The sequence below is a fragment of the Pristiophorus japonicus genome, chromosome 12 (genome assembly GCF_044704955.1).
Source record: "Pristiophorus japonicus isolate sPriJap1 chromosome 12, sPriJap1.hap1, whole genome shotgun sequence".
Classification (NCBI taxonomy): Eukaryota; Metazoa; Chordata; class Chondrichthyes; family Pristiophoridae; genus Pristiophorus; species Pristiophorus japonicus.
The window spans coordinates 194,394,988-194,539,166 of NC_091988.1; positions in this window are offsets into that span (position 1 = coordinate 194,394,988).

Genomic DNA, 144,179 nt, shown 5'->3' on the forward strand with positions numbered 1-144,179 from the left:
GAGGCAGCGATTGAGGGAGGGAGGGAGGCAGTGACCGGGAGAGGGAGGGCGGCAGCTATTGGGGGAGGGTGGGAGGGAGGCAGTGATTGAGGGAGGGAGGGAGGCAGTGGCCGGGAGAGGGAGGGAGGCAGCGATTGGGGGAGGGTGGGAGGGAGGCAGCGATTGAGGGAGGGAGGGAGGCAGTGATTGGGGAGGGAGGGCGGCAGCGATTGGGGGAGGGAGGGAGGCAGTGATTGGGGAGGGAGGGAGGCAGTGGCCGGGAGAGGGAGGGAGGCAGCGATTGTGGGAGGGAAGGAGGGAGGTAGCGATTGGGGGAGGGAGGGAGGCAACGATTGGGAGGATGGGGAGCAAGTGATGGCCGGCAGCAGCCTAAGGTTTTAACGTGTAGCCAGGAGGAACACTAGGCAATGTGGAAGATTGTGCAAGTATGTTTTATCCACAAAAAGCAAGACAAATATAACCCGGTCAATTACTGACCTATCAACTCCCTCCCAATCATCAGTAAAGTTCGGAAAGAAGTCATTAATAGTGCCATCACGTGACAACTATTCACCAATAACCTGCTTGCCTGTGCTCAGTCCAGGTCCTGCCAGAACCACTCAGCTCCAAACATCATCATAGGCGTGATCCAGATATAGAAGCATGAGCTGAGTGCCAGAGAAGTGGTGAGAGTAGCTGCCCTTGACATCAAGGTGACCAAGATGGCACTAAGGAGCCCTAGAAAAACAGATCAATGGGGATCAATAGGAAAACTTTACAATGACTGGAGTCATACCTGACAAAAATGAAGGTTGTTGTGGTTGCTGGAAGCCAATAATTTAGGACCCCGATATCAGTGCAGGAGTTTCTCAGGGCAGCACTCTTGGCCAATCCACCTGTCGCTGATTCATCAATGACTTTCCTTTTGTCACAAAATCAGGAGTGGGGCTGCTGACTGACGGTTCTCCACTGTTCAGCTTGTTCCCACCTCTTCTGATGATAAAGGAAGCCAGGCCAGCCGACAGCAGGACCCGGACAACATCCAGGCTTGGGCTGACAAGTGGCAGGTAACATTGATACCACATAAGTGCCAGGCAATGCCCCCCTTCTCCACCAGCTAAGTGGCTCAAATGAGGTGCATGGTGGAATACTCACCACTCGCCTGGATGTGTGCGGCCATAACAACACTCAAGAACATAAGAACATAAGAAATATGAGCAGGAGTAGGCCATAAGCCCCTCAAGCCTGCTCCGCCATTCAATAAGGTCATGGCTGACCTGATCATGGACTCAGCTCCACTTCCCCGTCCACTCCCCATAATCCCTCATCCCCACCATCGCTCAAGAAACTGTCTATTTCGGTCTTAAATTTATTCAATATCCCAGCTTCCACAGCTCTCTGAGGCAGCAAATTCCACAGATTCACAACCCTCTGAGAGAAGAAATTTCTCCTCATCTCTGTTTTAAATGGGCGGCCCCTTATTCTAAGATCATGCCCTCTAGTTCTAGTCTCCCCCCCCCCCCCCCCCCCCCAGTGGAAACATCCTTTCTGCATCCACCTTGTCAAGCCCCCTCATAATCTTGTACGTTTCGATAAGATCACCTCTCATTCTTCTAAATTCCAATGAGTAGAGGCCCAACTTACTCAACCTTTCCTCATAAGTCAATGCCCTCATCCCCGGCATCAACCTAGTGAACCTTCTCTGAACTGCCTCCAAAGCAAGTATATCCTTTTGTAAATATGGAAACCAAAACTGCACGCAGTATTCCAGATGTGGCCTCACCAATACCCTGTATAGCTGTAACAAGACTTCCCTGCTTTTATACTCTATCCCCTTTGCAATAAAGGCGAAGATTCCATTGGCCTTCCTGATCACTTGCTGTACCTGCATACAATCCTTTTGTGTTTCATGCACAAGTACCTCCAAGTCCCACTGTACTGCAGCACTTTGCAATCTTTCTCCATTTAAATAATAACTTGCTCTTTGATTTTTTTCTGCCAAAGTGCATGACCTCACACTTCCCAACATTATACTCTATCTGCCAAATTCTTGCCCACTCACTGAGCCTGTCTATGTACTCCTGCAGCCTCTTTATGTCCTCCTCACACATTACCCTTCCTCCCATCTTTGTATCGTCAGCAAACTTGGCTATGTTACACTCAGTCCTCTCTTCCAAGTCGTTAATATAGATTGTAAATAGTTGAGGTCCCAGCACTGATCCCTGTGGCACCCCACTTATTACTGATTGCCAACCAGAGAATCAACCATTTATCCCGACTCTCTGTTTTCTGTTTGTCAGCCAATCTTCTATCCATGCTAATATATTACCTCCAACCCCGTGAACTTTTATCTTGTGCAGTAACCTTTTGTATGGCACCTTGTCAAATGCCTTCTGGAAGTCCAAATACACCACATCCACTGGTTCCCCTTTATCCACCCTGTTCGTTACATCCTCAAAGAATTCCAGCAAATTTGTCAAACATGACTTCCTCTTCATAAATCCATGCTGACTTTGCCTGACCGAATTTTGCTTTTCCAAATGTCCTGTTACTGCTTCTTTAAGAATGGACTCCAACATTTTCCCAACCACAGATGTTAGGCTAACTGGTCTATAGTTTCCTGCTTTTTGTCTGCCTCCTTTTTTGATTAGGGGCATTACATTTGCAGTTTTCCAATCTGCTGGGCCTTCCCCAGAATCCAGGGAATTTTGATAAATTACAACAAATGCATCCACTATCCCCGCCGTTACTTCTCTTAAGACCCTAGGACGCAAGCCATCAGGTCCAGGGGATTTATCTGTCTTTAGTCCCATTATCTTACTGAGCACCATCTCCTTAGTGATTGTGATTGTGTTAAGTTCCTCCTCCCCTATAGCCCCTTGACTATCAATTGTTGGAATATTGTTCGTGTCCTCTACCTTAAAAACTGATACAAAATACTTGTTTAGAGTTTCTGCCAGCTCCATGTTCCCCATTACTAATTCCCCAGTCTCGTCCTTTAAGGGACCAACATTCACTTTAACCACTCTTTTTCTTTTTATATACCTATAGAAACTTTTACTATCTGTTTTTATATTTCGTGCTAGTTAACCTTCATTGTCTATCTTTCCTTTCTTAATCATTTTTTTAGTCACTCTTTGCTGGCTTTTAAAAGCTTCCCAATCTTCTGTCCTCCCACTAGTTTTGGCCACTTTGTATGCCCTTGTTTTTAATCAGATACCGTCCTTTATTTCTTTAGTTAGCCATGGATGGTTCTCTTTTCTCTTACACCCTTTCCTCCTCACTGAATATATTTTTCTTGAGAGTTGTGAATTATCTCTTTAAATGTACACCACTGTTCATCAACCGTCCCACACTTCAATCTGTTTTCCCAGTCCACTTTATTCAACACTGCCCTCATACCTTCATAGTCTCCTTTATTTAAGCTTAGTTCGCTGGTTAGAGATTCAACTTTCTTATCCGTCATCTGAATTTGAAACTCAATCATGCTATGATCACTCATTCCAAGGGGATCCTTTACTAGGAGATTGTTTATTAATCCTGTCTCATTTCACAGGACCAGATCTAGGTTAGCCTGCCTCCTGGTTGGTTCCGTTACATACTGCTCTAGGAATCCGTCCCTTATGCATGCTATGAACTCTTCCTCAAGGCTACCCTGACCAATTTGATTTGTCCAATCAATATGGAGGTTAAAATCACCCATGATTATTGCTGTTCCCTTTTTACAAGCCGCCACTATGTCCTGTCTTATGCTCCGACCAACAGAGTTGCTACTGTTAGGGGGCCTATATACTACGCCCACCAGTGACTTTTTCCCCTTATTATTCCTTATCTCTACCCAAACTGTTTCAACATCCTGATCCTTTGAGCATATATCGTTTCTCACTATTGCAGTGATTCCATCCTTTATCAATAGAGCTACCCCACCTCCTTTTCCTTTCTGTCTGTCCTTCTGGATTGCCAAATTCCCCTGAATATTTAATTCCCAGTCCTGGTCACCTTGCAACCATGTCTCTGTAATGGCCATCAGATCATACCCATTTAATTTGTGCCGTCAACTCAACTATTTTGTTGCAAATGCGACGTGCATTTAAACAAAGTGCCTTTAAATTTGTTATTTTACCCTTTTCTCCTGCTTGTTTCCTCTCTCCTTCAAACTCATTTTCTTTAGTTTTGTTTTCTATTTTCTGCTTTTTTCCCCTCCCTGCTGAATCAACTCTCAGGTTCCCATCTCCCTGCCAAGCGAGTTTAAACCCTCCCCAACAGCACTAGCAAATGCCCCCACGGGGATATTAGCCCCTGCTCCGTTGAGGTGCAACCCGTCCGGCTTGTAGAGGTCCCACCTCCCCCAGAAGCGATCCCAATGCCTCAGGAATCTAAAGCCCTCCCGCCTGCACCATCCCTCCAGCCACGTATTCATCCGCTCTATCTTCCTATTTCTGTACTCACTAGCTCGTGGCACTGGGAGTAAGCTCAATGCCATTCAGGACAGAGCTGACTGCTTGATTTGGATCTCTGCCAGTGAACTGAATAGCCACCTCATCCACCACCAGCACACACTAGCTGCAGTGTGTGCTATTTACAGGATTTGAGGCAGCAACTCATGAAACTTACTTTGTGCCCCAACTCCCAGCCCCATGAGCTCTGTGACTGAGAAGGACAAGGGAAGCAACATCACAAGGAAACCATCAGCTCCAAGATCCCCTCTAAGTCACACAACATCCTGACCTGGACGTATACCATGCCATTCCTTCGTTGTCGCTGGGTCAAAATCCTGGCTTTCCCCACCACAATATCAACGTTGTATGGTGCTGAAATTCATCAGCTCACTGCCCGTTGCCGCCGCCTGCTGCCTGCTGCCGCCGACATTGCTCTTCTTGATCTGCCCAGTGCCATTTCGAGGTGGCCTGGAGCGGGCGGGAGGAGAGAGCCGCCGGGAACCGCCCGCTGACGTCAGCGGATGGCCGAGTGGCACAACTGGCCTCTCGCCCGCCGAGTTAGCATATTGATGCGGGAGGGAGTCGGCGGGACACAGCGGCAGGATGGGGGGGTGGAACGCTGGCTGGAGGCTGGTCTGTCCCCGGCGATGAGTATGAAGAATCTGAAACAAAGCTAAGTGAACATTTTTTAAACGTTTTTCAATAGTGACTTACCTGGATGGGGTCCCCCAAAGGTCTTCCGATCGTTTATTTTATTTTTTAACGACTGAATTTTTTTTCAGGCCTTCGACCATCCGTGGGCCCGACTCCATCCTCGGTGGCATTTGGGCCGCAAGCGCGTCTGCTGCTGGGATTGAGACCTCCCGCCCGCTACTGCCCAGATTGGCGGCGTACGTCATTGATTTGTCGCCCGCCGACCTTCGAGGGACCTCGGCCATGAACATCCCGCCCAAAGTACCATCCGGTAGCTCGCCGGCCATCGGCGGCACTTGGGGCGGCACTTGGGTGGGCGGGGGCCTTGATGCAAATCGGCCCCTATGATTCGATGAACATGAGAGCACCATAAGTATAATGACTGATTCAAGGTTCAAGGTTCAAGGAGAAGACCCACAAGACCCACCACCATCATGTCAGGACAACTAGGAATGGGCAATGAATGTAGCCTTATCAGTGGCACCAATGTGCCGAGAGCAAATAATAAAATACTCCCGATGGAAAGGTGCAGTGGTGAAGTACATGCTAAATGCATTGCTTTAAAACAGGTTGGGCGTTATGATTTGTGGAATCTTGCTCTGCTGAGGACAAGACAATACCAATAATAACAATAACTTGCATTTACACAGCTCATTTAACAAAGAAAAACCCCTAAGGCACTCCAGGGAGGCATAATTAGATATTAGGCACAGTGACCAAATGCTGAGTCAATGAGGTGGGTTTAAAGGTGAGGGCAGTGGGGAGGTAGAGGGGTTTAGGAAGGGAATTCCCGAGGGGGCGGGGCCTAAACGGCTAAAGACACGGTGGCCAATGGTTGGCCAAAAGGGGGGGGGTGTGGGGCTACACAAGAGGCCAAAATCAGAGGAAAGGACAGTTCTTAGGGGATTGTAGGGCTAGTAGAAGTTACAGAAATAAGGAGAGCCAAGGCCATGAAGGAAATTAAAGACAAGGATGAGAATTTTGAATCCACAGGCTATCGTGCGAGAGGTTGACTTCTGTCAAGCCTCCACCTGCAACAGTTAAAACCCACCATGATGGTCATGAATGAAGGAGTGCCACACTTATAAAGAAACTGCAAGGAATTGTCAAGAAGAGCAGATTGCTTATCTTGGCTGCTCTGTTGAGGTTGTTAAACATTTTCCAGTACAGCAAAGAAGTCCTTGTGTTCAATAAGATGGCACTCACAAAGTGTGTTTCTCATTCTTGATAGGTCGTTGCTCCCCAACTTAAAACAGACCATCCTTCCTTCCCCATATCTTCATTGTGAAGACATGTGGGTCTAGCTCTTTGAAGTCTTTCGCTCATTCTTCGATTCAGTTACTATTGTTATTGCCCAGGTTGCCTTCTACCACCAGGGTTGCCATTGGCCCTTGAAGCCGCAGCAGGTTTTATAATCTCTGCTTCATCCCTGGACCTCTTCTGGCCACCACTCATTGACCCATTCATTCATTCTTCATCCCTCCCTACCCCTGGGAAAGCGGGTTGTGTAGAGGACACAGAGAGGCTGCAAAGAGATTTGGATAGGTTAAGCGAATGGGCGAAGGTTTGGCAGATGGAATACAATGTCGGAAAGTGTGAGGTCATCCACCTTGGGGAAAAAAAACAGTAAAGGGGAATATTATTTGAATGGGGAGAAATTACAACATGCTGCGGTGCAGAGGGACCTGGGGGTCCTTGTGCATGAATCCCAAAAAGTTAGTTTGCAGGTGCAGCAGGTAATCAGGAAGGCGAATGGAATGTTGGCCTTCATTGCGAGAGGGATGGAGTACAAAAGCAGGGAGGTCCTTCTGCAACTGTACAGGGTATTGGTGAGGCCGCACCTGGAGTACTGCGTGCAGTTTTGGTCACCTTACTTAAGGAAGGATATACTGGCTTTGGAGGGGGTACAGAGATGATTCACTCGGCTGATTCCGGAGATGAGGGAGTTACCTTATGATGATAGATTGAGTAGGCTGGGTCTTTACTCGTTGGAGTTCAGAAGGATGAGGGGTGATCTTCTAGAAACATTTAAAATAATGAAAGGGATAGACAAGATAGAGGCAGAGAGGTTGTTTCCATTGGTCGGGGAGACTAGAACTAGGGGGCACAGCCTCAAAATACGGGGGAGCCAATTTAAAACCGAGTTGAGAAGGAATTTCTTCTCCCAGAGGGTTGTGAATCTGTGGAATTCTCTGCCCAAGGAAGCAGTTGAGGCTAGCTCATTGAATGTATTCAAGTCACAGATAGATAGATTTTTAACCAATAAGGGAATTAAGGGTTATGGGGAGCGGGCGGGTAAGTGGAGCTGAGTCCACGGCCAGATCAGCCATGATCTTGTTGAATGGCGGAGCAGGCTCGAGGGGCTAGATGGCCTACTCCTGTTCCTAATTCTTATGTTCTTATATGTTCTTATGTTCTCATTCCTCCCCTTACCCCCAAAATCTCCCTACCCCACTCCGTCTCCCTTACCCTCGCTCCAAGCATTTTCGGTGTCCACCCCCTTCATGGTATATTTGTGGCCTAATGAAAGCCTGTTCTGTTTTCTCTGCCTCCCCCTCCTCCGCCCAAGGTATCAGAGGCAGCTGTGTCTATATTTACATTGAATCTACAGTACAGAAACAGGTCGTTTGGCCCAACTGGTCCACGCCGGTGTTTAATGCTCTATACAAGCCTCCTCCCACCCCTTCTATTCCTTTCTCCCTCGTGTGCTTATCTAGCTTCCCCTTGAATGCATCTATGAAAGAAAGACTTAGATTTATATAGCGCCTTTCACGACCACTGGACGTGTCAAAGCGCTTTCCAGACAATGAAATACTTTTTGAAGTGCAGTCACTGTTATAATATAAGAAAGTCACAGTGCGGATTTCGTCCCCTAAGGGGTGCACTGGACATGATTTTTACAGCGCAACAGCTGCAAGAAAGATGCAGGGAACAGCACCAACCCTTGTACATGGCCTTTTTTGACGTTACAAAGGCCTTTGACACTGTCAACCTCGAGGGACTATGGAGCGTCCTCCTCCGTTTTGGCTGCCCACCAAAAGTTTGTCACCATCCTCCGCCTGCTCCACAATGACATGCAGGCCATGATCCTGACCAATGAATCCATCAGAGACCCAATCCACGTCCGGACCGGGGTCAAGCAAGGCTGCGTCATTGTGCCAACCCTCTTCTCGATCTTCCTCGCTGCAATGCTCCACCTCACACTTAACAAGCTCCCCACTGGAGTGGAACTAAACTACAGAACCAGTGGGAACCTTCATCGTCTCCAGGCCAGATCCAAGACCGTCCCAACCTCTGTCATTGAACTACAGTACACGGACGATGCTTGCGTCTGCACGCATTCAGAGACTGAACTCCAAGACATAGTCAACATCTTCACTGAGGCATACGAAAGCATGGGCCTTACACTAAACATCCGTAAGACAAAGGCCCTCCACCAACCTGACCCACCACACAGCACTGCCCCCAAAATCCACAGCGCGGCCCTGGACAACATGGACCACTTCCCATACCTCGGGAGCCTATTATCAGCAAGGGCAGGCATCGATGACAAGGTTCAACACCGCCTCCAGTACGTCTTCGGCCGCCTGAGAAAGAGAGTGTCCGAAGATCAGGCCATCAAATCTGCCACCAAGGTCTACAGGGCTGTAGTGATACCCGCTCTCCTGTATGGCTCAGAGATGTAGACCATATATAGTAGACACCTCAAATCGCTGGAGAAATACCACCAACGATGTCTCCGCAAGATGCTGCAATATCCCTGGGAGGACAGACACACCATTGTTAACGTCCTCGATCAGGCCAACATCCCCAGCATCGAAGCTGTGACCACACTCGACCAGCTCTGTCGGGCTGGCCACATTGTTCGCATGCCTGACACAAGACTCCCAAAGCAAGCGCTCTACTCGGAACTCCTACATGGCAAGCGAGCCCAAGGTGGGCAGAGGAAACATTTCAAGGACACCCTCAAAGCCTCCTTGATAAAATGCAACATCCCCACTGACACCTGGGAGTCCCTGGCCAAAGACCGCCCTAAGTGGAGGAAGTGCATCCGGGAGGGCGCTGAACACCTCGAGTCTCGTCGCTGAGAGCATGCAGAAATCAAGCGCAGGCAGCGGAAGGAGCGTGCGGCAAACCAGTCCCACCCACCCTTTCCTTCAACCACTCTCTGTCCCACCTGTGTAAGAGACTGTAATTCCCACGTTGGACTGTTCAGTCACCTAAGAACTCACTATTAGAGTGGAAGCAAGTCTTCCTCGATTTTGAGGGACTGCCTATGATGATAAGAAATGCGGCAGCCAATTTGCGCACAAGCAAGCTCCCACAAACAGCAATGTGATAATGACCAGATCATCTTTTTTTTGTTATGTTGATTGAGAGATAAATATTGGCCAGGACCCCGGGGATAACACCCCTGTTCTTCTTCAAAAAAGTGCCATGGGATATTTTACGTCCACTTGAGAGAGCAGACAGGGCCTCGGTTTAACTTTTCATCCGAAAGATGGCACCTCAACAGTGCGGCGCTCCCTCAGTACTGCACCGGAGTGTCAGCTTGGATTTATGTGCTCAAGTCTCTGGAGTTGGACTTAAACCCACAACCTTCTGACTCAGAGGCGAGTGTGCTACCCACTGAGCCATGGCTGACACAAACCATCTGCCTCAATAATTTAGACAGCTTGCATGCCTTCCATTATTTAAATGAGATGAGCCTGACATTTAAACCTGGAGGTCGGCGTAAGTCCCGCTGTCCCTCAGTTCTGCTGCTGTTGTTGCACCGATGAAATATCAGTTCCATAGTGTTTTGACCCACTATTCCCCTAAAGAATCATCATACTTGTGTGCTCTATATTACACTGCAAACAGCAACCCTGTTGCCACACCTCCCTTCCCCTATCCCCCTGGTGACATCAGCATTGGATATTAGGTCACAGAGGCAAAAATTCATAAAGGAGACCAGCAGAAGAAAGATATAGATGACTTTTTCTGCTTCACTTACTGTTTAGGTTCACACATGAGCAATGTCCTACATGCAGCCTTTTGCGATTTCTTTTCATCTGTGGGTAATGCATAATGACCAGTTCGAATGAAAGACCCGAAACACTCCCTCCATCTCTCTCTCCACTGATGCTGCCTGACCTGTTGAGTATTTTCCAGCGTTTTCTGTTTTTTTTATATTATTATGGGTAATGCATGTTTGGAATATAATATTACTGAGTTTCTAAAGAAACTATTGCAAATGTTTTTAACTGCATTAAAAACAATTATATACCGTGCACTAATATGTTATGAAATGATGTCCAAAAAAACTTGGAGGTGCATCCGGGAGGGCGCTGAGCACCTTGAGTCTCGTCGCTGAGAGCATGCGGGAAACAAGCGCCCGAGTGCCGTCCAAAGTGCCGCCGGTAGCCGCCGAGGTACTGGACGGTACTTTCGGTGGGGTTTTCATCGCCGAGGTCCTTCGAAGGTTGGCGGGCGGCAAATCAACGACGTCCGCCACCAATCTGGGCGGCAGCGGGTGGGAGGTCTAATTTTCGGCGGCATCGGCGCTTGCTGCCCAAGTGCCGCCAAGGATGGAGCCGAAGAGGTAAAAATAAAAATCAACACCAACAAAAAAAAAACATCTGGGGACCTTCAGGGGACCCCCATCCAGGTAAGTCCCTGTAAAGAAATAATTTAGAAGTATTCCACTTACCTTTTTTTACAGGTTCTTCACACTTACCATTGAGGACAGGGCAGCCTCCACACAGCGGCCCACCGCCGAGTCCCGTCGAGTTCCGCCAACTCCCGCCCACACCAATCCGGTATCTCGGCGGGCCAGAGTCTACTTACGCACATCGGCCGTCCGCTGACGTCGGCGGGCGCTTCCCGGCAGCTCTCCCCTCCCGCTCGCTCCAGGCCACGTGGAAAGTGGCACTGGGCGGTTGGAGCAGAGGAATGCCGGAGGCAGTCAGTGGCACTCGACGGCAGTGGGCGGTAAGTTCATCAAAATCGTCCCCTTGGTGCTCAGCTGAAGCAGTAGTGGTGCTTTCCTGCAATGTGCTTCAACACTCATGGATTAGGGAGTCGGAAAAATCAGCTGGGGATGAGGGCAGGGCAGCCTTGCTTCTCCCTATCTCTGTAACCTCCTACACCTGTACAACCCTCCGAGATCTCTGTGCTCTAATTCTGGCGCCTTCCGAATTTTAATCTTCCAGCATTGGCAGCCGTGCCTTTAGCTACCGAGGCTCTAAGCTCTAGACTTCCCTCCCTAGTCCACTCTGCTGTTTTGTCTCTCTCTCTTGCTTTAAGATGATCCTTAAAACCGACCTCTTTGACCAAGCGTTTAGTCACCTGTCCTAATATCTCCTTATGTGGCCCAGTGTCACATTTTGTGTGATTACGCTCCTGTGAAGCGCTTTGGGACTTTTTGCTGAATTAAAGGCTCAATATAAATGCAAGTTGTTGTTGGTGTTGTTGTCGATGGCTCTTATAAACGAATAGTGTGACAGCACTTACTGTGCAAGCTGATACATGGATGAAGGATCAGAAGGCGGCTGCTGGCTGAGGTATCAGACGGTAGTTTGCACCTATGGAATGGAACCACATGCCATCATGAGTAAGTGGTTTCAAGCTAAGGAGGAACAAAACAGGGGGGAAAAAAATGCTTTGTGCATTCTTTACCCTTTGAAATCCTGGACATAGTAACATCCAATGGACCTCAATGCAAAGATGGGGAAAGTCACAGAAGGTTCACCTTGGTTTAACAGAGAGGTCTATGTGCATGTTGTGGTATATTTAAATTAAAATAATACCTAAAGTGCAATACATTATAACGTGCTTCGCCTTTCATCCTGTGTTGCCGAATTCTTTTAGTGTGCAATCTTCTCAAGGTCTTGGAGGTCTTTTGCTTGCATAATGTAACTCGCCCCCACCCCCTGCCCCACGGCACTGTTTCGCTGTTACCATACAGTAATGCACGAGTGAATCGATAAAATGATGACTATGCAATCTGTAAAATAACAAGCTTGTTGAAATACTGTCCTCAGCTGCACAGAGCTGAAGTTAATAATTAATAACATATTGACGGAGAGTATATATTGATGGATTGCATACTACTCCAATATCAGGGATATGGAGAAAGTTCTATTAAAGGTCTGCCCCCTCTTTAGAGAGATTGATTTCGAACGCAGTAAGTAAAATGCAGCTGGTATTCAATATTTAGGAGAAAGGTGCACATATTCCCAGAATTTGTGCTTTTGAGAAGAAATCCATTGGCCATACATTACAGTTCTATTTTCCTTTCTCCATAGCTCAATGCAGTTGGATGGCATAAAGGAGACATTCATACCACACATGGGAAAACAAAGGATATTACACTCATAGTGGCTGATCATTAAGTTATTTCATGACTGATAACAAATGATAAATGAGACCACGTCAGTGAGTGATGAGGTTTAGTAATCATTGTTTTCGACACATGGTCTGTTTGTGCTTTGGCCATTTTATTGCTTAAAAAAAAGATTATGCATTTCCTGAACAACTGATTGCAAAGTGATTCCCTAATCAGCTAAGAGGAGCCATATCTGCTGAGGGGAATGTAAGTAGTGCCATTTCCCGCTACAGGAAATGGAACACTCCTGTATTTCAAGGATTTACGACCATAAACACAAACCAAGTCTGTGAAGTGCGTCCCAAGTAAGATTGTGGCTTGGATGTTGGTATTGGCTGTGTCTCTGGTTCTGGAGGTATGAGAGCAGGGAGAGGTGGAAGAGATGGCTGTTGTGGCTGGAGGGACTATTGTGCCATCCTTAATGCCAGTTAAAGCATTCTATTCCCTGCACTAACACTAAGGATGCTGAGAGAGCTTGGCCCCTTACTGTATCTCCTGTCACCTCAAGAGTTGGACTAAGAGGATGGGAGCATTAATGGAGAGATTGGTAGGGAGCAGGTAGCTGGGGGAGAGGATGTTGGGGTCTCAGACGGGAAAGGAGATTTTGCAGCAGACAGTGTACAATTGGAAATTAACACCGAGGCTGAAATGTTGGATCCTTCTTTAAATGTGTAAACGTTATCAGTATGCATTCAGGCAAGCAATTTCCTTCGTCTTTGTCTTCAATTCTGCATATCGTGGCCGGAATCTTACCAGCCCTGTGCGTACAAGTTGGGAGGCAGGTCCGCTGTCAAAATGACCGTGATTGACAGCGGGGCGGAAGTCCGCTCTGAACGCGTCTCCTCGTAAGTTTCCAAAGTGCTGGGTCTGGCTTCGCTTCACGGACCCGACACCAAGTGGCAGGCCAGCCAATTAACATCATTAAGAGGTAGTTTAAATGTATTTAAAAAGAATTTTACCAGGCACTTACCATTTTTCCAAATACTTCAGGAGGTTCCCGTCGCTCGGGCATCATGTCAGGTAAGTGTATCAGGTTCTCAATGACTCTCCTTTGCTGTGAATAGGTGACAGCTGCAAAACAGGTATAAAAGCTACCATTTCACAGCTGTTCACTTTCCAATGTTAGAAGCTGGAGCCTTCAGGATTTGAGCTGTATGCAGTTTGGAAGTGTTTGAAGTAATCTCTGTCTACTGTCACCTCCTTGGAGTAACCTCTCTCACCATTGACAGATCGCTTCAGCCATATCAACTTCAGTTGCCATCTATTCCATCAGCATTTCTTGAGAAAATCTTACCTTGGTTCTCAGAACCCTAGCATGGTCAGCCCCAACACCAGCATCACCACCAACAGCACCAACCTTCTCCGCCTCCATCTGATGCTGCACAGGGTACAGGCCACCAGCACCCGACCACATTGCTGCCCATAATTCCAGGGTTGGCCTCACCATGGCCAGATTTACTTCACTTGATGCGGTACACCCTGGCTGCCACATGATGCGCCAGGTTGGCACCACTCCACACCCATACTATAAAGCATCCCTGCAATATCTAAGCTATTCCTTTCACACTCATCACCATTGCGGGGGGTAACCTTATGTGTCACCATTCACTACAACTCACTTCCAAATCTGTTCAAGAATGCAAAGTGTTCAAAATAAAGATTTCAATGTTTGACAACACATTAGCAGAAACTCTACATGAACATTGGCTAAAAGACCCAAGTGCCTATCCTTGTGTGTTGTTAATTGGTATGATTGGACAAGGATGAGTGTGAGGGGTGGCTCGTGAGATGGGGAAGTGATAATGTAGATAAGAGAGGGATGGGTGGAGGTGCAAGGTAAGTTGGTGTGAGTAAGGATGTGCAGGAGTAGGGTAGGGAAGGAAGAGAGATAGGGATGTGATGAGTGGCATAGCAGGATGAGGTTGAGTGAGGCTTTGCAGTAACGTTTCGTGATCTACTGAGATCATTGAAAGGTTTGTGCCACTGCAGTCTGGTCCTCCTGACGACATCCCTGTTTGTGCCCTCCTGTACAATGTGCAACCAGACTGCGTTGGTCTCCTGGGGAAGTCTCTTCCACCCATTGGAAGGGAAGAGAACCTCCCTGCATGGTGTGACTGGGAGAGCCTGGGTGCAGCCCTGCACCTCTGTGCAGTGCTTCTCAGTATTTGCAGCACCTCAATGCTGCAGAACACTGATGGCACAACTGTCAAAATGAAAGTGGGCATGGTCCCTTTAAGGAAACCGGCTGATGACGCGTCATCAAACGACGTTATCAGACCTGCTTCCTTTTAATTGGCTGGGAACCTCGCATGGCGGGCTTAACAAGCCCCCCATCAAGGTCAAATTCTTTTCACGATGGAGCCGGGAGTGGGGTCGCAACCCGCCACCGACCTCGTCCGCCCCAGACTCACCACAGTCAGTAAAATCGCGGCCCATGTGTTTATTCATTCATTCAGCACCCACCCCGTATACCTGCCTTTGACTCAGTTCATCTATTCACCTTGAATGCATACCGATACCTCAGCCTCAGTGTTGCTTTGTGGTTTGCATGCGTCTGCCCTCAGTTCTGCAGCCTTGCATCCACCTTCGACTCCACGGCTCACGTACCCACGCTAACATCAAGGGTCACATGCCGGCTTTTGACTTTGACTTCAATGTTGCAGCTCACACGTCATCGCTTGACTCAGCAAAGTCACATGCCTGCCCTTGACTCCACAGCTCACATGGTCACCCTTGATTCAGCACTTCAGCTGCCTACCCTTGACGTTGCACTTCATGCGTGCTCTTTCCCCCACTCTGCGAGGGCAGAAAGCAAATAAAAACCTGGAAACAAAACTCAATGCGAGCATTTCTTTAAAATCGTGCTTCACAACTATCCATTTTGTTGCTCAACAGTGTGGTGTTAATCAGCAGCGGAAGCCATTTTGTCAATCGCTTAAGTGAAATAGTTAAATGATGTGTGTCAGAGTTTATAAATTACAACCTTTTTTTTCCTCAGCTCCCTGAAGCCAGACTCTTTGTTTTGTTCTGCAGCAAACAAATAAGAAAGAAGAAAATGCAGGGAGGGCAGACAAATATGCTTCAATTTAACACATATCTGTTGGCAAGCTCTAGGCAGTGTATATCGATAATCTGACCTCTAGCTCCATGTCAATCACCTGGGAGCCCTAAGTAACAGTGCTTGTGCTCATAATGAATTGCACCACAAATGAAAAGAAGATGGATTGAAAAATCCAAAAGTCCGCCCGTGTCATGCATAATTGATGAAATCTTGAGCGATGCTTTAGTAGCTAATAAATTATTAAAATAGAGCTCATTAAGGAAGATTTCATTATGGGATAATTTAATTAAATGACAGGTAAAAGGGTTTTAGGGGCTGATTTCTCCTTTGGCTTCTCTATCTATTGATGGGTTCGGGATGAGAGTGAATGATAATGGACTAAAATCTATAATTTATTAATGGAATCTAATAGTGCGGAGACATTTCCCTCAATTGAAAGGCTTTAAAAACAGAGTAGGAATGATGTGGTTCTACATATAAGGCCCAGCTGAAATAAAAAGATATATTACTTTGGACGGGGATGCATCAGGAAAATAAATGAACAATAAATACAGATTAATATATACATTATTTTTTTGAAAATTATATACTAATAACAACTGTTAATTAATAACAGCATGTTATCCTCCACACTGCTAAGGTTATCATCTAATCAGACCAGACAATAGTATCTTCCAATATGTTCCTTTACGCCGAATCCCATCACCACCCTACTGGTACCCTCCCATTTAAAAGATGTTTAAAGTTGCTTTCGATAAGTTATAGCCTCTGTCATCGGTTTCTAGTGTTTCAGAGATATTGGACAATCAACGCAGAGACATAGGGCTGGAATTTCCTTACCTGAGGCACGCTGGCGATTTCGAAGTCCCGCTGGGGAGCACCGTCCACAGATTGCCCTGGTGCGATATTTGGCTGAGCGGTGACCCGTAGGTAAGTATGCAAAAAACATTTTTTAAACCACCCACGAGGACCAGCGGATCTAGGCGGTCGGTAAGTAGGTCTGCAAGAAACAGTCCGCCCGTGTCATGCATAACTGACAAAATCTGTTGGGGTGATTTGAATTAAAAGTGTGTTGGGAATGTTTTGTTGGCTTTTTTAGTTAGGCTTTTTGAAAAATTATTTTTATTCTTTTTCTCATGTCCAACCCGCAGCCTCTGGGTAAATTTTTATAGATTTTTAAATTTTCCGCCCATTTTCTTTAGGCAGCGCCCAATCGAGCTTAAATTGCACTTTGTCGCCCAGATTGAGGGTGCAAGGCCTATGTTTTTCGCTGGGCGGATTTAAAAAGAAATTTTCGGGACGTTTTCACCGGCGATGATCTTCTCAGCCTTTGCGGTATTTTGGGTGTCAATCGGGCGCTGGTGGGCTTTGGGGGAATTCTAGCCATGCCCAGACATTTGCACAGTTCATTTGGGTCACATTCAGATAAGTCACATGAACCACTATGTGATAGAGCAGGATCATCCAAAACAAAAGGACATATAGGAGACCAGCAGGACACTAATGTAAATGAACTGAGGATTAACACTTTTTTTTAAAGTGCTGTAAACTGGGGGCATTCTTCTTTTGAGAAGGATCAGTTTAAGTAAGAGTTTAGGACAGGTGAGAGGTGGACTCTCAGGGGAAAATATATCTCAGAGAAACAGCGGAGGAACAATTCCAAAGGATATTTCAGGTTCTTCAGAAAGGTGATTGCTGCAGTTTGTCAATTGGCAAAAAAATGCCATGAGAGTGTCCTTTTTAGTTCTTGGGATGTGGGTGACTATGGCAACGCTGCATTAATTGCCCATTTCTAGTTGCCTTGAAAAGATGATGGTCGGCATTATCTTGTTTAAGTTAAGTAGAAAGAAAAGAAAGAACTCGAATTTATGGCACAGGTTGAACCTCCCTTGTCCAGCACCCTCGGAACCTGGCCTGTGCCGAATAAGGGATTTTATCGGATGAGGGGAGGTCAGCGGCCCGAGGTCGGGGAGGGCGGGGGGTGCTGGTGGAGGAGGCCGGTGCCCCGGGCAGGCCCGAAGTGTCGGCGGGCCCTTGGCGGGCTGAGTGTCGGTGTGGCTCCAACGGGTGTTGGCACGGCCCCAAAGTCGGAGTGGAGGTCGGCCGCATTCTGTGCATGCGTCCCCGGCCACCGGAATCATGCCAGACGAGGGGTGGTGCTGGATAAGGGAGTCCCGGATAAAGGAGGTCCAACCTGTAGTGGCATTCATCTTCAGGACATGTCACAAGTTGTATTACTTTTAAAGTGCAGTCATTTTGGTTGTAGAAAACATGGCAATCAAATTGTGTATTGCAAAGCTCCACAAACAGCAATGAGATGAAGGATCGATTAATCCGTTCACGGTTGTGTTGACTGGCCTGGACATTGGGAGAAAAGAAAGAAGGAAAGAAAGACTTGCATTTAGATAGTGCCTTTCATGACCACCGGACGTCCCAAAGCACTGTACAGCCAATTAAATACTTTTGGAGTGTAGTCACTGTTGTAATGTGGGAAACGCAGCAGCCAACTTGTGCACAGCAAGCTCGCACAAACAGCAATATGATAATGACCAGATAATCTGTTTTTCTTATGTTGATTGAGGGATAAATATTGGCCAGGACACCGGGGATAACTCCCCTGCATTTCTTCAAAAAAGTACCACAGGATCTTTTACGTCCTCCTGAGAGAGCCAACAGGGCCTCGATTTAACATCACATCCGAAAGACGACACCAGCGACAGTGCAGCCCTCCCTCAACACTGCACTGGAGTGTCAACTTAGATTTATCTGTTCAAGTTCCTGGAGTGGTACTATGAACCCACAACCTTCTAACCCAGAAGCGAGTGTGCTACTCACTGAGCCACAGCTGACACTCCTGATCTTTTTTCAGCATTGCTGTTGCATGTTTTATGTCCACCTGAAAGGATAAACATCTCAATCGGTTTAGCATAAGAACATAAGAAATAGAAACAGGAGTAGGCCATATGGCCCCTCGAGCCTGTTCCGCCATTCAATAAGATCATGGCTGATCTGATCATGGACTGAGCTCCACTTCCCCACCCGCTCCCCATAACCACTTATCCCCTTATCATTTAAGCAACTGTTTATTTCTGTCTTAAATTTATTCATTGTCCCAGTTTCCACAGCCTCTGAGGCAGCGAATTCCACAGATTTACAACACTCTGAGAGAAGAAATTTCTCCTCATCTCTGTTTTAAATGGGCGGCCCCTTATTCTAAGATCATGCCCTCTAGTTCTAGTCTACCACTGGAAACATTCTCTCTGCATCCATCTTGTCAAGCCCCCTCATAATCTTATATGTTTCGATAAGATCACCTCTCATTCTTCTGAATTCCAATGAGTAGAGGCCCAACCTTCTGAACCTTTCCTCATAAGTCAACCCCCTCATCCCCAGAATCAACCTAGTGAACCTTCTCTGAACTGCCTCCAAAGCAAGTATATCCTTTCGTAAATATGGAAACCAAAACTGCACGCAGTATTCCAGGTGTGGCCTCACCAAAACCCTGTATAACTGTAGCAAGACTTCCCTGCTTTTATACTCCATCCTTTTGCAATAAAGGCCAAGATACCATTGGCCTTCCTGAACACTTGCTGTACCTGCATACTATCTTTTTATGTTTCATGCACAAGTACCCCCAGGTCCCGCTGTACTGCGGCACTTTGCAATCTTTCGCCATCTCATCCAAAAGACAGTACCTACCACAATCTATACACTCCTGAAGTATCAGCCTAAATTATGTTCCCAAATCCTGGAGTGGGACTTGAACTCATGGCCATCTGACTCAGGAGGGAGTGCTACCACTGTGCCAAGGCTGATACAAGTAGGTTGACCTACTGAAGTGGGGAGATATGATGTTTTCTTTATTTTGTATTATTTCATGAAGGTAAGATGTACTGTTTGTAGTAAAGTGAGTCCAATCACAGCAGCTGTTCTGTATGTTCACCTTAATGCCTATCGATTTGTATCAAGCCTTATCTCACCATGTGTTTGGTCGATCTGCCTTTGAAGAGTTTGAAGAAGCACCTGTGAAGTAGAATATCCACTTGCAAAGTGAAACTATTGTTGTACCCTTGGGTCTTGCTATCATGCAAGTATATATAGGGCACCACTTATCACTTCTAGAAGTGACTGATACCACGGTACATAAGGATTTATCTACTGCAGGCCCAAATTTGTATTACCTGGGCATGCTAACCCATATGCAGCAGAGAATAAAGATATAAGATTCAGTTCATAAAGAACACAGTCTACTGATGGAAACTTTAGTCTAGCCCTTGGGAGAAAGTCTGAATACCATACCAAGCAGAAGTTAGACAAGGACATGTTTTTTCCATAGAAACATAGAAAATAGGAGCGGGAGTAGGTCATTCGGCCCTTCGAGCCTGCACCACCATTCAATATGATCATGGCTGATCATGCAACTTCAGTACCCCATTCCTGCTTTCTCTCCATACCCCTTGTTCCCTTTAGCCGTAAGGGCCACATCCAACTCCCTTTTGAATATATCTAACGAACTGGCCTCAACAACTTTCTGTGGTAGAGAATTGCACAGGTTCACAATTCTCTGAGTGAAGAAGTTTCTCCTCATCTTGGTCCTAAATGGCTTACCCCTTATCCTTAGACTGTGATTCCTGGTTCTGGACTTCCCCAACATCGGGAACATTCTTCCTGCATCTAACCTGTCCAATCCGGTCATAATTTTATATGTTTCTATGAGATCCCCTCTCATTCTTCTAAATTCCAGTGAATATAAGCCTAGTTAATCCAGTCTTTCTTCATATGTCAGACCTGCCATCCCAGGAATCAGTCTGGTGAATCTTCGCTGCACTCCCTCAGTAGCAAGAATGTCCTTCCTCAGATTAGGAGACCAAAACTGCACACAATACTCAAGGTGTGGTCTCACCAAGGTCCTGTACAACTGCAGTAATACCTCCCTGCTCCTATACTCAAATCCTCTCGTTATGAAGGCCAGCACGCCATTTGCTTTCTTTACTGCCTGCTGTACCTGCATGCCTACCTTTAATGAGGACCCTTGAGGAAGAGGAATCCAATGAGGAAGCAATGTATCGAGCATCTTTAGACCATTAAAGCAACTTTTCCAATGTTTAGTGTGCTATTGGTTGCCTTGCAGTGTGAGCCAAAACAAGTTGATAGAATAATAAATGTATGTTGCAAAATGAACAACATTGCTGTCAGAAGAAGTAGATGTACGCTTGCCAAAGCTGAATAGCAGCAGTGAGGCCCCAGAAAGAGGAGGAGGATGAAAATGACCTTACTGCAAAGGATCAGACATTGGTGGAAGTGCCCCAGAAAAAGGCAAGACCTTATCCAGGAATTTTTCCATTTCTCACTGCAGAGAAACACAAATGTGTGTGACAATACATTTCCCAAGCTGTTCTTCCACATGCTGACAAAATAAGGGTGTACCTCAATACAGCATGAATACCATACTTAGAACATTCATAATTTGTTTCTATCTCATTGAGAGGGCACATGTGCTGTGTGAATATCATTATTATGAAGTTAAATTCCCCCTGCTGCTGTGGTGGGATTTGAATGCACGTCTCTGGATTACTAGTCCAGTAACATAACCACTATGCTACTGTATTTATGTGACCTTATGGTACATATACTATAATCGCAGTACTGTGTCTGCTGGTCTACCTCTATGCCATCCGCTCCTGGAAGGAGTAGAGGTGGTGGATTCTTGGGCGAACCTTGAAGATATATTGCACTGCCCACCAACCTCAATATAATAAGGACACACAGGCCTACCTGTGAGCCAGAAATAGTCCATCCTATGCTGGCTGCGGGGGTTGGGAGGTGTGGGGGTGGGTGGGGGTGCAGCAGGGGTCTACATGCATGCTCCAGTTTCTTTTGTCGCTTGTCTAGAAAGAGATGCTGGCTTCAATGCCACCCACCTGTTGCTGCACTTCAGCATGTAAGCCACTAACGGAGGCCAGGTGGACAGTTCAACCACAGGCCTGTGCAGGCATAGACCAGTGCAGTTGAATCAGGTGCCTGAATCGCTCACTCATGTTTATCAGTATTCTGCTGAAGCCATCAATTATTGTGTCATAGACATCAAAGCATGGCCACATTAGTAATCGTATTCCAAAGAATAAGTCTTGTATGTTTGGCATCTCCTCTGCAGAAGCCTTTGATGGTGTATATTACTCAATGGCAGTTTGGAGAGCTGGAAACACTTGCTGCACTGACTTGATCAGTTGAATGATGTAATCCAAAACTCCTTCTATCCCAACTTGTATCTCCTCCTACACTAAAGCTAGATACTTCTTGAGCTGTTCTTGCTTTGATAAAAAATCTCAGAACCTTGCACTACGCTATCTCATCCAGAAAATCACAGATTGAATCAATAATTAAGGCAAAAGAGTTAAGGTGAATATCTAGCAATAATTTTGTATCGCGGTTTGGTGCTGCAAGCTTTTGCCAGACAAGTCCCCGTTTGGAATAGGTTTAAGTTGTGGAGGCAGACTCAATCGTGGCTTTCAAAAGGGAATTGGATAAGTACCTGAAGGAAAAGAATTACAGGCCGACAGAGAAATGGCGGAGGGGTGGGACTAGCTGAAGTGCTCTTGCAGAGAGCCATCACGGGCTCGACGGGCTCATTCTCTGCTATAACCATTCTATGATTCTTATAAGATTTATCTTCTGTTGTAGATCTGTCATGCATTGTTTATTGCATATCAAGTACAACAGTGAGTAATACTATTCTAATTAATTACGAGGATTCAAATAATTTTAATGTCTGCTAACAATGTATGATTTTTAGAAACTAACTACATTGATTTAAGTATATTTTATGATTTTGTTTTTATTTATGCGTTCAGGGGATGTGGATGTCGCTGGAAAGACCGGCATTTATTGCCCATCCCTAATTGCCCGTTGAGACGATGGTGGTGAGCCGCTTTTTTGGACCGCTGCAGTCTGTGTGGTGAAGGTACTCCCACAGTGCTGATTTTGTACCACTGAGTGGCTCGCTGGGCCATTTCAGAGGATAGTTAGGAGTCAACCACATGGCTGTGGGTCTGGAGTCACCTATAGGCCAGACCAGGTAAGGACGGCAGATTTCCTTCCCCCAAATGACATAAGTGAACCAGTTGGGTTTTTCTAATAATCCGGTAGTTTCATGGTCACCATTACTGATCCTAGCTTTGATTTATTTAATTAACTGCTTTAAATTCCCCCAGCTGCCGTGGTGGGATTTGAACTCACGTCTCCAGATTATTAGTCCAGGCGTCGGGATTACTAGTCCAGTATCATAACCACTGTGCTACCATATTTATGGGACAGTATCAAATATAACATAGATGGAAACTACATTATATCCAACTATTTTTATGATTTACCTGGCATGAGGAACACTGTTGACAACACATGTCTTCCCTCACTCTTATTTAGGAGTCTGCCAAACAACTAAATTATCTTTTCAAGATGTAGCTCGGTTTTGAAATTGTTTTATATAATCCATCTTATTGAGGTCATTCAGCCAACTCCAGGGGCTCAATTTTCCCCAAAGCCGTTTTTTGGCGTACTTCACGCCTGTTTTTTTGGGGGCCAGCTACGCCAAAAAAAAAATCATCTAACTTTCCCCATTTGAATTGTTGATTTTGGCGCAGTCTAGCCTGTCCTTCAACTTTGGGGGTGGAGCCTAAGACCTGCACCAAAAAGATCAGGTTGCCAGGGTAACCAGGGAAACACTGCGGGCTGAGGCTGGAAAGTGACACATACAACACATTCTGGCCAGCTCACAGCAACCTGCACAAACACCTTACACATTGCAGCAGCATTCCAGCATTAAATCATTAAAGTGTTTATGCCAAAAGTCTATCCCCACCCCGCCACCCCTACCCCGCCCCCACACTTCCCGGTGCCGCTCCTAACCCTGGCCGAATGGCTTCCCTCCCCTCCCCCTACCCCTCCCGATGCTGGTTACCGCTGCTAGCCTTGGCCGAAGGGCCTCCCTCCTCCCGATGCTGGTTGCCACTTCTATCCCTGGCCGAAAGGTCTACCCACCTCTCCTCTCCCCCATCTCCCCTCTCTCCCCTCTCCCCCCTCTCCTCCCCCCTCTCCTGCCTCCCCCGCTCTCCCCTCTCTCTCACTCCCCTCTCTGCTGCTGCTATCCGGGCCCTGGAACTGCATCTGCTGCGCTGATTTCCTTACCTGCGCCAATTTTGATAACTGCCCAGAAGGTTTTTCCAGAGCGGTCACATAAGCCGTCCTAAGAAAAATTGGAGTAAATCGGAGCTGGCTAAACTTGCATAAATAGCCAGAATTGGCGCGTACGCCCCCAATGAGGTAAAAAAATCGTAGCCTAAAAACAATCCTATCTAATTGAATTTCGCTAGCGCAGAAACTTTGGGGAAACTTGGAGATTTTAATTTACTCCAAAAAAAAACGGTGCAGGCCAAAAAAATTGAAGAAAATTGAGCATCTTGATTATATAAATTATTCCAGCCTTATTTGCAATAGCATTAGACTTTTTAACCCCAGATTTTTTTTCTGCCTTCTCTTTAACTAAACTGAGAGATTTATACTCTGCAAAGACTGGTTTATCTGTTATGGGTTAGCACTTTGGCTTTGTTATCAGCAGTGGAAACTTAAGTCTGTCTTGTTAAGATTTTCAATTTGAACTATTTTCTTCTACCTTTCTATGAAATGGACATTTTATTGTTAGTTGAACTAAGACATGAAACAGTGGGAAATTGTATGTTGGCACTTAGTAGCATGGAGGAAGGCCATTTCGCCCATCGTGTCTGTGCCGGCTCTTTGAAAGAGCTATCCCAATAGTCACACTCACTTGCTCGTTTCCCATTGTCTTGCAAATGGTGCTTTTTAAAGGATGTATGCCATTCCTTTTGAAAGTTATTATTGAATCTGCTTCCTCCACCCTTTCAAGCCGTGCGGTCCAGATCATAACAACTTACTGCGTAAAAACAGTTCTCCTCATTTCCCCCCAGTTGCCAATTATATTAAATCTGTGTCCTTTGATTACCAACCCACCTGAAAGTCGAAACAGTTTCTCTCCATTTACTTTACATCAATACCTCCTATAATTTTGAATGCCTCTATCAACCGTGCCCGCGCTCCCCCCCGCCCCGCCCCTGCCACCCTTCCTTAACCTTCACTGGTCTAAGGAGAATAATCCCAGTTGCTCTAGACTCTCCACATGACTGAAGTGCCTCATGCTTGGTACTAGAAACCTAGAAACATAGAAAAGAGGTGCAGGAGTAGGCCATTCGGCCCTTCGAGCCTGCACCGCCATTCAATAAGATCATGGCTGATCACTCCCTCAGTACCCCTTTCCTGCTTTCTCTCCATACCCCTTGATCCCCTTAGCCGTAAGGGCCATATCTAACTCCCTTTTGAATATATCCAACGAACCGGCCTCAACAACTCTCTGCGGCAGGGAATTCCACAGGTTAACAACTCTCTGAGTGAAGAAGTTTCTCCTCATCTCAGTCCTGACTGGCCTACCCCTTATCCCAAGACTGTGTCCACTGGTTCTGGACTTCCCCAACATCGGGAACGTTCTCCCCGCATCTAACCTGTCCAGTCCCGTCAGAATCTTATACGTTTCTATGAGATCCCCTCTCATCCTTCTAAACTCCAGTGAATAAAGGCCCAGTCGATCCAGTCTCTCCTCATATGACAGTCCAGCCATCCCTGGAATCAGTCTGGTGAACCTTCGCTGCATTCCCTCAATAGCAAGAACGTCCTTCCTCAGATTAGGAGACCAAAACTGAACACAATATTCCAGGTGAGGCTTCACTAAGGCCCTGTACAACTGCAGTAAGACCTCCCTGCACCTTTACTCAAATCCCCTAGCTATGAAGGCCAACATACCATTTGCCTTCTTCACCGCCTGCTGTACCTGCATGCCAACTTTCAATGACTGATGAACCATGGCACCCAGGTCTCGTTGCACCTCCCCTTTTCCTAATCTGCCACCATTCAGATAATATTCTGCCTTTGTGTTTTTGCCCCCAAAATGGATAACCTCACATTTATTCACATTATACTGCATCTGCCATGCATTTGCCCACTCACCTAACCTGTCCAAGTCACCCTGCAGCCTCTTAGCGTCCTCCTCACAGCTCACATCGCCACCCAGTTTAGTTTCATCTGCAAACTTGGAGATATTACACTCAATTCCTTTATCTAAATCATTAATTTATATTGCAAAGAGCTGGGGTCCCAGCACTAAGCCCTGCGGCACTCCACTAGTCACTGCCTGCCATTCTGAAAAGGACCTGTTTATCCCGACTCTCTGCTTTCTGTCTGCCAACCAATTCTCTATCCACGTCAGTACATTACTCCCAATACCATGCGCTTTGATTTTGCACACCAATCTCTTGTGTGGGACCTTGTCAAAAGCCTTTTGAAAGTCCAAATTCTCCACATCCACTGGTTCTCCCTTGTCCACTCTGCTAGTTACATCCTCAAAAAATTCCAGAAGATTTGTCAAACATGATTTCCCTTTCATAAATCCATGCTGACTTGGACTGATCCTGTCACTGCTTTCCAAATGGGCTGCTATTTCATTCTTAATGATTGATTCCAACATTTTCCCCACTACTGATGTCAGGCTAATCAGTCTATAATTACCCATTTTCTCTCTCCCTCCTTTTTTAAAAAGTGGTGTTACATTAGCTACCCTCCAGTCCATAGGAACTGATCCAGAGTCGATAGACTGTTGGAAAATGATCACCAATGCATCCACTATTTCTCGTGCCACTTTCTTAAGTACTCTGTGATGCAGACTATCAGGCCCCGGGGATTTATCAGCCTTCAATCCCATCAATTTCCCTAACACAATTTCCCGCCTCATAAGGATATCCTTCAGTTCCTCCTTGTTACTGGACCCACTGTACCCTAGTACATTCGGAAGGTTATTTATGTCTTCCCTCGTGAAGACAGAACCGAAGTATTGTTCAATTGGTCTGCCATTTCTTTGTTCCCCATTATAAATTCACCTGAACCCGACTGCAAGGGACCTACATTCGTCTTCACTAATCTTTTTCTCTTCACATGTTTAAAGAAGCTCTTGCAGTCAGTTTTTATGTTCCCTGCAAGCTTCCTCTTGTACTCTATTTTCCCCCTCTTAATTAAACCCTTAGTCTTCCTCTGTTGAATTCTAAATTTCTCCCAGTCCTCAGGCTTGTTGCTTTTTCTAGCCAATTTATATGCCTCTTCCTTGGTTTTAACACTATCCTTAATTTTCATTGTTAGCCACGGTTGAGCCACCTTCCCCGTTTATTTTTACTCCAGACAGGGATGTACAATTGCTGAAGTTCATCCATGTGATCTTTAAATGTTCGCCATTGTTTATCCACCGTCAATCCTTTAAGTATCCTTTGCCAGTCTATTCTAGCCAATTCACGCCTCATACCGTCGAAGTTACCTTTCCTTAAGTTCAGGACCCTAGTTTCCGAATTAACTGTGTCATTCTCCATCTTCATAAAGAATTCTACCATATTATGTTCACTCTTCCCCAAGAGGCCTCACACAACAAGATTGCGAATTAGTCCCTTCTCATTACACATCACCCAGTCTAGGATGGCCAGCTCTCTAGTTGGTTCCTCGACATATTGGTCGAGAAAACCATCTCTAATACACTCCAGGAAATCCTCCTCCACCGCATTGCTACCAGTTTGGTTAGCCCAATTAATATGTAGATTAAAGTCACCCATGATAACTACTGTACCTTTATTGCACATATCCCTTATTTCTTGTTTGATGCTGTCCCCAACCTCACTACTACTGTTTGGTGGTCTGTACACAACTCCCACTAACGTTTTCTGCCCTTTGGTATTCCGCAGCTCCACCCATACTGATTCCACATCATCCAGGCTAATGTCCTTCCTTACTATTGCATTAATTTCCTCTTTAACCAGCAACGCCACCCTGCCTCCTTTTCCTCTCTGCCTATCCTTCCTAAATGTTGAATACCCCTAGATGTTGAGTTCCCAGCCTTGGTCACCCTGGAGCCATGTCTCCATGATATCAATTACATCATATGCGTTAACTGCTGTCTGCGCAGTTAATTCGTCCACCTTATTCCGAATACTCCTTGCATTGAGGCACAGAGCCTTCAGGCTTGTTTAGAATTTTGCTGTAATGTGGCCCTTTTTGTTTTTTGCCTTGGGTTTCTCTGCCCTCCACTTTCACTATTCTCCCTTCTATCTTTTGCTTCTGCCTCCATTTTATTTCCCTCTGTCTCCCTGCATAGGTTCCCATCCCCCTGCCATGTTAGTTTAACTCCTCCCCAACAGCACTAGCAAACACTCCCCAGAGGACATTGTTTCCGGTCCTGCCCAGGTGCAGACCGTCCGGTTTGTACTGGTCCCACCTCCCGCAGAACTGGTTCCAATGTCCCAGGAATTTGAATCCCTCCCTTCTGCACCACTCCTCAAGCCATGTATTCATCTGAGCTATCCTGAAATTCCTACTCTGACCAGCACGTGGCACTGGTAGCAATCCTGAGATTACTACTTTTGAGGTCCTACTTTTTAATTTAGCTCCTAGCTCCCTAAATTCGTCTCGTAGGACCTCATCCCATTTTTCTACCTATATCGTTGGTACCTATATACACCACGACAACTGTCTGTTCACCCTCCCTTTTCAGAATGTCCTGCACCCGCTCCGAGACATCCTTGACCCTTGCACCAGGGAGGCAACATACCATCCTGGAGTCTCGGTTGCGGTCGCAGAAACACCTATCTATTCCCCTTACAATCGAATCCCCGATTACTATCGCTCTCCCACTCTTTTTCCTGCCCTCCTGTGCAGCAGAGCCACCCACGGTGCCATGAACTTGGCTGCTGCTGCCCTCCCCTAATGAGTCATCCCCCTCAACAGTACCCAAAGCGGTGAATCTATTTTGCAGGGGGATGACACAGGGGACCCCTGCACTACCTTCCTTGCACTGCTCTTCCTGTTGGTCACCAATTTACTATCTGGTTGTGTACCCTTTACATGCGGTAAAACCAACTCGCTAAACGTGCTATTCCAGTAAAACTCATCTGCACTCTCCAAGGCCTTGACATCCTTTCTAAAGTGTGGTACCCAGAATTGGGCACCAATTATCACTCAGAATTTGGAGGGCAAGTGCAGGTAATCACCCCACATTTACCATCCAACTGGCCTTGACAGCCGCAGCATGATGCCATCTATTAAGGTCAGGAGATAAGTGAACTTAAAAATGAAACCCTTTCCAATAAAGTGAATGAGATCCCTTTGAGATACTATTCAACTACATTTCCTACAGTGACTATACGTCAAAAGTACTTCAATGGCTTTTAAGCGATTTGGGGCGTCCTGAGATTGTGGAAGGTGCTATATAAAAGTCTTTCTTTTTGCAAGCAATTTCTAGAGAATTTATATGTTTATTATTACAAAATTTATTGTGCAGTTTTAAGCGTCATTTTTTTTTTAGCCCTAATGGTCGTAGTAGTCATAATGCTGCAGAATTAGAACTGCCCACCAACCTCAACATGATAAGGACACACAGGCCTACCTGTGAGCCAGAAATTAAAAAAAAATTTTTTTTTTTTTAAATCGTAGCCAACCTTTCCAATTCTTTGTCAGATCACAAATGCCAGAGGTCACCTTGCACACATCAAGGATCACCCTGCACTAATGCTCTTAGCCAAAAGGCCTAGAGCCCAAGCACCGTTCCTGGAAGTACTGCAATACCAGGTTCGTGCCATGGAGGTGGATGGGTCAGCAACCCCACACACCTCCGTGGAGGTGGATGGGTCAATCCACCCCACCCCCTGTGAGCCAGAAATAGTCCATCCTAAGCTGGCTGCAGGGGTTGGGTGGTGTGGGGCGGCGGGGGTGGGGTGGGGTAGGGCGGGTGGGTGCCTGAATCACTTACTCGTGTTTATCAGAGTGGGCAGCAATCAGTAAAAATCCAGCCTTACTAACACAACATATCCCCACCAACATTATACCATTACAGGGTATGTGGGCACATAGCTAAGTGCGGCACTGCTATCTGTTCTATCCAATACCTTTATCAATGATGTGTTGGGTGACATTGTAAGGGACAGTCTTGGTGTGTCCACCCCACCATTTCTGAAGGAATTGCAGCGTTCTTTGTCACAGATGATATTTGGTTGTTGGTGGGCTGTCCTAGGGAGCTTGAGCAGTAGCTGATCAATATATTGGTGGGTACCCTCACCTGTGGTATTATGGCTTTCCACAGCACAAGAGGAGATCTCAAGGTATTGAGTGGAAGAAACAAGAGCCACCTATCCCAATTGTTGATCTTTTCCAAGCACTCTGTTGTGGTAGGCTGCGATCACATGGAATCATCAGTTTAACTATTCGACCTATTTAACTATTTAACTACTTTGCTCTACATGGCTGACAAGCAGATAGAGCTTCACTTTTAAACCTTGCCATTTAGATCCCACAAATCTTATGTATTTGCTGAGAACATATTAAAATAAAGAGCCCCTTAAAAATGTAGACATCAGTTTTGTTTCATATTAAGAGAACAAGCTTTTCAATATTATCATGTTTTATTTATGCATCAGTATGAATGTTAGAGATAGCAATTTTGGGGGGAATAAAGAATGGGTAAGAGCTAATTGAATCAAGGAAGGGATTATATTGAAGGACAGCTCCCAGCTTTCTATCACATTCACCCATCTAAAATATATTTCAGCTTTCCTGCATTCAGCCAGGGCAGACATAGTCAATTGATCCATAAATTCGAATGCTTAAAAAATGTTGGAGTGAATTTTTAGGTTTTTCACCCGGCAGAAGAGGGGTGGTAGCACCCCGAAAATGGCGGGCAATGACGTACTGCCCCATTGCCCCCATCGATGTGGCCAAGCTGATGATCCTCCCAGCTTAACCCACTGGCCGGAGCAGCCCTGTGCATCAGGCGGCAGGCCCATCTAAATGGCTAATCAGAGTCCTTTAATGTATATACGCCAATTTTGGCCTGAGCTGGGCGGAGCGTGCACCATGCGTGTTCTGACCAGTATCAGCAGGTGACCTGACTGAAGAGGCTCCCGACGCTCTCAAATCCACTTTATTTGCATGGAGCCAGAAGGAGCAGGTTGCGCCCCCCCCCCCCCCCCCGCCCTCGCACATTCTTCCCAAGATCGCGCCCTCTCCCACCGCCTCCATCTCTCGTCTTACCTACCTCCTGGCGCCCGGAGGCTGGCCAAGCCACCCAATATTGAGGGCTGCCCTGAGGTGCTCAATCTCCCGCCGCACCTGCTAGCCCCATATTAGTGAGGCTCGGCCCTCAAAATGGACCAGGCCCCTTACCTACACCATTGGCACTGCCGACAACAATGGGGAAAGACCACCCTGTATTTTAGCAGCTCATTATTTTAATAAGTACTGAAGTATTTAATAATAGATAGTGGGGTTGGGAACTATAAATATCAATTAGTAAAGCCATTGAAAAATAAATGTTGCTTATTACTGTCAAATTCCAGACCAAAGCAGTCTGTGACTTATAGTAAGCACAGATGAACTTTCACAGGTGCGATGATTGTCGGTCTAAATGATTAATATTACATTTACTGTGATAAGCAACAACAGTGATAAATTACAATTTTATAGCACCTTTAATGTAGTCAAATATTCCAAGGCACTTCACAGAGGAGTAATCAGACAAGAATCCATCATAGACAGCCCCTCGAAGCGAGGATGACCCTCTTCCACGCCAAAAAAGGGATGAGTTCACAGGTGTTTCAATGAAGGACCTAATATTCCGGATCCCAAACTACATCTTGAAGGGTGGAGGATGCCTGTGCGTGGATTTTTTTAACATGTGGTGGCCGTTGCACACCAGCCACCACACGGGCTTGACAGAGCGAGGTCTTGGTAGAAGCCGAGCCAAAGGAAATATTAGGAAGGGTTGCACAGAATTGACATCAAGGCAGCATTTGACCGAGTGTGGCATCCAGGAGCCCTAGAAAAACTGAAGTCAACGAGAGTCAGAGGAAAAACTCTCCACTGGCTTCAGTCATACCTAGCACAAAGGAAGATGGTTGTGGTGGTTGGGGGTCAATCATCACCCTCCCAGGACATCGCTGCAGGAGTTCCTCAGGCCCAACCATCTTCAGTTGCTTCATCAATGACCTTCTCTCCATCATAAGGACAGAAGTGGGGATGTTCGCTGATGATTGCACAGTGTTCAGTGCCATTTGCAACTCCTCAGCAAATGGAGCAGTCCATGCCTGCATGCAGCAAGACCTGGACAACATTCAGGCTTGGGCTGATAAGTGACAAGTAACATTCGCGCCACACAAGTGCCAGGCAATGGTCATCTCCAACAAGCGAGAGTCTAACCACCTCCCCTTGACATTTAATAGCATTACCATCGCCGAATCCCCCACCATCAACATCCTGAGTGAGACTTGGTGCAGGATAAAATATTTTGCTAAATTGAAGTTTAGAGAGCGAGAAAATGGGAAATTGGCCAGGATAGCATTGGAATAGTTAAGGCTGGAAGTCACAACGGCATGGATGAGGGTTTCAGTGGCAGATGGGCTGAGGCAGGGGCAAGGTGGGTGATGTGATGGAGGCGGAAATCTTTGGTATGGGGTCGGCAGCTCAGCTCCGAGTCGAATTGAATGTCATGATTGCGAACAGTCAGATTTTAACAGAACACAATAAACGACTTACTTTAGAATAAATTAACAAGACACACACCATCGTAACTTGGACATATATTGCTGTTCCTTCACCTAACAGCACTGTGGGAGCACCTTCACCACACGGACTGCAGCGGTTCAAGATGGCGGCTCACAAGCACCTTCTCGAGGGCAATTAGGGATGGGCAATAAATGCTGGCTTTGCTATGATGCCCAAGTCCCAAGAATTACATTTTAAAAAGCAGGAAAAAAATGACTACTTTGAAACAAAAGAACCTAACATGGTTAGAGGACGAAATGTTCATGCTAAATAAAAACAGAAAATCTGGAAGATTAAAGACTTTCTAATGTTTTGGATGATATGTCAACGGGTCTCCACCCAGAGTGTTAATCTGCCTTTTTTTTTTAACACCCCCTCTTTTTTTTTCTCTTTTCCACGGCAACTGGTGATGGTTCTGCCATTCACAGCCCATCTAGACTCGTCTTTTGTTTTGTAACTTGTGCCATTACCATCTCATTTTTGCCCATCATCCCTTTTGTCTTTTAAATCTCTTTCACCTTCCACCCTATCACAGACCTTCCCTTTTGTTCTTTCCTCCCCTCCCCCCTTTCACTGCCCCCCTACACTTCCTTAAGAATCTGTTACATCCCGAACTTTTCCAGTTCTGACAAAGGGTCACAGACCCGAAAAGTTAACTCTGTTTCCCTCCACTGTGTGCTGAGATTTCCAGCATTTTTCTGTTTTTATTTCAGATTCCGACATCCGCAGTATTTTGCTTTTGTATTGTTAATCTGTCTTTTTTGTTTCAGATGTTGGTGGTGCTATTGTGTGTTTCCTGTTACCGTTTCAGATTTCTGGAAGGTACAGTTTCATTCTCCGTTCATGTTTCTTTTTTGATTTCCACTGGGTGCAAAAACTATCCATTTGAAGGTTTATATATTGACCATATCACACTTCGCAACCACACGGAGATTTCCCTGCACCGGAATCGCACTGCTATAAGTTACACTCTCAACACATTGAAGTCTGCAGACTTAATTTCTTCTACTCTCCCCTCCCCAGCATAACATGCTTCCACTGCTTTGCCAGTTGAGAATTAATCTACTCCCCTTTTCTCTGGTAACATAGCAGAGGACAAGGTAGCCATATTGCTCACTTAAGCAGCCTTTTGGCATCATGATTTATATTTGTTTGCAGCCTGGAAATTTGACACCCATAAATTGATTGTACTGTCATACAGGGTCCATTAAGCAAGCCCTCAAAGCCAGCATAACTCCTTCATTCTATTCTGCAATGAGGGCACTTAATTAGGTCATAATAACTCTGCTGGATTAATGCCGTAAGACTATATGAGCAGTTAAATGACAAGCTATTTTTATTGTGGCCCACAAATTTTATTGCATATATATTGGAGGCAGTTTTTATATTAAACACACATGACATGGTTGGCAAGAGCAACATTGAACACAATGTTGTAAAAATGTTAAAAATATACTTTACTCGCACACAATAAAGATAAATATTACTGGGCGTAGGTGTAGGATGAGGGCAAGCAGTTTAACTTTTTTAAAGGACTAAAGTACTTTTGAGGTACACTGATTCTCGCATTTTAAGGATGCTAGACTGTAGAAAATAATGCCGAATGTTGCACAGTGCATTAAGAAGATGGCCTACTTAAAGCTTACAAGACTTTGGATTGAATCCTGTGCTGCCTTTGGATTGTAGAGAAACCTGCTTGTCCACAGCGCAAGTTAAAAAGAGCTGAGAAGATGTAAATGATCCATAGACAATGAAACCACCTTAACTGGTGTATTGAAAAGCTCCCTTTCGCAGCCAGGTCTAATCTCACCCAGGCTGTTGAGGAGGGGAAATATTCAGGGGGGACAAGTAACACAGTGTTTCATGCATGTACTGACCACCAGGTTTTCTGTGGAACTGCAAAGGGGTCAATTGCATGCCCTATGGTATGTGGTATGGCTATGGTACGAGGATAATCTAAGAAATGGGAGAAAAAGTGATTTCCGCCTAAAAGAAACCTATCGTTACTTAGTTGCTTATTTGATTTCTATCATACTCTTTGTGCTTTTGCAGTCAGAAATGTATGGGCAATCTGTGCCATTTTTTCTTCAGCTCTTAAGTATTATGGTGTGCTATTGCCTTTGAATGACTTGCTTGTACTGCTGATTTTGGAAGATCCTTAAATAAGAGGTTGGAGCAAAAATAAAATACTATGCTATTCAGTTATGTTGTTAATTGATGTGAAGGAGTTCCGAGTAGAGCTCTACTCGGAACTCCTTCACGGCAAATGAGCCAAAGGTGGGCAGCGGAAACGCTACAAGGACACCCTCAAAGCCTCCCTAATAAAGTGCGACATCCTCACTGACACCTGGGAGTCCCTGGCCAAAGACCGCCCTAAATGGAGGAAGTGCATCCGGGAGGGCGCTGAGCACCTCGAGTCTCATCGCCGAGAGCGTGCAGAAATCAAGCACAGGCAGCGGAAGGAGCATGTGGCAAACCAGTCCCACCCACCCTTACCCTCAACGACTGTCTGTCCCACCTGTGACAGGGACTGCGGTTCTCGTATTGGACTGTTCAGCCACCTAAGAACTCATGTTAAGAGTGGAAGCAAGTATTCCTCGATTCCGAGGGACTGCCTATGATGATGATGATAATTGATGTGGGTCTGGGCAGCGGTCAGAGGGCTAAAATTGGTGCTCCTTGATTAAGGAGGGGAATAATTATCCAAGGTTTTGACTCTTGATTGATCTGCAGTGATCTATGCTGGAAAGTACTTGGAGCATTGTGGAATGAGGGAAAAGAAAGAAATAATTGCATTTTATCGAGCGCCTTACACAGCCACCCGACGTCTTAAAGCGCTTTACAGCCAATGAAGTACTTTTTTCAAGTGTAATCACTTATGTAATGTAGGAAATGCAGCAGCCAATGTGCACACAGCAAGCTCCCACAAACAGCAATGTGACAATGACCAGATAATCTGTTTTAGTGATGTTAATTGAGGGATAAATATTGGCCAGGACACCGGGGATAACTCCCCTGCTCTTCTTCGACATAGTGCCATGGGATCTTTGACATCCACCTGAGAGAGCAGACAGGGCCTCGGTTTAACATCTTATCCAAAAGACAGCACCGCACTGGAGTGTCAGCATAGACTTATGTGCTCAAGTCTCTGGAGTGGGACTTGAACCCACAACCTTCTGACTCTAAGGACAAGAGTGCTACCCACTGAGCCACAGCTGACACAATTGAGATCAGGATTGAGCTCAGCTGTTATGCCCTCCAAGGTTGAATAGCCTGCCAGCTCACGTATGAAAATGACGGACAGGAAATGACCATCTGGTCCATCAAGCCTGCCCCGCATGGTCGTGATGTGTGCAGCATCACGATTGCACATACCCTACAGACCAGCAGGCATTTAATTTCCTGGGAGAGGCAAAACAGAACAAATAAAAACCCAAGGGAACACATCTGGAAAATTCCTCTCCAACCCCTTTAGGCAGTTGAAAACTAGTCCAGGAGACCATGACGTACAGTCACTTGGATAAGGTATCATCAGTAAGCTGTGGTACCCAATGAGAACAGACCCAGCAAGAATAAGTGCCTTCCGGAGAGATAGAGAGAAAATACAGAAAATAAATACTGCACTTGAAGTAATTACTCTGCATCATTAACAACTGTAATTTGGGGTCTATTATTCTGTCTGTTAAATGTTGTAACAATGGAATGCTATGTGGAATCTCACTATTAGCCACCATTTTGCTAGTATCACAGAAATGTAACGATAAAATTCAGTTTATTGGTACAGTTCAGCACTAATGCAAACGTTGATTTGCATCTGAGGACAGCGTCCATGTCTGGTCACCGAGATACAAGGCAGATACTCAAGCACTGGAGGCAGTATAAAGAAGAGGCACAAGGCTGATCCCCAGTATTGCAGGACTGAATTCTGAGGAAAAACTGATGAACTGGGAGGCAATTATAACCCTACTCGCTCAGCAGAAACCTGGCATGTGGGCAGTTAAAATCACCCTGGCTCTTAACTGCCCGAAAGCCGCCATGATCGCAACGTCTGCAATTTTAACCTGCTCTCCTGAGCGGGCAGCAAGGACACCCGTCCGAAGCCAACAGGGTCCTTCTTTGCATATTCATATTGTGGCCCGATGATATCATTGAGACCTGACTGTAATTTTAACTCAGGTCTTGTAATGTATTTGCTTCATGAGTTCTTGCTTAAGAATTCATAACAACACATTGCTATTAAGAACTAGTTGGTTTATTAGCAAAAGTTTAACAATCACACGACACATTACCAGTTCATCCACCAGGCTCACAACCACCTGCCTCATCGTGAATCCCCCAAACCCAACTGACTGGGGTTTTATTGAGTCTTGTGAACATCACGTGACTGGCTAAGCCATTCCCAACTCAAAAGCTCTACAACTATTTTCGTGCAAAACAATAAATCAAGTGCCCCTGTATTAAAGGGCTCTAAAACCAACAAATTAAACTTTTAATATAAATGGATCAAATTAAAATTTGGTTGCCGGGGGGTGATGGTGCACTCCAGTCCCTCCGGCGCTCACCTCTCGCGAAAGTTTAAATTTCCACAGCTACTATTGCAGGACTTGAACTCATATCTCTGGTTTATTAGGCCAGGCCTCTTAATTACTAGGCCAGTAACATAGCCACTATACTACCTACACTCATTTGCTAGTGTGCCCCCATTTCAACAGCTCTACAACTATTTTGTTGAACCTATGATCAACAGCTCTGCAACTCTTTTTGATTGTAAACAAAATAAACATTAACTCAAATGACCCCTGATTAAAAGGGGGGGACACTCCAAACACTTTTCAAGTGCCCTTTTTTTTGTTGTTTTTTTTGCTTTTTTTTTAGGGCAGTAAAATACACAAATTATACAAGTGCCCCCTGGCTAAAAGGGGGGGGGGCACTAAAACCAGCACAATAAACAAAATAAACTTGAGACAAACATCAAATTAAAATTTGGTTGCCGGGGGTGATGATGCACTCCAGTCCCTCCGGCGCCCACCTCTCGCGGAAGGCCGTGAGTGTACGGGTGGACACTGCATGCTCCATCTCCAGGAATACCCTGGCTTGGATATAACCGCGGAAGAGAGGCAGGCAGTCGGGCTGAATGATCCCCTCGACCGCCCACTGCCTGGACCGGCTGATGGACCCCTTGGCCATGCCCAGGAGCAGTCCTAGGAGGAGGCCCTCGGACCTGCCCACTCCCCTCCGCACAGGGTGCCCAAAGATCAGGAGTGTGGGACTGAAGTGCAACCAGAATTTGAGGAGCAGCCCCTTCAGATATTGGAATAGGGGCTGCAACCTCGCACATTCCATAAAAATGTTGAACACGGACTCTTCCAGACCGCAGAAATTGCAGGCGAGCTGGGAGCCCGTGAACCGACTTAAAAATTTATTGCACGAGACTGCTCCATACACCACCCTCCAGGCCAAGTCCCCAATAAATAGAGGGAGGACTCCAGCATAGAGTGTACTCCATTGGGGACCCCCGCCTCCTCCGGACGGCAACATGGTACGCCATGGCGTGTCCGGACGGCAGACAAGGATGGCAAGGTGGAGAGTGTGCAGGAGCAAAATTTAAATTTCCACAGCTGCCGTTACAGGATTTGAATTCATGTCTCTGGATTATTAGCCTAGGTCTCTTAATTACTAATCCACTAACATAACCACGATGCTACCTACACTCATTTGCTACTGCATCCTCATTTCAACAGCTCTACAACTATTTTGTTGAACCTATGACCAACAGCTCGATAACTCTTTTAGTTGAAGACAAGATAAACAATTAAATCAAGAAATCAAGTGCCCCCTGATTAAAGGGGGGGGGGGAGAGGGGACACTCCAAACACTTTTGAAGTGCCCTTTTTTTTTGTTATTTGGGGTTTTTTTTTGAGGACACTAAAAAACACACATTTTACAAGTGCCCCCTGGCTAAAAGGGGGGGCACTAAAACCGGCAATTAAACAAATTAAACTTTAAACAATAATAATCAAACTAAAATTTGGTTGCCAGGAGTGATGATGCACTCCAGTCACTCCGGCGCCCACCTCTCGTGGAAGGTCATGAGCGTACCGGTGGACACCGTGTGCTCCATCTCTAGGGACACCCTGGCTTGGATGTAACGGCAGAAGAGAGGCAGGCACTCGGGCCAAATGACCCCCTCGACCGCCCGCTGCCTGGACCGGCTGATGGCCCCCTTGGCCGTGCCCAGGAGCAGTCCTAGGAGGAGGCCCTCGGACCTACCCGCTCCGCTCCGCACAGGGTGCCCAAAGATCAGGAGTGTGGGACTGAAGTGCAACCAGAATTTGAGGAGCAGCCCCTTCAAATAATGGAATAGGGGCTGCAACCTCGCACACTCCATAAAAACATGGAACACGGACTCCTCCAGATCACAGAAATTGCAGGTGGCCTGGGAGCCCGTGAATCGGCGTAAAAATTTATTGCACGGGACTGCTCCGTGCACCACCCTCCAGGCCAAGTCCCCAATAAATAGTGGGAGGACTCCCACGTAGAGTGCACTCCATTGGGGACCCCCGCCTCCTCCGGACAGCAAGCTGGTGCGCCACGGAGTGTCCGGACGGCAGACGAGGATGGAAAGGTGGAGAGTGTGCAGGAGCAAAATTTAAATTTCCACAGCTGCCATTGCAGAATTTGAACTCGTGTTCTCTGGATTATTAGCGCAGGCCTCTTAATTACTAATCCAGTAACATAACCACTATGCTACCGTACCCTCAGTTGCTACCATTCCCTCATTTCAACAGCTTTACAACTATTTTGTTGAACCTATGACCAACAGCTCTGCAAACCTGTGAGCATACTCACAGGTACATACATTACAGTCCTGAGTGGGGAATCCACCTGGAGTTAAAATCAGGGCCAAACTGTCTGGAAGGTACAGCAGGCGGTAAAGAAGGCAAATGGTATGTTGGACTTCATAGCTAGGGGATTTGAATATAGAAGCAGGGAGGTCTTACTAATGAAGCCTCACCTGGAATATTGTGTTCAGTTTTGGTCCCCTAATCTGAGGAAGGACGGTCTTGCTATTGAGGGAGTGCAGCGAAGGTTAACCAGAGATGGCTGGGCTGTCATATGAGGAGAGACTGGATCAACTGGGCCTTTATTCACTGGAGTTTAGAAGGATGAGAGGGGATCTCATAGAAATGTATAAGATTCTGACGGGACTGGACAGGTTAGATGCGGGAAGAATGTTCCCGATGTTGGGGTAAGCCATTTAGGACTGAGATGAGGAGAAACTTCTTCACTCAGAGAGTTGTTAACCTGTGGAATTCCCTGCCGCAGAGAGTTGTTGATGCCAGTTCACTGGATATATTCAAGAGGGAGTTAGATATGGCCCTTACGGTTAAGGGGATCAAGGGGTATGGAGAGAAAGCAGGAAAGGGGTACTGAAGGATTGATCAGTCATGATCTTATTGAATGGCCTACTCCTGCACCTATTTTTCTATGTTTCTATGTTTCTATGAAAGGAGAGGGAATCTTACAAATGTATATGAGATAGTAACGTGAGCGAAAAAGGTGAATCTAAAATATTGATTTCAATTAAATTCTGAGAGCATGACAAGTTCAAAATTGTCAAAAGTAACTTTAGAACTGATATCAGAAGATTCTTCTTCATGCAGACAGCGATTTAAGTATCAGCCAGTGGCTCAGTGGGTAGCACCCTCACCTCTAAGTCATGGTCATGGATTCAAGCCCCACTCCAGAGTCTTAAGTGCAAAAATCTAGGCTGACACTCCAGTACAGTACCCAGGGGGTGCTGTACTCTCTTTCGGATGAGACATTAAATCGAGGGACTATTTCGAAGCAGAGCAGAACTGTTATCCCCAGTGTCCTGGTCAATATTTATCCCTCAACCAACATCACTAAAGCAAATTATCTGGTCATTATCACATTGCTGTTAGAGGGAGCTTGCTGTGCGTAAATTGTCTGCCGCATTTCTGATATTACCAACAAGTGACTACACTCCAAAAAGTACTTTATTGACTGTAAAGCACTTTAGGACATCCAGTGCGTGTGAAAGGCGCTATATAAATGCAAGACTTTCTTTCTAACACTTGGAATGGGCTTCCAGGCAGAGTGATGAAGGTGCAAACCTGGGGATCACTTAAGAAACAAACAATTAGATGCAGCAATGGGGTGGGGAAAGTAGGGGCGTTCTGCATGGATGAGTTAAGATGGGCCAAATGGCTTCCCACTGAAGTAATTAACTTCTGATCTCAAATAGACTAAATGAGTATCATAACATACAGCCCATACCATATCCTATATGAACTTATGATGGCTTCTAATGTAACTATGCTAACCTAAATATGCTTAGGTTAGTTCTATCCATTGTGAAATACTGTACACTAGTTTTGATAGATTAGAAGCTATCAACTTAGTAGTATGAATATAAAACACTGTACTCTAGTCTGGTTACTTGGTGCACATGGTTGTGATAGAATATTACTATTTGTTTTCTACTAGACATGGACATTAAGCAATTACGCACTGTGACCGCTATTTCCTATTTTTCATGATCGCCAAATACATAACATCTTCTCCACAATGCCCCGCTGACAGTAACCACAACAGAATCAATGCAGAGAAGGAATGAGTGAGAAAATCCACACAGGATCAAGCTGCAGAAAGACATTTCGAGTCTGTTAACATTCTCCGTTTAAATTGAGTTCCCACATAAATTGTGCCAGCTTGTATTTCTTCAGCGACTGCTTATTAATTGGCTGATATAAAGAAAAACATTTATATTTCCCTGGCACTGCACTTTCTTAAAACTGTTAAATTTCTAACTTCTTCCAGTTCTGATGAAAGATCATTGACCTGAAACATTAACTCTGTTTCAGTCTACAACAGATGATGTCTGGACAGCTGAGTTTCTCCAGCATTTTCTGTTTTTGCTTTATAATTAGTATTTTACGAATGGATAAAAATATAGGCGGCGGGGGGGAAATTAAGCTGCGCCTCATTTGGGGCAGTAACCCAAGCTGAGCGGTAATTTTAACACCTTGAAAAAGTTTGCACCCTCCGCTCAGAAATTCGTCACATTCGGACGAAGAGCTGACAGGGGCGGTAAATCAGCCGTTACACACCAGAGTTGGGGGCAGGGGGCCATAACTAAAGTTCAGTCGGTAAATTTGGCGGGCCCACTGCTCATGCGTTGAACTCCGAGTCAGACCCCGGGAAAAGCTGAGTCTTAAAGGTGCGGCATAGTACCGCACCCATTAAAGTTTTCAAAATCACTTGTTTTCAAGCTGTACTGTTATGTCTGTCTGCCGCTGCAAACTGGGAGGCTCACGCACCGTGCTCTGTGTGTAAACGTTGCACTGACTGTGACCTCCCAGGGAAGCGCTTCCTCATCCCTTTAAGTAGCCACCAGTGAACGACTCTGCAAGTCTGGACCCACTGTTTTTCCAAATGTTGTTCTTGGCGGCTGCTCAATGAGTTGGCCACGCCTCGTTTTCCGACTGGGGCACAAGCGTGGGCGTTGCATCAGGAATACGTCATGATTGGAGTGATCGTCAGTAGCCGGGCGCTGCTGGTTTGCATCCCCGGTGAGCCTCTAATGAATTTTCGGTCAGGGCGCTAAACACTGTGCTCACGGTCGGTAACCTCTTACGCTCCCATTAACGCCCCCTCTGGCCGCTAACTGAGACGTTAGGCAACTGAAAATCCAGCCCATAGAGTATTCTTTTCATTTTGTTTCTCAGCATACCTAACTGCGTTCTTTTTTTAACTCCCGTTTAATTTAGTTAATTATTATGGTGGAGATCAGATTTCCCTGAGGCTTTTACCGACACTGAAAATGAAAGTCTGGTGTCTGACACAAGGACACTCTGTACAGACAGAAGGTTGTTTGATGTGCTGCTTAGTAACAGGTGCATTTGGCAGGGCTTTGAAACTTACCAGTCTGCTTTTTATTTAAAACGCAGTTGCATAATAAATATTCAAATAAGATGAAATATAGATGGTCAATATGTTAAAATGCACCGGGGTTGAGTTTTCCAGTCAAGTCTATGTGGGGCTTTAATAAGAATTGTTTGTGAAATACAGCAATAGTGTGATACCCACTCTTTGCGAAATTAAGGCACCTTATCAGTGTTCAGCCACAGTTATCACAATGTAACACCTTGACAAGCAGAAAATGGGCCTCTTGACCTATATGCTTCCAGCTTTGCTTCTATTTCCTTTCTCAGCTGCCACCTCAAGCCTAGCCTGGAGGTTTAGAGCCTTTGCATGTTGCTCAACTCCATGCAGAGTTTTCACTCAACATCGGAATTATCACCAAGCTCACTTTATTATATCTCCATCAACATCATCAAGCTCCATGCCTACTTCTTGCCCATTTCTATCAAAATCCTTGTGGCCGTACTTCTTACTTCTGCCATTCTGAAACGACGAGCCAACCAGAATGCCATGGTCTATGTCCTCACCCACACTATGCTCCACCTCCCCTTTACCCCTGTTCTTGCAAAGCTCTGATGGCTATTCCTGGTCCCAGAAAATTTCCCTTACAATTCCCATCCTCACCTGCAAATCAGTCCTCAACCTTGTCCTTACTTCTCGTCATGGAGTCCAACAGCCCTAAGTTCCAGCACACACCTTCCAGCCCTGCAACACCAGCCTACTTCTCGTTCTCAACTGCTTCTGATCCACCATCATTGTCCACCCTTCAATACTATTGCCACTGCCCTCAGAAACTGCCTCCCTCAGTATTTCAACCTTGCTGCCTCCCTCCTTGCCTTTACAAACCTCTTTAAGCCCTTACTCTTCAAATATACTTTTGCCTCCTCCTCACAGCATTCCTCTTCCCTCTGTTCCTCCTCCCCTTCCCATTTACTGTCCTGTAAAGAGCTCTAAGCTTTTACATAATGGGCACTATCGAAATGTAAGTTGTGGTTGATGAGACATATACGAATTTAATTGTTTCCCAATTCAAATTGTTTGTGAGACTCCAAGCCATGGACTTAAAATGATAAAAACATAAGAATTAGAAGCAAGAGTAGGCCATCTGACCCTTGGAGCCTGCTCCACCATTCAATAAGATTATTGTTGATCTGCAACCTCAACTCCATTTTCCCGCCCGATCCCCATATCCCTTGATTTCCCTAGACTCCAAAACTCTATCGATCTCAGCCTTGAATATATTCAATGACTCAGCATCCACAGCCCTTTGGGGCAGAGAATTCCAAAGATTCACAACTCTCTGAGGGAAGAAATTCCTCCTCATCTCAGTCTTCAATGCCTGACCCCTTACCCTGAGACTGTGTCCCCTAGTTCTAGACTCTCCAGCCAGGGGTAACGACCTCACAGCGTCTACCCTGTTAATCTCCCTCACAATCTTATATATTTCAATGAGATCACCTCTCATTCTTCTAAACTTCAGAGAGTATAGGCCCAACAGACTAAAAAAAATGATTAAGAGTGGAAAGACAGATTATGAAAGTAAACTAGCACAAAATATAAAAACAGATAGCAAGAGTTTCTACAGCTACATAAAAAGGAAAAGAGTGGCTAAAATAAATGTTAGTCCCCTGGAGGATGAGACTGGGGAACTAATAATGGAGAACAGGGAAATGGCAGAGACGTTGAACAAATATTTTGTATTAGTCTTCACGGTAGAAGACAATAAAAACATCCCAATAGTGGATAATCAAGGGGCTTTAGGTAGGGAGGAACTTAATACAATCACTATCAGTAATTAAGTAGTACTGGGTAAAATAATGGGACTAAAGGCAGACAAGTCCCCTGGACCTGATGCCTTACATCCTAGGGTCTTAAAAGAAGTGGCTGCAGAGATAGTGGATGCATTGCTGGTAACCTACCAAAATTCCCTGGGTTCTGGGGTGGTCCCAGCAGATTGGGAAACCGCAAATGTAACTCCCTTATTTAAAAAAGGAGGCAGACAAAAAGCAGGAAACTATAGACCAGTTAGCCTAACATCTGTCGTTGGGAAAATGCTGGAGTCCATTATTAAGGAAGCAGTAGTGGGACATTTGGAAAAGCATGATTCAATCAAGCAGAGTCAGCATGGTTTTATGAAAGGGAAATCATGATTGACAAATTTGCTAGAGTTCTTTGAGGATGTAACAAGCAGGGTGGATAAGGGGGATCCAGTGGATGTGGTGTATTTGGATTTTCAGAAGGCATTCGATAAGATGCCACATAAGAGGTTACTGCACAAGATAAAAGCTTACGGGGTTGGGGGTAATATATTAGCATGGATAGAGGATTGGCTAACTAACAGAAAACAGAGAGTCTGGGTAAATAGGTCATTTTCCGGTTGGCAAACAGTGGCTAGTTGAGCGCCACAGGGATCGGTGCTGGGTCCTGAACTATTTACAATCTATATTAATGACTTGGATGAAGGGACCGAGTGTAATGTAGCCAAGTTTGCTGATGATACAAAGATGGGTGGGAAAGCAAATTGTGAGAAGGACACAAAAAAATCTGCAAAGGGATATAGACAGGCTCAGTGAGTGGGCACAAACTTGTCAGATGCAGTATAGAGGTCACGTTTCGGGCCACGCCTAGAACGGCGCAGCCCCGACATCGATGCCCGTTTTTCGCGTCTCAAAGCGCGACAAACGTGTACCTTGCAATTCTTGGGCTCCCTGCAGGTCCCTCGGAGCTCAGCGCGGCACGCAGACGAAGGGCAGAGCCACAGAGTGGCGCCGATTCTGCAAGTGCAGGGGGGGCGGGGCTAAGTTAAATGGGAGGACGTCGTGCCGGCAGCCCTGCACGTGCACGTTGGAGCGCGCGCGCATGCGCTGTAGGCCATGAACATTGGCACTCGGCCATTTTTAAAGGAACTTGAAGAAAAGTGCTGATTTGTTTCGTGGACCTCTGGAAAGACTTGGGATTGAATCTTGGTGATTTTTTTGTGCCTGAAGAAGTTCTTTTAGCAGCACTGTTGAAGAAATCACCTGCTGAAATCAGTGAGTGCTGCTTTTTGCTGCTAAACTTCCAAAACAGGTGCTGCATTGGTGCATGCAGAATAAGGACTGTGTGTTTCGAAAAATAAGAGTGTCAATTCAATACAGCAATGGAACAACGTCCACCAAGAACAAAGAATTTCTTGCATGAGGAAGTCCAGATATTAGTCAACGTCATTGAGCAGAGATGGCAGGAGCTAGATACCACTAACAGAGGTCGCATAAAAGTGCCACCTAAAGAAATGAAGAAACGGTGGAACCAAGTTGCAGAAGATTACTGCGCAGTGGTGCATACCATGAGATCTGGAAGCCAGTGTAAAAAGAAATGGCATAACCTTTGTCAAGTAGTTAGTATAAGTAATATTTTCATTTTTTAATGTAATCGTAATTGTAATGTGACTATCTGTATGTCCCACCCTGCAGAAAGACGCACTCTGTAACAAGTTATATTTTATTCTTTGCAGAAGAAATTGGCCCACAACAAAAGGGAAGCAACTCGAACAGGAAGAGGCACGCCCAATCTGCATCCACTGACACCCCTGGAACAAGGGGTAGCTACTATGATGAGTCATACATAGAGAAAAGCAATCAATACAGCACAAGCTAGGGCTGCATACGAGGAAGAGGGTAAGTCCTGAAAATGCATCGTGGCCCTTCAAATCAACCTGCTACTTGGCCTGCTATGTGTGAGAGTACTCATGACACCCATCCTGCCCCCTTCCTTGCTGTTAAACATTTGACTGTTCTGATATATTTTGCAGAACATGATGATGATGATGATGCTGCCAACCCTGAGGACCCTGAAGATCCAGAACAAGAACCAGTAGAACCAGATGCGGACGATCCAGACTGGATGCTGGCGGCGATGACTGAAATGTCTACAGGGGAGATCTTCCAAATTAATGTTTATGAACCCACATTAAGGGGCATCAGAGTTTCAACCCCTTGCATAGGTTCTGGTTCCACCTTCCATGGTTTTGATTCCGACGTTGCAGGTCCCAGTGATGCCGGTGATATCATGGAGCAGTTTACAACCATTCACCCACCATCCCAGCCCACGGCTCGCACTTGAGTACTGCCGTCTGGAACACCGAGCGTCCCACCGTCCCAGCCCACGCCTCTCACTCTAGTACTGCCGTTTGGAACACCGAGCGCCCCAACGTCCCTGCACGCGCCTTCCATTGTAGCGGTGCCTCGAGGCAGACCAAAGCAGAGGAGAAGGAGATTGGAGACACGCTCTCCTGAGATGCAGCGTGCAACAGATGCGGCTCAGGTTGTGGCATTGGGTATGGAGACCAGTGAGCTTATCCGATCACTCATCGGTGGCGTCAGTGCAGTGGGTGAAGAGGTGACGGTCCTAACAGGAGAAATAGCAGTAATGACACGGGAACTTAGGGAGGGAATGTCTGAGGAAGTGCAATCGACGGCACAGGCTGTCAGGGAGGGCATGCAAACGATGGAACAGGCCATCATGGAGATAGCTGCTGCAATAAGGACACACAGCCCCACCATGAAGAAGTGAACATTCACTGAGATGTGGATGAGAGATGGTTGCAGCCTTTCTTTGCTGCTTTTGTTCTTGTTCTTGATGTAGCTATAGTAGCGTTTTTCAAATTGAAATTGTTTTGTAAGTTTTGTAACGTTACAACTTATAAGTGATCTTAGGGTATTTTAGTGATCTTATAGTGTAAATGCTCTCTCATTTTGTATCTTATTTAATTTTGCACCTAAAAAGTGATCCTGAAGTTTAAGTGATCTTAAGAGAGTGTAAGATTTTTCACATTGAAATTGTTTTGTAACTTTTGTAACTTTACAAGTTTATAAGTGATCTTAAAGTTTTTAAGTGATCTTCAAGAGTCATATTAAAAAGTAAAGTTTGATACAACAAATATTTTATTACAGTGACGTTAACTTTTCAATAAAATATTTTTTCATTAAAACTGAATCATGTTCCATTAACACAACACAACGTCGGAACAACTGCAAAGAATAAACATGCCCATGCGCAACAGTGGTCGCAGAGCCCTCAGGCATCAGTAATTGAAGCGTTCACGGATGAGTTGCTGGCGCAGGGCTCGAGCAATCATTAAAGGAGCACGATGGACGGCCCTCCTCCGACCTCGTGCTCCGGCATCAGGCACTTGCATGCTTTCCTGATCGTTGTCATCATCCTCATCCTGCTCTTCCAAATTACTATCATCAGGCACTGGCCCCTCATGTGGGTCTTTTGGTTCCACTACCAGCTCCTGCTGTCTCATGATGGCTAAGTTATGGAGCATGCAGCACACAACAGTGAAGTGACCGTCAATCTGAGGAGAGTATTGCAAGTGGCCTCCGGAATGATGCAGGCATCAGAAACGCTGTTTCAATATGCCAATGGTCCTCTCAATGATGCTGCGCGTCGCAATGTGCGCCATGTTGTATTGATGGTCAGCTTCCGTCCGTGTCGTCGTAGGGGCATCATGAGCCAGGTGGCCAGGCCGTACCCTTTGTCTCCCAGTAGCCAGCTCTGCCCTCCTGGCTGCTGCTCAAACATGTCAGATATAACACTATCGCGTAGGATGAACGCATCATGAGTGCTGCCAGGGTATCTCGCATCGACTGACATGATGCGCTGCTTGTCATCACACACGAGCTGCACATTGGTGGAGTGAAAACCTTTTCTATTCCTGTACTGCTTGGAATCCTCCACAGGTGCTCGCAAGGCTTTGTGGGTACAATCAATGTAGCCCTCTACCTTTGGGAAGCCGGCAATCCTAAAGAAGCCCACAGCCCTCTCATGGATCGCTTGTGCGGCCATTGGGAACTTGATGAAGTCATTCCTTCACACATACAGTGCAGCCGTGACCTGGTAAACGCAGGCATGTATTGCACGTTGAGAAATGGCGCACACACCTCCAGTTGTAGCCTGAAACGATCCCGAGGCATAGAAGGCAAGTGCAGCTGTTAACTTCACTTCAACAGACAAGGCAGTCGGCGTTCTGCTTCTGGGCTGCAAATCTGCTCTCAGCATATCGCAGAATTCAACGACAACTTCTCTGTGGAAACGCAGCCCTTTGACACATATGCGCCTGGCTCGATATTGCCGACGTGGGTAAGATCTCATGCCCATCAGCCTACGGGCTACGACGTTCCTGGTGCGGTGAGCTCTAATCAATTCTCTCCTATGCAGTGAATTGCTGGCGAACCACTGCATAATCCGTGGTGTTGACAATGTAGCACCCATTCTGTAATTACAAATTTAAGTTTCAAACTGGCTATCTGGCTGCCTCTCCCTCCCGGTGCTTTGCACGCCTACCCTGTCCCCTGACTGAATGGCCTCAGCTTCCCTCGCAGCTCGAAGGCTGCTTGCTGTTTCTTCGGCTGCCGTCGAGCCACTGATGCCGTCCCTGTCTCCTACATGGAAGTCCTGCCTGAAGCCCCGCAGCTCGAAGGCTGCTGCTGCTTCACACAGGTAGGAATATTCAATATTTTATATTTGCTTTGTTTATAATTTTTTATTCAGGATGGCTCTTTATTTGTATAAGTAAGACTGTTGAATGCTTGTAGAATTTAATTACTTCCCTTACCGCCCCCTCTCATTCCCTACGCCTGATTTCTAAAGTGTAGGCTAGGTTTTTCTGAGCGTACAAAAATCTACACTTACTCCATTCTAAGTTAGTTTGGAGTACGTTTTCGGTGCCTAAACTTTCAAAACAGGCGTAAGTGGCCGGACACGCCCCCTTTTGAAAAAAAAAATCTGTTTCAAAATGAAACTGTTCTAACTGACTAGAACTGGAGCAAACTAAATGCCAAGAATTGCAATTTCTAAGATACTCCATTCTAAACCATTTGCTCCAAAAGAATAGGAGCAACTCAGGCCGAAACTTGACCCCATAATGTGGGCAAATGTGAGGTTATCCACTTTGGCAGAAATTATAGAAAAGCAAATTATAATTTAAATGGAGAAAAATTGCAAAGTGCTGCTGTACAGAGAGACCTGGGGGTCCTTGTGCATGAAACACAAAAAGTTAGTATGCAGGTACAGCAAATAATCAGGAAGGCAAATGGAATGTTGGCCTTTATTGCAAGGGGGTTAGAGTATAAAAGCTGAGAAGTCCTGCTACAATTGGACAGGGTATTGGTGAGGCCACACCTGGGAGTACTGCATACTGCTTTGCTCTCCGTATTTAAGCAAGGATATACTTATATTGGAGGTTGTTCAGAGAAGGTTCACTTCGTTGATTCCAGAGATGAGTGCATTGACTTATGAGCTTAGATTGAGTAGGTTTGGGCCTATTTTAATTGGAGTTCAGAAGAATGAGAGGTGATCTTATTGAAACTTATAAGATAATGAGGGGGCTTGACAAGGTGAATGCAGAGAAGAAAGTTCCACTCATCGGGGAAACTAATACTAGGGGACATAGTCTTAGAATAAGGGGCCGCCCATTTAAAACTGAGATGAGGAGAAATTTCTTCTCTCAGAGGGTTGTAAATCTATGGAATTCTCTGCCCCAGAGAGCTGTGGCGGCTGGGTCATTGAATATATTTAAAGTGGAGATAGACAGATTTTTGAGTGATAAGGGAATAAATGGTTATGGGGAGCGGGCAGGGAATGGAACTGAGTCCATGATCAGATTAGCCATGATCTTATTGAATGGCGGAGCAGGCTCAAGGGGCGAAATGGCCTACTCCTGCTCCTATTTCTTATGTTCTTATGCTCTGATGTATGAAGAAGAATCCTGTTGTCTCCGGGTCTGTGTCTTTGCTGCCTGCTCAAATGTTGTAATCATGCCGGATTTCGGACAGTTAAGAGTCAGGGCAATTTCAACTGTTACATCGAAACATAGAAACATAGATAATAGGTGCAGGAGTAGGCCATTCGGCCCTTCGAGTCTGCACTACCATTCAATATGATCATGGCTGATTATGCAACTTTAGTACCCCATTTCTGCTTTCTCTTCATACCACTTGATCCCTTTAGCCGTAAGGGCCACATCTAAATCCCTTTTGAATATATCTAACGAACTGGCCTCAACAACTTTCTGTGGTAGAGAATTCCACAGGTTCACAATTTTCTGAGTGAAGAAATTTCTCCTCATCTCGGTCCTAAATGGCTTACCCCTTATCCTTAGACTGTGACCCCTGGTTCTGGACTTCCCCAACATTGGGAATATTCTTCCTGCATCTAACCTGTCCAATCCCGTCAGAATTTTATATGTTTCTATGAGATCCCCTCACATTCTTCTAAATTCCAGTGAATATAAGCCTAGTCGATCCAGTCTTTCTTCATATGTCAGTCCTGCCATCCCAGGAGTCAGTCTGGTGAACCTTCGCTGCACTCCCTCAACAGCAAGAATGTACTTCCTCAGATTAGGAGACCAAAACTGTACACAATATTCAAGGTGTGGCCTCACCAAGGCCCTGTACAACTGCAGCAAGACCTCCCTGCTCCTATACTCAAATCCTCTCGCTATGAAGGCCAACATGCCATTTGCCTTCTTCACCGCCTGCTGTACCTGCATGCCAACTTTCAATGACTGATGTGTCATGACACCCAGGTCTCATTGCACCTCCCCTTTTCCTAATCTGTCACCATTCAGATAATATTCTGCCTTTGTTATATCTCTTAATTTCCAATGAAATACGAACTCCGATTGTAGTTTTAATGTAACTTTATTCTGGCAGCAGCAACAAGCTCCTGGCTTTAAGCCAGGCCTTTGTCCTTCTGAGACTACATGGCCAAAATGGCTGTTTTTATACCTGGTTCAATTTTACAGAAAAGAACTCGCCTTCTTTGACCTTATTGGCTCATTTGATAGTCTGTTATCCTTTAATTGGCTCGCTACCCAAGGTCCTAAAATGAATGTAGTCTGTGTTTTTTCAAAACTGCAGCCAGGCTGCAGAGCTTGAATTCTCTATCAATCCCCCCTTTGATTCTTTCACAAACTGAATCATAAAACATCAGGTATCACTGGTTAAACATTCTAAAAAATAATTTCATACATGTTAATAGAGTTTCCTTCTAAAATTTGTTGATGTGTTTCGCCACATGTCCGGACTAGTAACTTCCACACAAATTTACATCAACCTGAGATCCATCGTGGCCACAATGGAAGTCTGGTTTTAGTAGGTTGATTAACCTTATTCCAATTTGATTCAGATCAATATCTTTATTCAACCAGTAAACAACCTTCCCTTAAGCATAACATACTGATAGAGAATGCAAACAGGCTGCATTTAGACAGGCTGTGAAAATTCACAGACAACAAGTCAGAGATGCTACGTGAGTGTTAGCATGTTGCATTAAGTCATCAATCAACTTGACATTTTAGGACCTTGGGTAGCGAGCCAATTAAAAGGTTAAAAGACTATTAATTGAGCCAATAAGGTCAAAGAAGGCAAGTTATTTTCTGTAAATTGATCCAGGTATAAGTACATCCATTTTGACCATGTGGTACCAGAAGAACAAAGACCTGGCTTAAAGCCAAGAACTTGTTATTGCTCTCTGCCAAAAATAAAGAAGTTAAAACTACAATCGGAGTTCATATTTCATTGGAAATTAAGAGATCTAACAACTTTGGCGTCACGAACAGGATCGCTGAGGAAAGAAACTGAATTTTGGACATCGGACCTACATATTGAGGTAAGGACACCTCTTTTTAAAAAGTCCTCGGTCAAAAGTCTAAATTCGCCTCTCCTTCTACGCGATTCCAAAAGCCTCCAGTTTGCGAACCCTCCGGTTGGTAGTCGGCTCAAGGTCCCATAGACGTCTAAACTTCGGCGGTGTGTTAGTTAATTAATCACCGACCTATTGATCGGCTAGAAAGCCTACGACTCGAGACCCCAGTAAAGAAATTATGGCAGCAGGAGATAAGAGCAAAGAATTGCCCACAACTGTTAAAGGTGGGCAGGCACCACCTGAAGTTTCGCTAGATTTAATTCTCGAACAGTTGAAAGAATACTTAGAGCAACAATTCAACTTATCTAAAGCCTGTATTAAGATCGAACAAAAGTACGGAACCTCCAAAGGACAATGGTCCTTGGACGAGATTAAAAGGGTCTGGGGAAAAACGACCCGTATGAACAATAAAGAGCGAACTAGATGGCCCCCAGCGGTTATGGGCCAGATTCGAAAGCGGAATGAAATTACAATGCGTTCCCAACATGATCGAGAACTGACCAGTACAAATAATCAATTGCAAGCAGTTTGTGTGCAGCTAAGACAGAAAAAGCTTGAACTTGAAAAGCTGGAAGCGGAAGTTAAAGATCTTAAAGGTGAAATTAAAGAATGGAAAAAATCATTAGGTCAAGAGACAGTAATAGGAAAAGGAAAATGTATTGATCAATTCCCAGGGTACCCATGTTTGGATAAATTAAAAGCGCAAACCCGAAGACACGACCGAGGAATAGATACGGATTCTGAATCCTCCGACAATACAGTGTCGGAGGATGATGAAGAATTAGGGGTACGCTTTGCCCCGTTTAAAAAAAGACGAGTTGTCGTCAAATCAGAAGAGACTGCGGAAGAGAGCGGAACCAAAAAAACGAAGAAAAGGGTGTACGAAAAATACTTAGTTCATGATCCGGCAGACCCAGAGAAAATTGATAAATGGTCCAAGGAATTGCCCAATCCAAAGAAAGGGGGAGTAAAAACGTGGGACCAATTTGACCGCTTAAGAAATATATATCAACTTCATCCCTGGGACGGAGTGCAAATTTTGACCATAATGGTGCCAAAAGCACAGGGAAGAAAATTGCACGACAAGGTAGATGAAGCTTTGGGGCACGATGAGCAAGATTTAGATGCAGAATGGGAGGTGATTAAACACTGGCTGCAAGCCTTCAGTCCAGCTAAGACAGACTGGGGAAAGATTGCAGCCTGCCAACAGAAAGGAACAGAGGAGGTCCTGGAGTATGACGAGCGATTTAGATGCACGTGGCTAGAATATTCGGGTATGAATAATACGGATGAGGAAATGGATGAACAAGTGTTTGGACCCCTGAAAGCAGCTTTCGTGGCAGGTCTAAAGCCAGAACTGTCCAAAATGCTTAAGGTAGTGTTACCAGACTGGGAAGGTAGAGGAACTACCTTTGCAGCATTGGTGGATCGATGTAACCAATTAGATCGGGATATGGGAGCTAAAGTCCGAGCTGTACAGGCTATGGGATGGAAATCCCAGGATTCTAATAAACAGTTATTAGGAAAATTACCCGGAAAATGTCATTATTGTGGGAAAGAAGGTCACTGGGCCAAGACGTGCAGGGCAAAACAGAAAGGTCGTGGCTGGGGAAGAGGACGCAACCAGGGATACAATTCAGCCAACAAGCCAGGCTTGTCACAAGATAACGACCTCATAGAAGCATTTAAGTGACTGACAATACAACAACAGAAGGAGTTACTTGGGATAGCAAAAAACGATTAGAGCCCACCCTGGCCCCCCTCCTCGCACTAATACAACAAAGGGGAGATAGGCTATATATAACTGTGAGGGTGGGCGATAAGGATGTGGACTGTCTTTTAGACACAGGGGCGGAATTAACATGCTTACCCCTACAATATGGAGACTTTTTGCCGTTGGATGGTAGAGCACGTACAGCCTATGGAGTTGGGGGCCATAAAATGGAAATTAAAAGGACAACACCGGTACCTATAGGGCTGGGTCCACATGAACTAACCACGCTGGTCTGGATAGGCCCAGTAGATCAACCCCTTTTGGGAATGGACGTTCTAATCCAAGTAGATTCATCGTTGCATTTTGAGGATGGTCGGGTGACATGGTCAATTAGAACTTTGAAGAAAGAAGAATTGAAGGAACACCCGATATGGGCTAAAGATAAGAACGATTGTGGCCTACTCCAGATGGAGCCTGCGTCATTTACCGGGACCAAGCCTCCATGCACTAAACAGTATCCCATCAGTCCAACTACCATCGCGGGAATCTTACCGGTTATTCAGCAATTGGAGAAACAAGGGGTGCTTATTAAAACGCATAGCTCCTCCAATAGCCCCGTGTGGCTGGTACAGAAATCTAATGAGACTTGGCATTTGACTGTCGATTATAGGAAAGCTAACCAGTGTAATGATCAAAAAGCTCCTTTGGTCGCAGATCCCGCCACCATTTTTAATGCCCTCAAACCGGAACATAAATATTTCTCGGTTATAGATATGGCCAACGGATTTTGGTCGGTGCCTCTGGCACCGGAGGTTGGACAGTGGTTTGCTTTCACGGTCCAAGGACATCAGTATACTTGGACCCGGTTACCGCAGGGTTCCACAACAGCCCTACGGTATTCCACATGGCTTTACAAAGCCATTTGCGAGAATTACCTCCCCTGTCATCCACAGTCATCCAATATGTAGACGATATCTTGCTAGCTTCAAACATGGAGGAACAGCATGAACAAGATTTACGAGCTTTGCTGGACTACCTTTGGCTGAAAGGACATAAAGCCAGCATCGACAAAGCACAAATATCCCAAGAAGAGGTTGTATACCTGGGACAAAAGATTTCACAAGGAAAGAGAGAACTTACCCAGGATAGAACTGCAGCCATTCGGGCTGCTAAAAACCCCACCACTATTCAGGAACTAAGGTCTTTTTTGGGATTGTGTAACTTTAACAGAAATTGGATTGACTCCTTCACACAGCTTGCTCAGACACTGAATGATATTTTAAAGGGGAAACGTGCCTCTAAAGAAGCCATCACCCTCACTAAAGAACAGCAAGAGGCCTTCCTGAGTTTGAAAAAGGCTTTGTGTTCGGCACCGGCTCTGGGAATCCCCGACAGTGGTAAGCCATTTACCCTGTTTGTCCATGAGAAAGAAGGATATATGACAGCTATACTGACACAAGAACATGGGGATCGGCAAAGACCTATTGGCTATTATTCGGCAAAACTGGATGCGATAGCCCTCGGATGGGGAAGTTGCCTAAGGGCCATGGAAGCTACATGTCGAGTGGTAATGACCACTGCGGGTCTAGTCCTCGACCAAAAGCTGATTGTCAAGTGTCCCCACACTGTACACGCTTTGCTGTCTATGAATAGAATGTCTCAGGTGACAGCAGCAAGATGGACCCGCTGCACAGCAGTTTTGGAAGCTCCTAATCTCCATATCGTCCGGGCCAGCCCGGTTAATCCCGCAACTATGCTCCCGATGTCAGAATCGAGGGAGGAAGAGTGGGGAGAATGTGAAGAGCATGACTGCATGGAGATTTTAAAAGAAACAGAAGAAGCAGCCTTAGCAGTAGAGGAGCCTCTGCACAACCCAGACCTCATCCTGTTTACAGATGGTTCCTCCTTTGTTGACAATGGTACCAGAAAAGCAGGATGGGCTGTTACAACCTTATATGAGGTAGTGGCAAAAGGATGTTTACCCTCAGGAACGTCAGCACAACAGGTCGAGTTACGGGCCCTGTCAGAAGCATGTCAAATAGCAGAAGGACAGACAGCTAATGTCTACACAGATTCGCGTTATGCTTTTGGAGTCGCTCACGACTTTGGTATGTTATGGCGGAAAAGAGAATTCCTCACTGCTGTTGGTACATCTATCCGAAATGGAAAAGAAGTCCGAGACTTACTGGAGGCCATACAATTACCTCAGGAAGTGTCCATCCTGAAGTGTAAGGCCCATACCAAGGAAAATACCATGGAAGCACAGGGAAATGCCCTAGCCGACCAGGCAGCTAAAGTTGCCGCCTCACAGGGCGTTCCCCTAGAAGAACCAACACAGATGTGCAGATTGAAAGCACTCATTACATTCCCCGATGGGGAGTCCCGAGTAGCATTGACTCAGATCAGGGAACACACTTCACAGGTGCTGTCTGCCAAGAAGCCTGTAGGTTACTGAACATTACGTGGGATTTACGCTGTCCTTATCATCCACAATCATCAGGACAAGTAGAACGAATTAATCGAACTCTGAAACAACAGCTTGCCAAATATCACCAAGAACGAACACCATGGCCCCAGGCACTACCAATAGTGCTATGTAGCATTAGGGCAACCCTGAACAGAACTACAGGTCTAAGCCCATTTGAAATTATAACAGGAAGACCCATGTCGCTGCCAGGAACTATCGATTTACGGAAAGCTGATGTTCACTTAATGAGTGACACTTTGTTATCATACTGTCAGAACTTAACCAATGCTATTAGTTCTGTTTCCCGACAGGTATCGGCAGCTTGGGGTAATCCACCCAAAGGAGGACACGACATCATCCCGGGAGTCTGGGTGTATGTGAAAAAGTTGCATAAAGAACCTTTGGGTGCCAAGTGGGAGGGACCTTATCAAGTGTCATTGACCACCCAGGCAGCTGTTAAAGTCCAAGGAAAGAAAGCCTGGATCCACGCTTCACACGTTAAACAAGCACCCGTAACTGAAGCTGAAATCTAATAAGGATAATTACTTTTTGCGAAAATGTATAAATTTACTGTATTATTGATTGTAGGTATTCTAGGCATAGGCCTTCTTCTTACTAGCCGACCTTCTGCACCAAAGGCAAATAGAGGGTAGCAAGGGAATTACATGTAAATACCTTTTTATATATGTCATACATTTATGCCAAACAAGGTAACATTTCTAGTTGTTGGGTGTGTGCGCATATTCCTATTCACTCAAAGGGAGGGATTCCCTTGAGGCCAGTTCCCTTGAATATCTCGGAAATGGCTGAGTGGATAATTAATCAAAACAAAACAGGCAATGCGTTTCAGGATACGGAAAACTGGGCACGTAAATGGAAGTCAGCAGGTTACAATCTGACTACCTTTGAAGGGGGATACCAACCGTGCTACAATAATTCCAAACGGCCCCCATTTTTTGTTATCAATAATACAACGGGAATAGGAAGACCGGGGGAATCGGTCTGTCTGATTAGAAACATCAAAAGAGGCCAAAATATGGGGTATAGTAACTGCTCCCGGAATTATAATATAATCAAGCCACGGAACCGTCCAAACTGGGCCGATGTGGGAATTTTTAATGTAACGGGGATTCTGAATACAACAGATGGAAAAGCCTGGACAGGCCCCGTAGTGTTGCTGACAAAGAAACAGCTAACATTCATTGCCTATAATGGCACCTATTGGGTGTGTGGCCACAAGGCCTACCCTTGGCTGCCCCAGAATTGGACGGGATCCTGCTATTTAGCCTACATTGTGCCTTATATGTATCATATAAAGTCACTGTCGGAACATTTACACCGTCCTAAGAGAGCTATCACAGAAACAGAGAGGTTCTTTGCCATTCTGATCCCTGGGTATGGGACCGCCAAACTGGCAAGGGAATCCATTAACATGGCATCCGTTGTGGAACGAGTAGCCAATGATACTTCAGAGGCCCTAGTTAAAATCAATGCAGAAATATATCCCAGATAGCTCTGAAGAAATTACCCATTTAGCGGAGCATATCCAAAAGGAGGTAGAAAAACTTAAGCACAGTAGCCCTACAGAATAGACTGGCCCTTGATTACATCCTGGCTGAAAAGGGAGGTACTTGTGCCCTACTCGGAACTGAGTGTTGCACATATATTCCAGATAGCTCCGAAGAAATTACCCACTTAGCGGAGCATATCCAAAAGGAGGTAGAAAAACTTAAGCAACCCCCATCATTCACTTTGTGGAGTGGAGCCACTGAATGGCTAGGTTCAATAGGAACTTCATTGGTGGAAGGTTTAATTCTATTTGTTGTAATTGTTTTACTTTTATATTGTTTGTTTATGTTGATTAAATGTTGTTGTGACCAGGCGGCTGCAGCTGCTGTCCCGCAGGTGAGACACCTTGCAGGTCCCAGCAGACCGTCTGTACGTGGCACAGGGGTATGTTATGCTTAACGGAAGGTTGTTTACTGGTTGAACTAAGATATTGATTTGGATTAAATTGGAACAAGGTTAATTAACCTACTAAAACCAGACTTCCATTGTGGCCACGATGGAACTCGGGTTGGTGTAAATTTGTGTGGAAGCTACTAGTCCGGACATGTGGCGAAACACATCAACAAATTTTAGAAGGAAACTCTATTAACATGTATGAAATTATTTTTTAGAATGTTTAACCAGTGATACCTGATGTTTTATGATTCAGTTTGTGAAAGAATCAAAGGGGGGATTGATAGAGAATGCAAACAGGCTGCATTTAGACAGGCTGTGAAAATTCACAGACAACAAGTCAGAGATGCTACGTGAGTGTTAGCATGTTGCATTAAGTCATCAATCAACTTGACATTTTAGGACCTTGGGTAGCGAGCCAATTAAAAGGTTAAAAGACTATTAATTGAGCCAATAAGGTCAAAGAAGGCGAGTTATTTTCTGTAAATTGATCCAGGTATAAGTTTTGACCATGTGGTACCAGAAGAACAAAGACCTGGCTTAAAGCCAAGAACTTGTTATTGCTCTCTGCCAAAAATAAAGAAGTTAAAACTACAATCAGAGTTCGTATTTCATTGGAAATTAAGAGATCTAACACATACCCCTGTGCCACGTACAGACGGTCTGCTGGGACCTGCAAGGTGTCTCACCTGCGGGACAGCAGCTGCAGCCGCCTGGTCGCAATAACGTTTAATCAACATAAACAAACAATATAAAAGTAAAATAATTACAATGAATAGAATTAAACCTTCCACCAATGAAGTTCCTCTTGAACCTAGCCATTCAGTGGCTCCGCTCCACAAAGTGAATGATGGGGGTTGCTTAAGTTTTTCTACCTCCTTTTGGATATGCTCCGCTAAGTGGATAATTTCTTCGGAGCTATCTGGGATATATGTGCAACACTCAGTTCCAAGTAGGGTGCAAGTACCTCCCTTTTCAGAATTCCGGGAGCAGTTACTATAATTCCCTTGCTACCCTACTATTTCCCTTTGGTGCAGAGGGTCAGCTAGTAAGAAGTAGGCCTATGCCTAGAATACCTACAATCAGTAATACAATAAATTTATACATTTTGGCAAAAAGTAATTGTCCTTATTAGATTTCAGCTTCAGTTACGGGTGCTTGTTTAACGTGTGAAGCGTGGATCCAGGCTTTCTTTCCTTGGACTTTAACAGCTGCCTGGGTGGTCAATTTCACTTGATAAGGTCCCTCCCACTTGGCACCCAAAGGTTCTTTATGCAACTTTTTCACATACACCCAGACTCCCGGGATGATGTTGTGTCCTCCTTTGGGTGGATTACCCCAAGCTGCCGATACCTGTCGGGAAACAGAACTAATAGCATTGGTTAGGTTCTGACATTATGATAACAAAGTGTCACTCATTAAGTGAACATCAGCTTTCCTTAAATCAATAGTTCCTGGCAGCGACATGGGTCTTCCTGTTATAATTTCAAATGGGCTTAGACCTGTAGTTCTGTTCAGGGTTGCCCTAATGCTACATAGCACTATTGGTAGTGCCTGGGGCCATGGTGTTCCTTCTTGGTGATATTTGGCAAGCTGTTGTTTCAGAGTTCGATTCATTCGCTCTACTTGTCCTGATGATTGTGGATGATAAGGACAGTGTAAATCCCACGTAATGTTCAGTAACCTACAGACTTCTTGGCAGACAGCACCTGTGAAGTGTGTTCCCTGATCTGAGTCAATGCTACTCGGGACTCCCCATCGGGGAATGTAATTCTTACACAAGACCTTTGCAGTGTGATTGGCTGTGGCTCTTTTAGTTGGGACAGCTTCTACCCATCTAGAGAATCTGTCGACCATGACAAGAATGTTAGTGTATCCTTGGCATGAAGGAAGAGATATATAATCAACCTGCAGATGCTGGAATGCTCCGACAGGGGCAGGGGGCATTACCGTGATGGGTCCAGAATTATTTTTCTGGCAGACCACACAACGGTCTGCTACCAGCTGGGCATGTTTTTTAAATCCCCAACCCCACCAGCTTTTCTGAAACCATGCCGTCATCTGTTGTGAGGCCAAGTGTCCCCACGAGTGGATCTGTTGGGCTAAAAAAGGCATAAGCGCTTGTGGCGCGACTGGCTTGTCGGTAACTCTTTGTCTCCAGACACCATCTTCACATAGCTTAATTCCTACCTCAATCCATGTCCATTTTTCCTCGGGAGCACTCGCCTTGCATTGTTTGAAGGTCTCGTGTCAGAGTCCTGAGTGCTTTCAATCTGCACATCTGTGTTGGTTCTTCTGGGGGAACGCCCTGTGAGGCGGCATCTTTAGCTGCCTGGTCGGCTAGGGCATTGCCGTATGCTTCCGTGGTATTTTCCTTGTATTGGGCCTTACACTTCAGGATGGACACTTCCTGAGGTAATTGTATGGCCTCTAGTAAGTCTCGGACTTCTTTTCCATTTCGGATAGGTGTACCAGCAGCAGTGAGGTATCCCCTTTTCCACCATAACAGATCAAAGTCGTGAGCGACTCCAAAAGCATAACGCGAATCTGTGTAGACATTAGCTGTCTGTCCTTCTGCTATTCGACATGCTTCTGACAGGGCCCGTAACTCGGCCTGTTGTGCTGACGTTCCTGAGGGTAAACATCCTTTTGCCACTACCTCATATAAGGTTGTAACTGCCCATCCTGCTTTTCTGGTACCATTGTCAACAAAGGAGGAACCATCTGTAAACAGGATGAGGTCTGGGTTGTGCAGAGGCTCCTCTACTGCTAAGGCTGCTTCTTCTGTTTCTTTTAAAATCTCCATGCAGTCATGCTCTTCACATTCTCCCCCCTCTTGCTCCCTTGATTCTGACATCAGGAGCATAGTTGCGGGATTAACCGGGCTGGCCCGGACGATATGGAGATTAGGAGCTTCCAAAACTGCTGTGCAGCGGGTCCATCTTGCTGCCGTCACCTGAGACATTCTATTCATAGACAGCAAAGCGTGTACGGTGTGGGGACACTTGACAATCAGCTTTTGGTCGAGGACTAGACCCCCAGTGATCATTATCGCTCGACATGTAGCTTCCATGGCCCTTAGGCAACTTCCCCATCCGAGGGCTACCGCTTCCAGTTTTGCCGAATAATAGCCAATAGGTCTTTGCCGATCCCCATTTTCTTGTGTCAGTATAGCTGTCATATATCCTTCTTTCTCATGGACAAACAGGGTAAATGGCTTACCACTGTCGGGGATTCCAAGAGCCGGTGCCGAACACAAAGCCTTTTTCAAACTCAGGAAGGCCTCTTGCTGTTCCTTAGTGAGGGTGATGGCTTCTTTAGAGGCACGTTTCCCCTTTAAAATATCATTCAATGGCTGAGCAAGCTGTGTGAAGGAGTCAATCCAATTTCTGTTAAAGTTACACAATCCCAAAAATGACCTTAGTTCCTGAATAGTGGTGGGGTTTTTAGCAGCCCGAATGGCTGCAGTTCTATCCTGGGTAAGTTCTCTCTTTCCTTGTGAAATCTTTTGTCCCAGGTATACAACCTCTTCTTGGGATATTTGTGCTTTGTCGATGCTGGCTTTATGTCCTTTCAGCCAAAGGTGGTCCAGCAAAGCTCGTAAATCTTGTTCATGCTGTTTCTTCCGTGTTTGACGCTAGCAGGATATCGTCTACATATTGGATGACTGTGGATGACAGGGGAGGTAATTGTCGCAAATGGCTTTGTAAAGCCATGTGGAATACCGTAGGGCTGTTGTGGAAATCCTGCGGTAACCGGGTCCAAGTATACTGTTGTCCTTGGACCGTGAAAGCAAACCACTGTCCAACCTCCGGTGCCAGAGGCACCGACCAAAATCCGTTGGCCATATCTATAACCGAGAAATATTTATGTTCTGGTTTGAGGGCATTAAAAATGGTGGCGGGATCTGCGACCAAAGGAGCTTTTTGATCAATACACTGGTTAGCTTTCCTATAATCGACAGTCAAACGCCAAGTCTCATTAGATTTCTGTACCGCCCACATGGGGCTATTGGAGGAGCTATGTGTTTTAATAAGCACCCCTTGTTTCTCCAGTTGCTGAATAACCGGTAAGATTCCCGCGATGGCAGTTGGACTGATGGTATACTGTTTAGTGCATGGAGACTTGGTCCCGGTAAATGACGCAGGCTCCATCTGGAGTAGGCCACAATCGTTCTTATCTTTAGCCCATATCGGGTGTTCCTTCAATTCTCCTTTCTTCAAAGTTCTAATTGACCATGTCACCCGACCATCCTCGAAATGCAACGATGAATCTACTTGGATTAGAACGTCCATTCCCAAAAGGGGTTGATCTACTGGGCCTATCCAGACCGGCGTGGTTAGTTCATGTGGACCCAGCCCTATAAGTACCGGTGTTGTCCTTTTAATTTCCATTTTATGGCCCCCAACTCCATAGGCTGTACGTGCCCTACCATCCAACGGCAAAAAGTCTCCATATTGTAGGGGTAAGCATGTTAATTCCGCCCCTGTGTCTAAAAGACAGTCCACATCCTTATCGCCCACCCTCACAGTTATATATAGCACATCTCCCCTTTGTTGTATTAGTGCGAGGAGGGGGGCCAGGGTGGGCTCTAATCGTTTTTTGCTATCCCAAGTAACTCCTTCTGTTGTTGTATTGTCAGTTGCTTAAATGCTTCTATGTGGTTGTTATCTTGTGACAAGCCTGGCTTGTTGGCTGAATTGTATCCCTGGCTGCGTCCTCTTCCCCGGCCGTGACCTTTCTGTTTTGCCCTGCACGTCTTGGCCCAGTGACCGTCTTTCCCACAATAATGACATTTTCCGGGTAATTTTCCTAATAACTGTTTATCAGAATCCTGGGATTTCCATCCCATAGCCTGTACAGCTCGGACTTTAGCTCCCATATCCCGATCTAATTGGTTACATCGATCCACCAATGCTGCAAAGGTAGTTCCTCTACCGTCCCAGTCTAGTAACACTACCTTAAGCATTTTGGACAGTTCTGGCTTTAGACCTGCCACGAAAGCTGCTTTCATGGGTCCAAACATTTGTTCATCCATTTCCTCATCCGTATTATTAATACCCGAATGTTCTAGCCACGTGCATCTAAACCGCTCGCCATACTCCAGGACCTCCTCTGTTCCTTTCTGTTGGCAGGCTGCAATTTGTCCCCAGCCTGTCTTAGCTGGACTGAAGGCTTGCAGCCAGTGTTTAATCGCCTTCCATCCTGCGTTTAATTCTTGCTCATCCTGCTCCAAATCTTCTTCTACCTTGTCATGCAATTTTCTTCCTTGTGTTATAGAAACATAGAAACATAGAAAATAGGTGCAGGAGTAGGCCATTCGGCCCTTCTAGCCTGCACCGCCATTCAATGAGTTCATGGCTGAACATGCAACTTCAGTACCCCATTCCTGCTTTCACCCCTTGATTCCCCTAGTAGTAAGGACTTCATCTAACTCCTTTTTGAATATATTTAGTGAATTGGCCTCAACAACTTTCTGTGGTAGAGAATTCCACAGGTTCACCACTCTCTGGGTGAAGAAATTCCTCCTCATCTCGGTCCTAAATGGCTTCCCCCTTATCCTTAGACTGTGTCCCCTGGTTCTGGACTTCCCCAACATTGGGAACATTCTTCCTGCATCTAACCTGTCTAACCCCGTCAGAATTTTAAACGTTTCTATGAGGTCCCCTCTCATTCTTCTGAACTCCAGTGAATACAAGCCCAGTTGATCCAGTCTTTCTTGATAGGTCAGTCCCGCCATCCCGGGAATCAGTCTGGTGAACCTTCGCTGCACTCCCTCAATAGCAAGAATGTCCTTCCTCAGGTTAGGAGACCAAAACTGTACACAATACTCCAGGTGTGGCCTCACCAAGGCCCTGTACAATTGTAGCAACACCTCCCTGCCCTTGTACTCAAATCCCCTCGCTATGAAGGCCAACATGCCATTTGCTTTCTTAACCGCCTGCTGTACCTGCATGCCAACCTTTATGGTCAAAATCTGCACTCCGTCCCAGGGATGAAGTTGATATATATTTCTGAAGCGGTCCAATTGGTCCCACGTTTTTACTCCCCTTTTCTTTGGATTGGGCAATTCCTTGGACCATTTATCAATTTTCTCTGGGTCTGCCGGATCATGAACTAAGTATTCTGCATACACCCTTTTCTTCGTTTTTTTAGTTCCGCCCTCATCCGCAGTCTCTTCTGATTTGACTACAACTCGTCTTTTTTTAAACGGGGCAAAGCGCACCCCTAATTCTTCATCCTCCGACCCTGTATCGTCAGAGGATTCAGAATCAGTATCTATTCCTCGGTCGTGTCTTCGGGTTTGCGCTTTTAATTTATCCAAATATGGGTACCCTGGGAATTGATCGATACATTTTCCTTTTCCTATTACTGTCTCTTGACCTAATGATTTTTTCCATTCTTTAATTTCACCTTTAAGATCTTTAACTTCTGATTCCGACTTTTCAAGTTCAAGTCTTTTCTGTCGCAGCTGTGCACAAACAGCTTGCAATTGGTCCTTTGTACTGGTCAGTTCTCGATCATGTTGGGAACGCATTATAATTTAATTCCGCTTTCGGACCTGTCCCATAACGGCTAGGGACCACCTAGTTCGCTCTTTATTGTTCATACGGGTCGTTTTTCCCCAGACCCTTTTAATCTCGTCCAAGGACCATTGTCCTTTGGAGGTTCCGTACTTTTTTTCGATCTTAATACAGGTTTTAGATAAGTTGAATTGTTGCTCTATGTATTCTTTCAATTGTTCGAGGTTTTCATCTATCGAAACTTCAGGTGGTGCCTGCCCACCTTTAACAGTTGTAGGCAATTCTTTGCTCTTATCTCCTGCTGCCATAATACTGATTTCTTTACTGGGATCTCGAGTCGTTGGCTTTCCAGCCGATCAGTGGGTCTGTGATTAATTACCTAACACACCGCCGAAGTTTAGACGTCTATGGGACCTCGAGCCGACTACCAACCGGAGGCTTTCGGAATCGCGTAGAAGGAGAGGCGAATTTAGACTTTTGACTGAGGACTTTTATAAAGAGGAGTCCTTACCTCAGTATGTAGGTTGATGTCCAAAATTCAGTTTCTTCCCTCAGCGATCCTGTTCGTGACGCCAAAATTGTTAGATCTCTTAATTTCCAATGAAATACGAACTCCGATTGTAGTTTTAATGTAACTTTATTCTGGCAGCAGCAACAAGCTCTTGGCTTTAAGCCAGGCCTTTGTCCTTCTGAGACCACATGGTCAAAATGGCTGTTTTTATACCTGGTTCAATTTACAGAAAAGAACTCGCCTTCTTTGACCTTATTGGCTCATTTGATAGTCTGTTAACCTTTAATTGGCTCGCTACCCAAGGTCCTAAAATGTCAAGTTGATTGATGACTTAATGCAATGTGGTCTGTGTTTTTTCAAAACTGCAACCAGGCTGCAGAGCTTGAATTCTCTATCAGCCTTCCTGTTTTTGCCACCAAAGTGGATAACCTCACATTTATCTACATTATACTGTGCAAGTGGGGGTTAAAAGTCTATTTGCTGCTTTCTTTAAGGTAAATCTTGACATAAATTATGACAAGTGATCTTATTTCTGATGTTATGGCTCCCTGTTTCTGCAAGTTTCTTCTTATCGATCCTGACCCATGGACTATCTACAGTCAAAGAAAGTGGCCTTCTCCCAAGTTTCCACCTACGCCACTCTGAGTAATTGTAAGGAAGTGGACTAGTGTGGGCTGTGGGTGCCTGTAGCTAATTTCCATCCTATCCTGTGAAACAAAATGTCTGATCTCCACCTGGCACCTATCTACAATATCAGCAACTCAGTAATGTGGAGGGCGTTCAGGCACTGGTCCAATTCCCACCACTCTGTGCCACCACGCATTGGTTTTCCTGGGGATTGCACCACTGTGTTGCATTTTGTATCCTTGCATTGAATGTGCCTCTTGATAAAATTTGTTCAAAAGATTGAATCCTAAATAGGTATGGTTACAGGTTTACTGGTCGACTTGCATTGCTCTCCCTGGTCTGAATGGACTGCTCCACTAATGATGTAATCAGATGAATCTGTTCCATACTCCCCACATTATCCATTCAGCACATCATCAATCACTTGCATAGTTTATACAAATGGTAATCAAATTTAGGGTACTTCTTCAAGATTGTAAAGTGTTGAACGCTAAGACTTAACAAGAATCTGTCAGCTGTATATTAAAAATGTGCTGTTAATTCAGAGAGTTGACTTTAACTAACTGCTGTGGGCCAGCTGACTCTCATAGAAAGGTCCAAATTTGTGCCGACAGTCAGATAATATTTATTTAAATTCTTCGAATTTTATTCAGCTATACTTAAATCAGTGTTATTTATTTCATGTACATCCAGATAAGAACATACATAAGAACACAAGAACATAAGAAATATGAGCAGGAGTAGGCCATACGGCCCCTCGAGGCTGCTCCGCCATTCAATACGATCATGGTTGATCCGATCATGGACTCAGGTCAGATGCTATTATAATTTCCATATTTTGAATACATTCAGAGAAAATATAGAATACTCTACGCTACATAGTTAGTTATTATAGCCCCAAGTTTCCACATGATTTGCTCCTGATTTTTAGGAGCAACTGGTGTAGAACGGAGTATCTTAGAAATCGGATTTCTCGTCATTTAGTTTGCTCCAGTTCTAGTCAGTTAGAACAATTTCACTTTGGAACAGAATTTTTTTTTCAAAAGGGGGCACGTCCGGCCACTTACGCCTGTTTTCAAAGTTTCGGCAGTGAAAACTTATTCCAAACTAACTTAGAATGGAGTAAGTAAAGATTTTTGTACGCTCGAAAAAACCTTGTCTACACTTTAGAAAATCAGGCGTAGGTTACAAATCAGGCGTAGGGAATGGTGGGGGCGGGGGGGGGGGTTTAAAGGGAAGTTTACAAACATTAAACACTTCAGTGTTACAAATAAAGAGCCATCATCAATAATAAATGATAAATATATCAATAAATCAACCAATAAATCAATCAAAAAAAATTAATAAGGAATAATTTTTTTTTAAATCAATAAATAAAACATTTTCTACTTACCAACTGCAGCACCGGGAGCCCTCCAACAGCGTGCTGAGACACCCCCCCCCCCCCACTCCCAGTGTGTCTCTGTCAGTGTCTCTATCTCTCTGTCTGTCTGTCTGTGTGTGTCTCTCACTCTCTGTCTGTCAGTGTCTGTGTTTCTGACAGCAAGGGGAGGGGGAGGAGGGGAGTAGAGGGAGCGAGGGGGGGAGCAGAGGGAGCGAAGGGGAAGGGATGGGGAAGAAGGGGGAGGGATGGGGGAGGGATGGGGAGAAGGGGGAGGGGGGAGAAGGGGGAAGGGGGGAGAAGGGGGAGAAGGGGATAAAGGGGAGAAGGGGAGAAAGGAGATGGGGGGTAGGAGATGGGGGGGAAAGGAGATGGGGGTGAAGGAGATGGGGGGGAAGGAGATGGGGGCGGGGGAAGGAGATGGGGGGAAGGAGATGGGGGGAAGGAGATTGGGGGGAAGGAGATTGGGGGGGGAAGGAGATGGGGGGGAAGGAGATGGGGCGGGGGGAAGGAGATTGGGGGAGGGAAGGAGATTGTGGGGGGGGAAAGGAGAAGGGGGAGGGAGGCTGAACGGGCTGGACCCAAGACTTCGGGCAGGGCCTGTCCCCAGCACCAGATTTACAGGTAGGTGGCGTTGGGTCGGGTCGGGGGGGGTGGTGGGAGGGAGGTCGGTTCGGTTCGGGTCGGGGGGAGGGAGGGAGAGGGAGGTCAGGTTGGGGGGAGGGAGGTCAGGTCGGATCCAGTCTGGGGGCAGGGAGCGGGAGTCGGGTCGGGTCCAGTCCAGTCGGGGGGGGGGGTAGCGGCAGTCGGGTCGGGTCCAGTCGGGTAGGGGGGGAGCGGGAGTCGGGTCGGGTCCAGTCGGGTAGGGGGGGAGCGGGAGTCGGGTCGGGTCCAGTCCGGGGGGTCGGGTCGGGTCTGGTCCGGGGGCGGGGGGGGAAGCAGGAGTCAGGTCGGTGTCGGGTCCGGTCCGGGGGCGGTGGGTGGGGGGGGGTTGTGTCTGGTCCGTGAGTGGCGGGAAGCGGGAGTCAGGTCGGTGTCGGGTCCGGTCCGGAGGCGGGAAGCGGGAGTCGAGTCGAGTCGGGAGGAAGCAGGAGCTGGCCGTGGGAGGAGCCTTATTCACGCAGCCCCAGTGAGGCCATTGGGCCAGGGCTAGGGGCTGCGTGCTTCGGGCCCCTCCCACACAGTTTTGGGCGCCTGGAGCTACTGAACATGCGTGCCCACTGTAGCGCGCATGTGCAGAGGTCCCGGCACTGTTTTCAGCGCAGGGACCTGGCTCCGCCCCCTACAGCTTGTGCTGCGCCGCGACGAGGGCCAGAGGACCTGCAGGGAGCTGGAGAATCTGGAGGGTTTTTTTAGGCGCACTTTGTGGCGCGAAAAACAGGCATCCAGGTCGGGACTGCGCCGTTCTAGGCGCGGCTCGAAACTTGGGCCCATTATTTGCCCAGGAGTTGCTCCGTTTTTTTTGGAGCAACTTGATTTTTCTGGAGTATCTTTAAAATCCCCATTCTGCACATTTAATTTGCGCCAGTGTAAATGAGTTAGTTAGGATTTTTTTTAAGTTTAGTTTTATTTTTCAAAACGGGGCGTTACCAGTCACCTACGCCCGTTTTGGCCATTTAAGCCAGTTTGGACAGCTAATAGTTGCTCCAGACTAACTTAGACCAGTGTATGTCGCCACTTGTGGCCGCACAGAAAACCCTTGCGGAGAGTTAATAAATCAGCGCAGGTAGCCAGAGATTGGGAGGGGGAAGGGAAGCGGAAGGGGCCTTGCAAAACACTAAACACCTTCACAACAACATTCAAGAAGCATAAAAACCATCAATAATAAATAAAAAATAAAACTTAAGTCCTACCTTCATAACTCGGCCCGGGAAGTCAGCGGGCCGGCCTGTGCGAGAGGCCACTCGGCTGGGGATAGCTGCGAGTGGGTGGGACGCCCGGGCGGGAGAGAGAGCACAGCGAACTGGCCACACACAGCACACAGCAGGCTGGGCTCGCAGAACACAGAGGCTGCAGGAAGCAGCTTAAAGGGGGGCTGGGCTCGGCAGAACATACAGGCTGCAGGAATGAACCAGGCTGCAACAGGCTGGGGGTGGGCGGGGGGGGGGGCGTGGGGGCGGCGGGTTGGTGGACGAGGAGGGAGAGAGAAGTCACATGACTGAAGGGGGGAGGGGGAGAGAACAAAAGACCTTTAGGTGTGGTCCATATACATACCTTGGGGGGAGGGAGAAGTGGAAAACACTGCTCTGCTGCTTGCTTTGCAGCCATTTTTCACTTTCTTTGACCTTTGAAAGTTTAATTTTTATTTAAGTATGGGTGCAGTAATATCAATGCCACGAATTGTGCAACGGTTCGGCATCATTGTGCTACATAGGAGAGAATTGATTAGAGCTCATCACATCAGGAACATCAGAGCCCGTAGGTTGCTGGGCAGGAGGCCTTGCCCACGTCAGCAATTTCGAGTCAGGCATTCGTACCTGGACCTGAATGAGGCAGATTGTGTCAGAAGGCTGTGTTTCCGCAGAGAAGTTGTCCGTGAGATCTCTGAGTTGCTGAGACCAGATTTACAGCCAAGAAGCGACAGGTGGGTTCATTGTCTGTTGAAGTGAAGGTTACAGCTGCACTTTCCTTCTATGCCTCAGGATCGTTTCAAGCTACAACTGGAGATGTGTGCGCCATCTCTCAACATGGGATACATGTCTCCATTCGCCAGGTCACGGCTGCACTGTATGCGCGGAGGAATGGCTTCATCAAGTTCCTAACGACTGCCCAAGCAATCCATGACAGGGCTGTGGGCTTCTCTAGGATTGCTGGCTTCCCAAAAATACAGGGCTGCATTGCTTGTACCCACATCCCCTTGCAGTTCAGGAATAGAAAAGGCTTCTGTTGTGTATGGAGAAAGAGTCAGACTGAACACTGTGAGCTCAAAGTAAAGTGTGACCTTAGTCTTTTATTGCAGGTCTCCAGAGTGCCTCTCCAACCTGTGAAGCCTCCTTAAATACCTGTGCTCCCAAGGGATTATGGGATCCTTTGGGACTCCGGGAGATAAGCCCTCTGGTGGCTGTACAGAGTACATACAAGTCCACATATATAACAACACTCCCCCACAAAGTCAACAGTGTAACTATTTACAATGTGAGTTGATCTGGGGCCCTTCTTGCCCTGGTTGATCGTCTCGGTGTGAAAGCTGGTGTTGTTGAATCATTTGTTGGGGTCTCGCTGGGCTGTTGTGCACCTGGTCTTGCTGGGCTGCCTGGTGTGTTGGGCCCTGCTGGGCTGCTGTGGATGATGGGTTCTGCTTCGTGGTCAACCATGGTGCCGGTTGCCACTGGTGTGTATGTTGGGGGAATCAAAAAAGGTAGGGTCCAAGGTGGGTTGCTCAGGATAGTCCGTGAACCTGAGTTTGATTTGGTCCAAGTGTTTCTGGTGAATGAGTCCATTTGAAAGTTTGACCCGAAACAACCTGCTCCCCTCTTTGGCCACGACAGTGCCGGGAAGCCACTTGGGACCTTGTCCATAATTTAATACAAATACAGGATCATTGATTTCAATCTCGCCTGACACATTTGCGTTATCATGGTCTGCACTTTGGTGAAGCCTGCTCTCTACCTGTTCATGTCGATCAGGGTGAACTAACGAGAGCCTTGTCTTAAGTGCTCTTTTCATGAGCAGTTCAGCAGGTGAGATCCCAGTGAGTGAGTGGGGTCTCATGCGGTAGCTAAGCAGGACTCGGGATAAGCAAGTCTGCAGTGAGCCTTCAGTTACCCTCTTCAAGCCTTGCTTGATGGTTTACCCTGCTCTCTCTGCCTGACCATTGGACGCTGGTTTAAACAGGGCAGATGTGACATGTTTGATCCCGTTACGGGTCATGAATTCTTTAAACTCAGCACTGGTAAAACATGGCCCGTTGTCGCTCACCAGGACATCGGGTAAACCGTGTCGCAGGCTTTCAGTAGTAGCAATGGACGTGCTAGCTGACATTATCTCACATTCAATCCACTTGGAGTACACGTCTACAACCACAAGGAACATTTTACCCAAGAACGGGCCTGCATAGTCGACGTGTACCCTAGACCACAGTTTGGAGGGCCAAGACCATAAACTTAGCAGTGCCTCCCTGGGTACATTGCTTAACTGCGAGCATGTATTACATCAGTGAACGCAGGACTCTAAGTCACCACACGTGGGATCTGGCTATCGCTTTCATCATTACGATGCCTGGGTGGGTACTGTGCAGGTTATTGTTGAAGGTGTCTCTGCCCTTCTTGGGGACCACTACTCGATTGCCCCACAGAAGGCAGTCTGCCTGTATAGACATTTCAGCTTTGCACCGCTGGAACAGCTTTATCTCTTCCTGCATTTCCACTGGGACATTGGACCAGCTCCCGTGAAGCACACAGCATTTGACTTGAGATAATAAGGGGTCCTGACTTGTCCAGGTTTTGATCTGCTGGGCAGTGACGGGTGATTACTCACTCTCAAATGCTTCCATAACCATGGCTAGATCTGCGGGCTGCGCCATTTCCACCTCCGTGGTGGGCAATGGCAGTCTACTGAGAGCATCGGCGCAGTTTTCTGTGCCTGGCCTGTGGCGGATGGTATAGTTGTATGTGGACAACGTGAGTGGCCATCTCTGGATGCGGGCCGATGCGTTGGTATTTATCCCTTTACTCTCAGTAAACAGGGGTATAAGTGGCTAATGGTCAGTTTCCAATTCAAATTTTAGCCCAAACAGGTATTGATGCATTTTCTTTACCCCATAGACACACACTAACGCTTCTTTTTCAATCATGCTGTAGGCTCTCTCAGCCTTAGACAGACTCCTGGATGCATAAGCAACCGGTTGCAGTTTCCCGAAATCATTAGCTTGTTGCAATACACACCTGACGCCATATGACACACATCACATGCTAGTACCAAACGCTTACATGGATCATACAACAGAAGCAATTTGTTTGTGCATAACAATTTTCTCGCTTTTACAAAGGCATTTTCTTGGCTTTTGCTCTAAACCCATTCGCCCCCTTTTCGTAGTAAGACATGCAGTGCTGAGACCCGGTAAGAAGTTACCAAAGTAGTTCAAGAGTCCCAGGAACGACCGCAGCTCCGTCACGTTCTGTGGCCTCGGTGCATTCTCGATTGCCTCCGTCTTCGCGTTGGTGGACCTGATGCCGTCTGCCTCAATCCTCCGTCCCAAGAACTCCACTTCAGGCACCAGGAAAACGCACTTCGTGCGTTTTAACCTGAGCTCCACATGGTTGAGTCGACTAAGAACCTCCTCCAGGTTCTGCAGGTGCTCGGCGGTGTTCCGATCTGTGACGAAGATGTCGTCATGGTGTGCGGGACCGATTTTAGCAAACTTTCCATGTTTCTCTGGTATATCGCTGCCACTGATCGGATTCCGAATGGGCATCTGTTATAAACAAAAAGACCTTTGTACGTGTTGATGCAGGTGAGGGCCTTCGATGATTCCTCCAGTTCCTGCGTCATGTAGGCTGAAGTCAGATCCAGTTTCCTCCCACCAGCATTGCAAAGAGGTCGTCGGCCTTTGGTAGTGGGTATTGGTCCTGCAGGGAGAAACGATTGATAGTTACTTTGTAATCGCCACAGATTCTGTCGGTGCCATTTCCCTTGAGGACTGGGACAATAAGAAAGACCCATTCGCTGAACTCGATCGGTGAAATGATGCCCACTCTTTGCAGCCGGTCTAGCTCAATCTCTACCCTTTCTCTCATCATGTACGGTACTGCTCTCACCTTGTGACGGATGGGTCGCGCCCCCGGAATTAGGTGGATCTGCACTTTTGTTCCTCGGAATTTCCCGATGCCTGGTTCGAACAGTGAAGGAAATTTGTTTAAGACCTGGGTACACGAAGTGTCGTCAGCGGGCGATAGCGCTCGGATGTCATCCCAATTCCAGCGTATCTTTCCCAGCCAGCTCCTGCCGAGCAGCGTGGGACCATCGCCCGGTACCACCCAGAGTGGTAGCTTGTGCACCGCTCCATCGTAGGAGACCTTTACGGTAGCACTGCCGATTACAGGAATCAGTTCTTTCATGTAAGTTCTTAGTTTCGTGCGAACTGAAGTTAAGACTGGCCTTGAGGCCTTGTTACACCACAACCTTTCGAAAGTCTTTTTACCCACGAATGACTGGCTCGCGCCCGTGTCCAGCTCCATTGACACCAGGAGTCCATTTAGTTCAACATTAAGCATTATCGGGGGACAATTCGTGGTGAATGTGTGCACCCCATGTACCTCTGCCTCCTCTATCTGAGGCTCTGGTTTGTTGTGGTCCTCCGTGGATCTGTCCTCCTCTGCAACATGGTGGTTTGCAGGCTTAACAGGCATTGCAGCTCACCTGCACATTCATTGGAGGTGTCCCATTGTTCCGCAGCCCTTGCAAATGTACTCTTTGAATCGGCATAAATGGAAATGATGATCACCCCCGCAGTGCCAACAGGGTGTTAATGGCCTTGCATTCATCAACCTTGATGGTGGACTCTGAGTCATCTGCGGACGTGCAGCTGCAGGTATGTGTGACCTGTCCTGAACGTTACGATTCGAAAACAACATCATTTTGTTCACAGTACTTGTAGCAGCACTTGTGTACTGAGAGATTTGCTTTGTATTGTCACTGGTGGCAATGAACGCCTGGGCTATCACTATGGCCTTACTCAAGGTTGGGGTCTCTACAGTCAAAAGTTTGTGAAGTATGGTCGTGGCCAATGCCAAGTATGAAAAAGTCTCTGAGCATGTGCTCCAAATGTCCTTCAAATTCGCAATGTCCTGCAAGGCGTCTTAGCTCGGTGAAATAACTCGCCACTTCCTGGCCTTTTGTAGGTGTAGAACCAGTACCTCTCCATCAGAACGCTTTCCTTCAGGTTCAAATGCTCTCAGACCAGTGTGCACAAATCACCATACAATTTCTCTGTGGGTTTCGCTGGAGTGAGCACATTTTTCATGAGGCCATACGTTGGTGCCCCACAGACGGTGAGGAGGATCGCCCTTCGTTTGGCAGCGCTCTCTTCCCCATCTAGCTCATTGGTCACAAAGTATTGGTCGAGTCGCTCCACAAAAGTTTCCCAATCATCTCCCACCGAAAATTTCTCCAGGATGCCCACTGTTCTCTGCATCTTTGGGATTGCTATCTGTATCTCGTCGCCAGTTGTTGTGTATGGAGAAAGGGTCAGACTGAACACTGTGAGCTCAAAGTAAAGTGTGACTTTAGTCTTTTATTGCAGGTCTCCAGAGTGCCTCTCCAACCAGTGAAGCCTCCTTAAATACCTGTGCTCCCAAGGGATTATGGGATCCCTTGGGACTCCAGGGGATGAGCCCTCTGGTGGCTGTACAGAGTAAATACAAGCCAACATATATAACAGCTTCCACTCCTTTAATGTGCAGCTCGTGTGTGACAACATGCATCACATCATGTCAGTCGATGCACGATACCCTGGCAACACCCATGATGCGTTCATCCTACGCGACAACGTTATATCTGACATGTTTGAGCAGCCGCCAGAAGGATAGAGCTGGCCACTGGGAGACAAAGGGTACGGACTCGCCACCTGGCTCGTGATGCCCCTACACGTAACACGGACGGAAACTGACCATCAATACAACATGTCACACATTACGACATGCAGCATCATAGAGAGGACCATTGGCATCTTGAAACAGGGTTTCCGATGCCTGGACCATTCCGGAGGCTACTTGCAATATTCCCCTGAGATTGGCAGTCAGTTCACTGTTGTGTGCTGCATGCTGCATAATTAGCCATCTTGAGGCAGCAGCAGCTGGTAGTGGAAGAAGAATACCCACCTGCGGGTGAGAGTGGCTGATGATAATGATGTGGAAGATGCAGGTGACGAGCAGGAGGAGGAGGAGGAGGAGGTGGAGGAGGATGATGACGATCAGGAAACCATTCAAGTGCCTGAGGTCGGAGCACGACGTCAGAGGAGGGCGGGCCATCGTGCTCCTTTAACGATTGCTCGAGCCTTGTGCCAGCAGCTCATCCGTGAACGCTTTACTGATGCCTGAGGGCTCAGCGGCAACTATTCTGCATGGGCATGTTTATTTTTTGCAGTTGTCCCTAAATATTGTGTTGTGTTAATGGAACATGATTCAGTTTTAATGTAAAATATATTTTATTGAAAAGTTTACAATGTACTTTACTTTAGTTAATAAAATAATTCTTGTATCAAACTTTATTTTAATATGACTCTTTAAGATCATTTAAAAACTTTAAGATCACTTATAAACTTGTAAAGTTACAAAATTTACAAAAAACTTTCAATTTGAAAACAGTTACAACAGTAACATCAACAACAACAACAACAACAACAACAGCAGCAAAGAAAGACTGCACCCATCTCTCATCCACATCTCGGTGAATGTGCACTTCTTCATGGGGGGGTGGGGGGGGGGCAGCGGCGGGTGGCGCAGGAGGGATAGGTGTTGATGTGGAGGGCCCAGCTTGGGTCTCTTCAGAGGCTGGTGCGGGGATTGCAATGGGAGTGGCAGTTGATTGTCAATGGCGCAAGGCCTGGCTGTGTTCCCTTATTGCAGTAGCTACTTCACACATGCCCTCCCTGATGGCCTGTGCCGTCGTTTCCGCTGCCTCTGACATTCCCTCCCTCAGGGACACTATTCCTTCACTGATGTTCCCGGAAATCGTTCCCAGTTCCCGTGCCATTATTGTTATTTCTCTCAACAGTCCTGTTACCTCATTACCCACCCCACTGAAGGTGTGCACGAGTGATTGGGTAAGGTCATTGCTCTCCACACCCAATGCCATGATCTGAACCACATCTGTTGCATCCTGCATCGCAGGAGAGCGTAGTCGATTTCTCCTTCCCTTCACCCTGGGTCTGACTCGCAGCACCCCCCACCCCTCCCCCCCCCAAGGGAGGCGCAGGCTGGGACGGTGGGGCCCTGGGTATTCCATGCTGCATCCCACCAGCACTGGGAGGCGCAAGCTGGGACCATGGGGCACTGAGTGTTCCATGCTGCATCCCAGCAGCACTGGGACCCGCAACCTCGGAACTTGGGAAACCATGGAATGTCACATCAGAACTTAAAGCACGGATGGGGATAAGCTGAAATCAAAGAATGTCGCACCAGAACTCATGGACGTATTTGGAAACGCGAAGTCCGTTACCGTGGCCTCAACCATATTTATTACAACATTGTCCCCTTCATACATCTCCATCCCCACCCCCTCCCCCCCCCCTCCCCCCACAAGTTGGTCTGCAGGGTTAGGCTCGTACGTGTCTAAATCTTCTTCTGGATCTTCAGGATTGGCATCAGGTTCTGCAAAATATAACCAAACAGTCAAATGGTTAGCAGCACAGGAGGGAGCAGGATAGGTGGCATGAATAGGCTCACACATAGCAGGCCAGGCAGGAGGTTGATTTGAAGGGCCATGATGAATTTTCAGCACTTTCAGCCCTCTCCCTCGCGTGTGGGCCCAGCTTGTGCAGTACTGATTGTTTTTCTCCAGGTGGGACCCATCAAAGCAGGGGTGAGTGGGTGCAGATTTGGCGGGCCTCCTCCTGTTCAAGTTCTTTCCCTTTTGTTGTGGGTCAATTTCTTCTGCAAAGATGAAAATGCAACTTTTTGCTGGGTGGGACATATACAGCTGGTCACATTTACAATTGCAATTGCATTGAATAAATGAAAATATTACTTACACTAAATACTTGACCAAGGTCTTGCCATTTCTTTTTGCACTGACTTCCAGATCTCTGGGTGTTCACCACTGCGCAGTAATCTTTTGCAATTTGGTTCCAGCATTTCTTCATTTCTTTGGGTGGTACTTTTGTGCGTCCTCTGTTGCTGGTATCCAGCTCCTGCCATCTGTTCTCAATGACATTAACCAGTATCTCCACTTCATCATGCAAGAAATTCTTCATTCTTGGTTCAAGTTGTTACATTGCTGTATTGAATTGACACTCAGTGATTTTTCAAAACACACAGTCCTTATTTTGCATGTAGCAATGATTTTCACCTATGCAGCACTCCTTCTGGAACTTTAGCAGCAACACAGAGCACTCACTGATTCTAGCAGCTGATTTCTTCCACAGCACTCTTCACAGCACTCCTTCAGGCACCAAAAATCAATCAAAAGCCTTTCTATTTAACAATGGCTGATTGCCAATGTTATTCCCTACTGCGCATGCGCGAACGCTCCAATGCGCATGTGCAACGTTGCCGGCACTCTTACACGTGCTGGGCCCTAGCGCCGCCCCCCTGCCGGCACTCTTTCAGCCGCATGACCCTAGCTCCGCCCACCAATGGAATTGTCATGCCACGCCAAGCACAAGGACAGCCGACAGAGCGGGGAGAATACGGGGATATCTTTTTGCCGCCATTTTGAGCGTAGGAAATCGGCGCATCTCACGTGAGTGCGCTGAAAAAACGAGAGGGCCAAATTTTTGCATAATGGTGTTTGTGATGAATTAAATAAATGACACTTTTAAGGAAAAGAGGTGTAAAACTGAGGATGTCATTCTTCGTGGTCGGTTTTTGAACTTTCGCACGGGGCTTCTGTTCTTCTCTGGGTTCCTGACTGTTGGCAGTTTATAAAATAAATTTACATCTTCAGTGTTTTAGTAAAGGCCACTTGGTAACAAATGAGCCTGCAGCCAGGATTAACGTGTTAACCTTTTGTCTGTCAACCTGTCACTAAAATATTTATGTTACTTTTGACCGCTTACATTAAAAACCCATTAACCTAGGATTAGTTTCTACCCAGTGAGTGTGATGTCGCAATATAACAAGTTGCACCCAGCGCAGTCACTCTTTGTATGGTAAATAAGCAAATACGAAAATGGGGACATTACATGTTTATATATCACGTGTCTTTCTGCAGTTGCTAAAGAATCTACTTAAATTAAGATAGACACCAAGGTTCCAAAATACAACAAATGGGAACTATTTTATGATTAAGTTACCATAATAATTGTATTCAAGATCTATTTCACCATTATTGTTCAAGAGGGTTGCACACATTTACTTGAGGACCTTGGGACTAAGTTAATGGGCATTGAACACTTCCTGAGGGGCTATTGGCAAAGGTCTTTGCTGGATTTTTGTATTTACTGCCAGGATCTTAGTCATTCACTACAATAAGGGGGCAAAAGGTGAACTGAATCTGAGCCAGTAATGCTGATCTTTCAAATAGGGAATTCAGAAGAAAGGTTTTTACCCAGAGAGTGGTGAGAATGTGGAACTCGCTACCATAAGGAATAGTTGAGACGAGTAGAATACATGCATTTAAGGGGAGGCTAGATAAGCTTGTGAGGGGGAATGGAAGAGAAGGTTATGCTGATAGAGTTAGATGAGGAAAGATGGGAGGAGGCTCGAGTGGAGCATAAACGACGGCATGGACTGGTTGGGCCGAATGGCCCGCTCCTGTGCCGTATATCCTGTGTAATCCTATGCAACCAGATTGAGTGGACTTTGTGATGACCATATTTACTGACTACTTATTTTATAAACTGCTACAGTTAGAAACCAAGAGAAGAACAGAAGGCATGTGCAACAGTTCAAAAACTGACTACCAAAAATGACAACCTGTTTTTAATTTTGTTTCTTAAAAATGTGTCGTTTGTTTCATTTATTACCAACAGCATTCTGCAAAAATAACAGAACTAAATAGTGCAAGATATTTCTTTATCCACTCTGAATGTAGTCAAAACATAGAATTTATAATATCTGGATGAAAATAATAAACAACATTTTGATTCAACAAAATGGTAAATTACATTTCTCAAGTGTTCAGCTCTGAAATGTTTGTTCTGAATTTGGTGTTATGAATGTACAACCAAACAGTTAAAACTCATCCATGGTTAGAAAGAAAGACTTGCATTTATATAGCACCTTTCATGGCCACCAGACGTTTCAAAGCACTTTACAGCCAATTAAATACTTTTGAAGTGTAGTCACTGTTGTACTGTTGTAAACGCGGCAGCCAGCTCCCACAAACAGCAATGTGATAATGACCAGATAATCTGTTTTTGTTATGTTGATTGAGGGATAAATAGAAGCCAGGACACCGGGGATAACTCCCCTGCTCTTCGTTGAAATAGTGCCATGGGATCTTTTACATCCACCTGAGAGAGAGCAGACAGGGCCTCGGTTTAACATCTCATCCAAAAGACTGCACCTCCGACAATGCGGCGCACACTCGGTACTGAACTGGAGTGTCAGCCTTGATTTTTGTGCTTTAGTATCTGGATTGGGAGTGGTAACTCACAACCTTCTGACCCAGAGGCAAGAGCGCTACCCACTGAGCCACAGCTGACACTGTGAACACTGATGGATTTATTTTTAACGTATTTCTAACTAGTTAAAGCTGATGATGAAGAATTAAACTTTCAGCTGGAATTTCTGCAGCAGCCACCTCTTTGACTTGTGACGAGTAATTTAGAATTACAGCAGTAGAGACAGATCACGAAACGTGTCACTTATAGGACAGCCATTTGCAGGCCGTTTTAAAAGTTAAATGTCACATGGTGCATAGTGACTCTTTTTGTATCAACCGTCGCGGGGAGCTTTTAACTTTTAAAATATATAGCTTGTTGCATATAACACCTTCAAACCTTAAGCGGAAATATTGATGGAGGATGAAAAAAGAAATGTGAAATATCCTGAAGTTTTGGAGGTGGAGGGAGAAATCGAGAATTGAAGATCAAGGGGAAACATATGAGATTTAGGGTTAAGGGAGAGAGTCACGCTGAAGAGCCTTGCTTTGAATATTCCGAAAGTTGAAAAGAACAAGTAGACTAGTACAGCCTTGATTTTATCCCCCTTTGAAAAATATCCTCAAGCTATGCATATCTGCAGTATTTGTTTATAAGAATTCATATAACATTATTGACCTCATCATTGAACCAAGTGAAAGTTTAGGATAGAAATGACTGTTGCTGAAGTTATTCTATGAATGCTTAACATCACATGCCAAATTCTTTCCACTATGTTAATGGAGGCCAACCCATTTAAAGTAATAGGTAAAAGCTTCCATTAAAGTAACAGAGAGAAGAATGGGAATTGAACACGTTGGACATTCATACAAAACGTTGGCAACAATCATTTGTACCCTTTTCTTTTTGCAATTGTTCTTCTGAAGGTCGGGACTCATGCTGTGTCTTCTTCTTAGGCGGTCCCTCGAATCGAGGATGACTTGCTTCCACACCAAAAAGGGATGAGTTCAATGAATTCACAGGTGTTTCAATGAAGGACCTAATATTCCAGATCCCGAACTACATATTGAAGGGTGGAAGTTGCCTGTGCGTGGATTTTTTTAACGTGTGGTGACCATTGCACACCAGCCACCACACGGGCTCGACAGAGCTAGGTCTTGGTCCAGTGGCACGGATTAACCAAGACGATTGGAGACCTGCTCTGCTGCACGGACCTAGTGTGGGCTGGCCTATGCTGCCCCTGGGCCCTCGCCTCTTCTGGGGCCCGAACTCACGCCTCTCCTGGGCCCTGATCACATCGCTCTGCAATCACTCGCTACTCCTTCGCCCCGACCTCGCCGCTCCTGCTGTACCTGCTGTGCATGGTTGCAGGACAGCAGTGGCCTGGTCAGCTACCTCAGAGATAGGCCAATTGAGCTTGAGGCCTTCCTAGTGGCACCGCACTATGTATATTTCTCCCAGAGTCATCCAGTCATCTACAAGCTTTTGAATTAATGATGTTCTTTGAATATTGTTTAAATTTCAATTTTGCTCCCCATGCATACATTTGTTAGCGCCAGCCTTGACTATTCCAATGTTCTCCTGGCCGGCTTTCAATCTTCCAAACTGCATAAACTTGAGCTCATCCAAAACCCTGCTGCCCGTGCCCGAACTCGCACCAATTTCCATTCACCCATCACTCCTGTGCTCGCTGACCCATGATGGCTCCCCATCCACCTAGAAACATAGAAATTTACAGTGCAGAAGGAGGCCAGTTCGGCCCATCATGTCAGCGCCGGCCGACAAAGAACCACACGGCCCTCGGTCAGCAGCCCTGAAGGTTACATATAAACCTATGAACAATGAACAATGGCAGACAGGTAAAGAGCATCCAGCCCAACCAGTCTGCCCCACACAACTGTGATATCCCACATATGGCAACATTTTACACTCCACCCCACCCGGAGCCATGCGATCTCCTGGGAGAGGCAAAAAAAACAGATAAAAACCCAGGCTAATCGGGGAAAATAATCTGGGAAAATTCCTCTCTGACCCATCCAAGCGGTCGAAACTAGTCCAGTAGATCACTTTGGTGTATTAGATTCCATGAAGCACTTACCATCGTATCTGCGCCAGCCAACAAGAGGTTATCCAGTCTAATCCCACTTACCAGCTCTAGGTCCGTAACCCTACGGCATTTCAAATGCCCATCCAAGCATCTTTTAAATGTTTCTACCACCTTTCCAGGCAGTGAGTTCCAGACACCCACAACCCTCTACGTGAAGACGCCTCCCCTCAAATCCCCTCTAAACCTTCCATCGACCACCTTAAATTTATGCCCTCTCATAATTGCCCCCTCGTAATTGACCCCTCCACCAAGGGAAATAGGCTCTTGCTATCCACTATATCCAGGCCCCTCAAAATTTTATACACCTCAATGAGGTCTCCACTCAGCCTCATTTGTTCCATGGAGAACAAACCCAGCCTATCCACTCTGTCCACATAGCTAAGATTCTCCATTCCAGGCAGCATCCTCATAAATCTCCTCTGCACCCTCTCCAGTGCAATCATGTCCTTCCTATAAGACGGCAACCAGAACTGCATGCAATATTGCAGCTGTGGTCTAACCAGTGTATTATACAATTTATGCATAACCTCCCTGCTTTTGTATTCTATGCCTCGGCCAAAAAAGGCATGCATTCCGTATGCCTTCTTAACCACCTTATCCACCTGGCCTGCTACTTTCAGGGATCTGTGGACAAGCACTCCAAGGTCCCTTTGTTCATCTACACTTCTAAGTGGCCTACCATTTAATGTGTATACCCTTTCCCTATTTGCCCTCCCCAAGTGCATTATCTCACACGTCTCCGAATTAAATTCCATTTGCCACTGTTCTGCCCACCTGACCAGTAAATTGATATCCTCCTGCAGTCCATGACTTTCCTCTTCATTATCAACCACAAAGCTAATTTTAGTGTAATCTGCAAACTTTCTAATCAGACCCCCTATATTCAAATTTAGATAATTGATATATACCACAAAAAGCAAGGGACCCAGTACTGAGCCCTGAGAAACCCCACTGGAAATATCCTTCCAGTCACAAAAACATCCATCAACCATTACCTTTTGCTTCCTACCTCTGAGCTAATTTTGGATCCAACTTGCCACTTTGCCCTGGATCCCATGGGTTTTTACCTTCGTGACCAGTCTGCCATGTGGAACCTTATCAAAAGCGTTGCTAAAGTCCATATACACTACATTGTACGCACTACCTTCATTGATTCTCCTGGTTACCGCCTCGAAAAATTCAATCGGGTTAGTCAAACACAATCTTCCCTTAACAAATGCATGCTGACTGTCCCTAATTAATCCTTGGCTTTCTAAATGTAGATCTATCCTGTCCTTCAGGAATTTTTCCGATAATTTTCCCACCACTGAGGTTAGGCTGACAGGCCTGTAATTACTCAGCCTATCCCTTTCTCCCTTTTTAAACAAGGGTACCACATTAGCAGTCCTCCAGACCTGTGCCTCAATTTTAAAATTCTTATCCACGTGTTCAAATCCCTCGATGGCCTCGCCCCTCCCTATCTCCATAGCCTCCTCCAGCCCTACAGCACTCCGAGAACTCTACGTTCTTTAGTGGAGATTGTGCCTTCAGTTGTCTCGGCCCTACACTCTGGAATTCTGTCTCTAAACCTCTCCACCTCTCTCTCCTCCTTTAAGATGCTCCTTTGTCCAAGCTTTTAGTTCGCATCCTAATGTTCTTCTTTGGTTTGGTGACAACTTGTGTCATATTACGCTTCTGTGAAACACATTGATATGTTTTACTATGTTAAAGGCGCTATATAAATGCAAGTTGTTATTGTTAAACTATCGTTGCACTGTCAGCTGTGGCTCAGTGGGTATCACCCTCGCCTCTAAGTCAGAAGGTTGTGGGTTCAAGTCCCACTCCAGAGGTTTGAGTGCAGAAATCTAGCTTGACAGTTGGAAAGAACAAGTAGACTAGGCCAGCCTTGATTTCATCCTTTTTGGAAGATCTCCTAATTTCTGCAGTATTTCTAGATACATAACATTATTGACATAATCGCTGCTACCATTATTGATTTTACATCAGATGAAGCAATTGGCGACTTAAAAATAATGAACGTGAATGAAAGGGAAAGTTTCACAAGCCAATGTCTTGGGAGTGTCCAGTCATTATTTCCAGGTCAATTTCGTGAACCAATATTATGTCACAAAGGAGCTCGTTGGTGATCAAATTCCTAATAATATACTGAGAAAAGAAAAAATGGAGTGCGAATGTATAACGAGAATAAGTAATTCAATCCTATAAAGGACCAAAGAGAACGCTGTATGCTACAACCCTATTTATTTATTTTTACTTCAATTTTAGAGTGAAAAATATGCACAATATTTCAAAACATTAGTTATTTTACTAATAAGTAGGGTGAGTAATATCTAAAAGTTAGCTTATAAACTCACAGAAACACCTTGCAGTATTTCTGTAGAAACATCTCCATATTGACAGCAAAACATTTCAGTTTAAGTCCCCTTCAATGCATTATAGAAATATCCATTTTTAAGTAGGATGAACAGTTAAATATCCTACTTTAAAAAAATAATTTCCCCCTCTAGTCTCCCTGGGCCACACCGCTTTTTGGACAAGAGTTCATGTTGGAGTCCTATTCCAAACCTTTTCTCCTCTATAACCAGTCAGTTGGACACACAAAAAAATGACCTCGGGTAACCAGAGATTCAATTTCTCCACCCCACATCCACCCCCATATGAGAAAAGGTACTGTTATATATGCAGACTATAGATATATTCTCTGTGTAGTCACTGTATAGTTGCATAAGATGGAGACTTGTTTACCTGATGCACTAGCAATAAGATTTACACTGTGTATATACTATGCTGGCACCACTAGAGGGTGCAACTGGTGGAGACTGGGGTTTGCTGCCCTGGTGGCAGGGTAGCCACCATGCGGCTGCCTCACTCTGGAGTTATGAATAAAGGACCAAGGTCACTGCAGTTTGAGTACAACACATTGCTTCGTGCAGTCATTCATAAGTACATTACAGACTTAACAGGTACCACAAAGCTAAAGGAGAAATTCAGAACTGCAGGGAAGCATGGATGCTAGCCTACATCCTACAGCTCTGTAATGAAGCTCATTGGAGCCCAGATATGTTAAGATACAAGGCAGCCCTGTCTCATTTTTTTTTACCTGAACAGTAGAAGACAAGTCAGAGGGAGTTGTGATCAAACTGTGCTACTCTTTGAGTACCATGTCCAGTTCTGGTTGCTGAGAAACAAGAGAGACATTCAAGCACTGGAGACGATACAGAGAAAAGCCACAACGCTGATGGTTAAGGTTAGAGGTCTGGACAGACTTGGGCTTTTTAGCCTGGAAATTAGATGCCTGAGAGATAATCTAATAGAGATAATAAGATAGTAAATGGTATGGAAATGGTGCATTCAGAATACTATTTTAAATAAATAGGAGTCAGACAAAGAGACTTAGATTCAACTAGTAAAATGTAAATTTAGGACTGATGTAACAATGTTCTTCTTCATGGATGGATGAATAAAGGTGGAATGAATGGCCTTCCTCATCTTTAAGTATCTTGTAATCTTGACGATGGGCAGTTTTGAGTATAGTATCCATAAATTCCAGTCTAGGACAGATTCAAATCTTACAGATGAGAATAAGATCTGGTTAATTCAGTCCTATCAGCTTACTTTCAATCTGCAAAGTGATGGAAGGAGTCATCGGCAGTGGTATCAAGCGGCACTTATTCACCATTAACCTGCTCACTGATACTTAGTTTTGCTTCTGCCAGGACCACTCAGCAGGCTGTCCTCATTGCAGCCTTGGTCCAAATATGGACAAAAGAGCTGAATTCCAGAGGTGAGGTGAGAGAGACTGCCCTTGACATCAAGGCAGGATTTGCCCAAGTGTAGGCACTAAGGAGCCCTAGTAAAACTAAAGTCAATGGGGATCAGGGGGAACACTCTCCATTGGCTGGAGTCATACCTAACACAAAGGATGTTGGCAGCCAATCATCTCAGCCCCAGGACATCGCTGCAGGAGTTCCTCAGGGCAGTGTTATTGGGCTCAATTTTCCCCAATTATCGGCGCCCTTTTTTTGGCATGCACTGTTTTTTTTGGAGTAAATTCAAATCTCCAAATTTCCCCAAGGTTTATGTGCCAGCGTAATTCACTTAGGTGCGTTTTTTTTAGGCTACGATTTTTTTACCTTTTTGGGGGCGTAACCTGCCACCCGCGCCAATTCTGACTATTTATGCAAGTTTGGCCAACTAGGATTTTTCTTAAGATGGCGTATGTGTCTGTTCTGAAACACCTTCTGGGCAGTTAACAAAATCAGCACAGGTAAGGGAATCAGCACAGAAGATCCAGCTCCACGGCCCGGACAACAGCGGCAGAGAGGGAGAGAGAGTGGGTAATTATAACCTCTTTTATTTACGGGTTCTGTAGTACAACTCCATTACTGTAACAATCTCCTTTTTGTCTGTAATCTCAAATTCACTATAATCTGGGTCTTTTGGTCTGGTCTGTCCACCCCTTCGGCCTGGGCTAGGAGTGGCTCCGGGGGGGGCGGGGGGGGTGGGGGTGGAAGGGCTTTCGGCCTGGGCTCGGAGCGGCACCGGACGGTGGGGGGGGGTGTTGGGGGGGGGGGCCTTTCTACTTCAGTTTACAGGATAGACTTTTGACACAAAGACTCTTTAATATTTTCATGTTGGTAAGCTGCAATGTGTAAGGTGCTTGTGCAGGTTGCTGTGAGCTGGCCAGAATGTCTTGCACATTTCACTTTCCAGCCTCAGCCCGCAGTGTGCCCCTCGTTACCTTGGCAACCCGATCTTTTTGGCACACATCGTAGGTTCCACCCACAGAGCTTAAGGACAACGTACGCCGGACCACATTCACAAGTTGAAATGGGGAAACTTTCAATTTTTTTTTTGGCGTAGTTGGGCCCAATAACTCTTCAAATACGCCAAAAAACGGCATTGGGGAAAATTGAGCCCCTAGTCCCAACCATCTTCAGCTGCTTCATCAATGACCTTCCCTCCATCATAAGGGCAGAAGTGGGAATGTTCACTGATAATTGCACAGTCTCATTTGCAATTCCTCAGATAATGAAGCGGCCCTTACCACATGCAGCAAGACTTGGTCACCATCCCAGCTTGGCTGATAAGTGGCATGTAACATTTGCGTCAAATAAATGCCAGGTAATGACCATCTCCAATAAGAGGCAGTCTAACTACCTCCCCTTGAAATTCAATGGCATTACCGTCATTGAATTCCCCCAACATCGATATCCTGGGGGGGCCACCATTGACCAGAAACTTAACTGAACCAGTCACATAAATACTGTGGCTACAAGAGCAGGTCAGAGGCTGGGTATTCTGCGGTGAGTGACTCACCTCCTGACTCCCCAAAGCCTTTCCACCATCTACAAGGTGCAAGTTAGGAGTGTGATGGAATACTCTCCACTTGCCTGGATGAGTGCAGCTCTAACAACACTCAAAAAGCTTGGCACCATCCAGGATAAAGCAGTCCACTTGATCGGCACCCCATCCACCACCTTAAACATTCACTCCCTGCACCACCGGCACACTGTGGCTGCAGTGGACAAAGATGCAGTCCCCATAGCGGGAAAGGGGCACTGAGGTGAATGATCAGCCATGATCATATTGAATGGTGGTGCAGGCTCGAAGGGCCGAAAGGCCTATTCCTCCACCTATTTTCTATGTTTCCATGTTTCTACTTGCCCAAGGCTTCTTCAACAGCACATCCCAAACCCGCAACCTCTGCCACCTAGAAGGACAAGGGCAGCAGGCGCATGGGAACACCATTACCTGCAAGTTCCCCTCCAAGTCACACACCATCCTGACTGGAACATATATGCCATTCCTTCATCGTCGCTGGGTCAAGATCTTGCAACTCCATACATAACAGCATTGTGGGAGTACTTTCACCACATGGACTACAGCGGTTCAAGAAGCCACCTTCTCAAGGGCAACTAGCGATAGGCAATAAATGCTGGCCTTGCCAGTGATGCCCACATCCTTTGAATGAATAAGTAAAATTAAAAAGAGAACTATATTAGTTCCAGACTTGCATGGTCTCAGCTTTACATGTATAGCAACCTAGATGAATTGTAGACATTAGGACAATAAGAAAGGTAACATTGGAAATGCTACCGCAAGTATTTGAAATACCAGAATAGTTCGTTCGTTTATCAATGGAAAAATACCAGAGATTTTGTAGCTTGTGCGGCCAAAGCAAAAGCAATGCATTCCACAGTGTCACTAATATGTAATTTAGAAAATCACTGCACTATGATTGCTGAGAATTGAGTTTGGTTTACGTCTGCTGCCCCCTTGTTATGGGGGCGGACCTTGGATAAAATAGCTTGGGGAATATAACTATCTTCGGAATGCTAGAATTTGATTGACAAGCTATAGGACAGCATGATGGGTAAAACACAAATATAATTTAATGGAGTTTCAAATTTGAGTGACTTTTCCTGGGTCCTTATATCTTCCAGCAATCTGGTATGGCTTCATCAAGGAACTGGGCTATAATAAATCCTAAACAGAGAGAAAGAGGAAAGTATATATCTCAGTGCAGTGGGAAAGCCAGACAGGACAGCTTCAACTGAATCCTGATCCCACACACACACTACCTGCTACAAGATTGTGAGGATCTGGTCTCATCCAGAATAAGTGGCCGCCCATTTAAAACTGAGATGAGGTGGAATTTCTTCTCTCAGAGGGTTGTAAATCTATGGAATTCTCTGCCCCAGAGAGCTGTGGAGGATGGATCATTGAATATATTTAAGGCAGAGATAGATAGATTTTTGAGCGCTAAGGGAATAAAGGGTTATGGGGAGCGGGCAGGGAAGTGGAGCTGAGTCCATGATCAGATCAGCCATGACATTAAATAGCAGAGCAGACTCGAGGGGCCAAAATGGCCTAATCCTGCTCCTATTTCTTATGTTCTTATGTTAGTAGATTATGAGGGTGTTTAGAATTCAAAGCATCGAGCATATACTGTGTATAATTTAGATTGTATAAATAGTTATCTTGCTCAATTCATTTTGGATGATAAAGCCACTGACTACAGTCACTGTCTCCATCTACATCTGTCTCCATCTAGTAGTTAATTGGGATCTAATGTAACTTGCGCTGTGCAGCTCTGGGCTGGGAGAAGGCTTGAATTGCATCTGAGAATAATGACTGTACTGGTATGGATCAAACGGCTAGTTTATGGCAATGACGACTCTTACTGACAGATTAAAGACTGCGCCCTAGAAATTGGATATGGTCTGAAAACGGGTAGTGTCATAGCGCTATTTAGCTGCGCCAGGTCAAGGCAGCATTCAAAATTTGTGCTGAGTACTCATTTATACGAAGCGGAGCCTCTTAAATCACTGCTCCTCGTTTAAGCAGATGTAAGGGAAGTGCTCTCGGAAGACTGTAGGTGAGTGAGGTCTCCTATTGATAGCCCTCCTGGCCCTCCTCCTCCCTCTGCCCGCATCTTCCTCTCTTCTTCGCTGCCTCCGCTCGCGCTCCCGAAGATACTCGAGTGCGAGGAGATTGCCAGTAGAGCCCCCAGGAAAGTGAGCAAGTATTGTGAGCAGAATCCTTTAAACAAGAATCAAGGCGCTCTCCACTTGCCCCAATACTCGCTGCCACCTTAGGATCTTGAGAGAGGTTTAGAAAGCTGCTAGCGTTGCAGAAAGTTCCATAGAGCCAGTCAAATTGAACAAACATGTCGTCTGCAAGTTGTTGCTAAAGAACCCTTTATATGACGCTGCTGGAGCCTCCTTCCTGATTGTCAACGCTTGGTCAGCTGGTCGCAATTAACACAGTGCCGGTAAGTTGAGCAGCGCACTCCAAAATGGCAGATCGGGCGTCAGGTGAGCGTTGCACGTTCACTGACGTCGCGAGCTGCATACCCTCCCTATTGCTAGCGAGCACGGACATCGGCAGCACTGCTGCCCAGCCAAAAATGGCGGCTGCCGTGGGACCCGCTGGCAGCGAGCGGAAGTGCGGCAGCCGCCATTTCTTCCCCCGAAACAAGCCTTAACGACCAGCGCTAACACTAAAGGCTGGTGTATCAGAAATGGTGACCTATTGTGTGAAAAAAAGGACTGCACTGTTACAGATCAAGCAGCCTGTGTATGGGTATAAGAAATATAATGGTTTGGTTCAATTAATCTAAGTTTAGGAATAAGAACTGGCTAGATAGAGATCAAAGTGTATCAGCATCAAATAACATATATTGTTGCTTCAAAATTGTGAGGATCTGGGCTCATCTTCAGATATATTAGCTTCAGACAAAATAGATTGACCATTCCGTATAAGGAAATAAAGTCTATAGAACCTCAGGATGAGTGATCAGTGGGATTTTAATAACTTCCATGAATTAAAGTGTTAAAATCATTTTGATTTAGATTTAAACCCCAAAAAGTTGTAAGTTTGGTTTTCACATGTAGTGAAGAGGAAGGCCATTGAGAACAGTTGCTCAGTATGTTCCGAGTACAGTTAATTGTTAAGTATGAATTTGATTATTTTGGCATCGTCAGCAAGTTGAATTAACATTCCCTTTAGTAGTTAGCTTGTATGGATTCCAGCATGGTCCAAATGAAATGCACATTGGGGCAAATGAGAAAAAGGCTCAAACCCCTTGATTGACAGCTTCTTTCTGTTTTAGGGATTATGTCAGGATAGAAGAGGATTATGTCATTTACTTCAATTAACCCTTCTGTTTAACTTTGGCATTTTTAATGTGCTCAGTTGCAATGAAGCTAAGACCTTTCACCTCTTGAGGAATGATTACGTTTTTCTATTTACACATAATAAACAAAGGCATATTCACGATTTTTAAATGTTCAAACGTTGTACTTACTTTTTGAATTCTATTGCACTATTTCTGATAGTTTAACTCAGTCCTGGAGATGTGGACCCAGACAAGTCGTTACACAGGAAGACCTGCAATAGAACAGTTAAAGAAAATAACATCTGTTTTTCATTTGAGATCCAGTCAATGATGTTTTGACTGACTCTTCTTGGGGACTTTTTGTACTTCATAGTAGTTTGTTGTTGAATAACAAATGAGTTTTAAATCAAGTCTTCCAACTTTGCCCCCACATAGCGTAGAGGGTGGGGGTGGGGATGGAGCGAGGTGGATGGCCATGCTGATAGATGGTTTGATTTAATGATCTTACTGCAACGCTGGTGAAACACTGAGACAGATTGTCACCAATTCTCATATTGCTGATGGATTAGCACATATACCGGAATCAATAAAATACTGGAATTCATTTTGGTGATAGGCTATTATTTCTCTTGGTAATAGGAGCAGAGTTACATGGATTTAGGTACTGGTAACCACAGGAATCAATGCCACTAACAGATTTTGCACCGATTCTAATGCTGCACCAATTCTGGTGCTAGTTACAGATGCAATATATTGAAATATTAGCAACAGACCCTGATACAGATTCTGGTATTTGGTAATAGGCTGGTATTGATTCTGATATTAGCAAATAGTTGGGAATAGATCCTGGAAGTAGACTGGTACAATGTAATGGATGTGATATTGACTCTGGTATTGATAACACAACAGTGTTGATTACAATATTGGAAGTAAACATGCACTGATTCTAGTATTGGGAGTAGGTTGGTGCTAGTTATGGTATTGAATCGAACATCAGTAGCAGATTGGTATACAATCTGGTGTTACAAATTGATATGTAACAAATTCTGCTATTGGAAACAGACTGTAATTGATTGTGATATTGGATTTGTCTTAATTCTGAAAATGCTAACAGATTAATACCGCTCTGGTACAAATAATAGACTGGAATCAGCTCTGGTGTTAGTAACACACTAATGCCTATGGGCTCAATTTTCCCTAATGCTATTTTTTGGAGCACTGCAAGAGTTATGCCTGTTTTTTTTGGCCCCACTACTCCAAAAAAATAACTAGCAAGTTTCCCTGTTCTATTTTTTTAATTTGGCATCACGCAGCCTGTCCTTTAGCTTCGGGGGGTGGAGCCTAATGTCTGTGCATGTGCGGAATAAAAAGGACGTATTTGACGTGATTGCTATGGGTGCACATGCCCAGTACAGCTCCCGGTCTGCAATTGGCCATTTTTAAAGAGTCAGTTGTGTGTGAGAACTTTAATTCTGATTGGAAAAATCGGAGCTGCAATACAAGATGCAACACGGATCAAAGACCAAGAATTTCTCACAGGATGAAGTACAGGCACTGGTTACTATAATTGAGGCCAGATGACCAGTAGAGGTCACATAAAAGTTTCACCAAAAGAAATGAAGAAACGCTGGAACCAACTTGCAGAAGATTACTGTGCACTGGTGACCACCCCGAGGTCTGGAGGCCAGTGCAAAAAGAAGTGGCAGGACCTTGGTCAAGCAGTTAGTGTCAGTAATATTTTCATTTATTCACTGGAATTGCAATTGTAAATGTGACCATCTGTATATGTCCCACCCAACAGAAAGACACCCTCTCTAAAAAGTTATATTTTCTGCTTTGCAGAGGAAGGTGGCACACAACAAAAGGGAAAGAACTCGAATAGGAGGAGGCCCGGCAAATCTGCATCCACTGACACACTTGGAAGAAAGGGTCGCTGCTTTGATGGGTCCTGCCTGCCTGGAGAAAAACAACCACCACCGCACAAGCCGGACCCGCACTCGAGGGAGGGGGGTAAGTCCTGCAAATTTCACCGTCTGGCTTTCTTAAATGTTAAGTACTGCGCGGGCTAGCCATACTTTGGTTCGTGGGGATGTTTCCGTCAACTACGCTTCGGTTGATGCAATGTGCTATCATTCATCGTGGTCCTTCAAATCAGCCTGCTGCTTGCGCTGTGTGAGTCTACTCATACCACCCACCCTGCCCCCTCCTCTGTTGGTAACCATTTGTCTGTTCTGTTATATTTTGCAGAACTTGACGAGGCTGAAACCGATGCAGAAGATTCAGATGCGGATGAGCCTGAAGAGGAGAACATCTTCCAATCCCACCTTCCAGACCAAGAACATGGGGGTGAGGAGGAGGTGGAGGGGGAGGGGAGGGGATGGATGAAGCCAATACTGTTGTACTCACTCTGGAGGAGGTGCAGGTGCCACCCATTAAGGTGCCAGCCCCTTTCCTGAGTGGTTTGAGTGTTGGTGGAACATTTCATAGTTTCTCACAGTCCGAGGCTGCGGGTCCCAGTGGGATGCAGCGAGCCACACCCAGGATGAGGAGGGGAAGGAGAGCTCAACGGCGCTCTCCTGAGGTGCAGGATCTACCAGATGTGATATAGATGATGGCAATGAGCGTGGAGAGCATTGACGATCACTCCTGGACACAATCAGTGAGGTGAGTGATGAGGTATCGGGACTGTCGGGAGAAGTAACAACACTCTCACGAGAAATGGGAACACTGTCCGGGAACATGAGGGAGGGAATGTCGCAGGCAGCTGATACAATGTCGGTGCACATGAGGGAGAGAATGTCGCAGGTAGCTGATGCACTGTTGATGAACATGAGGGAGGGAATGTCACAGGTAGTTGACACACTGTTGGCCAACATGACGGAGGTAATGTCACAGGTAGCTGATAGACTGTTGGCAAACATAAGGGAGGGAATGTTGGAGGTAGTTGAGACACAGTCAGGGCACATGAGGGAGGGAATGTTGGAGTTAGCTGTTGCATTAAAGGAACACGCCCAGACCCCGCGCCCATTGACAAAATCAACTGCCACTCCCACTCCAATCCCCGGACCAGCAGCTGAAGAGGCCCAAACTGGGCCTTCCACATGCCTGCCCCCCGACCCCTTCTCCCCACCCCCCTCCTCCCCCTGCCCCCCCCCATCAAGAAGTGCACATATTCCAAGATGCTTGAAAAAATAAGCTTGGTACTAACCCAAGAAACACTGCGCCATCGCCTGCGGGCTGGGGTGGAATCAACAAGACCAAGCGCAGCGGGCAGTCTTAGAATAAGGTGGAGGAGAGATGGGTGCAGCCTTTCTTTGCTGCAGTTGATGTTATTATTATTATTGCTGTTACTGTTGTAACTGTTCTCAAATTAAAAGTTTTTGGTAAGTTATGTAAATTTACAAGTTTAAAAGTTTGTAAGTGATCTTAAAGTATGTAAGTGATCTTAACTGAAAACTTTAAAGTTTGATACAAGAATATTTTTATTAAAGTTAGGTTAAATACACACAAGTGTATAACTGAATCATTTCCATTATTTGTTCGGTTATTAACACAACTTTTTGAAGTAAAGAAGAATCATTTCCATTATTTGTTCCATTAACACAACACAACATTACGGAACAGGTCCAAACAGTAAACATGTGGAATAGTTGTCGCTGAGCCTTCAGGCAACAAAGCGTTCACGGGTGAGCTGCTGGCGCAAGGCTCGAGCAATCGTTAAAGGGGCATGACGGCCCGCCCTCCTCCGCCGTCCTGCTCCGGGTTCAGGTAGCTGCATGGCTTCCTCGTCCTCCTCCTCCTCCTCATCATCTGCATCTTCTTCATCATTATCATCAGCCACTCTCACCGCAGGTGGGTCTTCTACTATCAGCTGCTGCTGCCTCATGATGGCTAAGTTATGCAGCATGCAGCACACAACAGTGAACTGACCGACAATCTCAGGGGAGTATTGCAAGTAGCCTCCGGAATGGTCCAGACATCGGAAACGCTGTTTCAAGATGCCAATGGTCCTCTCTATTATGCTGCGCATCGCAATGCGCAATATGTTGCATTCCCGGTCAGTTTCTGGGTTACGCGTAGGGGCGTCATGGGCCAGGTGGCGAGGCCGTACCCTTTGTCCCCCAGCAGCCAGCTCTGCCCTTCTGGCTGCTGCAGAAACATGGCAGATATAGCGCTCTCTGTAGGATGAACGTATCATGAGTGCTCCCAGGGTATCAACTGACATGATGCGATGCATGTCATCACACACGAGCTACACATTAATGGAGTGGAAGCCTTTTCTGTTCCTGTACATCTCAGGATCCTCCAAAGGAGCTCACAAGGCAATGTGGGTACAGTCAATGCAGCCCTGTATCTTTGGGAAGCCAGCAATCCTGGAGAAGCCCACAGCCCTTTCACACATTGCCTGGGCGGTCATGGGGAACTTTATGTAGTCATTCCTCCGGGCATATAGTGCAGCAGTCACCTGCCGAATGCAGATATACGTTGAATGTTGAGAAATGGCACACGCATCCCCAGTTGTGGCCTGGAATGATGCAGATGCATAGAATGAAAGTGCAGCTGTAACCTTCATTTCAACTGACAAAGTAGTCCTCCTGACGCTGCTAGGTTGCAGGTCTGCTTTTACTAACTCACAGATCTCAGTTACAACTTCTTTGCAGAAACGCAGCCTTCTCACACAATCTGCATCACTCAGTTGCAGGTATGAATGCCTGTCTCGATATACCCGACGTGGGTAAGGCCTCCTGCCCATCATCCTACGTGCTCTGAGGTTCCTCATGCGATGTTGTCGAATCAATCGTCTCCCCCACAGCACCACCTTGCAGAAGGCTTGCACAAGGTGTGGCATTGTCAGTATTGCCCCATAATTAAATTGTACCTTTGCAAGAAGCTCAAAACAGCAGACAGGACAAGCTTCTTTGTTCTCTCTCTCCCCAAGTTTGACGACCTAGTACGGACCTCACCCAGGTCTGCGCATGCGCAATAGGCTTGCTTAGAACCAGAAGCTAGGCATTCAAATGAGGACATTTGGGGCAACCAAGTCTAATGCAATTCTTTAATTATAGATTTTTTTCAGAGTATCACCACCGACAAAACATCTCCTCACCGCGTTAGAGGGCCGGCCGGCAGAATCGTTCCCTCGCCCGGAAATAGGGGCTCGGTAAACCCCCCCCCCCCCCCCCCGCCCCCCCCAGGCTTCTTTTGATGCTGCTGCATAGAGTAAGGATTCTTATCCTTTCAGTTCAGCTTCCACACACCCCCCACCCCCCTGGGCTTCTTTTGAAGCTGAGTCCCAAGCCCCTATGTCCAGGCGAGGGACTGATTCTGTCGGCCGACGCTCCAACCTCAAGCCCAGTTTGGAGACATTTGGTGGTGGCGTGGTACTTTGAAAAAATTCCAAAATGAAAGAATTGCATTAACCTTCCATTTTCTGCATTTTAAGTTTGAAAAAATTAAGCTTCATGATGCATATTTAATGTGTTCTTGACTCCCCCCAAAACTTTGCCTTAAAACAATGGCATCTTTCTGAGCCAATTTTTTGATGTGCGCTGGTTTCTCTTAAGTGCCCAGAAGGTTTTTTGGGAGTGATCACATATGCCATCCTAGGAAAAATGTAAGTTGGCCAAACTTGCATAAATGTGAAAAACTGGCACTTACATCAGGTTACGCAAAAAAATACCAACCTAAAAAAAATCATAACTAACTGAGTTATGCTGGCGCACAATCTTTGGGGTAACTTGTATATTTTAATTTAGGCCAAAAAAGGCAGCGCACGTCAAAAAAACGGCGCAAATAACTGGGGAAAATTGAGCCCTATATTCTGGTAATAAAAGTGTATTGATTCTGCTGTTCAGTGTCGAAAGTTGGTAACATAATGATATTGAGCAAAGTAATTGAACTGCTGTATATTGGATTGGGTGAGTATTTCAGCAATCTTAAGGAAAGGGGAAAAGAAGGAGTTAATTTGAAGCCAGGCATAGCGTTTGTGATGTTGATCGATTGAATGAGAAATATACAAGGCCAAGTCTAATTTGGGGCATTAAAATGAAATATTCATACGTCCAAAATAATAGTAACAAGAGCTGGAAGGAGAGCAATTATTATTTATAAGTAAGCACTTTAGCAATTCTCTCTCGCTATCAATGACTTTTCAGAGCTGTTACAGATGAAAGAGAATTGCTTAATTCACCCTTTATACTGTTTTCAGCCCAAGCACAACCCTCCATGAACGCTGCTTTAGAAACAAAGAAACATTGAAAATAGGTGCAGGAGTAGGCCATTCGGCCCTTCGAGCCTGCACAACTATTCAATAAGATCATGGCTGATCATTCCCTCAGTACCCCTTTCCTGCTTTCTCTCCATACCCCTTGATCCCCCTAGCCGTAAGGGCCATATCTAACTCTCTCTTGAATATATCATTGCTGTACCTCCCAACCATTCGGGCAGACCTGCATATGAGATCAACTTCAGAACCACAATGTAACATTCAAACCATGCCAGCACAATCAAACTGATGGATTGAAAAAAATAAATAGGTGGTACAGTGATTGGCAAAGTAATTTCATTCTCATGCTGTGTTGGTCAGAGGCTGGTACTGTTTCCAGTAGTGATAATAGGTTGATATTGATTCTGATATTGCTAATGACCTAGTGTTGATAACTAGTATTGATTTCTGTGTGCATATTTGCCGAGTGTCAATTTAAGCATGGCTAAGAAGGTTGTTTAGATTTAATTTTCAATAGATTTCTTCCCTTTCAGATCACGCAGTAGCAAAATTCCTCTTCTAGCCATAGGGTGAGATGACCTGGAGCATTGATTAGCACACATGATCTTTGGACATTATACAGTATTTGTGTAAGAATTAACATCTTCCTAAGTTTCAGTATCTGTATCACTATCAATACAATTATCAAATACTGTGTCAGTACTGGTATTCTATCACCGCCGAGGCACACACCGCTTCCTGCCGGGGGAAAGCTGTCGGGGGAATCGGGCGGCGGTGGTGTAATTTCCCGCGGGGGTCGGAAAGGGGGTCGCTGTCGGTCAGAAGGGGCTCGGCGCGTGCCCGGCCCGGGGGCAATTTAGGATGGGTCGGCCCATACATCCGCCCCTGGTCGGTGAGGCCGATCCACTCCATTCGTAAAGAGGAGGGCAATTTCGGTCCCTGAGTGTTTGTCAGTATTGATCTGCACCACATCAGACAATGCGTAAATTGAACACGAGGGCAATATAACCTTTTGTATGCCCGTCAGAAAGGATCAGAAATTCCTAGACCACACGGATGCAGAAATTACGTTGAAATTTACACCTATTTCTACGGTGATCTTGCGTCAGGAACATATGCCCAAATTTCTGGCGGAGTTTTGCCTCATCGCTGTCTTCTGCCACGGCACATCACTCTCATGGCCTCCTGCCTCAAATGCTTCTCTTCCTCTTCCATTATTATACAGAACGGTGTTATGCCCATTGTGTCGTGTGCTTCTGAACGCATGGTGGGAGGCAGTGGTCTGTAAAGTTCCGGATGTACTGAGGCTGATGGCACTTTGGTTGAGTACAGTGCAGGTGTCAGTAAGAATTTTTTTTTTATTTTTTTTTAATCGCAGTCAAACTCCAGGATATCTCAAATAAAAACAGAAAATGGTGTAAACACTCAGCAGGTCAGGCAGCATCTGTGGAGAGAGAAGCAGAGTTAACGTTTCAGGGCGATGACCTTTCATCAGTCCGCCAGCAATCTCCGCTGCGCCGATATCAGGTGATAGCGAGCCATGCTGTGCCAGCGTAATGCTGGTGTAAGTGCAGGAAACTCAAGTCTATTGCATGGAGGACAGAGCTGCATTGGAGGCAGTTCAAAGGTTGATTCCTGAGATGAAGGGGTTGTCATATGAAGAAAGTGTTGTGTATCTGTAAAGCATGCACTCCCATGTTCCGCCACCAGGGAGCGTATCCCCTGAAGTCCCAAGGGATCCCAGCATCCCTTGGGAACACTGTATATAAGCCGGCCCCTAAGGCCTGTTACTCACTCTGGAGTATCTTCATAAAGACTGAGGTCGCTGCTACTTTAACCCTGTGTGCAGTCTCATCTGTGTTAGGAACACAATAACTGGCGACGAGTTTACGAATCCAACGCAAAGATGCAGCAAACTGTGGGCATCCTGGAAAAGTTCTCGGAGGGTGAGGACTGGGAAGCCTACGTCGAATGGCTAGACCAGTACTTTGTAGCCAACGAGCTGGATGGAGAAGGAAGCGCTGCAAAAAGGAGAGCGGTCCTCCTCACGGTCTGCGGGGCACCGACCTACAGCCTCATGAAGAATCTTCTGGCTCCGGTGAAACCCACAGATAAGTTGTATGAGGAACTGTGTACACTGGTTCAGGAGCATCGTAACCCGAGGGAGAGCGTGCTGATGGCGAGGTATCGGTTCTACACGTGCCAGCGATCTGAAGGTCTTGAAGTGGCGAGCTACGTCGCCGAGCTAAGGCGACTTGCAGGACAATGTGAGTTTGATGGCTACCTGGAGCAGATGCTCAGAGACTTTTTTGTACTGGGCATTGGCCATGAGACCATCCTACGAAAACTTTTGACTGTAGAGACACCGACCCTCAGTAAGGCTATTGCGATAACACAGGCGTTTATGTCCACCAGTGATAACACCAAACAAATCTCTCAGCACACAAGTGCTATCAATGTTCATAAATTAACTGGAACTGTATTTGCGAGCAGAAATGTACAGGGCAGAACTCACGAGTCTGCAACTGCCAGCAGGCCTCAGGTGACCCAGATGATTCAGAGTCCACAACAAAGGCAAGGCAATTCACACCTTGTTGGCGTTGTGGAGGCTATTCATGCCACTTCAAAGGGTATGTTTGCAAGAGCTGTGGAACAATGGGGCACCTCCAATGAGCTTGCAGATCAGCTGCAAGCTCTGCAAAACCTGCTAACCACCATGTGGCAGGGGAAGATCGGTCCATGGTGGGTCAAAGCAATTTCGAGCCTCAGAGAGAGGAGGCAGATGCTGAAATACACGGGGTGCACACATTTTTGATGAAATGTCCACTTATAATGCTAAGTGTAAAATTGAATGGCTTACCCATAGCCATGGAACTGGACACTGGTGCTAGCCAATCCATCATGAGTAAAAAGATGTTTGAGAGACTGTGGTGCAACAAGGCACTCAGACCAGCCCTAAGCCCCATCCACACGAAACTGAGAACGTGCACCAAAGAGCTTATCACTGTCCTGGGCAGCGCCATGGTCAAGGTCACTATGAGGGCACGGTGCACGAACTGCCACTCTGGATTGTCCCGGGCAATGGCCCCACACTGCTTGGATGGAGCTGGCTGGGCAAAATCCGCTGGAACTGGGATGACATCCGAGCGCTATCACATGTCGATGAGGCCTCATGTACCCAGGTTCTTAACAAATTTCCTTCCCTTTTTGAGCCAGGCATTGGAAACTTTTCTGGGGCGAAGGTGCGGATCCACTTGGTCCCAGAAGCACGACCCATTCACCACAAGGCGCGAGCAGTACCTCACATGATGAGGGAGAGAGTGGAAATCGAGCTGGACAAGCTGCAACGCGAGGGCATCATCTCCCCAATGGAATTCAGCGAGTGGGCCTGCCCGATTGTTCCACTACTCAAAAGTGATGACACGGTCAGGATTTGCGGCGATTATAAAGTAACTATTAATCGTTTTTCGCTACAGGACCAATACCCGCTACCTAAGCAGACGACCTATTTGCGACGCTGGCAAGAGGCAAGACGTTCACCAAGCTTGACCTGACTTCAGCCTACATGACGCAGGAGCTGGAGGAGTCTTCGAAGGGCCTCACCTGCATCTACACGCAAAAGGGACTGTTCATCTACAACAGATGCCCATTTGGAATTCAGTCGACTGCAGCGATCTTCCGGAGAAACATGGAGAGTCTACTCAAGTCGGTACCACACACGGTGGTCTTTCAGGATGACATATTGGTCATGGGTCAGGACACAGTCGAGCACCTACAAAGCCTGGAGGAGGTCATCCAGCGACTGGATCGCGTAGGGCTGCGGCTGAAGAGGTCAAACTGCGTCTTCATGGCAACAGAAGTGGAGTTTTTGGGGAGAAAGATCGCGGCAGATGGCATTCAGCCCACAGACGCCAAGACAGAGGCTATCAGGAACATGCCCAGGCCACAGAACATCACGGAGCTGCAGTCGTTCCTGGGACTCCTCAACTATTTTGGTAACTTCCTACTGGGATTAAGCACCCTCTTAGAGCCCCTACATGTGTTATTGCGTAAAGGTGAGAACTGGGTAAGGGGGAAAAAAACAAGTAATTGCTTTTGAGAAAGCCAGAAACATTTTATGCTCCAACAAGCTGCTTGTATTGTATAACCCGTGTAAAAGACTTGTGCTCGCATGTGATGCGTCGTCGTACGGAGTCGGGTGTGTATTACAACAAGCTAATGTTGCGGGGAAGTTGCAACCTGTCGCCTATGCCTCCAGGAGCTTGTCTAAGGCCGAGAGGGCCTACAGCATAATTGAGAAAGAGGCATTAGCGTGTGTGTTCGGGGTAAAGAAAATGCATCAGTTCCTGTTTGGCCTCAAATTTGAGCTGGAAGCCGATCACAAGCCCCTCATACCCCTGTTAGCTGAAAACAAGGGGATAAATACTCCTGCCTCAACCCGCATACAAAGGTGGACACTCACGCTATCAGCGTATAACTATACCATCCGCCACAGGCCAGGCACCGAGAACTGTGCGGATGCTCTCAGTCGGCTACCATTGCCCACCACGAGGGTGGAAATGGCGCAGCCTGCAAACTTGTTGATGGTGGCGCAGCCCGCATACTTGTTGATGGTCATGGAAGCGTTTGAAAATGAAAAATCACCTGTCACAGCCCGCCAGATTAGGACTTGGACCAGCCAAGATCCTTTGCAGTCCCTAGTAAAAAAACTGTGTACTGCATGGGAGCTGGGCCAGCATCCCCATTGAAATGCAAGAGCCAATCAAGCATTTCCAGCGGCGAAAGGACGAGCTGTCCATTCAGGCAGACTGCCTGTTGTGGGGTAACCATGTAGTGCTACCCAAAAAGGGCAGGGAGACGTTCATCTCGGATCTCCACAGCACACACCAGGGTATAGTAATGATGAAAGCGATAGCCAGATCCCACGTGTGGTGGCCCGGTATCGACTCTGACTTAGAGTCCTGTGTACGGCAATGCAGCGTGTGTGCTCAGTTGAGCAACACGCCCAGAAAGGCACCACTAAGTTTGTGGTCCTGGCCCTCCAGACCATGGTCGAGGATCCAGATCGACTATGCGGGCCCGTTTCTCGGTAAAATGTTCCTGGTGGTGGTGGATGCTTTTTCAAAATGGATTGAATGTGAAATAATGTCGGGAAGCACCGCCACTGTCACCATTGAAAGTCTGAGGGCCATGTTTGCCATCCACGGCCTGCCTGACATACTGGTCAGTGACAACGGGCCATGTTTCACCAGTGCCGAATTTAAAGAATTCATGACCCGCAATGGGATCAAACATGTCACCTCGGCCCCGTTTAAACCAGCCTCCAATGGGCAGGCAGAGCGGGCAGTACAAACCATCAAACAGAGCCTTAAACGAGTCACAGAAGGCTCCCTCCAAACCCGCCTGTCCCGAGTACTGCTCAGCTACCGCACGAGACCCCACTCGCTCACAGGGGTGCCCCCGGCTGAGCTACTCATGAAAAGGACACTTAAAACCAGACTCTCGCTGATTCACCCAAACCTGCATGATCAGGTAGAGAGCAGGCGGCAGCAACAAAATGTAAATGATGGTCGCGCCACTGTGTCACGGGAAATTGATCTTAATGACCCTATGTATGTGCTAAACTATGGATATGGTCGCAAGTGGATTGCGGGCACAGTGATAGCTAAAGAAGGGAGTAGGGTGTTTGTAGTCAAACTAGACAATGGACAAATTTGCAGAAAGCACCTGGACCAAACGAGGCTGCGGTTCACAGACTACCCTGAACAACCCCCAGCAGACACCAGCTTTTTCGAACCCACAACACACACCCAAAGGGTCAACGACACCACCCCGGATCAGGAAATTGAACCCATCACGCCCAGCAGCCCAGCAAGGCCAGACTCACCCAGCAGCCCTGCAGGGCCAACAACACGCCAGCCCAGCGAGGGCACAGCCAACACATCAGAACAGACATTTGTACCGAGGCAGTCCACCAGGGAACGAAAGGCTCCCGGCCTCCTCACCTTGTAAATAGTTTTCACTTTGACTTTGCGGGGGAGTGATGTTGTGTATCTGTAAAGCATGCACTCCCATGTTCCGCCACCAGGGAGCGCATCCCCTGAAGTACCAAGGGATCCCAGCATCCCTTGGGAGCACTGTATATAAGCCGGCCCCTGAGGCCTGTTCCTCACTCTGGAGTGTCTTAATAAAGACTGAGGTCACTGTTACTTTAACCTCCCTGTGTGGAGTCTCATCTGTGTTAGGAACACAATAGAAAGGTTGAACAGGCCGGGCCTATACTCATTGGAGTTTAGAAGACTGAGAGGTGATCTTATTGAACAATATCAGATTCTGAGGGGGCTTGTCAGGGATAGATGCAGAGAGAATGTTTCCTCTCATGGGGGAATCTAGAACTAGGGGGCATCGTCTCAGAATAAGGGATCACCCGTTTAAAATGGAAATGAGGAAGAATTTCTTCTTTCAGAGGGTCATGAATCTTTGGAATTCTCTACCCCAGAGAGCTGTGAATATATTTAAGGTGGAAATAGACAGATTTTTGAATGATTCGGGAGTCAACGGTTATGGGGAGCAGGCAGGGAAGTGGAGTTGAGGCCAAGATCAGATCAACCATGATCTTATTGAATGGCGGAGCAGGCTCAAGGGGCCAGATGGCCTACTCCTGCTCCTATTAAAAAAAAGTATGAAAATAGATGCAGAGGGTGAACATATCTCAGTAGAAACGCAAACGATCGATAAAATCTGAGTGATATGTGACGACTAGGTATCAGACTGAAAGTTCAGTGCGACACAGTCTCATCATAACTTGGAGATACACTCAACTTCCCATCGGTTTTGTAGCAGTGGTGAATTAAAAAAATGATTAAAGGACAATGCGAGTGTTGAAAGCTTGAGATTTATTTTCTAATGGGTCTGGGACATGCTACCTCCCAGAAAATTTTGAGTGACACTTTATTTGGTGCATTTTGTGGCATTTTGAAATTTACTGTTAATCTGCCTTCCACACCAAAAATAATTTTATCCTGAAAGGATTAGAGATAATTTAAATACGAAATAAAGGCACATCAATACAACTTTACAGGGTCTGTCTGGTTTCTTTCATTAGGATTCTAAACCCAGATGCATCATTTAATTTGCTAACTCGAACCTTTTATCAGCTGCAGCCTACTTTAATTCCAACTGGCAGCAAATTCTTTATTCACACGACAAAAGTGGATCACCGTTGCACCTGTCTTTATCCCAGAGTCCCATGGCAGCCCAGAGAGAGACAAAGGAATGCCTGAATTAAAAGTTTGCTGATTTAAAGAAAAACTTGCATTTATATAGCGCCATTCACGACCACTGGATGTCCAAAAGCGCTTTACAGCCAATGAAGTACTTTTGAAGTGTAGTCACCGTTGTAATGCAGGAAATGCAGCAGCCAATTTGCACACAGCAAGCTCCCACAAACAGCAAAATTATACTGAACAGTTCATCTGTTTTTTTTGTGATGTTGATTGAGGATTAAATATTGGCCAGGACACCGAGGATAACTCCCCTGCTCTTCTTTGAAATAGTGCCGTGGGATCTTTCACGTCCACCTGAGAGAGCAGACGGGGCTTCGGTTTAACATCTCATCCGAAAGACGGCACCTCCGACAGTGCAGCACACCCTCAGTGCTGCACTGGAACGTCAGCCTAGATTTTTGTGCTTGAGTCTCTGGAGTGAAACTTGAACCCACAACCTTCTGACTCAGAGGTGAGTATGTTACACACTGAGCCACGCCTAACATGTTTGACTATTTAAAATACATTTTTATTTTCTGTAACTTCAGCAAGTACAAAATCACACTGAAACATTAACCATGTTTTCCTTTTTTACATGATCAATCTCCTGTGGACGTCAAACATTATTAAAACCTTAAAGCACAAGGCTAGCAATTACTGATAATACTAATAGCGGAGGCATTACCTCATTCACGATAAGTGCGTATGTGCCTCTGTTAAAGAATCAGACTGAGGAACATCATGTGAATGTGTTAAATATTAATTTGCTGTTATTGCTGACAGCAATATCTAGCTTACATTGTGCTTTTGACCTTGTGAAAAAGATTTATTTTCTTGCATTGGAATAAAAATCATTACGCTGCAATCATTGAAAAAAGCAAATTCCACACAAAGATGTTTTTCAGCAACAAGCATGAGGAGCTGAATTTTGTGCTCTCTGGATAATCTTGACTGACTGCCTGCCTGCAGTCTAAGGTTTGCAATCCACTATATGCCACTCCCACATTTCTCCATGGACTAATATGGACAGAGAGAACCCGCTCCCTGATTGCTGCACAATGAAGAGAAGAAAGACTTGCATTTATATAGCGCCTTTCATGACCTCAGGACATCCCAAAGCGCTTTGCAACCAATGAAGTATTTTTTGAAGTGTAGTCACTGTTGTAATGTAGAAAACACGGCAGTCAATTTGCGCGCAGCAAGCTCCCACAAACAGCAATGAGGTAATGACCAGATAACTTGTTTTTTTAGTGATGTTATTTAAGGGATAAATATTGGCCAGAACACTGGAGAGAATTCCCCTGCCCTTCTTCGAAATAATGCCGTGAGATCTTTAACGTCCACCTGAGATGGCAGACGGGGCCTCAGTTTAACGTCTCATCCAAAAGATGGTTAATAAAGGGCCCTCCACCACATGCCATGTCCAAATTGAAATATATTTCAAAGTTACAGAACATAACAGAACAGCTCACCCATAAGCAGGCCAGTAGTAAGCATCCTACATCGCAGCTATACATTGCAGTAAAGTTTGAACTATGGGAATCTCTGTGATTTGTCTCAGGCAGGAGAACCCAGTACCGCTCAAACACTTTATTTATTTGCCAACTTTACTTCCTATTTTATTTTAAAATACTTCAATGCAACAAGCACAGACACGGAATGCTCAGCAAAGCCAATTAATGCATTCACGTCAGAGAATGTGCTTGCTATCTCAAAAAAACAGCAGGAATCAGTGTTGAATTAAGTACGGTTTCATATGAAACAATATTCCGCCATGTCTGCAAAAGTTTTTAATAGCTACATTTTTTCAGCTTATAATTTCTTTGGATGTATACATTCACAACTGTGACTCTCAGAAACCATCAGCTCATTGTAAAACATTTCTGCCGCAAGTTCGTACACAACCCACAGTGGGAGAAAGTAGCATCTGATTGGTTTTGACAGTCATCAGTCCCAGTCCTCAAGTTATCTGATTGGTTCTGCCAATCTCCAGGCCACCACTGATGAATCTGATTGGTTAGCACTGACAACCTCTAATCCTGGTGAAAAAGCTGCTTTTTGGAAATATATAGAATTTGACACGTAAGTTGAAGTGCTTAAAATGCTGATAGTTGTCATTTACACATTATAATAGTGGGACAGGGATACTCCCATTTTTAGTTAAGCAAGGAATTTCATCCCCACTACCATTAGTTCATTAATGTAAAGATGCCCGGGAAAAATAGAAACTATGGGCCCAAGTTTCCACACGATAAAAAACGGGTGCCCCTCCGAGCTGGGCGCCCGTTTTTCGCGGCCGAAAACGGTGCCAGAAAAAAAACGCGCGATTCTGGAGCGCCCTGCAGCTCCATGTCTGCTTGGCGCGGCGCCCAGGGGGCGGAGCCTACCACTCGTGCCGATTTTGTAAGTGGGAGGGGGCGGGTACCATTTAAATTAGTTTTTTTCCTGCCGGCAACCCTGCGCGTGCGCGTTGGAGCGTTCGCACACGCGCAGTGTGAAGGAAACATTGGCACTCGGCCATTTTTGTAGTTCTTTGTAGCTGTTTAATTTTTGAACATTTTTTAATAAAAGCACATTGCCATCAGCACATCAGCACTGAGGCTTCTTGCAGCAGTGAGAAGGCTGCAGGAAGCCTCAGAAAGTTGAGGCAGCCGTTTCCCCCCCCCCCCCCCCCCCCCCGCCCGCCGTCAGAACGAACGGCTTCCTCCTCCCCCCCCCCCGCGGGAACGGACGGCTTCCTCCCCCCCCCCCCCCCCCGCGGGAACGGACGGCTTCCTCCCCCCCCCCCCCCCCCCGCGGGAACGAACGGCTTCCTCCTCCCCCCCCCCCCCCCGCGGGAACGGACGGCTTCCTCCCCCCCCCCCCCCCCCCGCGGGAACGGACGGCTTCCTCCCCCCCCCCCCCCCCCGCGGGAACGAACGGCTTCCTCCTCCCTCCCCCCCCCCCCGCGGGAACGAACGGCTTCCTCCTCCCCCCCCCCCCCCCCCCGCGGGAACGAACGGCTTCCTCCTCCCCCCCCCCCCCCCCGCGGGAACGAACGGCTGCCTCCTCACCCCCCCCCCCCCGCGGGAACGAACGGCTTCCTCCTCCCCCCCCCCCCCCCCCGCGGGAACGAACGGCTTCCTCCTCCCCCCCCCCCCCCCCGCGGGAACGGACGGCTTCCTCCTCCCCCCCCCCCGCGGGAACGGACGGCTTCCCCCCTCCCCCCCCCCCCCACGGGAACGGACGGCTTCCTCCTCCCCCCCCCCGCGGGAACGGACGGCTTCCTCCTCCCCCCCCCCCCCCCGCGGGAACGGACGGCTTCCTCCTCCCCCCCCCCGCGGGAACGGACGGCTTCCTCCTCCCCCCCCCCCCCCCCGCGGGAACGGACGATGGCTGAAGCACTTTCACACAGGTAGGAAGATGGTTTATTTAATCTTTTCTTTGCTTATAAATGTTTATTCAGGTTGGATTTATTTGTATAATATTTGTATAAGTATAAATAAGGATTTATTGTAGAATTTAATGACTTCCCTTCCCCCCCCCTCGTTCTGGACGCTTAATTTGTAACCTGCGCCTGATTTTTTAATGTGTAGAACAGGTTTTTTCAGTTCTACAAAAATCTTCACTTGCTCCATTCTAAGTTAGTTTGGAGTACGTTTTCACTGTGGAAACTTTCAAATCAGGCGTCAGTGGCCGGACACGCCCCCTTTTGAAGAAAAAATTCTGTTCCAAAGTGAAACTGTTCTACCTGACTAGAACTGCAGAAAAAAAAAATGTGGAGAATTGCGATTTCTAAGATAGTCCGTTCTCCACCAGTTGCTCCTAAAAATCAGGCACAAATCATGTGGAAACTTGGGTCCATAGAAACATAGAAATTAGGTGCAGGAGCAGGACATTCAGCCCTTCGAGCCTGCACCGCCATTCAATAAGATCATGGCTGATCATTCAACCTCAGTACCCCTTTCCTGCTTTCTCTCCATACCCCTTGATCCCTTTGGCCGTAAGGGCCATATCTAACTCCCTTTTAAATATATCTAACGAATTGGCCTCAACAACTTTCCGCGGCAGAGAATTCCACAGGTTAACCACTCTCTGAGTGAAGAAGTTTCTCCTCATCTCTGTCCTAAATGGCTTACCTCTTATTCTTAGACTGTGACCCCTGGTTCTGGAACTCCCCAGCAACGGGAATATTCTTCCTGCCTCTAACCTGTCCAATCCCGTCAAAACTTTAAACTCCAGTGGATACAAGCCCAGTTGATCCAGTCTTTCCTCATATGTCAGTCCTGCCATCCCGGGAAGCAATCTGGTGAACCTTCGCTGTACTCCCTCAATAGCAAGAACATCCTTCCTCAGATTAGGAGACCAAAACTGAACACAATATTCCAGGTGTGGCCTCACCAAGGCTCTGTACAACTGCAGTAAGACCTCCCTGCTCCTATACTCAAATCCTCTAGCTATGAAGGCCAACATGCCATTTGCCTTCTTCACCGCCTGCTGTACCTGCATGCCAAACTTCAATGACTGATGTACCATGACACCCAGGTCTCGTTGCATCTCCCCTTTTCCTAATCTGTCACCATTCAGATAATATTCTGCCTCCCTGTTTTTGCCACCAAAGTGGATAACCTCACATTTATCCACATTATACTGCATCTGCCATGCTTTTGCCCACTCACCTAACCTGTCTAAGTCACCCTGCAGCCTCTTAGCATCCTCCTCACAGCTCACACCGCCACCCAGCTTAGTGTCATCTGCAAATTTGGAGATATTATATTCAATTCCTTCATCTAAATCATTGATGTATATTGTAAATAGCTGGGGTCTCAGCACTGAACCCTGCGGCACCCCACTGGTCACTGCCTGCCATTCTGAAAAGGACCCGTTTATCCCGACTCTCTGCTTCCTGTTTGCCAACCAGTTCTCTATCCATGTCAGTACATTACCCCCAATACCATGTGCTTTAATTTTGCACGTTAATCTCTTGTGTGGGACCTTGTCAAAAGCCTTTTGAAAGCCCAAATACACCACATCCACTGGTTTTCCCTTGTCCACTCTACTAGTTACATCCACAAAAAATTCTCGGAGATTTGTCAAGCATGTTTTCCCTTTCATAAATCCATGCTGACTAGGACCGATCCTGTCACTGCCAATGAGGCTGCAGATCTCAATGGAGCAATTATAACATAAGAACATAAGAGTTAGGAGGAAGAGTAGGTCATTCAGCCCCTTGAGCCTGCTCCGCCATTCAATAAGATCATGGCTGATCTTCTACCTCAACTCCACTTTCCTGCACTATCCCCAAATCCCTTGATTACCTTAATATTCAAAAATCTATCGATCTCTGTCTTGAATATACTCAATGACGGAGCCTCCACAGCCCTCTGGTGTAGAAAATTCCAAAGATTCACCACCCTCTGAGTGAAGAAATTTCTCCTCATCTAAGTCCTAAATGGCCGACCCCTTATTCTGAGACTGTGACCCCTGGTTCTAGACTCACCAGCTAGGGGTAACATCCTCCCTGCATCTACCCTGTCAAACCCTGTGAGGATTACAGACTGAAAGCTGAAAGGGACTGAAGGATGTGATCCAATCATCCTTGGTGGAAAGTGTTGACAAAAAGATTTGACTGACAGTCCACACCACTAGCTCATAATATGTTGCCTGGCCTTAAGAAGCTATTGAAGGATAAGTATGGGACCTGTTCAATTTCAATCATTGAAAAGGTTAACAGATGTAAAATGTTGTATTTGCATGAGTTTCGTTGTTTCAATTCAATTTAATCTTTTTTTTCTGCAATTGTTTGCTGAGTGGAGGCCAGTGCTAAACTGTTGCCATGTCTAATAAACTGTGTTTGTCTCACTCAACCATATCAAGTACTCCATTCAAAGTTGGTAACAGGAAGAGGATTTGACCGTGAGTCAAGTGGCATATATCACTGTCAGTATTACTAGCTGTCTCATTTTCAGCATTTGCATTTGTATCTTTCTTGGTATTATGGTGATACTTTTTCACTTTTAGAAACTTGGACATTAATCACACCATATTTTGCTTACTTTAATGGCAATCGGTAAAATGTTACTTCTTTCAATTTTTCCTTCGGTATGGTTGCTTTGTAGGATTTTTGTAACCTTGCTGGCAGAGACTCAGAACTCAACTGCTTTAATGCTCATTTTGTACCTCTCAAGCGGCTTAACAGCCACTTGACTAGGCAAGTAACAACCAAGGACACTAATCCAGCTCCAGAGAATAGGAAACCATAGGAAATTGAGCTGAGCAGTGAATTTCTGCTTTCAGATTCACTGTCTCAGCCATTTGAGTTTTGAAAGACAGATTTATAAGTCCATAGCATTAAAATCAGAATCTTTCTTCTTATCCGTGTAATTAGCTTCTTGAGTTTCAAAATTAGAAACAAAACATAGACAATGATTTTAAAATTGCGCAGAACATCTGCTTGTGTAATTCGTACTGAAAAAAAATCTTAATTCTGGTCTTTCTTCTACGTGAAATTGTTTGGTTGAACATACAAACCTTGAAATTTTTGATTTCCCATGAGGGAGAATGAAATATTCCGCAGAGCAGTGTATCGGCATTAATGTGGAGTTTGCTGATCATCTGCTTAAAGGGGCCGCGACCCAACTTCTGCACGGCTGATTGAAGTGCTAGTGAATGTAGTGTAGTAAACCGCTTAACAGCCAGATAGTTGAGGTGACTGTTCACTCTCCTTTGGAACCTGTATTCCTTAACAGTCCCTTACCATTAATGCCAACATTAATGATGATGGTAAGTACTGCAGGGAATCGAATACGGCCAAGGTGATCTCCTGGACTAGTTTCAATCAGCTGGATGGGTCGGAAAGGAATTTTCCCAGATTTCTTTTTCCCCAATTGGCCTGGGTTTTTAATCTGTTTTTTGCCTCTCCCAGGAGATCACATGGCTCCAGTTGGGGTGGAGTGTACAATGTTTCAGTGCAAGGGGTGTTGCAGTTGTGTGGGACGGACTGGTTGGGCCGGGTGCTCTTTGCCTTTCCGCCATTGTTCATTGTCCATAGGTTTATATGTAACCTTCAGGGTTGCTGACCAAGGGTCGTGTGACTCTTTGTCGGCTGGCGCGGACATGATGGGCCGAAATGGCCTCCTTCTGCGCTGTAGATTTCTATGTTTCTATATTTCTATCAAACCCGTTAACGTAACAATTGCAGCAAAATCCGTATTGCACAGGTACAAAGATTTTAGCTGCATTGAATTAAATGTGGATCAGCAGGTCAGATCATTTTTACCTGGCATTTAATTGCTTCCAGTGTAAAACGGTTATATCTTTCTCAAAGAGGTCATCAACATGGCCTTACTAATAAACAACGATTTTTCAACAAAATAAACTTATTTTTGTAAAAGTGGAAAGCAGAGTGATGCAGCAAAAGATAATACCGACTGTATAAGCATATAGTTTTAACAAATATATTTGTCATTGTTGCTATTAATATCCCTCATAATTAACATAGATGCTAGCATCTGAGCATGCAGTAATACTGCAGCTACCCTACTGATACTGGTGTCTGTAGAGTGTGATGCATAATCCAAAGACCCAAGTTATACTGCTGACTCTGTCTTGAATTGAGCTTAGCAACAACAGAGCTCTGAACATTTGCAGTCAGGCCCACTCTCTGAGTGAGTGCAGGTAGCGTCAACCACTTCTTCATGTGTATCTAAAGAAAAATATATTCCAGTGAGGAGGAAAGGGCGTAAGAGAAAAGATAGCCATCCGTGGCTAACTAAAGAAATAAAGGACGGTATCCAATTTAAAAACAAGGGCATACAATGTGGCCAAACCTAGTGGGAGGACAGAAGATTGGGAAGCGTTTAAAAGCCAACAAAGAATGACTAAAAAAATGATTAAGAAAGGGAAGGTAGACTATGAAAGTAAACTAGCAGGAAATATAAAAACAGATAGCAAGAGTTTCTATAGGTATATAAAAAGGAAAAGAGCAGCTAGAGTAAATGTTGGTCCCTGAGAGGACGAAACTGGAGAATTTGTAATGAGGAATATGGAGATAGCAGAAACTCTGAACAAATATTTTGTATCAGTCTTTACGGTAGAGGACATTAATAATATTCCAACAGTGGATAGTCAAGGGGCTATGTGGAGGGTGGGGGGGAGGGGTGGGGGAGAACTTAACACAATCACAATCACTAAGGAGGTGGTACTCAGTAAGATAATGGGACTAAAGGCAGATAAATCCCCTGGACTTGATGGCTTGCATCCTAGGGTCTTAAGAGAAGTAGCGGCAGGGATAGTAGATGCATTGGCTGTAATTTACCAAATTTCTCTGGATTCTGGGGAGGTCCCAGCAGATTGGAAAACTGCAAATGTAATGCCCCTATTTTAAAAAGGAGGCAAACAAAAAGCAGGAAGCTAGTTAGCCTAACATCTGTGGTTGGGAAAATGTTGGAGTCCATTATTAAAAAAGCAATAGCAGGACATTTGGAAAAGCAAAATTCGGTCAGGCAGAGTCAGCATGGATTTATGAAGGGGAAGTCATGTTTGACAAATTCACTAGAATTCTTTGAAGATGTAACGAACAGGATGGATAAAGGGGAACCAGTGGATGTGGTGTATTTGGACTTCCAGAAGGCATTTGACAAGGTGCCACATAAAAGGTTACTGCACAAGATAAAAGTTCACGGGGTTGGGGGTAATATATTAGCATGGATAGAGGATTGGTTAACGAACAGAAAACAGAGAGTAGGGATAAATGATTCATTCTTGGGTTGGCAATCAGTAATCAATGGGGTGCCGCAGGGATCAGTGCTGGGACCCCAACTATTTACAATCTATATTAACAACTTGAAGGAAGGGACCGAGTGTAATGTAGCCAAGTTTGCCGACAATACAAAGATGGGAGGAAAAGCAATGTGTGAGGAGGCCACAAAAAATCTACAAAAGGACATAGACAGGCTAAGTGAGTGGGCAAAAATTTGGCAGATGGAGTATAATGTTGGAAAGTGTGAGGTCATGCACTTTGGCAGAAAAAAATCAAAGAGCAAGTTATTATTTAAATGGAGAAAGATTGCAAAGTGCTACAGTACAGCGGGACCTGGGGGATACTTGTGCATGAAACACAAAAGGATAGTATGCAGGTACAGCAAGTGATCAGGAAGGCCAATGGAATCTTGGCCTTTATTGCAAAGGGGATGGAGTATAAAAGCAAGGAAGTCTTGCTACAGTTATACAGGGTATTGGTGAGGCCACACCTGGAAAACTGCGTGCAGTTTTGGTTTTCATATTTACGAAATGATATACTTGCTTTGGAGACAGTTCAGAGATGGTTCACAAGGTTGATTCCAGAGGTGAGGGGGTTGACTTATGAGGAAAGGTTGAGTAGGTTGGGCCTCTACTCATTGGAATTCAGAAGAATGAGAGGTGATCTTATCGAAATGTTTAAGATTATGAGGGGGCTTGACAGGGTGGATGCAGAGAGGATGTTTCCACTGATAGTGGAGACTAGAACTAGAGGGCATGATCTTAGAATAAGGGGTCATCCATTTAAAGCTGAGACGAGGAGAAATTTCTTCTCTCAGAAGGTTGTGGATCTGTGGAATTCACTGCCTCAGAGAGCTGTGGAAGCTGGGACATTGTGGAAGCAGGGGATAAGGGGTTATGGGGAGCGGGCAGGGAAGTGGTCTTGAGTCCATGATCAGGTCAGGCATGATTGTATTAAATGGTGGAGCAGGCTCGAGGGGCCGTATGGCCTACTCCTGCTCCTATTTCTTATGTTCTTATGTATCGTTGGGCCTGGATTTCACGGTGGGTAATGACCGTGAACTGTCAGCGTTCGGCGTCATTACCCCTCTGAAGCTGACCGCAACTTCAGGATTTAGCGCATGTGCACCTAAACATGGAAATCTTGAAGTTGTGGTCAGTCATTCACTGCTCCAACACTGACAGCGCTGTGGACCCCCACTGTGCCTCCCCCCTCCTCCCGTGGACCCCCCTGCATAGCTGGCAAACAGTGAAACAGCCAAAAACGTGGGTTTTTCTGTGCTAATATCGCTGTTATATACCCCATTAAATGTTACACTGTTCCAACGAAGCTCAACGCAAGTTCGAGGAATAGCACCTCATCTTTCGTTTAGAGACTTTACAGCCTTCTAGATTTAACATTGAGTTCAAAAATTTCAGAGTATAATCGCTGCCAATCTTTGGCTCCCTTACACCACCCCCGCGCGCCCCCCTCCCCCACCCCCTCAGATCCTGTTTCTTTTTTTTTCTCCTTGTTTCTAATGGCAGCTGGTCATTATCCCACCATTCACACCCTATCTTGACTAATGTTTTTCTAACTCCTCGCATTACCATTTGAATTCGGCCCATCATCCCTTTTGTCTCTCTAATCTCTCCTGTCTTCCAATCTATCACAGACCTTCCCTTTTGTTCTTTCTTCCCCTCCCCCTTTCAGTGCTGGTTAAGAATCTGTTCTTTCCGAACACTCTCCAGTCATCGACCTGAAACGTTAACTCTGCTTCCTCTCCACAGATGCTGCCTGACCCGCTGAGATTTCCAGCATTTTCCGTTTTTATCTCAGATTCCAGCATCCGCAGTATTTTGCTTTTGTATAAATGTTGAGCTTTATTCGAATAGATGCAACTGGGTTATTAACAGCATATTGACTGCTAAACAACCGTTCTGAGAATTCTTCGATTGGCTGCAGCACTTCGCTGAGAATTCCAGTACAGAGCGCTACAATTAATTGCACGTCAAGAAAGGCAAACCTCGCCGCAGAGATCGCGAGGTCTTTGTGGCAGCTTAATTCAAGGCCAACAACGAGTGCATTTGCTTCACTGGCCAATATCTGTGTTGATATCAGTATCTATCGAAATATATTTGCTAATATCTCCATTACTATTTGCATCTGAATCAGAATTTATGTCAATGATAGTATTCTTTTCGATATTGATTATTTTTATCAATATCTATTCTAGTATCAGTATTTGCATATCTCAGTATCGTATCAGTGCTCGTATCTGAGCCTATCCTAGCATTAATATTAGTATTTATATTGATATGAGTATCTATCTTGGTAACCCAATCTGTTTAGCTCTCATTATTTGTACTAGTTTCAGTATCTGTATCAGTATCTCAGTTTCTGTATAAATATATTTGAAATAAAAACAAAACTATGTGAAATGCTCTGACGTTAAGGTTATGGTAGCAAAGTGGTTATGTTACTGGACTAGTAATCCAGAGACTGGACTAATGATCTGGAGACATGGAGCTAGAATTTCAGTTAGTTTTACACCAAAATTACCATTTTCGCTGCGCTACCGTTTTTTTGGCCCGCTTTTCGGCCTTTAATTCTGCATTAGTAAAAACCGGCGTTGCACGAGGATTCACGGCGCAAACCGCGAATTTCGGCAACTTTAGTCCGGGGCCAGTAGCGCTGCGGGAGAGGCCTTGGGACGGGGGAGAAACTGCAACAAAAAATTGCAACAAAAAAAAACATTCGCAAAACCCTTACCTACTGAATCGCCGCAAAAAAATTTAAAAATAAAAAACGTTAACTTACCTTTTTTGTAGGTCTTCATACTTACCGCTGCTGGCAGGGCTGCACCACAGGTTTTTCCCTGTCGGTATTCTGGGCGCAGAACCTGGGTCCCGAGATAGCCAAAAATCGATCGCAAGCGCAATTTGGTATGTTGCTCCTCTCCCCGGCGGTATGTGGAAGTGCCACCGCAGAAATGTACCCCGAAGATCCCGCCGAACGGGTTTTCGCCGCAGAAGATCAAATTGCGGTGAAAATCTGGTCGCAAAGTTGTCGAAATTCTAGCCCAAGAGCTCAAATCTCACCATGGCAACTGGGGGATTTAAATTCAATGAATTAAATAAATCTGGAATAAAAAACTAGTGTCAGTAATGGTGACCATGAAACATAAAAACCCATCGGGTTCATTAATGTCCTTTAGAGAAGGAAATCTGCCGCCCTTACCTGGTCTGACCTACCTGTGACTCCAGTCCCACAGCAATGTGGTTGACTCTTAACTGCCCTCTGAAATGACCTAGCGAGCCACACAGTTGTATCATATCACTACAAAGAAGTATACTCACTCTGGGAGTACCTTCACTTCACAGACTGCAACGGCTCAAGAAAGTGGCTCACCACCACCTTCTCAAGGTCAATTAGGGATGGGAAATAAATGCTGGCCTTGCCAGCGACGCCCACATCCCATGAACAATTTTTTTTTAAAGTTGTGTCAGTAAGAGAAAGAAAGGTTATATTTCAGGTGGCCCGGTTTTGGAGCAGCAGTGACTCTGTGAAAATACATACGGTTGGAGGAGATTAAAGAGTTAGAGAGGGGTGAAACCATGGAGGAATTTGAAGGCAATAACGAGGATCTTAAAGTTGCTTTTCTGGAAGACAGGAAGTCAATGATAATGGGAATGGAGGTGAGAACATAGGTCACAACACATTGGATAACTTGCATTTTATGGATGATGGAAGCAGATTGTTGAAGAAGTCTAAGCATGAAGTGATAAAGATGTGGATTAGGGTTTCACCAGCAACAGGGGAGTGGTAAGGGTGGAGGTGAGCAATATTTCAGAGGTGAAAGAAAGTGGTCTTTGTGACAGGTTGATTGTGGGAAAAGGAAGTTGTGTTCAGAGTCGAGCAGTATATCAATGTTTCATATTTTTTGGGTTTAACCTGATGTGGCAGCTGGCGAGGTAAATCGTATCGATACCAGAAGAACAGAGAATTTTGTGTGACTCAAACAAAATAAGTTCAGTTTTACTTGCATTAAGTGAGTGGCTGATCCAGGTCTAAATGTTAGATAGACAGCCATGGGATCAGTGGAGGAATATACTGTTACATAATGTGGAAATCATACTGTATTATAGACTCTGGAATAATGTACCATATAAACTAGGCAATATAGACCACAATATATGCTGTCCTAGAAAGGGTGACATAGTGTACCTCACACTCTGTTCAATAAACAAATGTCATTATATTGTTTAGGCTGTATTTGACACATCATCATCATAGGCAGTCCCTCGCAATCGAGGAAGACTTGCTTCATTTGACGCACTACACTACAAGCTGAGGGTGTCCAAACACTAACTCACAATGGGCTGAATGAAGGTCACTTCCTAAGTTTGCCTGGCTCGCAGAGGTCCATCTCTTAACTTGTTCTTTCTGCTCAACGCAGAGTCACAGATCATTTCTTCTTCTTGGGTAGTCCCCCGGAGTCAGGGATGACTTGCTTCCACACTAAGATCAGTTCTAAAGTGACTGATGAGACCAATGCGGGTCAGATCCCGAACTTCATTTTAAAGGGTGGAAGATTCCTGTGCGAGAATTATTTTAACGTGGGGTGACCATTGCACACCAGCCACACGGGCTTGGTCCAGTGGCAAGAGGGTCCGAGACAATTGGAGACCAGGCTCCACCGCAAGGGCCGAGCACACACACACACACACATTCCTAGTGACCCCCTCACTCCCTCCCTCAGGCCCTCTCTCCCTGGTTTTCAGAGATCGGAGTGTAAGTGAGCACATTAATCTTGGAGCAGCTTAGCATATTTGTCCATAGAATACTGACATTGTGCCCCAGGGCCCCTGGCTCCAACTCCAGCTCGCTGCTCTCCATGCGCAGGCTCTGCTGCATCTTTCCACTCTCTCTCCAACCGCTCACGCTTTGGTCGTTGGTCACCGCGCGTATTCTGGCCTCCTGTCCCGGCCTCACTGCCGGTCTCGTGTCCCGACCTCCCTGCTGGACCATGCTGTACCTCCTTCAAGGTCCCAACTTTGCTGCTGGCCCATGGTGAACCTTTCCTGGGTCAAGGAAAGGTTCACCACTGCACGAATAAATACCTATCAGCTACGATACTTGCTTTCCCTGTTTTGTCCTCGTTCTCCTGAAAGAATTGAAGTACAGTTCTATAGGACTAATTGTCCGCCTGAAGCTTGAGTTGCCTGTCAATATTTGCTTTCCAGACACTTGGACAAGGCAGTGGAGGACAATTAGCTCCACAGATAATGTGAGGCAGGGCATAGGAACATAGAAAACATAGAAAATAGGTGCAGGAGTAGGCCATTCGGCCCTTCGAGCCTGCACCACCATTCAATATGATCATGGCTCATCATGCAACTTCAGTACCCCATTCCTGCTTTCTCTCCATACCCCTTGATCCATTTAGCCATAAGCGCCACATCTAACTCCCTTTTGAATATATCTAATGAACTGGCCTCAACAACTTTCTGCGGTACAGAATTCCACAGGTTCACAATTCTCTGAGTGAAGAAGTTTCTCCTCATCTTGGTCCTAAATGGCTTACCCCTTATCGTTAGACTGTGACCCCTGGTTCTGGACTTCCCCAACATCGGGACCATTCTTCCTGTCAATCTGTCCAATCTCGTCAGAATTTTATATATTTCTATGAGATCCCCTCTCCTTCTAAATTTCAGTGACTATAAGCTTAGTCGATCCAATCTTTCTTCATATGTCAGTCCTGCCATCCCGGGAATCAGTCTGGTGAACCTTTGCTGCACTCACTCAATAACAAGGATGTCCTTCCTCAGATTAGGAGACCAAAACTGTACACAATATTCAAGATGTGGCCTCACCAAGGCCCTGTACAACTGCAGCAAGACATCCCTGCTTCTATACTCAAATCTTCTCGCTATGAAGACCAACATGCCATTTGCCTTCTTCACCGCCTGCTGTACCTGCATGCCAACTTTTAATGACTGGTGTACCATGACACCCAGGTCTCATTGCACCTACCCTTTTCCTAATCTGTCACCATTCAGATAATATTCTGCCTCCCTGTTTTTGCCACCAAAGTGGATAACCTCACATTTGTCCACATTATACTGCATCTGCCATGCATTTGCCCACTCACCTAACCTGCCCATGTCACCCTGCAGCCTCTTAGCGTGCTCCTCACAGCTCACACCACCACTCAGCTTAGTGTCATCTGCAAACTTGGAAATATTACATTCAATTCCTTTGTCTAAATCATTAATATATATTGTAGCTGGGGTCCCAGCACTGAACCTTGCGGTACCCCACTAGTCACTGCCCGCCATTCTGAAAAAGACCTGTTTATTCCTACTCTTTGCTTCCTGTCTGCCAACCAGTTCTCTATCCACGTCAATGCATTACCCCCAATACCATGTGCTTTAATTTTGCACACCAATTTCATTGCGAATGAAACCTTTGAAAAACCCCATCAGCAGAAGCAGCTGATCCGGCAGTAGAGTTGTGGGAATTTGAAAATTCAGGCAGATAATGATACTGGCTTACTCAGCAGAAGTTCAATGAGTTGATATGCAGCTTCTGGTCTCAGCAGTCCTGATCTATATCTTCGCTTTGGATCTGTAGTACTGCGGATTGCTGAGGCAAATCCTAACTGGAGGGGGAAAGGCAGTTAGGAATCAGAACTGCATGTTTGACCACACGGACTGCAGTGATTCAAGATGGCAGCTCACCACCACCTTCTCAAGGGCAATTAGGGATGGGCAATAAACGCCGGCCTTGTCAGCGACGTCCACATCTCATGAATGAAAAATAAATGTCAGGCCATTTGGACTCCCCTGAGAAAGCCAGCAGCAATTTCTGTCTGATTTTTTTTGCATTGCTATGACCCTGCTGGGAGATCAGTTGTTACTGCTGGCAGGATTTTCATAAGTGAACACTTTTCATTAATAGTGTTCACTTATCTGACTCTTTGTGTCAGGGAGAGAGGGAAGGATGTTCTCAATGTCTGGCCAGACTTAGAGCAATTGGCTCCTCCAACATATCCCTTAATAAGGTTCACTAGGTCAGTTACCAGCACCCCTCCCCTTTCAACAGACTGTGCCCTCCAACTCACGGAAGGACACAAGCCAGGAGACCCTCAGACCCTCTCTACCTCTGCTGATGATTGAGAGTAGACTGATGGGGTGGTAATTGACCGATTGGATTTGTCCAGCTTTTTGTGGACAAGACATATCTGGGCAATTTCCCACATTGTTGGAAAGATGCCAGTGTTGTAGCTGTACTGGAACAGCTGGGCTGGGGGTGTGGCTAGTTCTGGAAAGCTAGCCTTCAGCACGGCAGCCTGGATGTTGTCGGGGCCCATAGCCATTGCTGTATCCAGAGCACTCAGCCTCTTCTTGATATCACATGAGAACATAAGAACATAAGAAATAGGAGCAGGATTAGACCACACAGCCCCTCGAGCCTGCTCCACCATTTAATACGATTATGGCTGATCCGATCATGGACTCAGGTCCACTTCCCTGCCCGCTCCCCATAACCCCTTAATCCCTTATCGGTTCACGTGGAGTGAATCAAATTGACTGAAGACTGGCTTGTGTGATGGTGGGGACCTCAGGAGGAGGCCGATATGGATCATCCACTCGGCACTTCTGGCTGAAGATGGTTGCAAACGCTTCAGCCTTGTCTTTTGCACTGTTCTATAGACAGATATATATTCTGCTGTATAGGAAGTACTATGCAACCTGTACAATGCAATCTGTACTACGCACACATCTCTCTCATCTTGGCTCTGTGGTAGCATGCTTGCTTTTCAGTCAGAAGGTCTTGGGTTCAAAACCCACTCCAGAACCTGAGCACATAATCTAGGCCTGTCACTTCATTACAGCACTGAGGGAGTGCTATATTGTAAGAGGTGGTATCTTTCAAATGAGGCATTAAATTGAGATCCTGTCCACCTGTTCATGTGGATGTAAAGGATCCCATGGACATATTTAAGGGGGAAATGTCCAGGACAACATCTACTGCCAAAATAGATTAACTGCTCCTTTATCTCATCGTTGGTTGTGGGACCTTGCTCTGCTATATTTACCGACAGAACAACAGTGACTGCACGTCGAAATGTGTTTTATTCCATTGAGAAGTGTATGTGTATTTGTGTGTATTTGCAGGGGAGAGAGAGTTGCCCATATCTATTATCAGCTGATGTGCCATCTTAGTGACCAGAGCGTTTTCAACAAAGCTAAAAAAAAGATCGAAAGAAGCTAAACATGTCGGTTCCCACATTTTGTATTCTCACAGGAAATGAAGACAGAGATATGGAGCAGCACTTCGCCTTCCACTTCCTATAAAGTTTCAGCACCTTGGGAAGGAACACAGGCCTCCTCTGCAGGTCTCCTCAGCAAACACTGCTGCCTTGTGTTCACTCAACAGCAAATGCACAGTGAATGCCCTGATTAACACTTGAAACTTGCTGTATTAGATACTATTTCCTTCTCTGGAAAGACAAAATATAAGGAATTATTACTTCTTTCTTCCTCCAGCCACTTCAATATTTTTGCAAAAGTTTACATCAAAATATTCTACACTATAAATTCTCTCATACTGTCCTTCAGTAAGTGCTAATTCAGTTTAGGAATACTATAGCTCAACCAGAATAAATGTGACAATGGTTCAGTGTGCTGTACTATAATAAATTAGAACTTAACTAAGATAAGGCACCATAGGTGTATCACACTACAGAAGGCGGGGGGAGACTCACTGCAAGAAATCATTGTGCTACTTTTAGATCTTGGAGATTTATCGGAACGTGTCAGATTAAACCAAGGTAGCCCTGGCAAAATAATCTCTAATGATGTTGAATGGTACAATTCATGACAGCATCAGTCTTCTGCTTCATATGGGCACGCTCTGAAGTTGTTTGAAGAACAAAAGACATTTTGTTGCAACACAGTTTTCATTTTCAAATCATGCTTTTTTTAAAAATCCCCCATAAAGTTCATCCTCTAAATATCTTCTGGAGCCGGGCGAGCCAATGTTCCAACCCCATGGATGTCTCCATAGTTGGCAGTGATGCCAGTGATTAGCATGGAAAGCAAAACGGGAACAGATAAGGAAACACGATAGCATAAATAGACATTCTGTTAATACTGGTTACAAGATACCACCAGGCAAAACTCAGCAGTTTTGGGGAGAGCATTGGTTTCAGCATTACGTTCAGAAGCCAAAACCTGATGTACAAATAAAGATAGGCAGTAAACTGAGATATGCAGAAAACTGGGCTGAAGAACTCCTCATTGCAAAGTTGGCTGGTGTTGACAAATCAGGTCCGAACCAGACTCTTGGCTCAAATCCTCTTTTCTGGCTTTGACTGAAATGTCAGTTGTCAGTGGTGTGACAATCCTGTGCGGTCCCAAATCAGATGTGTGTGTGAAAGTTGTGTGGAATTGAGATCTTTACAGAAAAACGTTGCTTAACTCTTTGAGTACTGCAATATTTTCAATTTTCTTCTTAATATAACTCAGCATTCTAATACTGTTTTTTAAAATAATTTGCATTAGGTCTTGGTGAATGGCATAGCATCTATATATATGACACACAGCAGAAAACATGTGATATTAGGTGAAAGTAAGACACGATACATAATGGGGAGTGAGTGATATTAGTAACCAAACTAATGAAATTCCATCAGGTCCCGCTGATTTTGAGAGTGCTGGACTAATGAATTTCGCAGTCCGACTTCCCACACAAAAGGTGGCCGTCGCCATATTGATAAAGGTAGACATTTTTAGCTGTCCCGAGCAATCGCCTGAAATGAATATTGGCCTCATTAAAAACATGTTAAGAAGGGTCCTGTGCTTGAATTAGGACCCCTTACGAAAGTGGTGCCTGGGAACCTTTCATTCGCGCTTTCTTGTATCTGCCCAGAGAAACCTGGTGCCAACACTCGGGAAGCTGCCTGAAGCAACGCTATTTAAAGAGGTCTCCATCTCCATCAAGGTAAGTCACTAGAAAATTGTTTTCGGCTTTTGGGACTTTTTGGAGCCATTTTTTTGGCTGTTTTGGCTGAGTTTCAGCAGTAGTTTAGAGCATGGAGCAGTTGGAGAGCTGCCATTTGGTTGGAGATGCACTGTTTGATTTCATTGGCTGAAGGAGTACCAGAAAAGATGGGTGCGACCATTGAGGCTACCAGAACAAGAGCAACTACAACAGTAACAATAGCAGCAGCATAGACCTGTGGAGGGCCAAAGCAGATGGTGAATGAGGCAAGGGCCAAGAAGGCGTTACAGCAAGAGATTCAGTGGGTGATCGTGGCGGAGGTCCGGCGGATGTTTGGTGCGGAGGTGCGGCCAGTGGTTTGTGGCAGAAGAACAGCGAGAGATCATGGCGGAGATGCGGCAAATGAGGGTATGGGGCCCAGAAGAGCCGAGGGCTCAGGGCAGCACGGGCCAGCCCACACTGCGATATGTGTGTGCACTAGGTCCATGCAGCACAGCAAGTCTCCAGTTAATCCTTGGATAAAGGCCTAGCTCTGTCAATCCCATGTGGTGGCCGATGTGCAACGGTCACCACACATTAAAAAATCCACGCACAGGCATCTTCGACCCCTCAACTGGAGTTCAGGACTGGAACATCGGGTCCTTCATTGAAACATCTGTGAACTCGTGGAAGCAAGTCGTCCTCTTTCGAGGGACCGCCTATGATGATGATGACAACAAGCAGGTCTTCCAGAACAGGATGTCGTACCGCAACATGTCAGGGGAGCAGTGTGTGAGGAGGCTGTGCTTCAGCAAACGGGCAGCCACTGACCTCGGTCAGCTGTTGCAGCAGGAATTGGAGCCAAACACCAGCGCACATGTTAAGCTGCCTCTTGCTGTGAAGATAACGGTGGCTCTCAACCTCTATGCCACAGGCTCATTCCAGGTTGCAATAGGTGACATCAGCACCATCAGTCAGTTTTCTGTCCGTACGGCCAAAAAGCAGATGGCGGGTGCCCTCTTTGCAAGGAGGGGACAATACAACACCTTCCCAATGCAGGCTATTGATCAGGAGGAAAGAGCTGTCTCATTTTCTCGTGTCACTGGATTTGACCACATGCACATTGCCCTGCATTCTCCTTATCACGAACCAACCATGTTTTATAACAGGAAGCCTTTCCACTCCCTCAATGTTCAGCTGTTGTGTGACCACGGGCAGCGGATAATGCAGGTCTGTGTCAGGTATTCTGGCAATAGTCACGACTCCTTCCTGCTGCGTCAGACCTCAATCTCACCAGGCTTTGACCCCGACTGCCAGGTGTCAGGCTGGCACCTCGAAGACAGGGGGTATCCCCACTACACCTGACTCTTGCCTACTGCCAGGAACCCAGCCGCAGGAGCAGAGCGTCAATACAGTGAGAGTCACACTCAAACCAGAGCTCTCATTGAGCAAACCGTAGGTGTTCTCAGATCAGAGATGCCCTGACCGATCCTGCAGTGTAGCCCCGAGCAAGTCTCCAGACTTGCAGTGGTTTGCTGCGTACTACACAACTATGCTATTTGGAGGGGCCAAGCTTTGCAGCAGCCACAGGAACAAGAAGTGGAGGAGCAAGATGAAGAAGGAGATGATGAGGAAGGCCAAGGCCGAGCAGTGCTGCCAGAGCTGTAAGGCAACAACTTTATTGAGAGATTCTCACCTTCCCTCTTGCACACCAACAATCCCAACATTTGCCCCACTAATTCCACCCATCTTCTGAATGTCCTCCATCACAACTATCTCTCTGGTCTTCCACCTACATAACTACAAATATGAGGACTAACAGCAAAGCCAAGCAAATAAAATCTGTTTACTTCACATCGTCTGATCTCCCAATAAAGCTGTCCGAAAGTTGCCAGAGGCGCAATCATTGTGGGTCTCACTGCAGTGTTCATAGAGTTGGTCACTCCTTCCATGGTTGACTGCATGGTCTGAATGCCTTGCTGGATGACCCCACATGAGCTGAAGCTGGACTCCTCCGTGCCATTGTGTGCACCTCTCTGGAAGACCTGCACAGTGGGATCAGTCTTCTCGTAGGCTGTGTTCTTGTGATCTTCATCTCTGCCCTGTGCATTAGGCCCAGCTCCCCCTCCAGTTCGCTGCTTCCTGGACCATCCCACCCCTCCCCTGCTCGTGCTCCTGCGCACCAATGCTTGGTGAGTCCCCCAGTGCAGACCCCTCGAGTCTATCCTCCAATGTACGCACAGTTGCAGTCCTGCAAGAAGAGTGGGTGTGGATTAATACGTGGCCTGTGAAAAGGTTTTAAAGATGTCTGCGACAGCTTAGCATGGCATAGTGGTTATATCACTGGACTAGTAATCTAGAGGTCTCGACTAATGAGCCAGAGACATGAGTTCAAATCTCACCACGGCAGCTGGGGAATTTAAATTGAGTTAATAAATAAATCTGGAATAAAAAGCGTATCAGTAAAGGAGACCATGCAGCCAGGTCCTGGAAATGATGCTACTGTTCTGCTCATCCACCCCTCGATACATGCTGACTTATTTCAGATGGCATCGGTTTGGCGTCTGAGGGAAACAGGACATCCTTCATAAGAACTTATGAATTAGGAGCAGGAATAGACCATACAGCCCTTCGAGCCTGCTTCACCGTTCAATAAGATCATGGCTGATCATCGACCTGACCTCCACTTTCCCGCCCAATCTCCATAGCCCTTGATTCCCCTAGAGTCCAAAAATCTATCGATCTCAGCCTTGAATATACTCAACAATTGAGCATCCACAGCCCTCTGGGGTAGAGAATTTGAAAGATTCACAACCCTCTGAGTAAAGAAATTCCTACTCATCCCAGTATTAAATGGCCGACCCCTTATTCTGAGACTATGCCCCCTATTTCTAGACTCTCCAGCCAGGGGAAACAACCTCTCAGCATCTAGCCTGTCAATCCCCTTCAGAATCATATGTTTCAATTATATCACCTCTTATTCTTCTAAACTCCAGAGCATATAGGCCCAATCTACTCAATCTCTCCTCATAGGACAACCCTCTCCTCGCAGGGATCAATCTATTGAAATTTCGTTTCACCGCCTCTAAGGCATGTATATCCTTCCTTGCCCTGACTTGTTCAATAAGCACCTCCAAGGCAGTATGCAAAAATCAAGGTGCCCTGGGCATCAACATTGCCTGTTGCCTGTTATATTCACTGGAATTTAGAAGAATGAGAGGGGATCTCATAGAAACATATAAAATTCTGACGGGATTGGACAGGTTAGATGCAGGAAGAATGTTCCCGATGTTGGGGAAGTCCAGAACCAGGAGTCACAATCTAAGGATAAGGGGTAAGCCATTTGGGACCGAGATGAGGAGAAACTTCTTCACTCAGAGAATTGTGAGCATGTAGAATTCTCTACCACAGAAAGTTGTTGAGGCCAGTTCATTAGATATATTCAAAAGGGAGTTAGATGTGTACCCTTACAGCTAAAGGGATCAAGGGGTATGGAGAGAAAGCACAAATGGGGTACTGAAGTTGCATGATTAGCCATGATCATATTAAATGGTGGTGCAGGCTCGAAGGGCTGAATGGCCTGCTCCTGCACCTATTTTCTATGTTTCTATGCTCCAGAAATGCAGTTTCCACTCACCACCTCCCCTTTAAGAGGTGCAAGCTCCCCAGATAGCGAGCTGCACAATATAAGCAGCACATTTCACAGTGGCAGTTTGCTGCTCAAATTTAAATGACACCCAGTCACAAAAATTGATTAGACCTCCCACCAACATCTTTGGGTAGGTAGAGAGGGTGCTCCCCATCACCACCCCCTCCCCTCTCCCCACCCATCTGATGTGCACAGCATGAAAACCTGCTTCAGTGCACAAGGACGAGAGATATAAGAGAAACTGTATTGTGTGTGGGGGAGGGAGAGAGTGTTTTGTGTGTGTTGGGGGCGGGGGGGAAGAAGGAAAGGTTGAGAAAAGAAAGAAGTAAAGAAGGAAGGAAAGAAAGAAAGAAAGAAATTGCATTTACAAATATCCTCAGGACATCCCAAACAGCTTTACAATCAATGAAGTACTGTTGAAGTGTAGTCACTGTTGTCATGTAGGAAACATGGCAGCCAATTTGCGCTCAGCAAAGTCCCACAATTAGCAATGTGATAATGAGCAGATAATCTGTTTTAGGTGTGGCTTAATGAGAGAAATATACAAAGGGAAAGGAAAATGTACAACCAGACGCAATAAATGAAAGGGAAAGACTTATGCACAAAGAGAGAGAGAAGTAATGAAACTGTGAGAAAATTACAAAAGGGAAGAAATACAATCAAAGCAGAACCTTACACAATGGGAAGAGAGAGAGGGGTGCAAGAGTGAAATTTTAATCAGCAGCACATTTTTAAATGCCTATACTCTGCCTCTCTCAGCTCAGTTTAACATCAAGATAGGTCTCCAGCTGGCTGCTATAACAGCTGTCCATACTGATGACAAGCACTCTGCTCACTGTTTAAAATTAGAATTTGGATTAAACTGGAGGTAAAGTAAACACATGTCAACGGTACGAACAGTCGACTCACTCAAACTTCCTTCGGTCTTTGGCAGATAGAAAGAGACAGAGCACGGGCAATTTAAAACATATTACTGACTAAAATTAAAGATACAAGACATAATGCTCCTGTCAAAATAACGTATGCTCTGGCTGACTCGCCACAAGTAACACCACAGGAGATGCTAGCATGTCGATATAACGTGACGCTATATTTTTCAGTTACTAAGACTGTGACACAAGAGTAGAACAGGTGCTGAGGGGCCAGAAAATCTGGCTCGGATTATATAGTCAGCCCTGCGTTATTTTAATGCTGAGTGTGAATATTCAGCAAGTATTTTATACTGGGTCGAAAGTGGTCGCATTGAAAAAGTGGGGTAATGTTGACTTTCAATGCTGGTGTAAAATGGCCCATAGCGAATCGCCAGCCCGTTTTACAACTCTCACGGTTTTTGTTACCGTCTCAATGGAAAGTCAAAATGTCCCCCATTTTAAACATTATAGCGGTGCTTTTCGAGTATGTACTGGTGGCAGTAAAATGGCACTGGGCCCTGCCTCCGTTAGGTGCGTTGAGGAGGCTCAAGCACGTGGGGCGATCCCGTCCCAACTGACCCCCCTCCGGATGGAATTCCTCATCGGCACCAAGCCCCAAAACCTCCCTCAGGAGCCGGCACCTCACAACTTGAGCCTCCTCCGAGAAATCTCCTCCGTGCCTTTCAGTTCTACATGGATGAGGAATCCGCTACGTACTGCTTGTGCACACTCTCCTCGTTGCCATCCTCGTTCTGCCGTCCGGACACGCCACGGCGCATCATCCTGCCGTCCGGAGGAGGCGGGGGTCCCCAATGGAGATCTCTCTACGCGGGAGTCCTCCCTTTATTTATTGGGGACTTGGCCTGGAGGGTGTTACTCGGAGCAGTCCCGTGCAATAAGTTTTTAAGTCGGTTCACGGACTCCCAGTCCGCCTGCAATTTCTGCGGTCTGGAGGAGTCCGTGTTCCATGTTTATGTTCAATGTGTGAGGTTGCAGCCCCTCTTCCATTATTTGAAGGGGCTGCTCTTCGATTTTTGGTTGCACTTCAATCCCACACTCCTGATCTTTGGGCACTCGGTGCGGAGTGGAGTGGGCAGGTCGGAGGGCCTCCTCGTAGGACTGTTCCAAGGTGGCCATTAACAGGTCCAGGCAGCAGGCGATCGAGGGGGTCGTTCAGCCCGACTGCCTGCCTCTCTTCTGCGGTTACATTCGCGCCAGGGTGTCCCTGGAGATGGAACACGTGGTGTCCACCGGTACGCTCGCGGCCTTCTGCGAGAGGTGGGTGCCAGAGGGACTGGAGTGCATCATCACCCCCGGCAACCAAATTCTGATTTGACCGTTTATTGTTTAAAAAGTTTTATTTGTTAATTTGTCGGTTCTAGTGCCCCTTTAATAAGAGGGCACTTGATTTAAAGTTTCTACCAAAATAGTTGTACTGGTGGCAGGTAACCTGTTGCAAGCACAAATCAGAAATCACAGGCATGTGACCATGATTTTCTGTCCATCGAATCAACGGATTGGCTGGGTCCCATGACTTTCCAATATGTGCTGGTGGTGAGTGAAGCTACTCGATGTCGATTCATACTCATAACATCACTTCTATAATGCATTAAAATGAAAATTATTTTACTCTGCTCAAAATGGGATTTGGCTGAACACTCCCTTAACCCATTTAGAGTGGTCCCGGGTACGCTCCGTGAGGGGTGGAGTTCTTAAGGGCACCGAAGCTTTCGGCCATTGCACATTGCACTTGTGGAGTTGTACCTTACCGCAGCAACCTGCGCATGTGATGCACTTTCATGGACTAAAACAAAGAACTAATGCCTTGTTTATCTCCAGATTCTGACAGCACCTGGCACTAGAACTATCATTGGAGATTCGAGGAGACCTTTAGCGTACCTCACTCAAGTAATTCATATACTTTATAAAAATAAAGATTATCGCCTTGCTGTTTGTGGGAGCTTGCTGTGCGCAAATTGGCTGCCGCGTTTCCTACATTACAACAGTGACTACACTCCAAAAATACTTCATTGACTGTAAGGTGCTTTGAGATGTCTGGTGGTTGTGAAAGGTGCTATATAAATGCAAGTCTTTCTTTTCTTTAAATGTTGCAAAAGCCATTTTTTGAGCCACTTCCCCGACTACTAGGCTGCTTGTAACTTTCACATCTTGGATGGATCCGTGTTCCATGTCTATATGGAGTGTGAAAGGTTGCACCCTCTGTTCCGTTATCTGCTCCTCGGTTTCTGGCTCCACGTTCAGTCCCACGCTCCTGATCTTTGGTCGGCCAATGCGAGGAGGCCAGGCAAATTGGAGGACTGTCCCCACCCCGCAGTGGGTCTGGTCCTTGGCCTGGCCAAGGTGACCATCCACGGGTCCAGGTTGGACACGGCCTGTGGAGGTGGTCGCTTTGGCTGCCTGCCTCTCTTCCACGGCTTTATCCGCGCCCAGGTGGCCCTGGAGAAGGAGCACGCGGTGTCCGAAGGCACGGTTGAGGCCTTCCGTGAGCGGTGGGTGCTGAAGTGTCCTTCTTCCTTGTATGATTTGGTCATTTATTAGTTGTGCCTCTCTAAAATGGATGCACCTTTGTTAGATATTTCTGTTTGATGACACCGGGGCAACCCAGTGTGTCCTTAAGGGTCCAATTAAAAGAGGCATTCATTCAAGACAAAGCACAATTGTGAGAGTTACACTAGCAGGATCTCCTGGTAGGATTGCCATTTACAGAAGCCACCTATTATGATTAACAGCTTAGTCATTTCCGCACAAATGACAGGCATCGATGAGAGGATGCAGCGATTGCGCTTATAGCTTTTCAGAGGCCTGAACGAATTATATGTCCAATAGATTGGTAGATGACAGCCTGGTGATCCACGTTAATTATTTCCATCACCTGGGTGGGCTTTGCATCTCCCAACACTCTGAGACAATACAGATAGCTTCGCCCTAATCAACCACATGGGACCGAAATCATGGCGGTTTGCGCCACCCGTTGGTGGCTGGAGAGGGCCGCTAACGGGTCGCTAAGCGCCGACTGACGCAGCGGCGCGCTGTCCTCGCCGCCCGTAAACTTCAACGCATCGAGCGGCGGCAAAATTGAATTGGATGGCCTGCTTTAGCGGCAAGCGCTGTTCCCGACAGGGAAAGCAGTCAGTACATCGGTGATTCCGGGCCGGTATCGTCCGGAGAGTGAGGTAAGTGGCGAAATTTGATTTATTTAACTTCTATTTATTTGTGACAGCAGTGGGGAAGCGTGGGGAAGGATCAATGGAATTTTCACAAACATTTTTTTCTCATCTTCGAGCGCCAGGTTGCCAACATCCTAGTGGCAAAAAATTGAGTAGGCCTCCTGCGCTATCGCTGTGTTGGGGCAAGAGGACACGTGTGGGACGTTTATTTTCGCGCTCCACTCTCCTCTTTGGCGAAAACAACGGAATTTCGTACTTTGAGGTGGTAGGCACCATCCGGCGCTACACTTAGCATCCAGTGTCACCGCCTCAATGCCAGTGAATGGTTTAATGGCTGGTGAATTGGAAGTATTTCCAGCCCATGGGAAGTTTTATAGGAAAGCAGAAATGAACCCGTCTGTTGTTCTGTACCGGATCTATCGGGCGATTAGCTACAGTTCAAAGGGCTCGTGGGACAGCCCAAAATTTTCACAGCCCAGAGCAAATTCCTGATGCACTTTAGTGTTATAGTTCCCCAGATAAGGCAGTGTGCATTCATCTAGAACGACAGCAGCAAACTCCATTTTACTGTCAGTTTACAGAAACAAGTTTAGAAATGTATATTTGGATCCAGCTCAATTTCAAAAACTATATATAAAGTTTCTAATAATTTGAACCTGATGGATTCTGGATCCATCACAGTGCTGTCCACACATATACGAAGCAGATGAACTGGTCAGCATGGGTGACACTTTCATCGCCTCTCCTATGGAAAAGAGCAGCAGCATATTACAGTTGCCCAATGTCACGGTACTGCTCCATTTCCCAAAGTTCAAAAGATTACCAATGGCAGCACATCGTGTATGTCGGGAAGTGACCGTGCATCATGTGAGTAGGTTGTGTTACAATCGTTCCATTTATGAAGCACTTTGAAGATGTGAATGAGTTTGGAATTTGAGTTTAAGTTGCAGCTTGAATATGTGCCCTGCTGGAATGTCATCATCAGAGGCAGTCCCTCGAAATCGAGGAAGACTTGCTTCCACTCTAAAAGTGAGTTCTCAGGTGACTGTACAGTCCAATACGGGAATTACAGTCTCTGTCACAGGTGGGACAGATAGTGGTTGAAGGGAGGGGTGGGTGTGACTGGTTTGCCGCACGCTCCTTCCGCTGCCTGCCCTTGTTTTCTGCATGCTTTCGGCGACAAGACTCGAGGTGCTCAGCGCCCTCCCGGATGCTCTTCCTCCATTTAGGGCGGTCTTTGGTCAGGGACTCCCAGGTGTCGGTGGAGATGTTGCACTTTATCAGGGAGGTTTACAGGGTGCCCTTGAAACGTTTCCTCTGCCCACCTGGGGCTCGCTTGCCGTGTAGGAGTTCCGAATAGAGTGTTTGCTTTGGGAGTCTTGTGTCAGGCATGCGAACAACGTGGCCTGCCCAACGGAGCTGGTCAATTGCAGTCAGTGCTTCGATGCTGGGGATGTTGGCCTGATCGAGAACACTAACGTGGTGCGTCTGTCCTCCCAGGGGATTTGCAGGATCTTGTGGAGACATCGTTGGTGGTATTTCTCCAGCGATTTGAGGTGTCTGCTGTACATGGCCCACTTCTCTGAGCCATACAGGAGGGCGGATATCACTGCAGCTGGAATGTGGGTAAGAGCTGAAAGACATCGTGAGGGCTTGGCATGGGTCGATGTGGAGTAGGTTGGCAGGCAACACTTTGTGAGATGTACACTTAGGCTGCCAACCTGATGAATATTGCTGCAAGTGTTAAATCGATAGCTTCCTCAAGATGTATCCTTTCCCTCTGTATCTGCTCCCTTGATGCTGCCTTCCAGGGTGTTGCACCACTGCCCTGCAGTGCTAAAAAAAGGCAACCTTTCACCTCTACCTCATGCAGCAATACCTCCACTTCGCCAGCCATCAAACCATTCACCATTGGGTGTTGCATCACTCCATTAATTGTCCACAGATTTCACTTTTTACCTGCACATTTATTGTGCCAGCCACTGTTATTTTTCTTCGAATACACTTTTAATTTGCTCCATAGTGGGAGAAATTGGATAGCGCCGCAGTTTGGGGCCATAACTTTTGTGGGAGTGCACAAGTATCGCCGGGTGCTACGCAAATGAAGTCATGGTGAACTTCCGGTTTAGCGCTCCCAGAAGGCAGTGCAGCGCTAAATCAAGCGCTTCCACTTCCCTTGGAGCGTTAACTGCGGCAGGAGGGGTGCAGCGCTGCCCAATGTCAAGGGCAGCGCTGCTGGGAATGGAGGCTCCTTCCCTCCCTTAAAGGGAAGGGCCATTGCTGCAGGCTCTGCATGAAATCGATGTCCCTCGTCGCCAACGGCAGCCGCGATCCGCGCCGATCAGCCCCAAGCCACTCTAACAGAGCGCAGGACTGATCAATCGCGGCCGAAGGCAATGGTGAACAATTTAACTAAGGGCTCCAAACACACTTTTTATTGACACAAGCAGCCTTACCTTTAAGCACCGCTCCCCAAGCGCCCGGCCTCCCGATCAACGCCTCCTGCAGCTGCCGGTGTTTTCAGCCGACGATGCTGCAGGGGGGCGCAGCCGGATGATGTCACAATCTCCGGGGCGCAAGAGATCGAGGCGCGAGGGTTTACCACCACCGCAAACCTCCGCGGCAAGTTCACGGGCGTCGGTACTCTCGCCGCGCCTGGTAGCAGGGCCGGTAGCGCCCCGTTATCGCCCCCTGGAGGCTCTAACAGGAGGCGCAAAGGAGGCTAATTTCTAGCCCATATATATAGTCTTGGGGAAAGTCAAAACATATTTTTAAAATATTTACAGCTATTAAAATATCTACAGCAATTTTACCTCCATTTGACTTTAAGTAGCCCCATCCCTTTAATTGCTAACTGCTTTCAGGGCGACTGATGCATAGTTTCCTTGTTTACACCTTTTGGCAAGCTTCCAACACAAGGCCCAATTTGGTCTATGGGCTCACCATGAATAATTTATGCGGGCGGGCCCTGGAAATTGTGACTCTCTCACCATAGCCATGTTTCTCCCGCTGCTTGAAGGTTTATCACATCATTGGAAAAGTTACTGAATTTAGCAGTGGGCCAACTCCTGCACAGACTGGGAGCAAGCCCTCCCACTGCTAAATTGATATGCTTTACCTGTGTTTTCCACCCGAATAATGGGCGCGACGCATATCAATTTCTACCCCTTAGTCTTCGCCTTGTCTGTTGCAACTACATAAGGAGTTCTTACGCAGTCAATAATTGTTTGGAAATCTAGATAAATGAAAAAGAGAGCACAGAAGATGTTTGTGCCATAACCTGTTTCTCTTTCTCTCTCTCTCTCTCTAAGGTTTTCCAAAGTAAAAATATAAAAAGTTATTAGTTTTTATGTGAAACTTTCATTTGAATCTATTATTAAATGGAAAACAAAGTGATATATTGTTATACAGTGAGCAAAGACACAATTCAATGTTTCCACTGAAAAAATGAATATATTTTCTGTAAACAGGGATCTAAATGTAAAGAAAGTACTTTATAAATATTCAAGTCATCCATCTCTTTCTTCTGTCCATATCTTTCTCTTAGCTAGGCCGACTGTCTGAAGCAAAATGTTAACACTTAAGACCCGATTTTAACTCTGGGTGTGAGCGTGTTGTGCAAATGCTGAGGCGGGCAAAAAACTCTTTATTAACAACAAGTAATCAGGAAGGCAAATGGAATGTTGGCCTTTATTGCAAGGGGGATAGAGTATAAAAGCAGAGAAGTTCTGCTCCAGCTGTACAGGCTATTGGTGAGGTCACACCTAGAGTACTGCGTACAGTTTTGGTCTCCATATTTAAGGAAGGATATACTTGCATTGGAGGCTGTTCAGAGAAGGTTCACTAGGTTGATTCTGGAGATGAGGGGATTGACTTATGAAGATAGGTTGAGTAGGTTGGGCCTATACGCAATGGAGTTCAGAAGAATGAGAAGTGGTTTTATCGAAACATATAAGATAATGAGGGGGCTGGACAAGGTGGATGCAGAAAGAATATTTCCACTCTGAGTGGAAACTAAAACTAGGGGACATAGTCTCAGAATAAGGGGCCGCCCATTTAAAACTGAGATGAGGAGGAATTTCTTCTCTCAGAGGGTTGTAAATCTGTGGAATTCTCTGACCCAGAGAGCTGAGGAGGCTGGATCATTGAATATATTTAAGGTGGAGATAGACAGATTTGTGAGCGATAAGGGAATAAAGGGTTATGGGGAGCGGGCAGCAAAGTGGAGCTGAGTCCATGATCAGATCAGCCATGATCTTATTGAATGGCGGAGCAGGTTCGAGGGGCTGTATGGCCTACTCCTGCTCCTATTTCTCATGGTTTTATGGTCTTATTAAGGGTTCTGGAACCAAGGCGGGTAGCTGGAGTTAAGATGCAGATCAGCCATGGTCTAACTGAATGGCAGAACTCGCTTGGGGCGCTGAAAGGACTACTCCTGTTCCTATTTTCCTAAACCATCCGGCCCCTGCTGCATGAGGCCTGGGAAATTTAAACTCCTAGACCTCACTTCAGTGTTCCAAGGGAGATTCCTGCCCAAACGCAGTGGTACTCGTTCCCTGGCAAGCGAGCGGGAGCAGAATTTGGGGTAGGAGAAGGTCACCGCTGGAGATCCAAGGAAATGATCCCTGGTTAAAAGGGATGATGGGTCGGGCTAGGGAGGGGAGATGACCCGGAGGCAATTGTGCATAGGGAAGGGGGAGGGAAAGCGCAGGGCAGTGGAGGCACAGAGGAACACTCCTCCTGGCCCCACAAGGAAACAAAAATAAAATAATAATTTTACTACCAGCTCCGGGGCCTCTTCTAGCCTCACTCCAGCTTGCCTTCAGCTATCATTGGTGGCTTCGGCACGGTGCGTCACTGCTGTGATCGGCAATAAAAATCACGTTGAGGTCCTCATTGCGTCTGACAGTTAAATAAAAATGAACCCCCCCTCCACCCCACCCCACCGCCTGCATGGCCAGGCACTCTCACCACTGCCGAGAACCCATCAGTTAATATGGCGGGAGGCAGGGGCGCGTCGGGGACGGGAAGCGAAGCAGGCGGGTGCCATTTTAACCGCCCGTCCGACCCATTCCTGTCGGGCGGGCAGGGTCAATACCGGCGTTTCAATAATAGCTTAAGTTGTGTAACTATATCAAAAAAATATATATATCATTTTCCAGCTTGTTTTCACATCACTTCGAGAAGTAACGGTACCCATAAATCCTGTCGCAACATGAAGACAAGCCCTGCCAGCGACACTGAGAGAATCGCACTAATGCATGATTGAAATACTGCCCGTGCTCCGACTGGGGCATCAAGGGAATTTCAGGCACAGAGCAGAAGCTCTGGGAAAAATATCAACCACCAGCCCAAGTCAAAATGGAAAAAGAAAAAAGGAAAGAACTTTGTCACATAAATCACTTTTGAAAGGCAGGCACTTTCTATGAAGAGAATTAAGGTCTCACAAATAGAAATGTGGGTTTATTATCTCATCCAAACAATAGTCCAGTGGGCAGAGACATCGGAAACGGGTTTGAGGGAAGTACGCGAGCCTTATTTTAGCCACTTGCCCACCCGCAATGACAATGATGGAGACCTTTACTACTGCACTGACTTGGGGATTTGAATGCCGAGGACATGGCTACGGTGTAGAAAAAGTTCAACAACCTCACCGGGGTTGTCAAGGTAAGAACCCTGCTCTCTTACTGTCTGCTCACTCCTCCAGCCTCACGACTCGCAATACTCCTCTCCCCTGCCTCCCTTCACTCTCCTGCAACCACTGCACCGCACTTTACACTACCTCCTTCTCCTCCGACTCACACACTCTGCACCACACTCTCATCAATTTTGCAACCCTAACTTCCCCGCACCGCACATCACAAACTATATAATGAACGATTCCACCCTGACAGGAACATTCTCTAAACAATCAGAGTTATGTCATAAACACAGGCCCTTCTATCTTGCAGGAAAAAGACATGCAGAGCTGGCAGGAAGCCATGGCTGGTGGAAGCCGAGCGCTCCTGCTCGTCTGTTCCTCTTGGGAAGAAAACGTTCAGGCCATCAGAGGCAGTGGGACAGCCACGGCCATGGTGGGCATCAGTGCTGGAGCGGGCGTCCCTCAGGGTTTATTCTCACCTTTCCCTCTTTTTCCCTTCTTACTTCTATCTCAGCGTGCGTACTCTGCGTGGCACACTGCAGCAGCTTTCACCAGCCGCGACTTTCTCTGCTCTGCACTAGAGGTCGATGTTGCTCCTGTTCTCCCTCCCGCTCCTCCTCCTCCTCCTCCTGCACTTCCTGCGGCACAGATGGTGGCGAGGGCCGGTCTCGCATTATCGCAAAGTTATGCAGCCTGCAGCACACGTCTGGATGCACAGTCAGGGCTGACGTGCAAAGCTCCTCCCGAACGATCCAGACAGTGGGAGCTTTGCAGCGAGCACGCCAACAGTCTGCTCGATGAAGTTTATGGTGGCAGCATGGCTCTCGTTACAGGCCACCTCTGCAGCTGTGCCGGATTCTTGACAGGCGTCATGAGCCACGTCTGAAGGGGATAGCCCCTGTCACGCCTGTGTCCTGACAGCCTGGTTGGATTAAGGCGAAACAGAGCAGGATGAATGAATCAGGACTACTGCCAGGAATCGGGGCACAGACCTGCATAATGCTGCGCTGCCTGTGGCCGCAAACAAGCTGGACGTTGGGGCAGTAGAATCCCTTTCTATTCATAAAGATGCCGGGACGGTGATGGGGAGCATGGATGGCAATCTGGGTGCAGTCTGGAATATCTTACGCCCGAGGGGAGCCTGCAATGCAGCCGGAGCCTAGTATTCTCTCACGCTGCTTCGCTATGAGCATCGGTGATGCAATGTTGCTGGTGACTTCCCTGTTACATCGGTGAATAGCAAACCGAGAGATGTCGCTGACGTCACCTGCTGCAGCCTAGAAGGAGCCTGCTGCGTAACAGTTAAGAGCCACGGACACATTAAATCCACAGGCGTCGCACTCCATGCCCTGGTTCAAGGCGCCAGTTGTGGCAGCAACAGGTGACATCGCTCGGTGATAGCTACCCTGGTGAAGTCAAGGCGCCTGAAGCTTTGCTCCTAAGGTTGGAAGACCCGCAGTGGGCGTGGTCTCCTGAGCACTTCCCTCCTCCCCACTCGTCACCCAGCTGCTCCTGAACTTCCTCGTCCTCCAGCCACTAAAGGCAGATCTTCCAGACCACCCATGACTGCAGTCAAACTGGAGTCACATAGAATATGTCGTACCTTTCCCGGCCTCAGGACGTCCCAAACCACTTTACAGCCAATGAAGTACTTTTGAAATGTATTCACTGTTGTAATGTAGGAAACGCAGCGGCCACTTTGTGCACAGCAAGGTCCCACAAACCGCAACGTGATAATGACCCGATAAATCTGTCTTCGTGATGTAGGTTGAGGGATAAATATTGGCCAGGACAGCAGAAAGAGCTCCCCTGCTCTACTTTGAAATCAGCCCATGCCTGCCAATCTGACAAATGCTGTAACTGCCCTTCATATGTAGGCTCCTACTGTCTTTGAGAGGGTCTCTGTTTCTGGTAAATTGCTTTCCATAATTGCAGAATCAATGATGTTATCCATCACCTACCATGTGTGCCCCAACAAATTTGTAAACCTCAATTCATAAATAATAATTAAATTGCATTGGTTCGCACTGGATGATTATAACAGCTGGTGGAATTTCGGCTAAGTTTTCACAGATCTATTCCTGGCTGTTGCTGGAACTCGGAGAGCCGGACCGAGTGCCTTAGATGGTTGCAGTAAGACCTGGAGAAGGTGACGTTTTTAAAACAAATTAGGTAAATTCTGATTATAATCCGAGTTCTGCCAGTCCACATTATCGTAGAATTTTGCAGCACCAAGGCAGACCATTTGTTAGAAGACAGTTTAATTTTAAGCAAGTGAGCACAAGCTTTGGGGGTTCCTTTAAGTAACATGCCTTGAATGATTTATTTAAAACATAGCAAATCGGCCTGGAATTTGCGGGCAGTGACGAAGCGAAGAGGTCGCCGCTGGCCCTGAAATAAGCTTTGCACAAAGATATCGCGATCTCTGTGTCGGGAACTTTGGGTTTTCCGACGTTCAATTCTAATCGACAGACTGCAGTGGGGATCCCCTTGTGCGAGCTGCTGTGATGTCAATAAGCTGCCGAAGCAGCCAATCAAAACGCAGAATTCTCACAGAGCGCGAACAAGGAAGTGGGTAAGCTCTTAAAATTCTAACTTTTTAAAAATGTTTGAGCAAGCAAAACAAAGGTTGGGACTCTCACACGGGGAAAAGGCAAACCTGAAATAAAGGTGGACAAACTTTAAAAAATATATATATATATTTTTTAAGTTTCTTAAAAATTGTAACTTTTATTAAAATAGATAAATTTGGCACACTACAAAACTAAAATTAGTTTTTCAGGGTCAAAACATTTGTTTAGCAGTCAATACACTGTTAGAACAACAACAAAAACAACAACTTGTATTTATATAGCGCCTTTAAAGTAGTGAAACGTCCCGAGGCGCTTCACAGGAGTATTATGAGATAAAAATTTGACACCGAGCCGCATAAGTAGAAATTAGCGCAGTTGACCAAAAGTTTGATCGGAGAGGTATGTTTTAAGGTCCACAGTTACACCTAATACAAAAGGGTCTAACTTTTAATGGGGTATTTACCTGCAATTATTAGCGCGGAAAAGCCCAAGTTTTTGTCGGTTTCACTGATTTCGCTGATTACCTGATTGACGGCTCTTTGGGAGGGGGAGGGAGGGGGAGGAAGGGGGAGGGAGGGGGAGGAAGCGGGGAAGAGGGAAGGGGAGGGAGGGGGCAGAAGGGGGAGGGAGGGACGGGGAAGGGGAGGAAGGGGGAGGGAGGGGGAGGGAGGGGAGGGAGGGGGAAGGGGAGGAAGGGGGAAGAAGGGGGGGAGAGGGAGGGGGAGGGAGGGGGAAGAAGGGGAGGGAGGGAGGGGGAGGAAGGGGAGGGAGGGGAAGAAGGGGGGAGAGGGAGGGGGTTAGAAGGGGGGATAGGGAGGGGGAGGGAGGGGGAAGAAGGGGAGGGAGAGGGAGGGGGAGGGAGGGGAAGAAGGGGGAGGGAGGGAGGGGGAAGGGGAGGAAGGGGAGGGAGGGGGAGGAAGGGGAGGGAGGGGGAGGGAGGGGGAGGAAGGGGAGGGAGGGGTGGGGGAAGGGGAGGGAGGGGGAGGAAGGGGAGGGAGGGGGATGGGGAGGGAGGGGGAGGGAGAGGGAAGAAGGGGGAGGGAGGGAGGGGGAAGGGAAGGAAGGGGGAGGAAGGGGGTGGAGCCACAGCACTGCCAGTGTTGGAGCAGTGAATGACTGACCGCAACTTCAGGATTTCCACGTTAGGATGTGCACGCGTTAAATCCTGAAGCTGCGGTCAGTTTCAGAGGGGCAATAACAGCTAACACTGTTCATTTGCTGATATTAACCACCACAAGTCCCAGGCCAATGGCTTCAGCTGTGACACTTTCTGGCTACAGTCTGGAACTCAGTTTGGTGGGTTTATTGACAGATGGTTCTTGGTTCAGATTGAGCCACTTATTGAGTTGCCTTTTGTCCTTCGTTTGCTCACTTAATTGAGAAAGATTGGATTCCTGATTTAGATTAGTGTTCCAAAGATTGGCAGTGACTGATATTCTACTCTCCAGTGTTTGCAGTATAGAACTCATCCCAGTATATTAGGCTAATATAGATGATCAATCTCGTATTTCATCAGGTTGTATGAAAATATAACTGATGCCAGTTAGTTATGGAAAAGATGGAAAGATATTTGTTACATGATATATTTTTTTACAACTTTATAGTGAGATAGAAGCTTCTCTCTAGCAATGGCATGTAGGAGCAAAGAAACACAAGGAATGTGATACAATAGATCTATGGATGGTTTCCTGTAGCACTAGTGGCTTTGAAGACTGATGTTTACAATGGCTTTGGAAATGTTAGCCACAGAACATACATTTTTGAGACGAACATGTTGTCCTTGTCCAGTCCCTTCCTTCTATACAACTTGCTGTTGCAATCTTAGCTGCACAGATTTTTTTGTTGTTCAGAATGTGTGCGCACATATGATGGGAATTACCTCATTGGTGATGTGAATTGCTTTATCTGCAACACAATGACATCATCCATGTCAATGGTCACAACTTGTAAAAAACTTCAAATCTATATTAAAATAATTAGCACTATCCAACAAAATTAACATCACAATACAGCAGATATTATATGGACTCAGGAGTCCAGGCAGCAATTTAAAGTTTGGATACACCGCTGGTTTTTGTCCAACCTCTGTCCCCCCCCCCTCCCCACCGGCCCCCCGCACCCCCCGCCCCCCAACCCCACCCCACCCCACCACCCTCAGTCTAGTGGTCCTGAAACTTGAGCACAGGCACAAAGTTGTAAATATTTCTGCTTGCATTACTTCCAAACATCTGCATCATTGTAAAAAATGTTACCACTAGCATGAGAACAAGCAATGTTTTGAATCACTCGGATTCATTTCCCCACTACTGTAAAAATAAATTTGTCTGCGATTGCACACATTACGCATTGCTTCCTACAGTCATGCATGTGCTCCCAATATGGCAGCTCAGGGAAACTCTCATATTCGATTTCAGAAAATATCTGATGTTACATAACGAATCCCAGAGAATGTCAGTGTGCTTTTTTTTCAAATATTGTTAATAAGATCATAAGAACATAAGAAATAGGAGCAGGAGCAGGCCATACGGCCCCTCGAGCCTGCTCCGCCATTTAATACGATCATGGCTGATCTGATCATGGACTCAGGTCCACTTCCCTGCCCGCTCCCCATAACCCCTTATCCCCTTATCGGTTAAGAAATAGTATATCTCTGTCTTAAATTTATTCAAAGTCCCAGCTACCACAGCTCTCTGAGGCAGTGGAATTCCACAGATTTATAACCCTCTGAGAGAAGAAATTCCTCCTCATCTCTGTTTTAAATGGGTGGCTCCTTATTCTAAGATTATGCCCTCTAGTTCTAGTCTCCCCCTAACAGTGGAAACATCCTCTCTGCATCCACCTTGTCCAGCCCCCTCATATTCTTTTATGTTTTGATAAGATCACCTCTCATTCTTCTGAATTCCAATGAGTAGAGGCCCAACCTACTCACCCTTTCCTCATAAGTTAACCCCCTCATCTCCGGAATCAACCTGGTGAACCTTCTCTGAACTGCCTCCAAAGCAAGTATATCCTTTTGTAAATATGGAAACCAAAACCAAAACCAAATATTGTTCTCACCAGTTTGCTGCCCTTTCCTCCTCTCTTGAAGGCATTGACTCCTTAATGGGATACAGTTCCACAGGCGCCACTCATCCTCTGGTACTTTGCCCAAGTGGCCATTAATCATGTGTAACTTCAGTAGGCATTGCACACAAGCCCAGTCCTGTCCACACCTGACATCCATACATATGCATTCCCAGAATAGGTCACTGGATAGCAATCTAGATCAGAAACTCGGTCACTTTTACCTCTCTCTAACCCACGGGTGCCGAGACCAACTGAGACTGAGAGCTGAACAACGTGAGACTTTCCTATGTTTGGTTTAGAACCCAGTGGATAAACTGACTGAGGCACTGGAGGAGCTGCATTTAGTTTTAACACAAGGCAGAACTACTGAAGGATACAGTGACACACACTTTGAGAAAACAAAGCTAAAACATATCCGAGATTATGAGTTGAAAGCTAAAATGAAATTAAAGTACTTAACAGTTTGTAACAGGAGCTCTGGGAACTAATCTGTTACTTTGACCAGAACAGCATGTCTAAAACTCCTGTGAAGCTGTGAAAGGGTTAAAGGCCAAAGAGCAGGTGCATGGTCCAATACTTATTTCTGCCTCTGTGGGTAAAATTGTCTCAACTTGACCCTAGATTTAGTAGAGGGAATGATAGCTCAGAGGTTTAATTACTTATTCAAAACTTCATGATCAAGTTATGAATTCTGACCTCAACCCTTTTGGTAGAGCAAAAGTTCATAACTACGCTTCTGGATGGACCTTGTTCAACATAAGTTTAGCTTTCATTGACAACTAATGTTGATTGTTTCTGATTTTGAGATGCTTATTTACAAGTCACGGGATGGAAGATGTTACAATAACGGACAGGCTATCTTCAAAAAGATGAAGAACTTGGCAGATAGGAAAGATTCAGGAGCTGGTTCTTCCAGAGGACTCTTTTTGAGTGTCCTCTGGTAAGCATGGACCTCCCAGCATTGGCTCACTGCCATGTAACCTGTTGAAATGCCGGGGGCATTAACGGGAGGTGCAAATGACGCAATTTCTTCCCCCAAGTATGTAATTGCTGTTTCTCTAGCATACCTGCCCATATGTTATAATAATGCACAACTCAATTGCACGGATCACACGCCCAGAATTTGAGTTGTGCATTATTATTAACTTGTATGTGTGTGATATGGCGGGTATACTTGGCGGCGGGGAGGAGGAGAAATGAAAGCTGTTCCTCGAGCTTGCATTGAGCTTCGTTGGAACAGTGTAGGAGACCGAGGACGGAGAGGTCAGAGTGGGAATGGAGTGGAGAATTAAAGTGACAGGCGACCGGAAGCTCAGGGTCACACTTACGGGCTGAACAAAGGTGTTCCGCAAAGCGGTCACCCAATCTGCACTTGGTCTCCTCAATGTAGAGGAGACCACATCGTGAGCAGCGAATACAGTGTAGTAAATTGAAAGAAGTACAAGTAAATCGCTATTTCACCTGGAAGGAGTGTGTACTGTGTCCGGCCTCATTCTCAGAGCCTTTCGGCTCTGCTGTTCCTGTTCCACTTCTATGATTTATGCAGAATTGGGCTATGGCCATTAGGAAGGCATTTCCAGCTGCTTAGTCCTTGGGAACACGTGGGTGGGCGGGGGGTGGGGGGGGTGGGTGGAGGGGTGCAGGGGGGGACAGGGGTACAAATAATTTTGGGTGCACTGAGATAGACAGCATGATTGCGAAAGAAATCACTTTCAGCCTCCAAAAACTGAGTTACGCTGATATCAGGCGACCTTGGGCCAGGCTGCATCCTACACTTTTGGATGGTGATCTATACCAGCAGGTTACTCACAGAAGTCCAGGAAACTCAAGTGACCTGGTCTTTTGCGTGTAAATGGGCGGCTGAGGGTTTCGGCAGCCGCATCGCAAAAGCAGCGTAAAAAATGGAGGAAATTTGCATGCGGTAATGTTTCAGCATAAAACCGGCATAAATCAGTTACACGTGAATTGCCTCGGAAAATACGGCACAAAGCCACTATAGTTAAGGCAAAATGTTCCAAGAAATTCAAGACATATATAAATATATAACTTCATAAAAATATTCTGATTGTCATGTTTTTCAACAAGAAAAATTACCCTTTGAAGGGAGTATTTATAACAGTTTCTCTTTTGTACATGTGGAAATATTCCTTATTAATAATGGAAACATTATTTAGAGATAACGGACCCATCCAAAAAATAACTACTGCAAGTACAACAACTTGAATTTCTGTAGGATCTTTAAGGCAGAAAACAACCCGACATTTTAGAGGGTGAGGGCAAGAATAGATAAGAGGAATAGAAGACGTGCCATGGTGTAACTGCAGAAGATAGAGCTACGCGGAGTCAGAGGAAATGTATTAGCATGGATAGAGAATTGGCTGGCGAACAGAAAGCAAAGAGTCGGGATAAATGGGTCCTTTTCGGGTTGGAAATCAGTGGTTAGTGGTGTGCCACAGGGATCGGTGCTGGGACCACAACTGTTTACAATATATATAGATGACCTGGAAGAGGGGACAGAGTGTAGTGTAACAAAATTTGCAGATGACACTAAGATTAGTGGGAAAGCGGGTTGTGTAGAGGACACAGAGAGGCTGCAAAGAGATTTGGATAGGTTAAGCGAATGGGCGAAGGTTTGGCAGATGGAATACAATGTCGGAAAGTGTGAGGTCATCCACCTTGGGAAAAAAAACAGTAAAAGGGAATATTATTTGAATGGGAAGAAATTACAACATGCTGAGATGCAGAGGGACCTGGGGGTCCTTGTGCATGAATCCCAAAAAGTTAGTTTGCAGGTGCAGCAGGTAATCAGGAAGGCGAATGGAATGTTGGCCTTCATTGCGAGAGGTATGGAGTACAAATGCAGGGAGGTCCTGCTGCAACTGTATAGGGTATTGGTAAGGCCGCACCTGGAGTACTGCGTGCAGTTTTGGTCACCTTACTTAAGGAAGGATATACTGGCTTTGGA